General features: G+C 47.4%; 2 protein-coding genes across 3 annotated transcripts in view; one reads left to right on the top strand and one right to left on the bottom strand.

Annotated features, from left to right (window-relative positions):
• Positions 1-1,064: 1,064 nt before the first annotated feature.
• Positions 1,065-51,548, top strand: LOC135377123 (uncharacterized). 2 transcript variants are annotated; one of them, XM_064609431.1, is made up of 6 exons: positions 1,065-1,160; positions 42,661-42,785; positions 45,712-45,780; positions 47,600-47,733; positions 47,798-47,850; positions 50,151-51,548. In XM_064609431.1, exons 1-6 carry the CDS (start codon positions 1,097-1,099, stop codon positions 50,264-50,266), a joined length of 561 nt encoding a protein of 186 aa, XP_064465501.1. In that variant the 5' UTR covers positions 1,065-1,096; the 3' UTR covers positions 50,267-51,548. The 2 variants fall into 2 exon arrangements, with proteins under 2 accessions (XP_064465501.1, XP_064465500.1); XM_064609430.1 differs by lacking the exon at positions 1,065-1,160 and adding an exon at positions 37,600-37,721.
• A 67,404-nt stretch (positions 51,549-118,952) lies between these two features.
• The window catches only part of LOC135395715 (zinc finger protein 431-like), a 9,524-nt gene continuing 6,580 nt past the window's right edge, over positions 118,953-121,896 (bottom strand). The window contains exons 4-5 of the mRNA XM_064626810.1: positions 119,443-120,883; positions 118,953-119,352 (exon numbers count right to left, since the gene is read on the bottom strand). Of these exons, the coding sequence (XP_064482880.1) occupies positions 118,953-119,352; positions 119,443-120,883 (1,841 nt within the window). The remainder of the gene's footprint in view (positions 119,353-119,442; positions 120,884-121,896) is intronic.

The raw sequence follows: 121,896 nt of genomic DNA, 5'->3' as shown, positions 1-121,896 counted from the left end.
GACTGTTTGTTGCACTGTGCGGCGGCGTGGCCAGCCGGAGTAAGCGGCTGAGTGAGCGCCAGTACATTTGGCGCATTTCGATTCGCGTCCTGTAGTACAATCAGCCTGGGCGTGCGGACCAGAGCACGTTCTGCAGGGAATGGGGCCCCGACAGTGTTTAGACACATGTCCAAAACGCTGACAAGAAGAGCATGGCGTTACTTCGAAGTGTTCGGTAACTTTATGCGTGTAAACTCCAATGTCGACGGTATCAGGATCGGTATGTCGGTATCACTTCTGTGGAGAAAGTGAGGATGACCCTGTCTGTGACAAGTTTCGTTGTTGTGCTATAGTCAAAACGGCGAGCCACGTACTGACAGTGGACAGCGGTAACGCCAGCAGCGGCGGGGCAAGCGTGTATCTCGTCGTCAGAAAAATGCTTGTGAACACCCGCCATTCTGCCGACGTTCCGGGAGTACGAGGAAGGGACCGTCGGAGTGACTTGAATGCCACATATGTTAATGACCTGAAGGAGCTATGTAACTGTAGATCTGTAAGATCTCCACAGAAATCGGTAGATGTGGCGACGCTGTTCTGTCCTCCGAAACTGCAGCACGGACCGGTTCGCAAAATAGTGTCCGAAATAGTTGTTAGGCTGCAACAAAAGTATACACGCGAATTCGAAGGCATAATTTTGCAGCCAGCAACGCAAGAGCTACACGTGTTACAGCGTTCTTGTTGAAGCACCAGAACACACAGAGTACGTGTTAATGCCAAGCATTGTTCCATTCCTGGAAGAAAACGGTGCAATGCGGACAAGGTCACGTTGTGATTATGAAGCCTTTCATTTCAATATGCTCGTTAATTAAACATTGATTTGCCCTTTAAAGTTCAAAGAAAAGTTCTTACAGTTATATCGTACAAATTAGCCGCAACTTTACACCATTGTTGCATTGCCTGAAAGAAATTGAAACGTGTTAACCCGTGGCATATCTGGTGTTTGCTGAAATCTGCTGTACTCTATTGTTACTGAAGCGTTATATTATGTCAGGGTACGCCATGTCTGGGTATTGAGCCTGAAGCTATCGAGCGGAACACGAAAACAGCCTTCCAGAAAATGAACAGGTGTCTCGTTATATTCTGCGCGCTCTGGGGAGCTGCTGTTGGAAATCCGAACTCGGGTATGTCTGCAGTTTTCGTTCCCGAAATTCCGGGAACTATAGAAGTGCCGAAGTTGATGTCGTTTGGTTCCATAGAAGGAGGTAACCACATCTCGTGGTGGTGACCGCTTTAGGACTTCTGTTTCGCGATCTTGCGTTTTAGTTTCCGCTGGTTACAGCCCTAGCCAAACTTTGCTGTATGACTTGCTGTGTTCAGAGAGGATACATTGCGTGAGGCGAACGCATACTAATCCTTCCTGTCCTCCACTCCTTCCTGCTGTCCTCTCTCCCTCTGTTCACATCTGTACGCGCTTCATAGCCACGGTTGCTTCGCGGCGCAAACACGGAATAAAAATAAAGGCTTTTAAAAAACTGCGTTCATTTACGCCGGTTACGACGGCCTGCTATGGGCTAATGGCAGGCCAACCTGACGGCACCGTTATTATTCGCGCCCCAATCTTCTAAACCAATATCAAATAATTACTGGAAGAAATTAGTCTCGGAGGAAGACTTTGTCTGGAATATTTTCGCCGATGGTCCGTATTCGTAAATTTCCAACTTCAAAGTAAAGTTTGCAAATGAGGGGCTCCTTGCTCAGGACATGGCCGATGTTCCAAGTATAGTTACGAAAATGAAAAGTTATTATACCGCCCCACTTGGCAAGGGGGACCTTGGAGTAACACACCGTAGAATAATTATTGCTCGCTATGTAAAATTTGTGGTGAGGGCTGTGCCAGCATTGCATCTTCGCTTCCCTACTATTAATAGCTTTCACCGCGCCATAGCGCAGGGCCAGGAAGTGATCGGAGGTGGAGATACAGCCAATTAGAACACGGCGACGTAACGTAGGCGAGGGTATAAGCATTGTTCCAGCATATACTTCGTGGTGGATGCATTGGTGGCGAGGCCACTACACTGTTCCTGTATTAGCTCCAGCGTGTGATTGGCTTGTCGAAACTTTGCCACGTTCGGTGACAAAGCCGGAGAACTTCAGCAATCCAAGCACGCAACTCTCGGTTACCCTTCGGGTACGCTAACCACTATGCTACGCAAGCAGTACATATCCTCATTTAACGAATTTCAACGAACAAAATTCGACGAATGAAACGCGCACTCGCTCTCCTCACACACTCCCTTACATGTTTTTGAGGAGAGCACGTGAAGCGAGTATGTTGTGCCCCATTCGTTGGATGAGGCTGCTTGGTATGTCGTCGGCAAGCCACCAGCCGCATAGTGTAATCCTTTCATTTTGTTTTTATTTATTTGCCAATAGAGCGAGGAGGTACCTGGTTCAACTCCATTTGCCGTCTGGATTTCCGAGGACAGACCACGAGAGTTGTGTTGTGTTCGTTTGTTTTTCTTTCTTCTTTTTGTTCCAGTCTCAGAACGAGGGCTGACCTTAGAGTGGCGGAGTGGCTGACAGCGGGTAGCCGATGTTCGCAATGTCTGCCTTCTAGTAAGAATGGACTTTCTTAGGATGCGCCCATTTATAATTCCACAAAATATGTACGCTCGCGGGACACGCGCAGTATGAATCGTGACGTTAAGTCAGCAAAGAGAAGCGACGCTACGTCCTGCGTATCGGGCGTCGGGCATAAATACGATGATGACGTGGACCCGCTGGTCGTTGACGGCCGAGACGTGGGTGGCAAAGTATTACGCCGTAACTGCGTACGACTAACGGGGAAGTGGAAAAGACGTCTGGATAACGCTAGCCTTATTGGTTGGAACCTTAAAATGCGTAAATGCATAACGTTCACCTCGGATAAATCGTTAGTAAGCCTTAAAGAATGATGTGCAGCGACGAAAAGAAAGCGTGCAAGGTAAGGAAATGTTGCTGGCGTCCGAGAGGTTTCAGCTTCAGAGACAAATTCGGGAAACTCTTATCATGCTCCGAAAAGGAGATGAACATAACAGTGACTACTGAAAACTTTAGAATAGGTGCCGCAGGAGAATCGGACCCAATGAATTTAAAGCACGCCTCATGCAGGGGCAAATAAAAAAAAAATAAAAAATAGAAACGAATGAAAAAAAAAGACATTCTTCCCTCGTAACAGAATGGAATGCTGCTGATCCTGTCGGCTGCCCCATGTCAGGCATAAATGAGAAGACGGCGTGGCCCCGCAGGTCGTTGGAGGCCTGTAATGACAATGTGGCGACCCAGATGACGTCCCTATTTGGCGAGGACAGATGTTGATGAATAAACCAACAGAACCGCAGATATGTTACCAAATGCAAGATAGAAGTTTATTAAAACTTTAGGCCGGTAAAAGGCAGGACAAAAGAATTCATAGACGTTAATGAATAAACGCTCGCCGCTGAACTCCCCTGCCTCCCTCGCGGCTATCGCTTTTGTGCAAGGGCGATGCCACGATGAACGAGACGATTGGTCGGCGGTAGTGATGCTGACGCTGCTTCAGCTCACACGGGACAGCCAACACCACTTGTGAACGAGCTCCGGTATGGCAGCACACGTGCAGGCGCCGCCAGGAAGCCCGCTTCGTTTGCTCTCTTGTGGGTGTACCGGAATCATCATGTGCCCGTTCTTCGCCATTTCGTAACTTTGCAAGTGCGTTTCTGCGCGTTTGCTCCGCTTGTGGTAGCTTGGTGCGGTAGCTTGGTGGTGGACGGTAGCTTGCACGGTGAAAATGAGAGTACTAGATATGATCGCGTGTGTTCCATCAACTGCTATGCTTTCATCGTGGTAGACAACATGCTTGTTCTTCAGACTATGGATAGTTTTTTGTAGGAAGGGTTTCTCTTTAAAAATGGATTTTCGCACTTTTCCTCAGGGGGTGCGTACCTTGTGTCGGAGGGGATACGTCCAGCCTGCATGTCCTGTTTACGGCACGGAAAGGAGCTCAGATGCAGCGGATGTAGTTATGCGCTTTACGGATTAATATACGAGATTTTTGCACGCAGAATTCATGGCCGTGGCATACTGTTCTTGAAGCAGCGTATGCACGCGAGATATTTTACGCCGTCCCTCGTCTTACACACCGCTCGCCACAGGAAGCGCGACGATCCTCACAGCTGTCGGTGGCTGAGGCCACAGTCTTGATCTCTACTTATGGTGCTGGTGGCGCTGGAGAATGGGCTGGCCGTTGTGACACTCACAGAGGTGGGCAACGTCACGACTGACGCACAGAGGGAAATGAATGTACGTCCTGGGCCGACTTCTAAGGGAACTGCGCCGACATATGTCTGAAAGCGTCTGAGCAAAACCCAAGAAGACCCCCCAAACAGTACAGCAAGCACCTAGCCACTGGAGGATGTAAGGTTAAACATCCTCCTAAACGGGTGTATAAAGGGTGCAAACGACGGCATTATGAAGGCATAGCACCCTTTCAAAGCGTGTTTTACACAGAATGCACCCTCTAAATATGGTGTTCCAGACCCTACGGTGTAGAAAGTGGTGTGAGTTATAGGGCAAGCCATTTACCCCCATAAGGGTGTTTTTCAGTTTACAGTGCACGGAGCAAAGCGCGCTGGGGATCTCTCCTCCCGCTTCTCCAGTGTGCTTGCCGCTTTTGCTATGCTTGCTTTGCCCTACCAACTTCCCGCTTTCTAGATTGAGTTTGTATACAATTTCAACGCGCGTGGTTTTTCTTTCTTTCTTTTTCCGAACGTATTATTGCTGATTTAGTCCAGTAACCAAGTTTGGTGTATATATATTACGGTTCAGAAGATGCTTTCCTGGGACTTGGAACATGATGACATGTTTGTCGCCACATCTTTTAAGTCTACGAGAGTTCCCGCAATTTTAAACGTGGTGGATCGTCCGTACTTGTAGGAGGGGGGGTTTACACCCGCTCTTACCTTGGTTGACAACGAGGTGGACTTCAACGCAAGTCTCGGTTCGATCGCAAAATTCGTCAGCACACGACCGGAGATGAATTCGTCAGACATCGTGTTTGTTTTTTGCGGGTGAGTATTATCCGGTACTTTCTAGTCCCGTACTATAATAAATGTGGTTTTCCCCATATTGCAGACGGAAGGTTTTCACAAGGGACAGCCACGGCAAGAAATTGTACAGTCCTCAAGGTACGACACCAGCGGCGTTGTCTATTGAGGTCTATTGTCTGTCTATTGAGGTGTCGATATACAGTGCACGAAAGCATTCGTAGACATCGCGATTAATGCTGATAAAAATGCGATGTTTGTGGATTATGATCATTACACACTAAAAAATTTCACACCTCTTTAGCTGTTAAAAGGGCGTATTACACAATTTACACCCCACACTTAACGGTCTAACACCCATTTGAGTGCAAAGTGGGTGTATCCTGCTGTTTACGCCCTCCATCCTGCTTTTTACACCCCTCCGTGAGAAGGTCATCAGGCACATAGGGTGTAAAAGGCGGGTGAGCTGCACACAGCATTTCTGTAATTTTAGCAGCGATGGGACTTATGCACCTTAGCTTCTGTTCGTTCTGTGCTGTGAGGATAGTCCATGCAGTCCAGTGTTTTTAAGTGTGGCACTGAACATCATGCACATTACTTAGAACTGCACAGAATTACATGATATGCAAATGATGTCAGCCGACTCCTTACCCAGGCCAACTACCAAGACCCTATATATACAGTGTGGCGCAGGAAAAGTGGACCAGAGCACCCTAAGAGAGTGATACACAGAAACCTGAGGCTATATATTTATGGTACCAGAGTTAAACAGGTGTTACTGTTGACGTGCACCTTTATGTAACTCAAGTACCACAAGTATAGCCTCAGGTTTTCGTTGATTGCTCATTGGGATCTGCCACTTTCCTTGGGACACCCTGCCTAGTACGTTCCCAGTGGTCATTAGGGGGACGAACCAGGTACACCGCTCTAGGGGGTGTAACTGCTTACACCCTACAGACTTTACACCCAAATAGGTGTGAGTTATCAAACACCATTTTTACACTGGAAAGGGTGTAAAAAAGTTTAGTGTGTACCGTTTTTAGGGCGAGGGCAGTACTATTTTTGAACCGTGATGTGGGCAAGCTTACGCTTCTCCCATCCTACAGTTGGCAATACAAAACAGCAGTAGTATCAGTTGAGGGAGGCTGGATTGAACAGCATGAAAAGAAATTGTTACTCACCAGACAAAGCATTGTAGACACAGATTGGGTCTGGCCACAGTATTTGTAAGACCTTGATAAGGATTGAGATGTAATGGACTCGTACCACCTGATGCGCCCTCTGAGGTGCTCCTCAAGCTTCCCAGCAGTCTTTTCAAACAGATGGCACTCGCACATAGGATAGTTTTCGGTGAATTTCGCTCGGTACGCACGTTATCCCCGTCTCACCCAGTCACTCTGGTGGCCGCTCTTTATGTGTCCACATGTACATGCCGCCCCCTGCACACAGTTGGGTGGTGGTCCTCGCAGGACTACTCGCATCAATACCTTGACTGCGTGCAAAGTCTGTATTCCTCGGTTCTGTTGATGCTGCTCTTCAATGCCGAATGTGAGATTCCTCAGCAACCTATTAGTCTCATTGTTCCTAAACTGGTGTGAGCGACTTTGTTTCCGCAGTAAGGCATTTGTAGCTAAAGAGGCAACTCCCACAAATTGACTCCTGTTAAGGGAAGCGCATCAGGACGAGATCAGCGGATATTTTTAACAGGGACCGTCCCTGTGAGAGCCCGGAAGAAAACTCTCTTCAAAATACCGCCTGCTCTTCTCTAAAAGGAGCAATGCGGTTACATTTAACATCGCTCGTAATCCTGCCTCGTCCGTCAGGTCGTCCACCAGGATTCACCATGCAAAATATTTTCGACCTGCGGTGCGCAATAGGAATTTAAAAAAAAAACGGTCGGAGAAAGCAGCCGCTGACTGCCGACATCATGCTCTGCCGAGGCTCTGCATAAGGCTCCGTGCCTGGTTCTTCGTTTCTTTTTTTCTTCGCACACGCGCACCTTATACGTGCTTGCGCCGTGTCGCAGTACGTCACTGGTCACGTGGGGGGAGTAGTATACGTCACGACGACCTGTCGTTCTGCGATGCGCTCTTTTCGCGAGGAGAATGATTTATCAAATGTGTGCGGAACAGAGCCCTCGCGCGAGCTCTGTAGGTCACGTGCGCGCCTGGCTCCCACGCAGGAACTCATTTTATTCGTTGGAGAACGCTCTGCACCGAAAAACGAAAAGAGAAAAAGCAAATAAAAAATTGGGTTCACCTCAGTGTTCCTTTAACACTGCCTCGCCCGTTCTCTTGACTTTTTCCTGCACCGGTGCCGTGGTGTGAGTAGGGTTCGCAACAGAAACTGAACCCGAATCGAAAACCGCTAAAAACCTCCGTTTTTCGCTCAACCTAAACTGAATCGAACCATTTTTTTTTCTCTCTCGTTGAAGCCAATCGAAATAAATTTTGACGGTTACCGCTTTCCGAAACAGTTCGGGCGTAATATGCGTTGTGAGGGATCGGAACTACGATTTACACCGCGATGCCAAACAGATTAGAAACCGAAACTGAACTAAACAAAGCTACAACCCAAGTACGCGAGGTGTTTCCTACCGTTCGTTCGTTCAGTTGTGTTAGCTTTGAGGTCGTCCTTTTGGCAGTTGTAGGCTTCCTTGTACGCGGTTTCTGTCGTCCATCAACCCCATTGCAGGTTTGATTCTGAGCTGTGAAATAACGGCCAGTCCCTGAGCAGGATGTAACACGGTGTATACGATGAATGAGCATAATGAGTAGAGTACTCCGTAACGCTGCACCTGAAATGTAGATCTGCAACACGCCGTGTTGGTGTTAACCGCTGCTGTATCCGCAACAACAACAACAACAATAGTACGTTTGTGCTGTTTGCAAATCGTAAGGATGAGCTTGCTTTTACCCCCAAGGCAATCTGCTCAAAATTCACTTACTGAAAGGGTTCGAACAAGTTTTACCGGTTCAAACCGGTTGGAACGGATATTTTGCGCTGCTGCGGAGCTGAAGCCGAACAAGGTAAAGGTTCCCATCCCTGGGTGTGTCATGGAGCGGAGCTATCCTAAGGCGCATCAGCTTTGACGACGAGGGCCTACAGACGCTCATGTGGCTTCACTTCGCGGAAGACGCCACCGGCCCATGAACAGCTGTGTCGCTGTCCTTCATCTGATGCCAATGTGTCCTGCGACGTATCAGTTTCTTTCTTCAGCAGACCTTTCCTTTCAATAAATGTATATTCCCCCCCACCCCAGTTTCCTTTTTCCTTTCCCCGCTGTCTTACAGATATTGCTTTTGGAGCGAGACAACAAACCACTTTATTTCACGATGATGGGTGGGGAGTTTCATCGCCGGGGGCGATACTCTCCCCCATTGCTGGAGGGGAAGCGGGGAATGAAGGAATGGGTCCCATTACAATGTAACGGGACCAATGGGAACAATGTTTGGAGCGAGAGAATAACACTCTCCTGTTTATTTTCAGGTATCGCGTGGGAGGGCGGAATATGTAACGACGAAAGAAAGGTGGTTCTCGTCAACGACATTGCGAATATTTTTTACGCCTTGCCTTACGCTGGGTTCCAGCTCGGACGCCTGTGAGTAAACAGCCTCATTGTCGTTTGCAACTTACCATCCATGTGAAGCTCTGTGCTGATGAATACTGCTATTTTGGCGCACGTAAGTCAACGGAAAGACGCAGTGATGGGCAGTATTTGAAGTATTCGGTACTTGAGTAGTACTTAAAGCACTTTGGGTGTACTCTTACCGCCGTGGAGGTACTGGAGTTATGAGTTGAGGGTGAGTTATGAGGGGCGAGTTGTGCTGCGCAGATACATAGACTTGAGAGGGCTGGTTATCCGAAAGCAATTATTACTGATATATTGAGTCGTGTGTTAACACGCTTGGTAAAAGGAGACAAACGAGAAAAGGTTAGAGAGGAGGATAAGTTCGCCGTCATTGAGTATGTGCATAAGGCATCGCATAGGTTAAAGAAATTATCTAAGGAGTTTGGGGTAGATGTCGTGTTTAGAAAGGGGAGGGGTCTTAATTCCCTACTTAATAGGGTAAATAAGGAGCGGAACACTGGTTGTAAAGCTGGACATCAAACAAAGTACGTTAAGTGTGCTATAGGGGTAGTATATTGTATTCCATTAAAATGTGCGTAGAAATATGTAGGACAGACAACACGTTGCTTAAACACGAGGCTAAGGGAACATAATCAAAAATAGGAAACGAATGGAAACGACACTAGGTGGGCACCTCGCACGGTGTAAGGGATGCGAACCCGACTTAAATAGCGCAGAAGTTTTGTATCAAAACACGAAACAAGGGGCGTTGGTATATTTGGAAGCCTCAACGATAAAGAAATTGGGGAACTTGTGTATAAGTGTGCCGTCTGTAACTTTGTCTGATAAGATAGAATGTTTTCTTGCGTAGAATGTTTTCTCGCGTGATGCTGTGCTAGTGTGGAGAGGAGGTATTGGGTTTAAAAGGAAGGTAGGTGACAGAAATAAACTCATATGGTTGCAGTCAGGTGCTGTGTGTCGTCGCTTTGTTTGTGTTCGTCTCGTCGTTCGTCTCGTCCCCTTATTTTACCTTCGCACTGGGGTTTTATCGATTTTAAAATGTCATGCCAACCCGCCCAAGTTTTCACCTTGTTCCATATTCCTGAGAATGATACGTTGGCGATCAATAAGGTGACACAGACAAAGGTCACTGTGTTGGGAACATGAAAGTCGTGCGCCTTGACCTGGCGGCGGAAATGCAGCTCTACTTCCGCCGGCCGTTCACGACGGCTCGTCAGGCGTTCGCCAAGTGAGAGCTGGACATAAGCGTACTCCACCTGGGGACGAACCAATGTCATGTGACCCAGGCGTTTAACTTGAGAAGGAGCGGGGTGGGGGGAGTTGCGGTTTCAAGTACCCTGCACAGTAGAGTTTTGTAACACTTTTTTGGTGTAACTCACTTGTCCCATGGCGCACGCCTTTTTGGTGCTGCCTTTACACCTGAATCGAGGAAACAAGAGAAGTAATAATTGGATGACTCGAAAGTGGTTGCATACGTTAACGAGTTTTTTCTCCACTCATTCATTTTTAAGCATTTACACTGTAAACTGAAAAACACCCTTATGGGCTTTTGGACGGCTTTTTACACCGTATGGTCTGGAACACCCTTTTTAGAGGGTGTATCCCGTGTAAAACGCCCTTTGAAAGGGTGCTTTTCCTTGAAAATGCCGTCTTTTGCACCCTTTATACACCTTTTTAGGAGGGTGTTTAACGATCTTACACCCTCCTAAAAGGGTGTTTAAAGGGTGCAAAAGAGGGCATTTTCAAAGAAAAGCGCCCTTTCCAGGGGTGATTTACACGGAATACACCCTCTAAAAAGGGTGTTCCAGACCATGTACGGTGTAAAAAGAGGTGTCAGTTATAGGACAAGCCGTTTACACCCATAAGGGTGTTTTCCAGTTTACAGTGTACGATGAAAAGCTAAATTTAAATTAATGAACTTTTTTTTTATCTGAGTTTCAGGCTGGGTGCACCTGCATCCTGCACACCATATTTTTCGAGGCTAGGAGGTCGGAGTCACCTGTTCTATTCTTCAAACTGCACTATGCATAACATCAGAAACTTTCTCAGGTGAGTGTTGTTCATGTTCTTTGTACTGCGGAATATACTGTTTGACAGTAACGCTAACTTCATAGATTCCACCTTACAGCACTGACACTTTCATGATAGCTGTAGTTGTCATGTGATATGATAACAGCAGCTATGAGTGGAGGTCGACACGTAATGCACGGCCTTGGTCAGTTGATGTTGCAGAAACAAAACGTCACACGGGCGTAAATCACGTAGACTTCGGGCACTACCACTGATATTTCATCATCGTCATCCCTTAGGTGGCCAACAACGAGCTCCCAAACTGTTTCTCTCACGTGGTTGATATCATTCCCCCAGCCCGGGTTCGCTATCATCTGCGTCGTCATATCACTTCTTTAGTCGTACAAATGGGACATACCTCCAAGAATATAATGAGTAAATGTTCGAAACACTGGAAAACCTTTGTATCATGTCAATGAGGTCGAGTTTCTGTGCCTGTTCACGCCTTTGGCGAAATATTTAAGTTATAGGTAAAGAGCTACTACACGAGACTGGGATACTCATATAACATTACGCCATTTCGTGGAAAGGTTGTCGGTACTAGAGCCGTGCACAGGCCCCCGACCCGGCCCGCGGGCTGGGCCGGGCTGGTTATTGGCTGTGTGCTCCGCGCCGGGCCGGGCCCGGGCCGACAAAAGACGCCAGCACGGCGGGCCGGGCCGGGCCGACAAACATGCTTCCGAGAGTCAGGCTCGACCGGGTCACGCAGCTAATTCCATGCAATGGAGGACTACTAGTTCATGTCATCACGTGCTTGCGTCATTCCTGTGCATAGTATTTGCAAGGACAGGCGAAGGACACTGAATTATGCGTATTATTCGACCCTCTATATCATTATCAAAGCCACTTTACATTGCTCCTGACTCCTCACGTATTACACAAACAGGTTCGCAAAGCTTGGTGAGAGGGGTAAGGATTGGGAGGAGTCTGTCGACGGCATCGTCTATGTCCACAAAAACTTGGGAGGGTATCGGTAACGCGCTTGCACGCGCGCGTCCTGGATTTAATTTGGCCTCGTGCTGTTGTGGTGTCAAACCGACAGTTCTTGTATGTTTGTGACAGTGTCTTCTCTTGTTATAAGTTTACTTATAAGTTTGTGTGAACGCGTACGTCACGTCTGGAAATACTAGGCCGGGATCTACGCGCTGAGTCACCGGGCGAGGCCGAGCCGGGCTCTATTCGCTGAGTCGCCGGCCCGGGCCGGGTCGGGCCCGGAAAAGTCGGCCCGTGTAGAGCTCTAGTCGTTACTGCAAAATTGGACCACCAAAGGCACGCAAACACGAAGGTCGCTACTCTAAGGCAAATGCCCCTTTCGTTCAGGCAAACAGCTTGGCCCTGTCAGCTTAGTCAGCTGTAGGACTCGAACCCACATCTTCTGGATTACCCGTCCGGGGCTCTACCATTGAGCTACGCTAACACACAACCCTCGGCGACTCCTAAGGTAAGCCTTGTCCGGTAATCCAGAACATGCGGGTTCGAGTCCTACAGCTGGCTAACCTCCTCAGTGACTTCTAACATTCAGCGCAGTTACTGTTCTTATTGTGCTTAAACTTTGTGTTTTGAGCGCTAAAAATCTGTGTCGATTTTTTCGGCAACTGAAGAGAGCTCCAACGAAAGAATACTAGCCAGGCAACAGAATGTTTCCGCAAAAAGTACAACACCTCAGTCTCATCGAACTTCTACACCGTCCTGCCAGGCAACATTGCAAACGAAGACGAGTACTGCAAGAAAGTTGGAGAGTTGAGGAAGGAACCACGAAACAGGGGCCTCTGCAGTGTGAGTTAACCATTACACGGAGGGATACTTATGGAATAATGATATTTCATATTAACGTATACGAAGAAGAAATGCTGTAGGTTCAGAGCGTTATTTCATTTCTTTCCAATAATACGTCATAAGGGTGACAGACGATGACTTCCAGTGGTGTGATCTTGTGCTATTGGAGGAATTAGCGCAGGGTGCGCAATGGAGGCATCGAACGCGAATACTGGAACTCATCCTCAGGTGACGTCACATCAGGCCTCTCCACCACTGAGAAGACAGTGGAAGTTATCGCGTGTTTTGAGAAAACGAATGGGGCTGGCGTAGGCTTTCGTCCCTCTTACGTCAGAGGTTTACACCGAAGTTTCTTCAGTGATGACTGTATTCTCAGCTAAGAGACTCGAGAAAAATAATGAGCTTTCCTCGATATTCTTGCGTGCTGTAAAATATCTGCATGACGTACCCAGTCCCTTTACACTATGCGCACTTCACAAGTATAATAAGCAACACCGAGAGGAAGCCACAATAAAGATATGAGCAGCTGTTTCTCGACGGACGACGTGAAAGCATGAGGGAATCCCTCGTAGATACGTAGATGCGGGCTAGCTGGTGAAAAGACTCCATGATAGGCAAGTCTGAGCGATGGGCAAGACACGTAAACAACACAACAACAAAAACAATACACAAATGACAACACAACACGAAGGCTATTTCAGCCTGCGTGTTGTGTTGTTTACGTGTCTTGCCCATCGCTCAGGCTTGCCTATCATAGAAGGATTCCCTCCAAGCTTTACGCGTACAAGTAATAGATTTCGCGAAGAATATAATTTGACGTTGTTGGGCTAGGTTTGGACAGAAAAAAAAAGAGAGAAAAATACAATATCTTTCTCATAATTTAAGTGTACTTCATCCTTAGGACGACTTATAGTTAGGCGTTCTAAGGTTGCACTTGGTTTTGACGGTGTTTCAGGATTTGTCTTTGGTAGTACTTCGTCTGATGGGTTCAGAAGCCCTTTAACGTACAACGGTGTAATAAAATATGCTTTTCCCTTCTACCTCCATTATCATCTGTTATGTTCTGCATGGCCACTGCTTTCTACTTTCTTTGTTGCATGCCACAACTTTGCATTACAAATATTAAAAAAAAAAAACCTTTGCTGGTTCTGGAATTTTCCCCACGTAACCACTAACCACCTTATCTTTCGCTACGCGTGCCAATTCTTGCCTGTTGTCCCGTTTCGTCCACGTATTCGTGAACCTTCCATTTTTCTGTAACCGGTCTGTAGCCTAGATCACTACGTTCACATAATCCCCTCCACACTCTAACAAAGCAGCCATTCACTCCGGCCGTAGAAGCCCGTACGGAACCTTTTTTCCCTCCGGGCTGTTGACCCACAATTCGCATTAACCTTTAAACACGTCACACCTAACCCTTTAAATACCATGCCAATGATGAGGACGGTGCCCAGAAGAAGAACAGTCTCTGTTCGAAATATCGGCCGCTTCTGTCCTGAGGCAACTCCCTTCCAACGGCGTAACATATGTTTGTTTAGTTACGGTGTTTATCACTTCTTCGGAGTTTTGTCTACCTCATTTTATACGTATTGTGGTGTATACGTATCTATGATGTATTACACGTAGCAAAATACTCGGTCTCGAATTGAAGTTGACCAGCCTCGTTGGACGAGCAGGTCCGAAGCCGTGGACATCTGCATGTTTTCTTATCAGCCTCTCCGCGAAAGAATAAATTCAACAGTGTCATTCGTAAGGCGTAATAGTTCAATAGTGCTAGACCCGATTTGGAGAATCTCTGCCTTTTGGAGATAAGATTTCAGAGAGAAACAAAAAAAACATAGAGTGTGTTTGTTTGTCGTGTAGTGTCTTTCTGCATTGTTAAATTGTAAAAAAAACGGATATGTTATAGTATATTGTATTTCCTAATATTTGTTTCGTTATAGCGACTGACAAAACTACGGGTAAACGAGTGGCCCGAGCTAAAAAATGTAACCCATTCAAGAAAGAAACCGTGCATCTTCGACTGCTGCAGTATTTCGGATAATCAGCAGCACCTTATATTTCATAACAATTTCGCTTTCGATGGCAAGCCTTGTGGAGAAGAAGAAGTAAGTACTGCTCGGTCTCTGCAGAAGGACCTTTTATTTTAGTCACGCCGTTGCCGATTGCTAGCATTTTGTAGCTTCCTGTTACCACCACCAGGTGGCTATGACTATGGGGGTGCGGAAACGTGGCAGTCTCAGTATCGAGATAATAAAAGTATGGGGTTGGAAAGAAGGAGAGAAGGCCGGTATAACTCTGGGGCCAACCTCAGGGTACATGCGTGCCGATATCGGTCTTCGCGGTCTAAATAAAATCAGGGATCCCAGCCGGAAGTGAACTCGAGCCGAAAACCGAAAAAAAAAAACAAAAAAAAACGTTATTTCCTGTCGTATCCGAAAACAACCCGAACAATTTTTTCGCTTGACCTGAACAGAACAGGAACTGCAAAAACCGAAAACAAAAAATTATAGATTACTGGTTCGGGAACTGGTTCACAGGTAAAATAATTGTACTACCGACCGACTTTTTTGTTTGTTTGTTTATTTATTTTTCTATGATGTGGGTATGTGGGATTTTGACTATTATCACTCCAGCTTTTTGCCGGAGCAAAAGAGGGCCCTGACCGGGTTCCGCTAAAAAGCACTTCGCTTTTCGTTTTCAGCAGACGACGAGACTACAATACAGTAAAATATGAGATGAGTAATAAAAGTGTGTATGACTTGCCTTGTGTTTTCACCTGAAACGGTTATCTCACACTTCTCTCTTACAACCGTGTACGATGTGGGAAAGCCCTCTTCGATGTAGAAAAATTACTGCCGATGAACCGGTTAAACCAGGACCGAAAAAGGTAACGGTTTCTCCAGACTGTAGATGTCCCGACCGATGGCCCCTTCTTTTCTTTTCTTAGGGGAGGGGTTCTCCCTGAGCCGAACCCGAAGGGAACCGATATACTAATTTCGATTAAGCAGAGCTAAACCCGAACCGAACCAGAACCAGACAGAAGAAAGAAAGAGAGAAAAAAAGACACCGGTTCCGGTCCCTGAATGAAATACAGTTGAACATGTAACAACGTGAACAGCCTTTTTTAGTTGGGATGAAGAAACGCGGCCCCACTGCGGTTAACAGGAAAGGAGAACGCTCCATCGCTATGGTCGCTCCACGCTGCATGCCAGTGTCAACGTAAACAACAACATAGTCAGTACAGTTTCAACATAAACAACCTGTGACACTAACATGATCTTTCAGAAGGGAAAAATCTGCTTCTACGGCGTGTGCATGGACACGAAACGCTCCGGATGACGAGAGACGATATCTACCATACGGTCCTGGGCTGAAAAGCTTGCAGTTCTATTTCCAAACCGAAAGCTGAACATTTGAAATCACTCCTACGCTATGAGAGGAAATGTTTGCAATGAAAATAATAAAGTGAAAAAAAAAACCTAATCAGTGCATTTGTCTACTCGTATTCCTTCCCGTAGCTTTCCGTTTGCTCCATTTTTCCGATTTTTGAATATTGTTGCTATCTGGCACGGTTCCCCACACAGGAACTCCAGCATTCCACGCGAAATTTCATGCCAACTGTCATGTGTCTGCGCGAATGTGTATGCCTCATCCTTCTGTATGTGTATGCCAGTAGTAGTGTATCAGCTCAAGTATCCGGAAACTCACATCTTCGTCTGGACGCCATTAATTAGCAATTAGAGCTAATTGGGACCCCCCACATTAATCAGGACCCACCAGGGAGTCATTACACTAATTGGGGATCATCTAAGACACGTCCAGACCACTGTGTGAGTTTCCGGCTACTTGAGCTGATAAAAAATAAAAAAAATAGGTAGAAAATAAAATAAAAAGATAGAAATAGAGTGGAGAGAAACAATTTATTCGAAAATCAACGATGCCGCGGCGAAGAAGCCGCTCCGCAACACCCGAGTGACCAGCGCCCGCCATGTTGATAGTTTGCACCCAGCAGTTGCAGAGATCGACGACAGGTGGCCACTTAGTTGCACGGCATCACACCAGATGGCGCCACCATCATAGCTCTAGACGAGAAAGGCAGAACAAGACACTAGCGGCAGGTAAAAATGACAGCACTGCTAAGCAAGTCTACGCATGCGAGAGAAAAGGTCTAACCGCTACTGCTAAACAGAAAACAGTACACATCGGGGAAAAAGGCTTACGGGGACGATCGCTTAGGCCTAACCACAACACTACGCAGCTAACACAAGGCGGGAACCACACATCGCTAAACATGCGTCAACAGGCTTGGACACCGCAAAACAAGTCTAAACGTGTGAGAAAAGGCTTAACACGAGCGCGGTCAAATCACTCGTTGGTCACCGCTAAACACGGCAAACATACGAGGAAAGAGGCTTACGGGGACGATCGCTTAGGCCTAACCTCAACACTACGCAGCTAACACAAGGCGGGAAGCACACATCGCTAAACATGCGTCAACAGGCTTGGACACCGCAAAACAAGTCTAAACATGCGAGAAAAGGCTTAACACGAGCGCGGTCAAATCACTCGTTGGTCACCGCTAAACACGGCAAACATACGAGAAAAGGAGCGCGTCAAATCACTCACCTTTTCCCCCGCGGCAACTTCCAGGCAGAAACTGAGCGAGCGCGGAGAACACACGTCTGCTCTCTACGAGATCCAGCCAGAAACTGAGCGAGCGCGCGGAGCGCACGTCCGTCTTCTGCGACGGTCCGAGAGAAACTGAGAGAGGCGACGCGCAGCGGCAGCTATGAATGCGCGCGCGCCCTCTGCTCCACCCGTCCGCGCATGCGCGCGCGCTGCTAGCTCCCTCTGCGCCGGCCGCGGGTGTTTTCGGTTTCGGCTCTCTGCTGCGCGCGCGCGCGCTCCTAGCGGCGACGGGTGGCTTTTCAGTTTTGCTTTCATTCTCCGTTCTTTGCGCGCGCGCGTTTATCTCTATAAAGGCAGCGCGCACCGCGCTCGCGTCATCATTCTGACCGATACGTGGAAAACGCCATGTGTGGTTTATTCTCCTGCGTTTCTCGTCGTCGCAAGGAAAAGACAAAAAACGAAGAACTTCGCGAATTTATACGCGGCATCGTGGAGGAAGCCTTTCAAGTCCACCGTCTGGAATGGTTGCAAGCACGTCAAGAAATGTGTCAGGACAAGATGAAGACGCTCGACCGCATCTTAGCGGCGGACAGACTGACGAAAAAGAAGTCCAACTTTAGCCTGGACAATCTGTATTGGGAACGCAGTTCCGATGTAGAGGACGACGACGACGAGGATGTGTAAATAAAAGCGATGCATTTCTCTTCGAGTCTCAGTCTCTTCTTTTTCTTCGTGCAACGTGTACGCACGCAACATGTCTTCCCCCGAACCTTTTCGTTTCCGTCATCCTTTTCGCTGTATCTTAAGCGGTCCCTCCATGTGCGGCAAATCTACTTTCGTTGCTAACCTGTTGAGGAACCTGAACGACGTGGTAGACAAGCCTCTACGCACAAATAGTAGTAGTCACACGCTAGTAGACACAAATATTCTACGTGCAGAAATATGCTTCGCCGAGCATGCAGGACGAATTCGGGGACTCCGTAAAATTTACCAAGGAGCTACCGCGAGAGTGGGACACGTCGCGCGCTACGCTGATCGTCGTCGACGATCACATGACCGACGCCGGTTCCTTGAAGGAGGTGACCGATCTTTTCATTCGGGGTTCTCACCACGCCAACGCATCGATCTTCTTACTCGTTCAAAACATCTTTTTCGACAGTAGCCATTTTAGAACAATATCCTACAACGCCAGTTACGTCGTCCTGTGGCGCACCGTGCGCAGCGTGCACCAGATGGAACATTTCGGCCAACAGCTATTTGGCAGAAAAAGATTGGAGTATTTTCTGGATGCATATAAACAAGCGATGTCGTCGCCCCACGCATATTTACTCGTGGATCTTCACAACTATATGCACGAGGATCACAGGTTGCGTAGCAATATCTTTCCCGGAGAATGTCAATATATCTACGCTCAGAAATGAATCTCCGCCCTCACCTCACTTTACTCAAAGTACTCTCCACTCTACCCCCTCCACGCCGCCGCGACGTCTTGAGACGTTCGTCCTCGTCCGACATGAAACACCTCTCCGAAATTTGCCTCAATGTATTGAACGGAAAGGTGGCTCTAGCTCCAGATACGTTCGCGCGTTTGAAGAAGCACAAACGCTTTTTACGACGGCTCGCCTACAAAAAGATTCACAAGAATCCGCAACGTTGAAGCGCTATCTGTCTCAGCAGCGAGGACAGGGCGTTCTTTCGTCGGTGGTTCCTCTCCTGCTTTCCGCCGTGTTGAACCTTTTCGCCAATGGCCAAGAGAATTGAAGTGACCACCTCCTCCTCCTCCATCGGAAACATTCTTTCCTCGAAGGAGAGTGACGACGTCAAAGTGAAACTCGTACTGCAAGCACTGTATCGCATACTCAAGCAGTACGGATTTGACCCCTACGACAATAAAAACAAGGCGTCCGACGCTACAAATGACTTTGACTATTCGCTCCTCTCTCCAGAGGTGGACGAAGAGGAAGCGGAAAGGGTCGTCTCGGAATTAAAGAAGGTTCTTTCCTGGGATCGCGAGGGTTGTGTCTCCGTGTCGGGCAAGCCCATCAGACACTCCTCCGTTTACGAATTCGTCAATTATTTGTTGCAACGTAAGACGGGAAAGAAACCTTCCTGGTTCCCCAAAGTCTCGAAACTATTGCGTCTGATTTCTCTACCCAAATCTCGCGAGCCTCAACAGCAGCAGCAGCAGCAGCAGGCCTCCATTGCGTGGACGACTTATGGAGGGATATGAGAAACCAGAGGGTGGTTTGGGGTGTGTGGAACGCTATAGAAAAGCGCATCACTTGAGCAAAAAGAAGGCTCTCGCCATTCTCAGAAAGCTGGATGCCTACACGCTCCACCATCCGGTCAGAAGAAAGTTTAATAGGAGACGCATCATCGCGCTCAAGATCAACGACGTGTGGCAAATGGACCTCGCCGATTTTTCAAAATACAAGAGATTCAACGGTGGCTACCGCTACATTCTCGTGGCAATCGATTCCCTCTCCCGCTTTCTGCGCACCCTCCCGCTAAAGACGAAGCGCCCCGCCGAAATGAAAAGGGCCATGATAAGACTTTTTCGGGGAGGTAACGTACCTACACGCATCTTTTGCGACAGAGGCGGGGAATTCTACAACAAGACCGTCAAGGAGTATCTCTCACGAAAGAAGGTTCACATGTATTCTACCTTCTCTCCAGTAATCAAAGCATCGCAGGCAGAGCGCGTCATACGCACTTTACGCGACAGAATATTCCATTATTTTAGAGTAACGGGAAAATACCACTTCGTTTCCGCGCTTCCCAAGATCGTGCGCGACTACAACACCACCAAACACAGGACTTTGGGCATCAGCCCGTCCGAAGTCACGCCCGAAAACGAATTGGAGCTGTTCAATAAGATAAATGGGAAGCCCGTCGTACCCTCCGTGAAAAAGAAGCTCAAACTGGGGGATAAAGTGAGGGTCCTACTTCACAGAAAAGGTTTTCATAAGAGCTCGGAAGGGAGTTGGTCGCCTCAGATTTTCACCGTCTCCCGCCTGAGAGACACCTCTCCTCCCGTCGTACACCTGGAAGATTACCGGGGTAAGGAAGTGGACGGATCTTTCTACCCGGAGGAGGTACTCGTCGTAACCCGAGACGCCAATCAGCCTTGGCCAGTAACGAAAGTGCTGAGAAAGAAGCAACTGAACGGTCAGAGCTTCTCCTTGGTTCGCTGGTTCGGTTACGACAAAGAACACGACAGTTGGGTTCCGAGCAGCGACGTGGTCAAGATTGGGAAATGATGTCAGACATCTACGTCCACCTGCTCTCGAACGCCAGCATGGATAAGTTTCCCTCGAATAAACTCAACGCCTTCACGGTAGCTTTCGATAGTCCGCTTCAGCTCTCGAATCGGTATAAAGTCGGTCTGATGGATCTTAGCATAAGTAACGATTTTTTAAATATCGGGTACGAAAGACAAGATGCGAAAATCGAGGTTTCTTTCGAGGATACGGTGGAAGCCGGCAGAACTTTTCGTGTCACCTCGGATCTCGAGAGGGATTTGGGAAAAGCCCTTTCGGAATTCGACGTTTCTTTCGCGTACAATAAATCGCGATACGATTTCGTCTTACCCGTGGACGTGAAAGCCGTGGAATTGGACCCTCGGCTCGCGCAAGCGCTCGACGCCTCGCTAGCGTCCCGCGAAGCAGGTCGTGCGGTGAAACCCCCCAAATTGAGCGAACACGAAGCCACCTCCATCTTATTGGAGCACGCCGCACCCGTCGCTTTCGGCGACGTCACTCTGAATTCGGAAACCACGTCCCTACGTAACACACTCAACAAGTATTTCCAGACGCACAAGCTGGACGCCTCTCTAGAATTCGCGGATAACGTCTACTCTCTGAAAACGCCGAAAGGGTTGCACGTGCCGGAACCCTTTGTCAAGCTGCTACATCTCACAGCCGTCGAGGGACACAAAGAAACGCTACGCGTCTCTCTCCCCATAGCGCGTCAATTTTCTTTCACGATCAAGACGAAAATTGCTCGATCTTTGCAAGTACATGTGTCTCCCGGCTATTATGCGACGCCGCAAGCACTTCTAAATGCGATTAATCAGCGCGTAGGCGAACGCGCGCGCTTCAGCTTCGACGGAACTGAACAGAAATGTAAAATTCGTCTTTCCGAGGGCACCTCCACCCTAAGACTTTCCGAGTACCTGGCCGTGCTTTTGGGCTTCGAATCGCGTACCGTGTTCACGGGGGATGAGGATGCTACGAGCTCCGTCGAGGTACTCCTGGAACCCCCGTTTCACAACATAATCGTGTACACGGATATCGTGGAACCCACGTACGTGGGGAGCGGGAAAAAACCTATATTAAAAATACTACCCTTTTATTACGAGAAAGACAAGCACGTCGTCACCTACACGTTAGATAACATCCAGTATTTTAACCTGTCTCAATTCGAAATTCCCTCAGTGACGATCGTTCTCGCGGACGAAACGGGAAGACGTTTGCCGTTGCGGTCCAAAGGCAGAACCAATCTAACGTTGCATTTCAAATATGTACCGTAATTCCCCCAAAATAATTCCCGTGTACACGGGACCCCTTTTCCAATGAGGGGGCGGTGTGTTGAGCAACATATCCAAGTTTATCGTTCCCATCTGGCAGCAAATAAAACCGATCGCCAAGAGAACGTTGAAGCGCTTGGCGCGGAATTTGGCCGATGGCGAAGGAATATCGCGCGCAGTAAAAAAGACGGCCATAGCAACAGGGAGAGACGTGCTGGATTCTATGGAGGGCTCTGGAAACAACAATGGGAAGAAACGCCGCAAACGACAACAAAAGGCGCCGACACACGACGCACCTGCAGGTATCTTTGGTACGCCGTGAAGGTCACACATCCGCTGCGCGCGCTCCGTCATGACGTCAACGAAAGGAAAAATACAGACGCCGATCTGTCTAACGAGTGATGTGATGATATTCGAACCCCCTTCCATTCAATACGGCGTGGAAGATACTTCGTACCAACTTTTTTATCCGGTCAACGGAGTAAATAATTCCGTGATCGAGTTTTGTATTCAAAATTTGCAAAGGGCACACTTGGATCTCTACGGCAGTTTCGTGTCTTTGACCGTGCGCATTGTTCGCGACGACGGGGAAGAAATGGACAAGAAAGATGTCGTTTTCCCAATAAACCACCTGTTGAGCGGCATCTTTAAGACTGTCACCGTTTATGCGAACAACAAACTCGTCAGTTCCAACGAGTTGTACGCCTACAGGAGTATTTTGGACGTCGTGCTTCATTCCACGCCCACGGCTCAAGAAACAGTGCACGCGGCTGGACTTTATGTCGAGGACGACGAACATTTAAAGGACGATTACGACGTCTCGTCTCGCGCTCCGAAACAACGTTACGAAGCGACGAAGGGTGGAAAATACTTTAACCTGGTCGGTCAGATCAATACCGACCTGTTTCAACAGCCGCGCCTGATGGTACCTGCCGTCGAAATTCGCGTCGTTTTCCTATTAAACAACGACGAATTTAAACTCATATCGGTCCCCAAAGACAAGAAAACGTACAATTACGAGGTGGACATTAAAGAAATGACGTTACACTTGAAAAAGGTGACGCTGGCACCTTCCCTATTTTTGGAATACGAGCGGCGGCTTCAGACCACGCCGGCCATCTACGTGTTACGCGGACTGGAAACCAAGGTGCGGAGCTTGAGTGCCGGGAGCTTGGACGCTCACTTTGAAAACGTTTACCCCGAAAGGGTGCCTTCCAAATTATGCGTCGCCCTGCTCGCCACGTCCGACTTTCTCGGCGACATCCAATCGAACCCCTACAAATTCCGTCATTACGACCTGTCTCATTCGATGCTCTCCGTGGACGGCCAGCAAGTGCGAGCCGAGTACGACTTTCAGAACGACCTCGTCAAAATTCCCTACTTTAACTTCTTGCAAGAACTGGGAGAGAAACATTTCAAGTATAGCTACGAGCGATTTAAAACGAACGGGTTCCTTCTCTACTTCAACTTGGACGTGGACAAGTGTTCTTCTCCTTCGCATTTGAACGAGTGGCGAAAAGGAAACGTTCGCCTGCAGTTACGCTTCGCTAAAGCCCTTCCACACGCGGTCACCGTCCTCTTGATTTCCGAGTGTCCCAAGCTCATGTACGTCGACAAGGACCGTACGGTCACCTTCCCATAACAAAAGATGTACGAGAGCGACATCTTGGAACTCGTGTCCCTGAACCCCCTCGCTTCCTCCATGCTGAGAGGCATTTGCGCTTCCGACGAAGCCTTCGTTTTACGCAAGGCCGGTTATTTAATCATCAATACGGAAGAGCGAAGAAGGCGCGGGCATCACTGGGTGCTCTACCTGAAAAACTACGACGGGTCTGCCGTGTTTTTCGACAGCTACGGACTTCCCCCCATCGAAGCAAACCTTCGAAGGACTTTACCTGTAGTGGACGAGTATAACGACAAGTGTATTCAATCGCCTTTTTCGCCTTACTGCGGGCTTTTTTGTATCTACGTAGCCACGCGCATGTCGAAACGCTACAGCTTGAAAAGTTGTGTATCCATGTTTTCCTGTAACCTCGAAGAGAATGACAAAACAATAAAACGTCTCCTCGTGAGCGAACTCGTTTCGTAAAAAAAAAAAAAATAGACTATTTATTTTTTCACGACATACACAAGACCCTTGCGAGACGATCTTCCAACGTGCTGACCCGACGCTCACCGTCGTCGCCGGTCTGCACCGTGACGTCGAGGGATGTGTGGAGAAGCCAGTAGCGACGGACGATAGGTCGGTTGAAACCCGCGTTGATGAGACACGGGTGGACTGTCTCTCCTCGTCTATACTTTTCCAACAGCTCGAGCTTGTAATCTACGAAACGCTTCATTTTCTTTGCAATCTTCCCACTGACGGTGAACAGACGTAAGGGTATCGTCTTGAGAATCGAGCGAAAGTCTCCCTCGCAGCTATCGCCGTGAATATAATCGCGTAATCGCAGCAAGTCCCGATACATTCGCGTTTGCACAAAGGTGGCAAACCTCTGCTCGGGCGTCATCATGACTGAGACGGAATGAGAGTAGACAACCTTTTTTTTATTTCTCGTTACACACGAATTAGGCTCCAGCTTTGGTTTCGTAGCTGGGAAGGCAGCCCAAATACGGACGAAGGCTCGAGTCTAACCAATGGCTGGGGTTTCTCGACCAGAGTCCACCGCAGCGACAGGTAGTCAGTTGATCGCCGATTCGCAAAAAGAAGGTCTTTGGAGGAGGCTTGAAGGTTAGGACCAGGGGTAGATCTCCCGTCAGTAGCCATTCGTAATCTGCAACGAAAGGAGTGTGAGAAACGTGTGTTTTTTTTTAACTCAAACACACACGTACAATCTTCTTCAGTCACAGAGTGACACTGATGGTCCATCTTCTCCATCTTCCTTCAATAGTCGAAGTCCTTCGCAACGTACGTCGAACGGTACCGTCCGACAGCCGAGAAACGGGCGAATCAATCGGTCCGTCCAATGCTTTTGCTCTGAAAAAATGTGACTGGTTATAGAACGTATTAAAAAAAAAATAACGAGGAAGCGTACCTTTGGACCACAATCCGCCGGAATTGGTGCAGAAGAAGCGGGCGCTACCAATCTCCCGAAATATGTGAGGCGGGAAAAAACCGACTTCACGCGCAGCAAAAGTGTTGTACACTGGAAACGAAACTCTTCAAACATTTCGACGATGATGATGACGTCATGGGTATTACTTACGAGGATCTACCAAGCTGATCATGATGGAATGACGATCGGCCATTCGCTTCGACATTTATAGTAAAGCTTTGCCTCTCACTCTCTATGACGTCATTGAATGTGTTTGAACATGTTAAGACGTGTTTGAACATGTTTGGACACGGGCGGCGAAGTCGCCCCTGGACACACTCGTTCCTCTCTCTTCCTCTTTATGACGTCATTGAACGTGTCTGAACATGTTTGGACGTGTCTGAACATGTTTGGACGTGTTTGAACATGTTGTGACGTGTGTAGACACGAACCCCGCAATACGAAAAACGTCACGCAGTACGAATTAGATTGGTGGTTAGTGTGTCGCGCCCAGTGTAGAAGGATCCTGGGTTCGAATCCCACTCTGGGTCTTCTTGTCGTCATGTACAAGTCGTCCCAGAGTGTTAGCTAGAAATTAGTGTAATGTTTTATTCAACGTCGATGACATCATTGACATATGCGACATCGCAAAAAGGCGCGAAAGACGGAAGGCGGGGTGGTCAAAGTACAGACGACACCGTCGCAATGCGAGGAGGAGGAGAGCGGTGTAGCGACTATAAAAGGTGCGCTGGTTCTACGACGATTGACAGGAAGCCCACGAGGGGCATCCATCCATCCACGTCACGAGGCGTTTCGTGGAGCAAAATGTAAGTCGACCGTCTCTGCTGTGAGAGTGTATTCTATGTATGACATTGTTTTTCAGGAACCGATAGCCGCTGTCACCGCATGACACTGAACACAGGAACTCATCCCATCCTCTCTCATCATCAATCTCAAGCGTTCCTCAACTGAAGGGAAAAGTGAGCATTGTTTCGTGAGGGGGAATCTCGTACTGATTTTGTTTGACCGCAGTGCCGCGCTGTCTCGTATGTCAGTACGACCCCATCGATGCCATGCTCGTGGCCGTAGAAGGAGAGCACGAAGCTAGAATAGAGAATCTCGGTAATAGCCCAGTCGTCCTTTCAGATGACGACGACGACGACAGAGACAGTAGTCCGCCTTTCGTAATACCTGAAACGGACGACGACGAACCCCTAGATGGACATGACAATGCAGACGAATTGCTCATGTGGGAAGGGGATCAGTCGTATGCAGATTTCATTCCTCTGTCTGGTAGGGTTCGAGATGAATCACCAGATGCAAGCCCAGAATTTCGAAACGAAGCTGAGCCTGTCCAGGGTCGTAGAATCGTTGAATTGAGAGAGCACGTCGTAGAGAATCATCCGTCCGTCACGGAGAGACGATTCCTTCCTTTTTTTGTCACAGACGAGGCATTTGACGGAACGGCTACTAGGTACACGCTTCTCTGTTCCCCGCACGACGACAACGTCGATGATTTGCGACTCTATCTACCGAGCATAGCTCCAGTAATCACGCGCGTCCTCGAAACTTATCCCATGCCTTTCAAATTTTGTCTGTGCTCGAAAGCGCTCATGGTTAAGGACGGAGCCGACGTGTTGACTTCGCATCTCCTTCACGTGAACCTTCACATGAGAGTCGTTCATAACCGCCAAGAAATCGAAGGCGCGATAAATGCTGCTATCGCAGAATCCTCGCAACGCGTTGAAAACTATGCCAGAGAAGGGTCTGGTTTCACCTCGAATGACGTCCAATGTGTCGACTTAAAACTAACGCGCTTAAAACCGAAGCGTATTGGGTGCACGGTCGAGCTTCCCGAAATGTTGAAAAGAAAAACAAGGACTCTCACAAACGTCAAACTCCCTCCGAATCACGAAAACGAGTGTTTCAAGTATAGCGTGCTTGCGCTCTTACATCCTTTGAGGAACAAACCAAACGATTATGCCAGATACCGCAAATACATGAATCCTTCGAATCCGGAGACTCGTGTAACATACTGGCCACCCTGCTTCCCAGTCACTTACGAAGACATTGCCCTGCGGGAGAGAAAAAACAAAATCTCCGTGTACATCTACGTGTTCGACGAGGAGACGAGTTCGATATCTACCGGACGGGTTCCCTCTACGCTCTATAAGGATAAAGTCCACCTGCTCGAGGTTAGGGAGCATTTCTATGGGATCGGAAAATTTAGCACTTTCATGGGGCGAGGTGACTATTTTTATTGCGAGAAATGCACGAGCGGTTATAGGACGAGAGAGGCATTGCAGCAACACGAACGTCTGTGTCGAGACGTAAACGAAGTGATTCTCGAAATGCCAAAAGCGGGGGAGTGTGTCTCCTTCAACAAGATACAGTACATGCATCCCTATCCCTATTTCGCGGTGTTGGACACGGAAAGCATACTGGAAAAGGACGCGCTCGTTAAGGACGCCTCGAGTGTGCACAGGATGAGCTCGTACTGCATCGTTGTAGTGAGAAGTTGGGACGGAAAAATACTAGGCCTAGATGGCTATTTGGGACCCAACGCGGCAGAGAAATGCTTGCTCTCGCTCAAGCGATTTAGCGATCAAATCGATAGGTTGAACAGTTGTCCCGCGCCGTTGGTCATGAGTATGGAAGACCACTTTCGACTCGCGAGCGCTACACACTGCGAATTTTGTGGAATCGAATTTAACCGATATACGCGGAAGGTATCGCATCACGACCACACCCGTTTCGTAGAGCCCCGGTTCCTCGAATTTTGTCGCGACGCTGTGTGATACGTGTAACCTTACGTGTCGTAACACCAAAGAACTCGTCGTGTGCGTGCACAACCTGCAGTACGATTTGAGCTCCCTTCTCCGCCACATGCACGTTCTAAATCTGGGCGAGCCGTGGATCTTAGCTTCGAGCTCGGAAAAGATAAGAGGGTTCAATATTGGTGATCTCTATTTCCGCGATACCACGCAGTTTTTCAACCTCTCCTTGTCGAACCTGGTGGAAACCCTGCTCGCCAGCGGTGGTGAAAGCGCGTTTCATTGTACCCATCAAATGTATGGTGACCGTTTCCGACGCCTCCTCAGGAAGGGCATTTACCCGTACACCTTCGTCGACAGTTTCGAAGCGTACAATTTGCCCGCACTACCGCCAAAGGAAGCTTTCAAAAGCGACCTGAACGACCAAGAGATCACGGACGAGGACTATCAGTACGCCCTCGAGATTTTCGAATTGTTCAAATGCAAGGACCTAGGAGATTACACGCGTCTCTACGTCACGCTCGACGCCTGTCAGCTCTGCGACGTCGTGCTGTATTTCAGAAGATTGCGCTAGAGACGGACGGGATAGATATCTTACGCACCGTGTCCCTCGCCAGTTACGCGTGGAGTAGCGCTCTGAAGCTCACCAAAGTCAAACTCGAGCTCATAAGCGACCAAGAGATGTACGAAACGATCGAGAAGGGAATCAGGGGAGGCATTTGTAACAGCTTCCACAGATACTGTCGGGCTAATCACGAGGGGTGTGACGATTACGATCCCCAGCAAGAAAAGACTTTTATCCAGTACCTCGACGTGAACAGTTTGTACCCGTACGCGATGACTTTCCATCTCCCGACAGGTGGTTTTGAGTGGGTGGATCCTTCGAGGTGGAGCGAGATCGATTTTCTCAACATTCCTCACGATTCGGAAGTGGGTTACGTCTACGTAGTAGACTTGTCATATCCCGAAGAACTGCACGCACTCACCAGGGATTTTCCCCTGGCACCCGAACACAGGTGTGTGAACGAGAACGAACTCTTCCCCCTACCAGCGACACTTGAAAGACGCGTTAGCGCTGAACGCCCCTCCCACAAAGAAACTCTTGCTGACGTGCTACGACAAAGAACGCTACGTCGTTCACTATGCATTGCTCGCACTGTACGTGAGGTTGGGCATGAAAATAAAACGTGTTCACAGCATCCTCTCGTTCCGCCAAGACAACTTTTTGCGAACCTTCGTGCAGAGAAACGTCGCGTTGAGGAATGCCGCGACCACGAAATTCGAGCGACTTCTGTACAAAACCATGTCGAACAGCACGTTCGGTAAGTCGATACAAAATGTGAGACGGATGAAAAAGTATGCCCTAGCCTACGACAAAGAAAGCGCGCTCCGAAAAGCTAGCTCCGTCGACAGTCAGCATTTTCACATTCTGAGTGATAAGTGCATCTTGTACGAGATGAAGCAACGTCGCATCAAATGCACGCACCCCCTTTACGTGGGCTTTGCCATTCTTGAAATATCCAAAGTCCGAATGTACAGCTTCATCTACGAGTCGCTCTTTTCTCGCTTGACATGTCCAGTGCAATTGATCTATAGCGACACGGACAGCATAATTTTTTCTCTCACGTGTGAAAACCTGGAGAGCAGCTGATGAAGATTGAGAGTGAGTTAGATCTGTCTTCCTATCCGCCGGACCACCCACTTTTCAACGACGAGCACGCGAACCAGATGGGGTACTTCAAAGACGAGACGGGGGGCGGAGTTATTCAGGAAGTCGTAGCCATCCGAGCGAAAATGTACAGCATTCTCTTGGCTGGGTCACACAAACAGATTGCGAGAGCGAAAGGAGTTAAGAAGGACGTGGTGAGGAAACATTTATTGCACGAAGTGTACCGAGATTCTCTGTTCAATGAAAAGGCGGTCTCTCAGAAGCAGTGCACCATCCAGAGTATAAAGCAAACGATGTACACCATTTCGAGACTCAAGAAGAGCTTGGTCCCCTACGACGACAAGCGCTATCTCGTGGATGCCGTACACTCCTTCCCTTATGGAAGCTGCGAATACGGTAAGCTTTCCCTATGTTTTGACGCGTATAGGATTACGATAGTGCTCTCTCTCTTTGTGCAGCAACGGAAAACCCGGAAGAGAGCCCGAGAGCGTCGTCGTCAGGCATCGAGTAACCGCGGAACAAAGAGCTGCACGCGCATGTAATCGAGAATAAAAGTTCTAGTCGAGACATGCTTCTCTCTCTCTCTCTCTCCCTCAGACAGGAGAAGCACGGGTCATCGTGGCAGTGTGGTAGCGGAATGGGTGTACGAAAAGAATGACCATTCCGTCATCGTGCTGGCGCAGTGACCCGCGCAATGACGACGCTGCGATGAAGATTCCCCTTTTCTGGCACGTCTGATCATCTCGTTCTGTTCGTGAGATCAGACAAGGGAGGGAGGGTGCAGGCATCTATTGACCAAGTCCTTTGTATGTATTCAATAAAGATGTTTCAGTGAAAGAACACACAGAGTCTCGTCAAAGTTATTCGGACTGTTTAATGCGTTGCATGTCAATAACCAAGCGGTATTTCAATAAATCAATGACAAGGTTGGCGATGTAGACTACTTGCAAATGTCGCTGCTTCCGCAGGGCGTGCTTAATATGAGCGATGGCACGAGCGAGAAGGTCCACGATGTCTGCAGCGATGTAGTTGAATTCTGCGTTGGCCAAGCTCACAAATTCGTTCATCAGTCCCAGGGGTCCGTCAGGAACCGTTATGCAGACGTTCTTGTAACGGGCGTAGATCCGACGCACCATCTCCTGCAGCGGCCCCGGCGAGATCTCTCCTATATTGCCAAAGCCTACCATGTCTATCACGTAGCGAAAAGCAGTGATGACGAGCTCGTTGCGGGGACTTTCGCCGTTGAAACATTCCTTCTCCACTTCTTCCCAAGAAGCGTGGGTACGGGAACAATTTTGTAAAGAGTGGTAGCTGAACATCTTCACGTAGTGATGACGCGAGCGCGGTGCGCGCTGCCTTTATACAGATAAACGCGCGCGCAAAGAACGGAGAATGAAAGCGAAACTGAAAAGCCACCCGTCGCCGCTAGGACCGCGCGGGGAGCTAGGGAGCTGCGCGCGCGCGCATGCGCGGACAGGTGGAGCAGAGGGCGCGCGCGCATCCATAGCTGCCGCTGCGCGTCGCCTCTCTCAGTTTCTCTCGGACCGTCGCGGAAGACGGACGTGCGCTCCGCGCGCTCGCTCAGTTTCTGGCTGCCTCTCGTAGAGAGCAGACGTGTGTTCTCCGCGCTCGCTCTGTCTCTGCCTGGAAGTTGCCGCGGGGGAAAAGGTGAGTGATTTGACGTGCTCCTTTTCTCGTATGTTTGCCGTGTTTAGCGGTGACCAACGAGTGATTTGACCGCGCTCGTGTTAAGCCTTTTCTCGCATGTTTGCCGTGTTTAGCGGTGACCGCGCTCGTGCTAAGCCTTTTCTCGCATGTTTAGACTTGTTTTGCGGTGTCCAAGCCTGTTGACGCATGTTTAGCGATATGTGGTTCCCGCCTTGTGTTAGCTGCGTAGTGTTGAGGTTAGGCCTAAGCGATCGCCCCCCCCCCCCCCGTAAGCCTTTTTCCTCGTATGTTTAGTCTTGTTTTGCGGTGAGCAAGCCTGTTGACGCATGTTTAGCGATCTGTGGTTCCCGCCTTGTGTTAGCTGCGTAGTGTTGTGGTTAGGCCTAAGCGATCGTCCCCGTAAGCCTTTTTCCCCGATGTGTACTGTTTTCTGTTTAGCAGTAGCGGTTAGACCTTTTCTCTCGCATGCATAGACTTGCTTAGCAGTGCTGTCATTTTTACCTGCCGCTAGTGTCTTGTTCTGTCTTTCTCGTCTAGAGCTATGATGGTGGCGCCATCTGGTGTGATGCCGTGCAATTAAGTGGCCACCTGTCGTCGATCTCTGCAACTGCTGGGTGCAAACTACCAACATGGCGGGCGCTGGTCACTCGGGTGTTGCGGAGCGGCTTCTTCGCCGCGGCATCGTTGATTTTCGAATAAATTGTTTCTCTCCACTCTATTTCTATCTTTTTATTTTATTTTCTACCTATTTTTTTATTTTTTATCAGCTCAAGTAGCCGGAAACTCACACAGTGGTCTGGACGTGTCTTAGATGATCCCCAATTAGTGTAATGACTCCCTGGTGGGTCCTGATTAATGTGGGGGGTCCCAATTAGCTCTAATTGCTCATTAATGGCGTCCAGACGAAGATGTGAGTTTCCGGATACTTGAGCTGATACACTACTACTTATGCCTCGTCAGGCGCAGTGGCGTGCGCCAGCTGAGGCACATCACCGTCGTCGTCCACGGGCGCCACATCACTCCCGCCCTCAGAGGCGGAGCGGTTCTTGCGGTTGAAGTCCGCGTCGATACCAAGACGGGAACAATGACGGCGGCACGTAGACGAAGGACGGCTGGACATTGCGTCTTTGGCTTGTGGTGCTGACTATGGTGCGGACGAGGGGTAGCCGGGATGGTTCCAGGGGCGCGCCTAAGCGGAATGCAGGCAGGTACGCCAAATGGTGTGTGTACGTTATGCTCAGGGAGACCGGGAGTAGAACTCGGTGGCCTCCGCGCGAGCCCCCGGTGGAACATTGGTCGCGGTGCCTGTTGACCGCAATTGGATGGGCTGCCAGCATCCTGTATCAAAGCCTGGTGGGAAAGCGAAGAGGGCAGGGCTTGCATGACAGGGCGGATGGAGCACTCCAATCGCCAGCGGCGTACCGCGACTGGTATGGGAGCATGACGCTTGGGAAGGTGCCGGTGGTGAAAGTCTGAGGAGCGCCATCACGAAGCGTGTGGGCGACGTGACGTGGAGTGTGCGACCATATGGCGAACTGAGCTGTGTAGATGAGCCAACCATGGTATTCAGCAGCCGGGCTTTTGAGTGAGCCGCGGTGAACTGACGTCGTCTCCTGGCGATTTTTCGGAAGAACGGCGCACCGGACCTTCAGTAATCGCTTCGAATGTGGTCTTGTAGAAATTTAAAATGGGACTGGGCCGGCTCATGCTGAACAAGGTGTTCACGTTCGGTTAATTAATTGTAGAGGAGATGGTGTTCCCCTAGTTGAGTCCTGACCGGCGATGATAGAACGTCCCAGCTGCAGATGTTCATGGCCTCACGCTAGGACGGTGCCGGTAGGACTCGCTTGCAGGCACGACGGGGCGCGGCAGCACGTCTTCATGGTCGCCCACTGTTCAACCTCACCCCATCGTCATGTAGATGCTGTTGTTGATGCAGAGATGCCGCTTGATCCACCCCCTCCCATACCAGCTTGAGAAGGGTTGAAGATTGGTCTAGTTGGTAATGAGACATCCGTCCGTGTATCTTGCGCTCTCAGTTCAGATGCCCCTTCCAGCATTTTATGCGTATTTTTCGGGCGATTCGTTACGACTTGGGAAGCAACGAAACATTGGGCTTTTCTAAAAAAATTGAACCTTACGGGGTGAAGAGCCCCTCCAAGATGCAGTGCTCCTCGAAAACCTGTGTCGCTTTAAGCAGATATCATGGCGCACCTAAGGCACGCAGCGTGGAAGAAAGTGTTTCATTTGATGGGGAGAGTTCACTTTACCATCTTTCAGCAATTTCCACCATCGCACTCGAGTGCTCGACGCTTGTGGCGTACACGAAATTTGGAAAATGTGTGCAGTTTACGAATTTTTTGCGATATAAAATTCTGGAATTTCTTCCTCGTTGTTTTTTTTTTGTTTTTTGTTTGACAACTAGAACCCGTACTGTACTTTAAGCGTGCACAAAAAAGATCCAGTCCCGCAATGGGAACACTGTACACCGCAACAAAAAATCGAGATTATGACAAAATGTACAATTTTTAGGGAAAAATCCGGTGTGAGGAGGTCGGCATAGAAGCGAAATGAAGGTGTCATACGACTCACCGTCTTCCTAGCAATACGTAGCAAAAATATTTCAGAGGTGCTTTTTGTTAAACTCAAATAACAATTTTCTGATTGATGGGAAATTCGCAAACGTGTATACGCGTTGTGGTGCATGCATCGTAGCCAAGCAACAACTGAGCGGATCACTCACAAAACACTAGATGGAAAGAAAACACGAAACAGTAGCATTACCGAACAGCAAATAACGATTGCAAACGCGTGTTTCACTGCCACATCTTTCATCCTCATCTGTGATTGTCCGCGTTAGCAACTATCCTAAGAAAAATGTCACTGGTATGGCGTCACAATGATTAGTGACAGAGTGAAAGCAATGGAAAAATAAGAAACGTGAATGCACGGCAGTTTTATTCAGTCGAAAAAGATTTTTGCTAAAAGCATTCCGCAACATTCCGCGCCATGTTGTATCCCATGTTCGCGATTACTTTTAACGTTTTGTCTAGCTTTGTCCCGAGAAGACTTCTGTTGGAGATTAATGGAAACCTTTAGCATGATAAACATAACACAAACAAGGCAAGTGTATAGCGGCCTTACTTGAAGGAGAGGATGAAACAGGCGCTGAGATCGTAGAAATAAAAGGTGTCAGCAAGGCTGGATAGAGTGCAGTTAGAAGGGAGAGCTAAGGCAGCCACTGGTCGCTTGGACGCTGGAGAGTCCTGAAGTGATCCGACGATGTTCCAGACAGAAGAGGATATGTAAGAGGGCATGTCTTGGGAAGGCAGCAGAAACTTTTTTATTGGAGATACAGGGGTGGGGAGACACGTTTATTAAGAAAAAGAAAGGAAAGGTTAGCCAGACGGCTTGCTATTCCAAATGAGTACACATAAGGGATACAGTCATCTGAGGTGCCTGTCCTCAGTCGTGCGATCTCATTCTTCAGTGTTCCACTCTCACCCTCAGCGTATTAACCTAATGCTTTCCTTTTAAAAAGTCATCTTCAGTGATGCGTCTCATCATTCTTTCACCGTTTGTTAGTATTTTTTTGTCATCTGTGTCTTTAATCTACCTTATCCTTCTTTCATCCTTTGTTAGTATGTCCTTTATTTCCTAGTTCCCCTCTTTTTGTTTATTTCCTATTTCTTAATTTTATTTATTTATTTATTTATTATTCCTTCTTATTTCTTTCTTTGTTTCATTCTTTTTTCTTTATTTCTTAGTTCTTCATTTCGTTCTTTCTTTCTTTCCGGAATAGTAAGCTGAAGTCCCGTTTGGCTGACCTTTCCCCCGTTTTTTCTCCTTTTCCTCTTATAAATATATCCCCCCCACCCTGTCCGTAGCATCCGTCACAGAGCTCTTCTGCGAGAAGCACATATGGAGAGGAATTTGAGGTCCGGATGTGGTTGGGTGGAAGAGATGGTGACAGATTTGGTTGAACATGCACCACCCTGAAGGATTGTTTAAATGATGTTGAAGGAGTTACAGGCAGACTTGGTGGCCTTTCGGACTGTGTCCCAGTTACTGATGGAGTATGTACGTCTGATGGTTATGGATGGTGAAGTAGGTGAGATGAAGATTGGTAAATGATCACAGGACAAGGGGTCCAGATTAGCGTTCCGTAGGACAAAAATGTCAGGGGAGACAATGGTTACGTTGATGGCGGTTCTGTAACTGGGAGCTCTGAAGAAAATGGGGACGCCGTCATTAAGTAGTACAAGCTTGGTGGAGTTTAGCCAGTGGGCAAAGCTGTTGTGGCAATTGTTGTCATTGCCCCAGAGACTGTGTTTAGCGTTAGGATCTCCGCCTATGATGATGGGACCAAGGCAAGGAGATTTGAGAATGTGCTGCCTGAAAAGCAGCGGTTTCCGTAGCCGTAGGAAGATATGATAGTGAGTTGTTTGCGAGGAACTTGAAGCTTGCAGGCAACAAATTCGGCGGGAGAGGAGCAGAGGTGGTAGAGGTGGATACGTGAGTGACTGGTATTACGGTGCACGAAGATTGAGGCGCGTGGACGCACGTCGGGCTGGTGAGTAGTGGAGTGATAAGCAACGTAGGGGGACAGATGGAACTTTGCGTCTACAAGTCTTTCAAAGGTAAGGCATCAAACTTGTGTTTGGAAATTTCAGCACGGATATCACGGAGCTTGTTGGTCAGGCATCGGGCGTTCCATTGAAGGAGGAGAGGTGAGTAGGCTGTGCGTCTCATTCCAGGTTTAGAAGAATTAAAACCTGGCAGTGAGACGATAAATAGTAGGGGGATGAAGGCAAACGCTGGGTGTTTACTGATCATGTATGGCTGATGGGAGAGGACCCAGTATAACTGTCTCGAAAGCCAGGAGCTTTTGCACTTCGGGGATGCTTGCAGACTTTGGCAGCGCCTTCACGACAGCGCGCAGAGTAGCGAACAGGAAGGGGTGATGTGTAGGAGTACAGGGTCGGCATCCTCTTGGCGCGTCTGTGATGGGAGAGGTTTGGATAGCATGAATATGGCTGCCTTATCCGGCTGCTTCGCCTTGGGAGTGTTGAGATGTAGTGCATACGAAGGCTTCGTACCGGTGTGAGCGGTGGAACGAGGATTGAATGAACGTGTCTCTGGTTTTGGTGGGAGGAGAGGAGGGACGCGCGCCCTATAGTATGTGATCACGTGGTAGCAGCCCTACTCAGGCTGCCTGATTCGACCTGCTGCTGAGAACGAGGGGAAGGCGGTTCGCTCTTTATGAGTTCGGGGTTTGGAAGCGCCGATGGCCGAACCCAACACTCTAAGAAAAAAAAGAGAGTAATTTTACTCCTTTGGGGGAGTAAATGCACGGGAGTAAATGAACGTACGCTCTGTTCTAACAGTTCCATGTACATAATTCGTGTGCATGCATGAAAATACTTCGGATCAGACCATCAACAGTGATATATCGAGTGATATAAAATCTTGCGACATACATAGGGCACAATTTGCGAAGAAAGAAGCCCCAACTGTTTCTTATTTTGTGTGGGTGGAAAATTTCTGAGTTGGCTGAGTTATGCAGTGTTATGCCATCCAAATTCACCAAGAGCACATATTCACGTACTCTGTTGCATCCGGAAGACTGCAATTTGCAGTCCTGGGGAGTAAATGTCGGGGTTAGTTGACTAAAATAGGGAGTAATTGCAATCTAGGGGACTAGAAGCTGCAATTACTCCCTATTTTACTCCTTTTTTTAGAGTTTAGGAGTGCAAGTGATGGTACTGGTTTTGGCTGTTTGTTGCACTGTGAGGCGACGTGGGCAACCGGAGTAAGCGGCTGAGTGAGCGCCAGTACATTTGGCGCATTTCGATTGGCGTCTTACAGTACTCTCAACGCTGCTGTGTGGACCATAGCACGTTCTGCGACGAATGGGTTCCCGACAGTGTTTAGACACATGTACAAAACGCTGACAAGGAAAGCATGGCGTTACTTCGAAGTGTTCGGTAACTTTATGCGTGTAAAATCCAATGTCGACGGTATCAGGATCGGTATGTCGGTATCACTTCTGTGGAGAAAGTGAGGAAGACCCTGCCTGTGGCAATTTTCGTTCTTGTGCTATCGTCAAAACGACAAGCCACGTACTGACGGTGGACAGCGGTGACGCCAGCAGAGGCGAGGCAAGCGTGTATCTCGTCCTCAGGATAATGCTTGTGAGCACCCACGATTCTGTCGACGTTCCGGGAGTACGAGGAAGGGACCGTCGGAGTGACTTGATTGCCACATATGTTAATGACCTGAAGGAGCTATGTAGGTGTTGCCTAGAATCTGTAGATCTCCACAGAAATCGGTAGATGTGGCGACGCTGTTCTGTCCTCCGAAACTGCAGCACGGACCGGTTCGCAAAATAGTGTCCGAAATAGTTGTTAGGCTGCAACAAAAGTATACACGCGAACTCGAAGGCGTCATTTTGCAGTCAGCAACTCAAGAGCTACACGTGTTACAGCGTTGTTGTCGAAGCACCAGAACACACAGAGTACGTGTTAATGCCAAGCATTGTTCCATTCCTGGAAGAAAACGGTGCAACGCAGACAGGGTCATATTGTGAGTATGAAGCCTTTCATTTCAATATGCTCGTTAATTAAACATTGATTTGCGCTTTAAAGTTCAAAGAAAAGTTCTTACAGTTATATCGTACAAATTAGCCTGAACTTTACACCATTGTTGCATTGCCTGAAAGAAATTGAAACGTGTTAACCCGTGGCATATCTGGTGTTTGCTGAAATCTGATGTACTCTATTGTTACTGAAACGTTATATTATGTCAGGGTACGCCATGTCTGGGTATTGAGCGTGAAGCTATCGAGCGGAACACGAAAACAGCCTTCCAGAAAATGAACAGCTGTCTCGTTATATTCTGCGCGCTCTGGGGAGCTGCTGTTGGAAATCTGAACTCGGGTATGTCTGCAGTTTTCGTTCCCGAAATTCCGGGAACTATAGAAGTGTCGAAGTTGATATCCTTTAGTTGCATAGAAGGAGGTAACCACCCCTCGTGGTGGTGACTGCTTTAGGACTTCTGTTTCGCGATCTTGCGTTTTAGTTTCCACTGGTTACAGCCCTAGCCAAACTTTGCTGTATGACTTGCTTTGTTCAGAGAGGATACATTGCGTGAGGCGAACGCATACTAATCCTTCCTGTCCTCCACTCCTTCCTGCTGTCCTCTCTCCAGCTGTTCACGTCGGTACCCCGATCGTAGCCACGGTTGCTTCGCGGCGCAAACACGGAATAAAAATAAAGGCTTTTAAACAACTGCGTTCATTTACGCCGGTTACGACGGCCTGCTACGGGCTAATGGCAGGCCAACCTGACGGCACCGTTATTATTCGCGCCTCAATCTTCTAACCCAATACCAAATAATTACTGGAAGAAATTAGTCTTGGATGAAGACTTTTTCTGGAATATTTTCGCCGATGGTCCGTATTCGTAAATTTCCAACTTCAAGGTAAAGTTTGCAAATGAGGGGCTTCTTGCTCAGAACATGGCCGATGTTCCAAGTATAGTTACGAAAATGAGAAGTTATTATACCGCCCCACTTGGCAAGGGGGACCTTGGTGTAACACACTGTAGAGTAATTATTCCTCGCTATGTAAAATTTGTGGTGAGGGCTGTGCAAGCATTGCATCTTTGCTTCCCTACTACTAATAGCTCTCACCGCGCCATAGCGCAGGGCCAGGAAGTGATCGGAGGTGGAGATACAGCCAATTAGAACATGGCGACGTAACGTAGGCGAGGGTATAAGCATTATTCCAGCATACTTCGTGGTGGATGCATTGGTGGCGAGGCCACTACACAGTTCCTGTATTAGCTCCAGCGTGTGATTGGCTTGTCGAAACTTTGCCCCGTTCGGTGAAAAGACCGGAGAACTTCAGCAATCCAAGCACGCAACTCTCGGTTACCTTTCGAGTACGCTAACCACTATGCTACGCAAGCAGCACATTTCCTCGTTCAACGAATTTCAACGAACAAAATTCGACGAATGAAACGCGCACTCACTCTCCTCACACACTCCCTTACATGTTTTTGTGGAGAGCACGTGAAGCGAGTATGTTGTGCCCCATTCGTTGAATGAGGCTCCTTGGTATGTCGTCGGCAAGCCACCAGCCGCATAGTGTAATCCTTTCATTTTGTTTTTACTTATTTGCCAATAGAGCGAGGAGGTACCTGGTTCAACTCCGTTTGCCGTCTGGATTTCCGACGACAGACCATGAGGGCTGTGTTGTGTTCGTTTGTTTTTCTTTCTTTCTTTCTTCTTTTTGTTCCAGCCTTAGAACCAGGGCTGACCTTAGAGTGGCTGAGTGGCTGACAGCGGGAGCCGATCTTCGCAATGTCTGCCCTTTAGTAAGAATCGACGTTCTTCGGATGCGCCCATTTATAATTTCACAAGATATGTACGCTCGCGAGACACGCGCAGTATGAATCGTGACGTTAAGTCAGCAAAGAGAAGCGACGCTACGTCCTGCGTATCGGGTGTCAGGCATAAATGCGATGATGACGTGGACCCGCTGGTCGTTGACGGCGGAGACGTGGATGGCAAAACATTACGCCGTAACTGCGTACGACTAACGGGGAAGTGGAAAAGACCTCTGGATAACGCTAGTCTTAGTAGTCGGAACCTTAAAATGCGTAAATGCATAACGTTCACCTCGGATAAATCGTTAGTAAGCCTTAAAGAATGATGTGCAGCGACGTAGAGAACGTGCAATGTAAGGAAATGTTTCTGGCGTCCGAGAGGTTTCAGCTTCAGAGACAAATTCGGGAAACTCTTATCATGCTCCGAAAAGGAGATGAACATAACAGTGACTACTGAAAACTTTAGAATAGGTGCCGCAGGAGAATCGGACCCAATGAATTTAAAGGATGCCTCATGCAGGGGCAAATGAAAAAAAAAAACGAATGAAAAAAAAGACATTCTTCCCTCGCAACAGAATGGAATGCTGCTGATCCTGTCGGCTGCACCATGTCAGACCAGCTCCGGTGGCGCAGCGGTAACGCGTGCGCTTGGAGACTGGGAGGTCCGCGGTTCGAATCCGCGGGCCGGCTGTGCCGTCTGGGGTCTTTCCTGGGTTTCCCTCAGATGTGTAATAGGCGTATGCCGGCACAGTTCCCCTGAAGTCGGCCCATGGACGTAGCTATCCTCCCCCCGAGCGGATTCCGCTCGGTCTTCCACTTCACCTTTTCCTCTCATCGTCTCCACCACCTTTCCCTTCCCGAGAAACATGCCGCCTAATCAGGCAGGCAACCCTCTCGGGTTCCTCCCAATGACGCTCCTCCTCCTCCTCCTCTGCCCCATGTCAGGCATAAATGAGAAGACGGCGTGTCCCCGCAGGTCGTTGGAGGCCGGTGATGACCATGTGGCCACCAAGATGACGTCCCTATTTGGCGAGGACAGATGTTGATGAATAAACCAACGGAACAGCAGATGTGTTACCAAATGCAAGATAGACGTTTGTTAAGACCTTAGGTCGGTAAAGGGCAGAGCTAAAGAGTTCATAGACGTTAATGAATAGACGCTGGCCGACGAACTACCCTGGTCTCTCTCGCGCCTATCGCGTTTGTGCGTGGGCGATGCCACGATGAACGAGACGATTGGTCGGCGGTAGTGATGCTGACGCTGCTTCAGCTCACACGGGACAGCCAACACCATTTGTGAACGAGCTCCGGTATGGCAGCACACGTGCAGGCGCCGCCAGGAAGCCCGCTTCGTTTGCTCTCTCGTGGGTGTACCGGAATCCTCATGTGCCCGTTCTTCGCCATTTCGTGACTTTGCAAGTGCGTTTCTGCGCGTTTGCTCCGCTTTCGCAGGCAGTCCGTGAGCCTATGACCGTCGGTGTTGGGAAAGGAGACTGAAGTGATGAATTCGATGCTCGACGTTCGCGTTGAAGGCAAATTTTGATCTGCCCAGAATATCGTTAATATCCCTGGGACATGCCTACAAGGCTGCGAACGTCCGCAATATCTCTACATCCACAGAACATAGAGGGAATATCCTAGAACGACATATTCGCGTTTTCGTCTTTTCAAAAAAAGAAAAAAACCGGTATCCTAGATCCCATTAATATCCCTGGGACATGCCTACAAGGCCGCGAGCGTCGGGAGCACCAGGACATCCACAGGACATCTAGGGAATATCCCACAATGACGTATTCGCGTTTTCGACTTTTCAAAAAAAAGTAACCTAGGTGCCATTAATATCCCTGGGACATGCCTACAAGGCCGCGAACGTCCGGAATACCTGGACATCCACAGGATATCTAGCGAATATCCCAGAACGGCGTATTCGCGTTTTCGTCTTAAAAAAAAAACAGAAAGAAACAGGTATCCTAGGTCCCATAAATATACCTGGGACATGTATACAAGACCGCGAACGTCCGGAATACCTAGACATCCACAGGATATCTAGGAAACATACCACAACGACGTATTCGCGTTTTCGTTTTAAAAAAAAAAACAACAACAACAACAACAAACAGATATCCTAGGTGGTCTGCAGGGTATCGTGCTCAGGATGTTTACATACCTCAAAAATAAGCCCGGAGACCCAGGGATAACCATCGGAGATCCAGGAAAGCAGGGTTCAAGTACTCATTTAACGTCGCAGGAATGTCATATGGAGCCCTCTGGAGATATACGGATGAATGTGGGACGTTTAAAGAATCTTTCCGAATGTCAATTTCATTGTAACTTTTCCATAGTGCTGGCAGCAAGCAAAAATAGCTTCCGTGATCGCGAGATATAGGGTGAACATGTAAAAGCATGCAACAAATAAGTAACAGCAATGTATTTACGTAGCACTCTTCATGCAACAGAGAAACATTCGTTTGACAGATCCACTCAGCACGTAATCATAGTATAGCGGCGATAACCTGAATTAAAATATTTGACACGAAGGCGTATCTGGAATGCTCTTGGGTGTACTTTGACTCGATGCAGATGTACGGGAGTCGCGAAGACCACACTTGACTTGTAAACTTAATTTGTAGTTCATTCAGTTCGGAAATGGAGGTTACTGCTGTTTCCCCCTGCGCCCAACGCAATATCTTCAAGCATAGTGCAAGGTACGGCACATATGTTGGTCACACAGTGTTATACTGTACTCTGATGAACCTTGCACTGCCACGAATACAGCTATAAAATGACAAAAAACATTTTCACATATCTAACGAGAAGGTGTGGCATCGCACTGGATTACAGTCTAACATCTCTGAAGGAACACAGTTATATTAACTAAAATCAAGGATATGAGAATATCCTGCGAATATCAAAATAACCCAAAGTACATCGCTGAGACGTTCATGAGATGTGAAAGAAAAATGGGACAAACCATAGTCCCCAGGACGTACATGTGACGTCTACGGACTCTCTGCAATGATCCATGCTACATCCGAACATCCAGTTTGGGATATCACCTGGACATTCCACAGACGTCTATGGCTTGCAGGGTAACGACGACCGATGATCGGCACCAACGACGGTGATCGCTTGCGACGCCCCAGTGCGCAAATACGGAACCCATAAAGATAGCTTCGCTGCCATGTGGGCGAAAATAAATAATAGGGTATTGTAAAGAAAGCTTCAGAGATCGCCAGTAAACCACGGAACACAAGATGTCTAAGAACGATATCTTTAGAACAAAAGAATTTATTCTCCATGCGCTCTGGTTCGGCTTCACGGTTGAGTCAATAGAATGCAATGTTCTCTTTCTTTTCTTTTCTTTTTTTCCTTTCTTCACTTGCATCATAGCAATCACCAGGGCCATTGGAGAGCCTAGTCATCACCTTACTGCGTAGATCAGGCATAGAACATCTGAGTTATCCTTTCTGCTTTCATGCTTTCGCAGGTGGAACGGGTGGACTCCCAGAGCAAATAACATTTCAAGTTTTCGTCGCCTATGACGACATCTTCCAGGCTAATTTCCGTAACCAAACCTTGGGAACGCAGTATGCCGCTGTGTTCTTCAATGCGGTAAGCAACCGGACGCCACAGAATCATATACGCGCGTTGTATTATTCACACGGCGGGTACCCAGAAAGTAATCTAATTTATTTCTTAGTACAAAATATACATTGGATATCACTGGCCTTCAATTATTTGTATTCAACACGGGGTACATTTCATCATGATAGATGCAGGTCCTTGATTGCCAGTCCTTGCATCCCCGCTTTCTAGTAATATACAGGCGTGGAGACCTTCCTCATATATTCTTTCCAACCTCGACGGAGAACCTGAGCAAACAAGGTGCTTTACTGCAGGCGGATCGGAAGCTTTAGTTTAGTACGTTCGAATTTAGTACGTTTATTACGTAGCATTCGAAAAGGTCGTTTCCGGTACGCCTCTTCGATTTCGCTACACTCGCTGCATCAGCCCAACCATCTCAGTGCAAGTTTGTAGGAGCAGAATTCATAATTTAGACAACTTTAAGGTCAGACAGTTTAAACCATTCGTGAACATTATCGGTGCCTTAGTTGCCTCTAGTCTACAATAGCGTTCCCTGGCGAGAACGCTGTGCAATAAGCCTGCAGATAAATCAGAAGACAAGGACGCCCTAGAAGAGCCTTAGGAATCCCTGGACTGGCATAACAGGCATAGTGACAGCATTTTGCGGTCTTCAGCTCTACCTGTTGATGCTTCGAGACGTGTTGTAACACAAGTACAGCATGCCACACATGGAAACAAGATTACTGATTTTTTCACGGTGTAACTTTATCAAGGCATGTCCAATGAGCTGATTAATGCGATCTGCGTAATATGCTTATAATTATGATGTAAAATTCTATGAAGGTTAATGGATCGGAGTGGACATGATAGAAAAATATGGATATGTTAGTCCTGACCCAGTCTGGACTGGCTACTCCAAAACGCGTTTGTTGGTGGAACAATATAGCAATGATAAACTGTGGTCAAGTATGTTCACTGATGTACCTTCTTTGGTTTTGCAAAGTGAATGTAATAAATAAACGTCTTCGGTAACTGATTCTGAGCGATTCTCCTGTCGTTGGTTTGAAAATTTTGGTATCGTCGTATCTGTGACCCAACACAGTAATGAAGTAACGAGGTACCTGTAAGGCTGACGAACCTTACGTGTAGATCTACTCGAATTACCAGTTGAGTGCTTGTTTGTGTCAGTTGAGTCTTTTTGTCATGTGTGTACTATAAACTGAAAAAACACCTTTATGGGGGTAAATGGGTTGTCCTATAACTCACACCACCTTTTACACCGTATATGGTCTGGAACACCCTTTTTAGAGGGTGTATTCTGTGTAAAACACCCTTTGAACGGAGGGGAGTTGCCTCAGGACAGAAGCCGACGATATTTCGAACAGAGACTGTTCTTCTTCTGGGCACCGTCCTCATCATTGGCATGGTAACCTTTAAACACGTCACACCTAACCCTTTAAAGGAGCAGTCTAGAGGCCCATAACTTTTTTCTGTTTTTGGTCAGTATGGAATGTTAGGCGGCCGAAAACAGTTTTCCCACAATTAGTGCAACCGTAGCTAAATTGGGACGCCTGCAATAGCTCCCCGAACCTCCCGCGCGCGAAACACCCTCCTTCGCCTTCACGATAGGCACGTGATGAGCGCCACCACACACGTCACTATGTGACGCAAGTGGTGAGGACGCTCCTCATTGGACTTGGGATCACATGATCGAGGTGAGCAACATCGCCCAGGCCGGAGCGTCTCCTACCGCTTGGGAGACGCCATGCGTTCTCCGGCTTCGTGATGTCCGAAACGGAGGGTTTGAAGGCTGTCAACGACACAACCACGATTTTTTGGGACCGCAGGCACCGCGGGAAGAACGAGTGGTGCAGCCCGAAATTAACTGCGTTTGTACAGCAAAAACCCCGTGCTTCTCGACACTGTGCAGCCTGTCCGACAGTTTTCACCGCGCAGTTGGTTCAGTGGCTAAATGGTGGCGCCACAATACCGCTTCCACAACGCAGCTTCGCAATAGCTTTCTGCTGCTGTGAATTCTGAGATTGCACAGAAGCCACGGATATATTACTCTTGTGATCGTAATATTATTTTCTCAGGCTGCGTATATGCTTCTTCTTTTAAAGAAAACGTGATATAAATCATATAAATAATAGAAATCAACAAGAAGCAGCTAGGAATGTTCGTAGCAGACGGTTTTTCCTACGGACGAATGAGGGGCTCTCTACCACGAACGTCACACTAGAGTAGGTGTCGTCTGCAGTTGGAGCGCTCCGGCCTGTCACCGCGGCAGCGATTTTCCAAATTAATTGCACCGTGGTGATACAACTTTGGACAGAAATATTTTGTGGGAATGCTTTTCACATACTGCTTTACAAGATGACAGCAGTTTTGGGCTATGTTAGATACCACTTTAATGCTCCTTTAAATACCATGCCAATGATGAGGACGGTGCCCAGAAGATGAACAGTCTCTGTTCGAAATATCGGCGGCTTCTGTCCTGAGGCAACTCCCTTCCTACATCTCTACCGGTTCGCTGGATTTCTACCCATCTACCCTTTGAACGGGTGCTTTTCCATGAAAACGCCGTCTAATTTTATAACGCCTTTTATACACCCTTTTAGGAGGGTGTTTAACAATCGTACACCATCCTAAAAGGACGCAAAAGAACGCATTTTCAAGGAAAAGCACCCTTTCAAAGGGTGTTTTACGCAGAATACACCCTCTAAAAAGGGTGTTCCAGACTATAGGGTGTAAAAAGTGGTGTGAGTTACAGGACGGGCCATTTACACCCATAAGGGTGTTTTTTCAGTTTACAATGTGTTCTTTCTGCACTCACAGCATGGTACACGTAAGAATTGCTTAATATGATTTAATTGCTTAATGGAGAGTTATTAACGCTACGTCCTATCTGACAGGTTCTAATATACTCTCTTGCCGTGATTTGAAATTTCAGATCAATGTCATTTTTGCAATGATGACCAATCCGAGAATCAAGTTTGAGGTTTCGAGGTTGTACGCTAAGGTAAGAACGTACCGAGCGAAGGCTAAGGAGCACACTGGCAGAGCACACACAGGACAAGCGTGTGTTCCGTCCGAGTGTTCCTTGGCTTTCGTCCAGTATGTTTAGCTTGAACTAACACGCTCTCTCTGTTTTGTATTTACAGGTAAGAACAGGGGATGATAGGTTGATGGACTCAAGGAAGTACTTTTTTTATTTTATCGTTCTTTAATCACCGTACGGTACCGCAGCGTCAGTTGCGTCCGATAAACGGTAATGTAGTCCCTGTGGTTACCGCGCGTAATGAGGGGTTAATTCAGGAACTTTGCGAGAGTGTCGGGTGCGGTTTGGGTCTAACGACAACGTGATGTAGGCACGGCCTCAGATCAATTGAAAAAATGGAAAGGTGGTGGGGGTGAGGACAGGCCGACCCTTCCTATGGTCCTGGTGATAATACAGCGAACGCAGCGCCTTCTGGTACAACTTGTACAGACCAATATACATAAACTACCGTTCTTTGTTCATAAGCGTAATTGCGTTATCGTCCATCTGACTCCTTCAGGAATTTTCCAGCAGTGCGATGGGGCTTAGCTCCCCCCCCCCCCCACAGACACCCGCGATCGACGCTTACGGATGAGATATAGATATAGAGATAGATATGATCTGCTGTATTCTATCAACTGCTATGCTTTGATCGTGGTAGACAACATGTTTGTTCCTCAGGCTATGGATAGTTCTTTGTAAGAAGGGTTTCTCTTTAAACAGGGATTTTCGCACTTTTCCTCAGGGGGGGCGTACCTTGTGTCGGACGGGGATACATCCAGCCTGCATGTCCTGTTTACGGCACAGAAAGGAGCTCAGATGCAGCGGATGTATAGTTATGCGCTTTACGGATTAATATAGGAGATTTTGCACGCAGAATTCGTGATCGTGGCATACTGTTCTCCAAGAAGCGTATGCACGCGAGATATGTTACGCCGTCCCTCGTCTTACACACCGCCCGCCACAGGAAGCGCGACCATCCTCACAGCTGTGGGTGGCTGAGGCCACAGTCTTGATCTCTCTTTCTGGTGTTGGTGGCGCTGGAGAAGGGGCTGGCCGTTGTGACACTCACAGAGGTGGGCAACGTCACGACTGACGCCCAGAGGGAAATGAATGTACGTCCTGGGCCGACTTCTAAGGGAACTGCGCCGACATATGTCTGAAAGCATCTGAGGAAAACCCCCCAAACAGCACAGCAAGCACCTAGCCACAGGAGCATATATAGTTAAACATCCTCCTAAACGGGTGTATAAAGGGTGCAAACGACGGCATTTTGAAGGCATAGCACCCTTTCAAAGGGTGTTCTACACAGAATACACCCTCTAAAAATGGTGTTCCAGACCATACGGTGTAGAAAGTGGTGTGAGTTATAGGACAAGCCATTTACCCGCATAAGGGTGTTTCTCAGTTTACAGTGCGCGGAGCAAAGCGCGCTGGGGATATCTCCTCCTGTTTCTCCAGTGTGCTTGCCGCTTCTGCCATGCTTGTTTTGCCCTACCATCTCCTCGCTTTCTAGATTGAATTTGTATACAATTTCAACGCGCGTGGTCATCACACACACACCACATCATCATCATCCATTCATCTATGTTGTTGTTGTTGTTGTTGTGGTTATTCTTTCTTTCTTTTTCCGAACGTATTATTGCTGATTTAGTCCAATAACCACGTTTGGTGTGTATATATTACGGTTCAGAAAATGCTTTCCTGGGACTTGGAACATGATGACATGTTTGTCGCCACATCTTTTAAGTCTAAGGGAGTTCCCGCAATTTTAAACGTGGTGGATCGTCCGTACTTGTAGGAGGCGGGGTTTACACCTGCTCTTACCTTGGTTGACAACGAGGTGGACTTCAACGCAAGTCTCGGTTCGATCGCAAAATTCGTCAGCACACGACCGGAGATGAATTCGTCAGACATCGTGTTTGTTTTTTGCGGGTGAGTAATATCCGGTACTTTCTAGTCCCGTACTATAATAAATATGGTTTTCCCCATATTGCAGACGGAAGGTTTTCACAAAGGACAGCAACGGCAAGAAATTGTACAGTCCTCAAGGTACGACACCAGCGGCGTTGTCTGTCTATTGAGGTGTCGATATATAGTGCCTGAAAGCATTCGATACATCGCGATTAATCCTGATAAAAATGTGATGTTTGTGGATTATGATCATTACCGCTTTTAGGGCGAGGGCAGTACTATTTTTGAACCGCGATGTCTGCAAGCTTACGCTTGTCCCATCCTACAGTTGGCAATACAAAGCAGAAGCAATATCAGTTGAGGGAGCCTGTATTGAAGAACATGAAAAGAAATTGTTACTCACCAGACAAAGCGTTGTAGACACAGATTGGGGTCTGGCCAGAGTATAGTTGTAAGACCTTGATAAGGATTGAGATGTAATGGACTCGTACCACCTGATGCGCCCTCTGAGATGTTCCTCAAGTCTCCCAGCAGTCTTTTGAAATAGATGGCACTCGCACATAGGATAGTCTTCGCTGAATTTCGCTCGGTACGCACGTTATCCCCGTCTCACCCAGTCACTCTGGTGGCCCGCTCTTTATGTGTCCACATGTACATGCCGCCCCCTGCACACAGTTGGGTGGCGGTCCTCGCAGGACTACTCGCATCAGTACCTTCACTGCGTGCAAACTCTGTATTCCTCGGTTCTGTTGATGCTGCTCTTCAATGCCGAATGTGAGATTCCTCAGCAACCTATTAGTCTCACTGTCCCTAAACTGGTATGAGTGACTTTGTTCCTGCAGGAAGGCAGTTGTAGCTAATGATGCAACTCCCACAAATTGACTCCTTTCGGCTCCAGAGACTGTCCTTCTGTGAACCCGGAAGAGAGCTGTCTTTTCAAAATACCGTCGGCTCCTCTCTAATAGCAGAGAGCGCTCATATTTAACATCGGTACCGGTTTTACCGGTTCAAACCGGTTGGAAACGGTATATTTTGCGCTGCTGCGGAGCTGAAGCCGAACCGAATCGAACAACGTAAAGGTTTCCACCCTGGGCGTGACATGGGTCGGAGCTCTGGAGAAGAGACACTAAAAATGCCGGATGCATTTAGGAAAAAACACATCAAAAACAGCCAAGTAACAAGAAGGGCAATGAATGTTGCGATAATCCCTTGACGTTTGTTCGACGTAACCTGAATCTGAATTCCAGCGACAAATTCAGCTCCCAGCTTGCTACGGCAGCAGTTTCTTACGGCACTACGCGGTGCTTTAATAAATTAAAAGTGGAACTTAATTAAAAAAAACTGGAACTTCAGAACGAACTGAAGCATGTTTTACGGCGATAACAGTTAAGCGTCTAATTTCTTGAAGAAGGTGTCCTGTACGTTGCATCGTCGACAAATCAGCGAGAGGAAGCGAAGACACAAACAACGAGATAACGGATATGGCGAGCAATGTTACAGTGACAGCAGTTATCTCAATCCGCGTTGATCACTTGCAAGCTCGGTGTCTCTGACGGAATGGTACTCACAGCCACTGCCATTCTAAGGCGCATCAGCTTTGACGACGAGGGCGTACAGACGCGCATGCGGCTTCACTTCGCGGAAGACGCCACCGGCACATGAACAGCTGTGTCGCTGTCCTTCATCTGATGCCAATGTGTCCTGCGACGTATCAGTTTCTTGTTTAGTTTTTTCTGGCAGACCTTTCATTTTAATAAATGTATATTCCCCCCACCCACCCCCGTTTCTTTTTTCCTTTCTCCGCTGTCTTACAGATATTGCTTTTGGAGCGAGACAACAAACAACTTTATTTCAGGATGATGGGTGGGGAGTTTCATCGCCGGGGGCGATACTCTCCCCCCCCCCCACCCCAAGCAGCACAATGTACTGAAAGTCGAGTGCAATAGGGGTGGACGGGTAGGTGGAAGGCCTTGAACAGGCTTGCGAAACTGAAGAACATTGATAAGACACATACCGTCCACCCCTATTGCACTCGACTTTCAGTACAATGTGCTGCTTGGGCCATTGCTGGAGGGGAAGCGGGTGGTGGTGGTGGTGGTGGTGGTGATAGGGCTTGCCGTTGTCGGCCTCACGTATGTGGGCAACGTCACGACTCACGCCCTGGGGGAATGTGCGTCCTGGGCAGACTTCTAAGGGAACTGTGCCGACATATGTCTGAAAGCGTCTGAGGAAAACCCAGGAAAAACCCCAGACAGCACAGCCGGCACCTCCCAGTCTCGACGTGACATGGCCAGCACGCTAACCACTGAGCCACGGGAGCTGGGAAGCTGGGAGCCAGGGGAAGCGGGGAATGAAGGAATGGGTCCCGTTACAATGTAACTGGACCAATGGGAACAATATTTGGAGCGAGAGAATAACACTCTTCTGTCTATTTTCAGGTATCACGTGGGAGGGCGGAATATGTAACGACGAAAGAAAGGTGGTTCTCGTCAACGACATTGCGAATAATTTTTATGCCTTGCCTTACGCTGGGTTCCAGCTCGCACGCATGTGAGTAAACAGCCTCATTGTCGTTTGCAACTTACCATCCATGTGAAGCTCTGTGCTGATGAATACTGCTATTTTGGCGCACGTAAGTCAATGGAAAGACGCAGTGATGGGCTGTGTTTGAAGTATGCGGTACCTGAGTAGTACTTAAAGCACTTTGGGGGTACTCTTACCGCCGTGAAGGTACTGGGGCTATGAGCGGCGTACACGCTCGAGAGATCCCGTGAGCACAGAATGTTTGCTGTGTTGCGCAGATACATAGACTTGAGAGGGCTGGTTATCCGAAAGCAATTATTACTGATATATTGAGTCGTGTGTTAACACGTTTGGTAAGAGGAGACAAACGAGAAAAGGTTAGAGAGAAGGATAAGTTCACCGTCATTAAGTATGTGCATAAGGCATCGCATAGGTTAAAGAAATTACCTAAGAAGTTTGGGGTAGATGTCGTGCTTAGAAAGGGGTGGGGTCTTAATTCCCTACTTAATAGGGTAAATAAGGAGCGGAACACTGGTTGTAAAGCTGGACATCAAACAAAGTACGTTAAGTGTGCTATAGGGGTAGTATATTGTATTCCAGTAAAATGTGCGTAGAAATATGTAGGACAGACAACACGTTGCTTAAACACGAGGCTAACGGAACATAATCAAAAATAGGAAAAGAATGGAAACGACACTAGGTGGGCACCTCGCACGGTGTAAGGGATGCGAACCCGACTTAAATAGCACAGAAGTTTTGTATCAAAACAAGAAACAAGGGGCGTTGGTATATTTGGAAGCCTCAACGATAAAGAAATTGGGGAACTTGTGTATAAGTGTGCCGTCTGTAACTTTGTCTGATAAGATAGAATGTTTTCTTGCATAGAATGTTTTCTCGCGTGATGCTGTGCTAGTGTGGAGAGGAGGTATTAGGTTTAAAAGAAACCAAAGCAGCACAATGTACTGAAAGTCGAGTGCAATAGGGTGCACGGTATGTGGCTTATCAATGCTCTTTAGTTTCACGCGTCTGTTCAAGGCCATCCACCTACCCATCCACCCCTATTGCACTCGACTTTCAGTACATTGTGCTGCTTGGGAAGGTAGGGACGGAAATAAACTCATATGGTTGCAGTCAGTGCTTTGTCGCTTTGTTTGTGTTCGTCTCGTCCCAAGCAGAACAACGTACTGAAAGTTGAGTGCAATAGGGGTGGACGGTATATCTGTCTTATCAATGTTCTTTCCCAAGCAGCACAATGTACTGAAAGTCGAGTGCAATGGGGTGGACGGGTAGGTGGAAGGCCTTGAACACGCTCGTAAAACTAAGGAACATTGATAAGACACATACCGTCCACCCCTATTGCACTCGACTTTCAGTACATTGTGCTGCTTGGGTTAGTTTCACGAGCCTGTTCAAGGTCTTCCACCTACCCGTCCACCCCTATTGCACTCGACTTTCAGTACATTGTGCTGCTTAGGGTCGTTCGTCTCGTCCCCTTATTTTACCTTCGCGCTGGGGTTTTATCGATTTTAAAATATCATACCAACCCGTCCAAGTTTTAACCTTGTTCCATAATCCTGAGAATGATACGTTGGAGATCAATAAGATGACACAGACAAAGGTCACTGTGGTGGGAACATGAAAGTCGTGCGCCTTGACCTGGCGGCAGAAATGCACCTCTACTTCCGCCGCCCGATCACGACGTCTCGTCAGGCGTCGCCAAGTGAGAGGTGGACATAAGCGTACTCCAACGGGGGACGAACCAATGTCATGTGACCCAGGCGTTTAACATGAGAAGGAGCGGGGTGGGGGGAGTTGCGGTTTCAAGTACCCTGCACAGTAGAGTTTTGTAACACTTTTTTGGTGTAACTCACTTGTCCCATGGCGCACACCTTTTTGGTGCTGCCTTTACACCTGAATCGAGGAAACAAGAGAAGGAATATTTGGATGACTCGAAAGTGGTTGCATACGTTAACGAGTTTTTTCTCCACTCATTCATTTTTAAGCATTTACACTGTAAACTGAAAAACACCCTTATGGGTGTAAATGGCTTGTCCTATAACTGACTCCTCTTTTTACACCGTATGGTCTGGAACACCCTTTTTAGAGGGTGTATCCCGTGTAAAACGCCCTTTGAAATGGTGCTTTTCCTTGAAAATGCCGTCTTTTGCACCCTTTATACACCTTTTTAGGAGGGTGTTTAACGATCTTACACCCTCCTAAAAGGGTGTTTAAAGGGTGCAAAAGAGGGCATTTTCAAAGAAAAGCGCCCTTTCCAGGGGTGATTTACACGCAATACACCCTCTAAAAAGGGTGTTCGAGACCATGTACGGTGTAAAAAGAGGTGTCAGTTATAGGACAAGCCATTTACACCCATAAGGGTGTTTTCCAGTTTACAGTGTACGATGTAAAGCTAAATTTAAATTAATGAACTTTTTTTTATCTGAGTTTCAGGCTGGGTGCACCTGCATCCTGCACACCATATTTTTCGAGGCTAGGAGGTCGGAGTCACCTGTTCTATCCCTCAAACTGCACTATGCGTAACATCAGAAACTTTCTCGGGTGAGTGTTGTTCATGTTCTTTGTACTGCGGAATATACTGTTTGACAGTAACGCTAACTTCATAGATTCCACCTTACAGCACTGACACTTTCATGATAGCTGTAGTTATCATGTGATATGATAACAGCAGCTATGAGTGGAGGTCGACACGTAATGCACGGCCTTCGTCAGTTGATGTTGCAGAAAGAAAACGTCACACAGGCGTAAATCACGTAGACTTCGGGCACTACAACTGATATTGCATCATCGTCATCCCTTAGGTGGCCAACAACGAGCTCCCAAACTGTTTCTCTCACGTGGTTGATATCATTCCCCCAGCCCGGGTTCGCTATCATCTGCGTCGTCATATCACTTCTTTAGTCGTACAAATGGGACATACCTCCAAGAATATAATGAGTAAATGTTCGAAACACTGGAAAACCTTTGTATCATGTCAATGAGGTAGAGTTTCTGTGCCTGTTCACGCCTTTGGCGAAATATTTAGGTTATAGGTAAAGAGCTACTACACGAGACTGGGATACTCATATGACATTACGCCATTTCGTGGAAAGGTTGTCGGTACTAGAGCCCTGCACCGGCCCCCGACCCGGCCCGCGGGCTGGGCCGGGCTTGTTATTGGCTGTGTGCTCCGCGCCGGGCCCGGCCCGGGCCGACAAAAGACGCCAGCACGGCGGGCCGAGCCGACAAACATGCTTCCGAGAGTCAGGCTCGACCGGGTCACGCAGCTAATTCCATGCAATGGAGGACTATTAGTTCATGTCATCACGTGCTTGCGTCATTCCTGTGCATAGTATTTGCAAGGACAGGCGAAGGACACTAGATTCTGCGTATTATTCGACCCTCTATATCATTATCAAAGCCACTTTACATTGCTCCTGACTCCTCACGTATTACACAAACAGGTTCGCAAAGCTTGGTGAGAGGGGTAAGGATTGGGAGGAGTCTGTCGACGGCATCCTCTAGGTCCACAAAAACTTGGGAGTGTAACGGTAACGCGCTTGCACGCGCGCGTCCTGGATTTAATTTGGTCTCGTGCTGTTGTGGTGTCAAACCGACAATTCTTGTATGTGTGTGACAGTGTCTTCTCTTGTTATAAGTTTACTTATAAGTTTGTGTGAACGCGTACGTCACGTCTGGAAATACTAGGCCGGGATCTACGCGCTGAGTCACCCGGCGAGGCCGAGCCGGGCTCTATTCGCTGAGTCGCCGGGCCGGGCCGCATAAAAACGTAAAGGTCCGGGTCATTTGTCGGTGCGCCCGGGCCCGGTCGGGCCCAGAAAAGACTGCCTGTCCAGGGCTCTAGTCGGCACTGCAAAATTGGACCACGAAAGGCACGCAAACACGAAGGTTGCTACTGTAAGGCAAATGCCCCTTTCGTTCAGGCAAACAGCTTGGCCCTGCACGAATCTGTTCGTGTAATGCTCGCAACACAACGATGAATTCAGAACCCTTCAGCAGTCTCCCGTGAAATTGTCGACACTTGCAATGCACAGTTACTTGAGGCTATTGACGTTCTGAGGCTGGAACACATACAGAAAGGCCAAATACGTGCAAAGCCTCAAATGCCCAAGAAATTAATGACGAATGAAGAATCACTGAAGAGCTTAGTCAGCTGTATAGGACTCGAACCCACATCTTCTGGATTACCTGTCCGGGGCTCTACCACTGAGCTACGCTAACACACCTCCCTCGGCGACTTCTAAGGTAGCCCTGGTCCGCTAATCCAGAACATGCGGGTTCGAGTCCTACAGCTGGCTAACCTCCTCAGTGACTGCTAACATTCAGCGCGGTTACTGTTCTTATTGTGCTTAAACTTTGTGTTTTGAACGCTAAAAATCTGTGTCGATTTTTTCGGCAACTGAAGAGAGCTCCAACGAAAGAATATTAGCCAGGCAAGAGAATGTTTCCGCAAAAAGTACAACACCTCAGTCTCATCGAACTTCTACACCGTCCTGCCAGGCAACATTGCAAACGAAGACGAGTACTGCAAGAAAGTTGGAGAATTGAGGAAGGAACCACGAAACAGGGGCCTCTGCAATGTGAGTTAACCATTACACAGAGGGATACTTATGGAATAATGATATTTCATATTAACGTACACGAAGAAGAAATGCTGTAGGTTCAGAGCCTTATTCCATTTCTTTCCAATAATACGTCATAAGGGTGACAGACGATGACTTCCAGTGGTGTGACCTTGTACTATTGGAGGAATTAGCGCAGGGCGCGCAATGGAGGCATCGAACGCGAATACTGGAACTCATCCGCAGGTGAAGTCACATCAGGCCTCTCCACCACTGAGGAGACAGTGGAAGTTATCACGTGTTTCGAGAAAACGAATGGGGCTAGCGTAGGCTTTCGTCCCTCTTACGTCAGAGATTTACGCCGAAGTTTCTTCAGTGATGACTGTATTGTCAGCTAAGAAACTCGACAAAAATAATTATTTTTCCTCGATATTCTTGCGTGCTGTAAAATATCTCCATGACGTACACAGTCCCTTTACATTATGCGCACTTCACAAGTATAATAAGCAACACCGAGAGGAAGCCACAATAAAGATATGAGCAGCTGTTTCTCGACGGACGACGTGAAAGCATGAGGGATTCCCTCGTAGATAGGTAGATGCGGGATAGCTGGTGAAAAGACTCCATGATAGGCAAGTCTGAGCGATGGGCAAGACACGTACACAACACAACAACAAAAACAATACACAAATGACAACACAACACGAAGGCTATTTCAGCCTGCTTGTTGTGTTGTTTACGTGTCTTGCCCATCGCTCAGCCTTGCCGATCATAGAAGGATTCCCTCCAAGCTTTACGCGTACAAGTCATTGATTTCGCGAGGAATATAATTTGACGTTGTTGGGCTAGGTTTAGACAGAAAAAAAAGAGAGAAAAGTACAATATCTTTCTCATAATTTAAGTGTACTTCATCCTTAGGACGACTTATAGTTAGGCGTTCTAAGGTTGCACTTGGTTTTGACGGTGTTTCAGGATTTGTCTTTGGTAGTACTTCGTCTGATGGGTTCACAAGCCCTTTAACGTACGACGGTGTAACATATGTTTGTTTAGTTACGATGTTTACATCTTCTTCGGAGTTTTGTCTACCTCATTTTATACGTATCGTGGTGTATACGTATGTATGATGTATTACACGTAGCAAAATATTCGGTCTCGAATTGAAGTTGACCAGCCTCGTTGGACGAGCAGGTCCGAAGCCGTAGACATCTGCATGTTCTCTTATCAGCCTCTCCGGGAAAGAATAAATTCAACAGTGTCATTCGTAAGGCGTAATAGTTCAATAGTGCGAGACCCGATTTGGAGAATCTCTGCCTTTTGGAGATAATATTTCAGAGAAAAACAAAAAACATAGAGTGTGTTTGTTTGCCGTGTAGTGCCTTTCTGCACTCTTAAATTGTAAAAAAAAGGGATATGTTATATATTGTAGTTCCTAATATATGTTTCGTTATAGCGAGAGATAACACGAGTGGTAAACGAATGGCCCGAGGTACAAAATGTAACCCATTCAAGAAAGAAACCGTGCATCTTCCACTGCTGCAGTACTTCGGATGATCAGCTGGATTTTATATTCCAATCCAATTCGGCTTTCGATGGCAAGCCTTGTGGAGAAAAAGGCGTAAGTACTGCTCGGTCTCTGCAGAAGGAGCTTGTATTTTAGTCACGCCGTTGCCGATTGCTAGCATTTTGAAGCTTCCTGTTACCACCACCAGGTGGCTATGACCATAGGGGTGTGGAAACGTGGCAGTCTCAGTAGCGAGATAATAAAAGTACGGGGTTGGAAAGAGGGAGAGAAGGCCGGTATAACTCTGGGGCCAAGCTCAGGAGACATGTGGGCCGATAACGCTCATCAAAAGTCTAAATAAAATCAGGGATCCGAACCGGAAGTGAACCTGAGCAGAAAACCGAAAAAAAAAACGTTATTTCCTGTCGGACCCAAAAAGAACCCGAACAGTTTTTTTTTTTTTTTTTTTTGCTTGTCCTGAACAGAACAGGAACTGCAAAAACCGAAAAAACGAAAATGATACGGTTACTGGTTCGGGAACTGGTTCTCGGAAACTGGTAATATAATTCTACTACCGATCGGCTTTTTTGTTTGTTTGTTTATTTATTAATTTTTTTTTCTATGATGCGGCTAAAAGATTTTGACTTTTATCACACCTTGACTGACCAATGACTTTTAGCTCAGGAGACATGTGGACCGATAACGCTCATCAAAGTCTAAATAAAATCAGGGATCCGAACCGCAAGTGAACCTGAGCAGAAAACCGAAAAAAAAACGTTATTTCCTGTCGGATCCATTTTTTTTTTGCTTGTCCTGAACAGAGCTGGAACTGCACCGAAAAAAAAAAATGATACGGTCTGATTCGTGAACGGGTTCAGAGGTGAAATAATTGTACTACCAACCGACCTCTTTTTTTTGTTTGTTTGTTTATTTATTATTTGTTTTCTATGATGTGGGTAAAAGTTTCTGACTTTTATCACACCAGCTTTTTCCCGAAGCAAAAGAGAACCCTGACCGGGTTCCGCTAAAAGCCACTTCGCTTTTGGTTTTCAGCAGACGACGAGACCACAATACAGTAAAATATCAGATGAATATTAAATGTGTGTATGACTTGCCTTGTGTTTTCACCTGAAACAGTTATCTCACACTTCTTTCTTACAACCGTGTACGATGAGGGAAAGCCCTCTTTGATGTAGAAAAATTACTGCCGATGAACCGCTTAAACCAGGACCGAAAAGGTGACGGTTCCTCCCTGTAAATGTCCCGACCGATGGCCGCTTTTTTTTTTTTCTTTTCTTAGGGGAGGGGTTCTCCCTGGGCCGAACCCGAAGGGAACCGATATACTAATTTCGGTTAAGGAGAGCTAAACCCGAACCGAACCAGAACCAGACAGAAGAAAGAAATAGAAAAAAAGACACCGGTTCCGGTCCCTGAATGAAATACAGTTGAACATGTAACAACGTGAACAGCCTTTCTTAGTTGGGATGAAGAAACGCGGCCCCACTGCGGTTAACAGGAAAGGAGAACGCTCCATCACTATGGTCGCTCCACGCTACATGCCAGTGTCAACGTAAACGACAGCATAGTCAGTACAGTTTCAACATAAACAACCTGTGACACTAACATGATCTTTCAGGACGGAAAAATCTGCGTCTACGGCGTGTGCATAGACACGAAACGCACCGGATGACAAGACACGATATCGACCATACGGTCCTGGACTGAAAAGCTTGCAGTTCTATTTCCAAACTCAAAGCTGAACATTTGAAATCACTCCTATGCTATAAGGAGAAATGTTTGCAATGAAAATAATAAAGTGAAAGAAAACTCCTAAACAGTGCATTAGTCAACTCGTATATTACGTGTAGGTTCAAATCCAGGATGTGGAGCTCGACCACATCTTGAAGATTTTATCTATTAATGATCTCAAATAATCGCTGTCCATACCCTGCTTCCTCCATCAAACAGGACTAGGCCAAGAACTATATGATTCATAGTTTCTTGTGATCAATCTTAGAAGCGACCGGCCAACATTCTTGCTATCGACCCTTCATCTTTCAGCATCTCGGATCATCTTCTCCCGGCTACAGTCGTAACGCTGCCTACATGATTGAGGCCAACAGCGGCAAGCCGGTCGTGTCTCACCCAGCGACATCATATAATCAACGATTATTTAATTTTATTCGGGTACACTGTGTGCAGAGAGGATAGGGAGCGCGATGTGTTGCACAAATGATGGAGCTTTCCGTTCGCTTCATTTTTTCCGATTTTTGAATATTGTTGCTATCTCGCACGCTTCCCCACACAGGAACTCCGGCATTCCACGCGAAATTTCGTGCCAAATGTCATGTGTCTGCGCGAATGTGTATGCCTCATCCTTCTGTATGTGTATGCCTCGTCAGGCGCAGTGGCGTGCGCCCGCTGAGGCACGCCTTCGTCGTCGTCCACGGACAGCCACATCACTCCCGCCCTCAGAGGCGATGCGGCTCTTGCGGTTGAAGTCCGCATCGATACCAAGACGGGAACAATGACGGCGGCACGTAGACGAGGGACGACTGGGCATTGCGTCTTTGGCTTGTGGTGCTGACTATGGTGCGGACGAGGGATAGCCGGGATGGTTCCAGGGGCGGGCCTAAGCGGGATGCAGGCAGGTACGTCGAATGGTGTGCAGGGATAGGGCGACGGAATCGCTACGGCTTCGTGAGCGCAGAGCTCACAGTGTTCTCGACAAGGAGAGTACCTGGCAGGACCATCGTTACCCACAGGAAGACCAGGAGTAGAACTGAGTGGCCTCCGTGCGGGCCCCCGGTGGAACGTTGGTCGCGGTGCCTGTTGACCGCAATTGGATGGGCTGCCAGCATCCTGTATCAGAGCCTGGTGGGAAGACGAAGAGGACAGGGCTTGCATGACAGGGCGGATGGAGCAGTCCAACCGTCAGCGGCGTACCGCGACTAGTGTGGGAGCATGACGCTCGGGAAGGTGCCACTGCTGGAAGTCCGAGGAGCGCCATCACAAAGCGTGTGGGCGACGTGACGTGGAGTGTCCGACCATATTGTGAACTGAGCTGTGTAGATGAGCCAACCATGGTCTTCAGCAGCCGGCCTTTTGAGTGATCCGCGGTAAACTGACGTCGTCTCCTGGCGATTTTTCGGAAGAACGGCGCATCGGACCTTCAGTAATCGCTTCGAATGTGGTCTTGTAGAAATTTAAAATGGGACTGGGCCGGTTCATGCTGAACAAGGTGTTCACGTTCGGGTAATGAATTGTAGAGGAGATGGTGTTCCCCTACTTGAGTCCTGACCCGCGATGATGGAGCGTCCCAGCTGCAGATGTTCATGGCCTCACGCTAGGACGGTGCCGGTAGGACTCGCTTGCAGGCGCGACGGCGCGCGCCAGCAGAGGAACGTCGTCATCGTCGCCCACTGTTCCACCTCATCCCATCCATGTAGATCATCATCCCATGTAGATGCTGTTGTTGATGTAGAGATGCCGCTTGACCCCACTCCCTCCCAGCATTTTATGCGTATCTTTTCGCTTGTTCGTTACGACTTGAGAAGCAACGAAACATTGGGCTTTTCTAAAGAAATTTAATCTTACGGGGTGAAGAGCCCCTCAAAGATGCGGTGCTCTTCGAAAACCTGTGTCACTTTAAGCAGATATCATGGCGTACCTAAAGCAAGGAGCGTGGTAGAAAGTATTTCATTTGATAGGGGAGAGTTCACCTTACCACCTTTCAGCAATTTCCACCATCGCACTCGAGTGCTCGACGCTTGTGGCATACACGAAATTTGGAAAACGTGTGCAGTTTACGAATTTTTTGCGATATAAAATTCTGGAATTTCTTCCTCGTTGTTCTTTTTGTTGTTGACAATTTTGAGGGAAAAAATACGGTGTGAGGAGGTCGGGATAAAAGCGTGATGAAGGTGTCACACGATGCACCGTCTTCCTAGCAATACGTAGCAAAAAATATTTCAGAGGTGCTTTTTGTTAAACTCAAATAATAATTTTCTGATTGATGGTAAATTCGCAAACGTGTATGCGCGCTGTGTTGCATCGTAGCCAAGCAACAACTGAGCGGATCACTCGCAAAACACTAGATGGAAAGAAAATACGAAACAGTCGCATTACCAAACAGCGAATAACGATTGCAAACGCGTGTTTCACTGCCACATCTTTCATCCTCATCTGTGATTGTCCGCGTTAGCAACTATCTTAAGAAAAATGTCACAGATATGAGATACCGTGACGTCACATTGATTAGTGATAGAGTGAAAGCAATGAAACAATAATAAACGTGAATTCATGGCAGTTGTATTCAGTCGAAAAAGATTTTTGCTTAAAGCATTCCGCAACATTCCGCGCCATGTTGTATCCCATGTTCGCGATTACTTTTAACGTTCTGCCTAGCTTCGTTCTAAACGGATATTTGTTGGAGATTAATGGAAGCATTTAGCGTGATAAACAGAACACAAACATGCCAAGTGCATAGCGGCCTCACTTGAAGGAGTGGATGAAACAGGCGCTGAGATCGTAGAAATAATCGGCGAAGGTGTCAGCACGGCTGGATAGAGTGCAGCTAGAAAGGAGTGCTAGGGCAGCCACTAGTCGCTTGAACGCTGGAGAACCCTGATGTGATCAGACGATGTTCAACACAGAAGAGGAGCATGAATGAGCAGAGAGGGAAGCAGTGAAATTATGCCATTGAGTGCGCCGGAGTCGGCGGGCATGTCCTCGGAAGGCAGCAGAAACTTTTTCATTGGAGATACAGGAGGGAGATATGTTTATTGGGAAAAAAGAAAGGAAAGGTCAGCCAGACGCAGGTCGGCTTGCTCTTCCAAACGAATACACATAAGAGATACAGTCATCTGAGGTACCTGTCCGTGAACTCAGTCGTGCAATCTCATTCTTCGGTGCCCCTCTCTCACCCTCAACGCATTAACCTCATGCTTTCCTTTTAAAGTCATCTGTGATCCGTCTCATCATTCTTGCACCGTTTGTTACTCTTTTTTTGTGTTTCATCTTTGTCTTTAATCTACCTCATCCTTCTTTCATCCTTCGTTAGTTTATCCTTTATATCCTAATCCCTTTTCTTTCCTTTTTAGTTATTTCTTATTTCGTAATTTTATTTATTATTTTTTTATTTCCGGAATAGCAAGCTGAAGTCCCGTTCGGCTGACATTTCCACCGTTTTTTTCCCCTTTTCGTCTAATAAATATTCCCCCCCCCCTCCCTGTCCGTTGCACTCGTCTCAGAGCTCTACTGCGAGAAGCACGTATGGAGAGGAATTTGAGGTCCGGATGTGTTCGGATGGAAGAGATGGTGACAGATTTGGTTGAACATGCAGCACCCTGAAGGATTGTTTAAATAATGTTGAAGGAGTTACAGGCAGATTTGTTGGCCTTTCGGACTGTGCCCCAGTTAGTGATCGAGTATGTACATCTGGTGCTTACGGATGATGAAGTAGGTGAAATGAAGATGAGATGGGAAAATGATCAGAGGACCAGGAGTCCAGATTAGCCTTCCATAGGACAGAAACGTCATTGGAGACGATGGTTACGTCGATGGTGCTCCTGTAACTGGGAGATCTGAAGCAAATTGGGATGCCGTCATTAAGGAGTGCAAGATTGGTGGAGTTGAGCCAGGGAACATAGCTGTTGCCATCGTGACAATCGTTGTCATTGCTCCAGAGGCTGTGTTCAGCGTTAAGATCTCCGCCTATAACGATGGGACAAAGGCAGGCCTGAAGAAGATTTGAGAATGTGCTGGCTGAAAAGCAGCGGTTTCCGTAGCCGCAGAAAGACATGATAGTGACTCGTTTGCGAGAAACTTCAAGCTTGCAGGCAACAAATTCGGCGGGAGAGGAGGAGAGGTGGGAGAGGTGGATATGTGAGTGACTGATATTGCGGTACATGTAGATTGAGGCGCGTGGACGCACGTCAGGCTGGTGAGTGGTGGAGTGATAAGCAAAGTAGGGGGACAGAGTGAACTTTGCTTCTACGAGCCTTTCAGAGATAAGTAATACCTCTGTCACCATGTCATTTTCGTGCAGTGCACTCCAACCAGCGAATGTCACTTTCACTACCTGTTTGCTGCACGACTTAAGTAAGTGTCACTTCGGCAGGGATGACAATTGCGATAGATGAGAATAAACGGCGGCAAAATTTTTAGGCGTGCGCCCACAATACCTTTCTCATTATCTTTTACGTAGATTTTGAAACACCTTCTGCAAATCTCCTTCAAACATTAAACAAATTGGCCTCAACCGTGTGCCGCAACAAAAATGGCCGCCGGCGGATCGCCGAGACAGTGAAGTTCTCACAAGCTATTAACGAGAGTAATGATATTTTCTTTTTTGCACCGTTTCGCAATGTACTTAAATAAAATAAGCACGCGGCTGAAAATACTTGTCTAAAAATATTGTGGTGTCAGTACCCCTCACGTTTTCTCAATATTTTTACGTGTGCCACAAAGCCTGCCGTCGAGGCACACACTTTTTGGTTTTTTGGGTGGTTTCTTCTGTTTCTGTGTGCTGATTTCTTTGTGTGGTTGCGTCACTATGTGAGGAGCGTACAGCGTGTCGTTTTTTGGCGTCTTCGCCACCTATTCCTATGGCCAGTCGGCTGTTAGCGTTGTCCTGCTTTCCGGACTTCCTACTTCCTCTTGTCAAGAAGGTAAGGAAAGTCTTGAAAAGCATGCGCCACATTGGTGGTGGAGCATGTGATCTGATTGTGAAGACCAGGTCTGGTGCTGAGAAGCTTAAGTCCCTGGGGTCGCTCACAGTGAAGGGCAATGTGATCGAGTTGGTCTCGTTGGAGTCCAACTTGGTCACAGTTTCAGTCATATCGGTGCCAGATGGCATCCCTGATGTAGCAGTGGAGCCCGTTCTTATTGAGTACGGTCCTGTCACCAAAGTAGCCCGCGAGACCTTCCCTCAGAAGGAGCTAGAGGGTATTGAAACGGGCATCCGGCGCGCTCTTATGGAAATGCGAACCCCAGTTCCGAACTTCATAAGCGTGCGTGGTAAGCGTTTGACCGTTTGTATGCGGTGTGGCGGAGAGCGCCACTTCAAGAAAGACTGCGTGGTCCCAGTGCGGTGCTCGCTGTGGTGACTTTGGGCACGAGAGATGTGATGCTTCGTGTAAACGCTGTGGCGGGGATCATGCTTTGTCCGAATGTTTGGCTGCAACATGGGCATCCCGTGATTCTGGTAGCGGTGTGCTATCAACTGCGTCCGTTGGAGCGCCTCCCGTGCAGGCGCTCGCGGACGAGAGTGCCACGGCTGAGGTGGGAGTGCGTTCAGTGGGAGTGCCTCACGATACCGTTAGTGTGGCGGGAGAGCCTTTCGCTGTTAGTACTGGCAGTGATAATGGTATGGAGACGCAGTTAGTGGTGACAGAGCAAATACCGATGACACCGTTGCAGGTGTCTCTGCTGTTAGCGCCGTTACCAGTTCTGCTTGCGCTGTTAGTGTTGCAGCCGTAGTAGTCAGTGGCGGTGCTCTTGATGCAACAGGTTTATTTATTTAAGTACGTTAAAAAAAACAAGGGGTATTACATAACAGAGTGGAGAGACGCACATAAGAAAAGTACAATAGAAACGCGTAACAAAAGTATTACGAAAAGTGAAAAATGAAATATCAAGTTGATAAGGGAAGAAGACCATGTGTACCATGGGAAGAACATGATGAACCTGAAGCCCTGGATTGGAGGAGGGCAGCCTTAAAATCAGCGGGGTCGTGTGTACAAGCAACATGTTCAGGCAAGAGATTCCAGTCACTAATTGTTTTAGGAAAGAATGATTTGAGAAAGGAAGTGGTGTTACAATGGGGTAGCTTAAACCTTATGGATGTGGTCCAGACGAGATGAAATGTAGTTATCAGGGACTGGGAGACGATCGCGAGCGTTTGTGTTGTGATACATTTTATGGAAGAGGCACAGCCTGGCTATTAACCGTCTTGACGAGATAAGATCAACGTCAAGGTTATTCTTTACACTTGAAACACTTGCGTCTCTAGAATAGTTGGATGTAATCAAGCGCATCGCTCTGTTTTGAACTGACTCTAATGCTTGAATTAAGTACTCTTGATGGGGATCCCATATGGCCGATGCGTATTCGAGTTTGGGCAGCACGAATGCACGGTATGAAGGCAGTTTTACATGAGATGGTGCAAGCACAAGGTGCCTACGAAGATACCCGAGGCTCCTATTGGCGTCGGCGACAACTTTTTGGATATGAAGTGCCCAACGCATACTCGAATCCAAATGCAGCCCCAGATACGTATATGTTGAAACGCATGAGAGCTGAGTGTTGTTAAGTGAGTAGGATGGGCTCGGACTAGTTTGGGAACGTTCAAAAGTCATAATTTTGCATTTCGAAACATTTAGTGACATGACCCATGTTTTGCACCACTGAGAAATTGTAAAAAGACCATTTTGAATGAGTTCGGTATCAGCACTAGACTCTACCTGACGATAAATGACACAGTCGTCAGCAAATAGACGGACGGAAAAAGAAAAGGAATGGGGTAGATCATTAATCTATATGAGGAAAAGAAGTGGTCCTAGGCCGGATCCTTGAGGTATGCCTGATGAGACAGGGAGCAACTCTGACAAGGTATCGTTAGCAAAAAAACGCCTGTCTTCTGCGTGATAAAAATGCACTGATAAAGTAGAGGGCCGCGAGGTCGATGTTTAGTGACGCAAGTTTGTATAGAAGTCGAGAGTGGTGAACGGCGTCAAAGGCTCTTGCAAAATCCAAAAAAATCGCGTCTGTACGACCCCTGTTGTCAAGTGACATTTGAATGTCATGGACGAACTCGACCAGCTGCGTTTCACAAGAGAACCCCTTTCTGAAACTATGCTGGTATTTCGAAAAGAAGTTAATGCGTTCGAGGTGCTTGGCAATATGAGAGTGAACGATATGCTCCAACAGCTTGCATGGGATGCTGGTCAATGGGATGGGTCTGAAGTTTGAGGGAACAGAAACATGTCCGCTCGTTGGAATGTGGAATAACTTTCGCTTGGCGCCAATCCATTGGAACCTCCCCAACTTGTAGACATTGGTTAAAGATAAGGGATAAGATATGACTAGAAGTATGTCAGGCGCTTTTCAGTACTTTGGAGTTAATCATGTCAAGGCCAGGTGATGAAGATGACTTCAGGGACTCTATGAGCTTTACAATGCCAGCCGGAAAAATGGAAATAGGTGACATTGTTATATAGCTTACAGGATCGGTGATAGGGAGTCTTATCTCATATACAAGTTCAACGCTCTTCACCCGTCCGGTATCAACAAATCACACGGCACCCTAGAAACACTTCACAAATAAAATATGCTTTTCCCTTCTACCTCCATTATCATCTGTTATGTTCTGCATGGCCACTGCTTTCTACTTTCTTTATTGCATGCCACAACTTTGCATTACAAATATATATAAAAAAAAAAAAACCCTTTGCTGGTTCTGAAATTTTCCCTACGTAACCACTAACCTCCTTATCTTTCGCTATGCTTGCCAATTCTTGCCTTTTGTCCCGTTTCGTCCACGTGTTCGTGAACCTTCCATTTTCCTGTAACCGGTCTGTAGCCTAGATCACTACGTTCACATAATCCCCTCCACACTCTAACAAAGCAGCCATTCACTCCGGCCGTAAAAACCCGTACGGAACCTTTCTTCCCTCCGGGCTGTTGACCCACAATTCGCATGAACCTTTAAACACGTCACACCTAACCCTTTAAATACCATGCCAATGATGAGGACGGTGCCCAGAAGAAGAACAGTCTCTGTTCGAAATATCGGCGGCTTCTGTCCTGAGGCAACTCCCTTCCTAGGATCAGGTGAAGGAAGTTGCAATGTGGTTTCAACAACAAACACTGAGGCGAAATAACTATTGAGCGTGGCAGCGCTTTCTTCGGCAGGAACCTCATCCCCAGAGTCATTTTTCAGTTGAATAACAGAGTCGTAGGCGGGGTCACCGTCTTGCGGGATGTGTGAAACCGCAGAGCACTGTTTCAGGCGTTGTCGTGTTCCTCTTTTGCTGTGGCGCAGAGTAACCCAGATATTTCAGCTGTCGACTGTCGCCTGGGCCACCGTACAGTTCCTGGAACCGTTGCCTGTTCCGCGCGTTCAGCGTAAACAATTGGCTTTATAAATTACCGAGATCAACTTTCAAATTTGTGTCCGTCGTTGCCGGCTGGCTTTCGGTGGCCCAGACTTCGGAGACGCAGTTATATTTCAGGCTGTCAGGGCAGGGCTTCGTAGCCACATTGTCCGTGAGCAAGCACTGTGTGGTCTTGTGGAGTGCTCTCGCCGCTGGCTGACGTCTACTCGTCTTTTCCGCCACGTTCAGGGTGAGTGACAAATCATGTTCTAGCCAGCTTGCTAGGACCGCACTGCACTCAGCAGTGGCTCTCCCGTGTTTGGATTGTTCGCTTGGTATGGTCAGTACGAAAAGCAAACTCCCCTAGAGAGTGTTGTTATCTAGCTTGTAGGACTGTAACGTAAAGTTAGTATCTATCCAATGGGGACTACCTCCATAGGTAGCTCTTCTGCTTGATGACAATACACACTTTGTAAGCCGAAAAGAAGAGTGAAAAAGAAGTGTTTTTGGGAACTCACTAAACCGTTAGTGCACTTTCTGGCGAGTGACACTAAATGATGTCGTGTGACAGCACACGAATGACACTAAGTGCAAGTGTCACCCGCTGAAAGTGACACTCAATTAGTCCGTATCTGACAGGAGTATAAGCGATCAAAGAAGAGAAGTTGTGTTTGGAAATTCCAGCACGAATATCATGGAGCTTGTTGGCCAGGCTTCGGGCGTTCCATTGAAAGAGAAGAGGTGAGTAGGCTGTACCACTCATTCCAGGTTTAGAAGAATTAAAACCTGGCAGTGAGACGATAAATAACAGGGTGACGAAGGCAAACGCTGGGTGCTTACTGATCATGGATGGCTGATGGGAGAAGACTCAGTATAACTGGCTCGAAAGCCAGGAGCTTCTGTACTTCGGGGATGTTTGCAGAGTTTAGCAGCGCCTTCACGACAGCTCGCAGAGCAGCGAACAGCAAGGGGATGATGTGTTGGAGAGTAGGCACGTCCGAACCTCAAATTCCTCTCCGTACGTGCTTCTCGCAGAAGAGCTCTGAGACGGGAGCAACGGACAGGCTCCTCAGATGACTGGATCTCCCGTAGACAAGTTTCTGCTGCCTACCGAAGACATGCCTTCCGACTCCGACGCACTCCATGGCATACGTTCACTGCTTCCCTCCCTCCTCATTCATCCTCCTCTACTGTCTGGAACATCATCAGATCACTTCTGGGTTCTCTAGCGTTCAAGCGACCGCTGGCCGCCCTAGTTCTCGCTTCTAACTGTACGATATCCAGCCTTGTTGACACCTTCGCCGATTATTTCTACGATCTCTGCGCCTGTTTCACCCACTCCTTCAAGTAAGGCCGCTATGCACTTGGCTTGTTTGTGTTCTGTTTATCACGCTAAAGGCTTCCATTAATCTCCAACAAATATCCGTTTAGAACGAAGCTAGGCAGAACGTTAAAAGTAATCGCGAACATGGGATACAACATGGCGCGGTATGTTGCGGAATGCTTTAAGCAAAAATCTTTTTCGATTGAATACAACTGCCTTTAATTCACGTTTATTATTGTTCCATTGCTTTCACTCTATCACTAATCAATGTGACGTCACGGTATCCCATACCGGTGACATTTTTCTTAAGATAGTTGCTAACGCGGACAATCACAGATGAGGATGAAAGATGTGGCAGTGAAACACGCGTTTGCAATCATTATTTGCTGTTCGGTAATGCGACTGTTTCGTGTTTTCTTTCCATCTAGTGTTTCTATGATCTCTGCGCCTGTTTCATCCCCTCCTTCAAGTAAGACCGCTATACCTGCACACTGTGGGCCAGAAGACGACCTTTTCAGCGTAGCTGATCTCGGAGACGCACTCATGCGCTGCAAGCGCCGACGCTCCCGCAGAAATGACACTACATACCAAATGCTCAAGAATATGGAACCAGAGAAAGGGAGAGAGGGGGGACGACACGACACGTTCTCGAACACACCAAACCCTTTAATGACAGAATCACCTACGTACCCAACAACTTCGGAATTGGTGTCGATGGAGCAACCAACGCCACACTTACACAATTTCCCCTGTGGCGTCGGTGGCTCCCTCGACACCAATTCCGAAGTTGTTGGGTACGTAGGTGATTCTGTCATTAAAGGGTTCGCTGTGTTCGGGAACGGGTCGTGTCGTCCCTCCTCTGTCCCTTTCTAGAGTTCCATTTTTTCACCCATGTACCAGCTGGCCTGCATCCTTGCCATTTTGCCATTGCTCAAGAATCTTGACTCACTTGCTCTTCTCCAGCTACACTCTAAATCTTTTCACACCTTTAAAGGTGTAACAACGTGCATGGCGCACGCCTTTTTAGGTGTAATTTTGGTAACATCATAATGGAGCACGGTTTCGCCCAAATTTTCTTTACTCGAGTGTTGTCTGTCCTCCAAAAATTCAGTCTTGCAACATCTCAACATCGTTCAACGGTATTGTAGACACTTGCGCGTGCTCGATTATCGATAGCGATGCATATATGCATTAGCTCGTACCTACGATATCGAAGGCATAATGAAAGCAAGATTTGCACTGACACTTGATCTTTAGTAATGCTTTCCAAAGTTTGTAAAATATCATCCTGGAGATGCAATGTTACACAACCAGGTTGAATGTTCATGGCGCACACCTTTAAAGGTGTGAAAAAGTTTACAGTGTACTATCCTCTTGGCGCGTCTGTGATGGGAGAGGTTTGGATACCGTGAATATGGCTGGCCTATCCGGCTGCTTCGCCTTGGGAATGTTGAGAACTAGTGCATACGAAGTCTTCGTGCCGGCGTGTACGGTGGAACGACGTTTGAATGGTCGTGGCTTTGGCTTTGGAGGGAGGAGACGAGGGAAATGCGCCCTAGTTGGTGATGGCGTGGTAACAGCCCTACTCAGGCTGCCTGATTTGACCTGCTGCTGAGAACGAGGGGGCGGCGGTTCGCTGTTTATGAGTTCGGGGTTTGGAAGCGCCGATGGCAGAACCCTAGGAATGCCAGATATGGTAGTGGTTTCGACTGTTTGTTGCACTGCGAGGCGGCGTGGGCCACCGGAGTATGCGGCGGAGTGAGCGCCAGTACATTTGGCGCATTTCGATTCGCGTCCTCTAGTACAGTCAGCGTGGGCGTGCGGACCAGAGCACGTTCTGCAGCGAATGGGGCCCTGACAGTGTTTAGACACACGTAAAAAAATGCAGACACATGACGCGAAACATTGTATTAGTTCGAAGAGTTCGGTAACTTTATGCGTCTAAAATCCAATGTCGACGGTACCAGGAAGTTCCACTTCTGTGGAGAAAGTCAGGATGACCCTGCCCGTGGCAATTTTCGATGTTGTACCATCGTCAAGATGACGAGCCACGTACTGACGGCGGACAGCGGTAACGCCAGCAGCTGCGAGGGAAGCTGTCGTCAGAATAATGGTATGTGAACACTCGCGATTCCGGTGACGTTCCGAGGGTACGAGGAAGGGACCGTCGGAGTGACATGAATGCCACATATGTTAATGGCCTGAAGGAGCGATGTGCCAGCTGCCTGGGATCCGACGGTTACAGTCAGGCTGCCATTCGTCCGGAGGCGATGGCTTTTGATACGCTCTTTAGCTGAGACGAGAATAGCGGTGGCGAAGTGATTTGGATTGACTCGGGAGTGTGACTGCTCCAGGTTGTTGGGGCGGAAGGTGGTGGGAATGTCCATTATCCTGTTATTCTAGTAGGACACTGTCGTGAAAGGGCTGTCGTCGTCGAACAACAAAAGCAACAACTTTATTTCAAGACGATGGGTGGGGAGTTCCATGGCTGGGGGCGGTACTCTACCCCATTGCTGGAGGTGAAGCGGGAAATGAAATAATGGGCAATCTCTATACTCTAGAATTGACCAACAAAAACCACCGACTGTCTGTGAGGTGCGTCACCGCAATCCTTTTGTTACATGTAACCTAGGGACGGTGTATTCCATCCCGCTGGATTGCGGCAAGATCTATGTTGGGCAATCTGGTCGATGCCTTAATATCAGATTCCTTAGGTCGTGCCCCATCTAGTAACCTTGCACTCCATTGTAGGCTATGTTTATGTACACCTATGTTTCATCAGGCTTCAGTGCTTTCGACACATAGAGACCAAAGTGCGTGTGAGATAACGGAGGCCTTTGCCATGACACATGTTTGGTGAAAAATATGTCAGCTCCTGTTCCGTATCACTTACTTACCAAGAAAAGGAATTTCTTAACGGGGTACATAATTTGTTGAATCTAGATGAACCCTGAAGGTCAGGAGTATGACTGCAGTACGAGTATAACACTTTCTGGGCTACCACGTGGTGAACCTGTGACCTTATGACGTGTACTGGCTCTGATATGCCCTTGATGACGTACAATGTTTGTTCTACAAATACTTCCTCTTTCAATAAACCTCACTTAATTGAGAGTCTGCAGGTGGTTTGTTTCTTTTTTGTTCTAACCCCTTGTCCCCGTCTATTGCTGCAGTAAGCCGATATGAAATAATGGGTCCCCTTACAATGAGGATCGAAGTCCTGTGGCGTCCAAAAAGGCGAAGAGAGCCTTGAGGGCAGCGCGTTGCTGTGCTGGATGCGGCCAGGGACCAAGCAATTTTGTGAGTCGTCGTCGATGTGACAATTGTGTTGCGATCAGGGCTGCTGTACCGAGACGGGCAGCTTGAAGCGACAGCTTGGTTGTCATCTGCTCTCCGCTCTTTGGCACGGAGTTCTAGGGGCTCACCCTTCCCATCCAATGAAGGATGGTTAGTAGCGGCTGCCTGCTGAACGTTAAAAGCGGCGAAGCCCACTGCTGGAGACCGGAGAAGCAGTGCGAGAAGGCGTTGCAGCTCCTGATCTGGGAGCAGCGCTACTTAGCCTAACCAATAGAAGTTACTAGTATTGCAAGAAACCCCAAAAAGAATACGTAGGTCTTAAAATAGGTCTGATGGCGAATTCGGGTGGTCGTTTTGTAGGAACTTTTTTGCCGAGCAGTCATGTTCGCATGGACCCTTTTCAAAAGTCAGTCTGGCCACCTTCTAGCAAACGACATTCGGCCATATCTTGGGCACGTCGTACATGTGGTGCCGTGTATGGAAAGCGAACGCGCGACGGCGCGCGAACGAGAATATTCAGTAGTCGAGACACTTGACCAACATACCAGATGGGTTTTCCCAAAAACGTGTGGGCACCTTTTGTGAACATATGAGTGCATCTGGCACGACTGGCCGCGCTAGCGAGAACAGTTATTGTACGCGTCGTATACGGATTCAACTTGCATCCGCGTCGCCTTGTCGACTTTCAGATACGGAGCACCATATTTTTGCATGCTGTATTGTGTTTCTTACGCACACACACACACACATACATTGGATGGTGATGGGGTGGGCGATTCACCGCCGCTGAGGCGGTACACTGCCCTATTTCGCGTTGGGGGAGGATGAAGGGATGATGATGGGGCTTTCAAAGAGCCGTCACCAGACCGGTGGAGCACAAGTACTCCGCCAGAAGACGAAGGCCCTGCGTCTGGTGGGCAGCGTTCGACCACGGACCGAGGATCTTCGCTAGGTTGAACGGCCGCTTGTCAATGCGTTGCATAGAGAGTTCCATTAGGGCACGCTCGTGGTGGTATTGCCCGCAAGCCAGGATGACGTGGCTGAGGTCGCCGTGCACTCCACAAGTGGGGCAGAGGGAAGACGAGGTGGAGCCGAGACGGTGTTGAAAGGCAGGTGTAAAGGCAACGTTGAGCCTCATGCGGTGGAAGAGAGCAGTTAATGGGCGCGGTAGTCGCGGAGGAAGGACGAGAGAAAGCGTGGGGTCTACATCAGAGAGAAGGGAGTGAGCTATGTCGTGTTTCCACTGAGCATGCATCTTGGCACCGGTGAGAGTCAAGAGGAGGTGTTTTCGGTCGCCCGACGACATCATTATCGGGGAAAAAGCTGCGTGCTGATGGGCGTTCAATGCGGCTCTGTCTGCTTACGCACATTTCAAGACCAGTCATGTATTTTGAATGTGGCACCTTTACTGTGTTGCATACTTCCGCCGATCCTTTCCTATACTATCCTAGTATATGTTCTGTGCTTTCGCCTGCGAGGTTATAGTTCGTCCATTTAGAAAGGCAACAGAACGCTACTGACGGTAGTTACTTGCAAAACCATGTAACATGTGAACTTTAGTCGGCAAACCACACGCCTTGTTTCCTTCGCCGTCTCCCACGCCACGCTGGCTGCAGAGGGGCACGCAACAACAGGCCAACATTATACCCCTGTCACACGGGCATTTCGATCCTTCTCGAATCCGATCTGCATCGAACTTCCCGAGCACGCTCAAGTTTTGACGCTGCTACACTGCCACTTTCAATGCGCATTGAATGGTTGACATGTGCAAATGAATAAACGGAACTCATTAATTTCGCGTTTCCTACATAACAGAGATATTAGTGGTAATTTATCGTATACCGATGTAAGCATCATTTGTAGCTTCGCGCGCATGTCCGTTTTAAGTTATGACAGTTCACCGGGGTCGAGGATACAAATGGCAGCCGTCGAGCCGTCTTGAAATTCTCAATCCTGTTATGGGAACTGTCCTGAGTCAAGCAGGATCAAAGTTCGATCCTGCTTGGAAGCGGCCGTGTAGCACCATCCGATCTGCATTGGGTTCAAGCAGGTTCGGTCGAGCAGGATCGAAAATGCCCGTGTGACAGGGGTATTACAAATGCAGATGGACGATCCACTCATGAAAACAGCGAAGCTTGGATGAGAAAGAAGACCAAGTCCCAGCCGGCGGACCACAAGAGATCACCCCAGATGTGCGATTCAAACAGAGCGATACTGTCCGAATGCAGGCAATGCTTCCATCCTTGCCCAAAATATCGCGGACGTGCGCTGCCAGAGTATAATTGACTCGCCTTAAACTAGATGGCGCCGACTTGTGAAAACCCCCTGATAAAACTCCCCGTTCATGATCTGAAAATAAAGTTGATGTTGTTAATGGTTATAGATGTGAAAAAAAAAACGGCTCCTTGACATGACAAAAATGACACATTTTTACCTTCTCTTCGAGTACTCCCATGCAGTCTTGGGTAAGTTACTGTTAAAAAGTAACTGAGTTACAGTTATGGTTACTTTCTTGGTTAAGTAACTAGGTTACAGTTATAGTTACTTTCGTGGTCAAGTAACTAGTTACAGTTACCGCCACCGAGAGAAAGTAACTTCGTTACATTACAGTTATGTTTTTATAAATACCACCATGACACCATGAGAGGGTGATACAATCGTTAAAAACATACATTTATTTACATTTACTTAAGTGAGATAAAAGTATTATTGCACTTAACCAGAAGGTTGTACAAGTAAATATGTGGCTCTCCCACAGGGAAAAATACGACATGTGTACCTACGTAAACAATGATCGAGATTCGACATTCGAGTAACTAGTTACATTTTGCAGTTTACATTCACAGAAATAGTAACTAGTTACAGTTAAAAGTTACGTTTCTGGAAATGTAACTAGTTACTGTAACAAGTTAACCCCAAAAGTACCTAGTTACAGTTACAAGTTACTTTTCTGGAAATGTAACTAGTTACTGTAACTAGTTAACCCCAAAAGTAACTAGTTACAGTTACAAGTTACTTTTCTGGAAATGTAACTAGTTACTGTAACTAGTTAACCCCAAAAGTAACTAGTTACAGTTACAAGTTACTTTTCTGGAAATGTAACTAGTTACTGTAACTAGTTAACCCCAAAAGTAACTAGTTACAGTTACAAGTTAGAAGTAACTTAGTTACTACCCAAGACTGCTCCCATGCTCCGTATAGGAAAGAGTACCTTTTATGCTAGAAGTTACGGCTTTTTATACGTAACGTTTACGGTTACCAGATTAAGAGTGTAGAGGAAGGTATGGAATGGCGCGACGTCCTTCCACTTTAAAATGAGGAACGTGTCGTCCAGATATAACATTGGTGAAAGAAATTCTGCAAAATAAGCGTAAAACGAATAAAGTTCGTACACTGAATAAAGTTGGAACATAAAAGGATCGTTCTGGAGTAAACGTGACTTGGAAACATATCAAGAAGTTTGGGGTGCTTGCCCGTTGGGTTGATTACTGCTGTTCGCTTATTGTTCTTCGTCTTTCGTACCTTGTTGTTGTGCTCCATCACCCAGGCTTATGTCGTTCGTGGGTACGTTATAAATAAATACTTCACAATATTTGAAAAAAAAAATCAAGTCAGCGTATTAATATTTTGAAAAAGATTACCGAAGAAGGGGACAAGAGAATAAGCCTGTAAAAATGTTTGATAGGCCTTTCCCGTCTGAGTAGGCTCCTCGGGTATGTGTCAACATTCGTCGTCTGTTCTTGTCGCGTATTCCGTGGAATAATGCCATTTGGAATAACATCGAATAAGCCCACCATTTCCAGTGAGATTTTCAATACTACTGTTAGTAGTCTAGGAGGAATAAAATGACACTATAGTTTCGGAATCGACTGGAACAGATGTGACCGTCCCTGCAAAACATCCTCGCTGAAGAACAATTTGGATTCAGAAACAAACACATCCGTCGGAACCGCACTCCAAGAAAATATTGAAAAAGGAATATTTACCCTTGGAAGGTTGCTTGATTTTAGGAAAGCCTTCGACAGCATAGAAATAGGATGTGCTCCTAAACAGGCTTCCCCTTCTATAGTCTTCGATTGCATCGCTTGGTCACTTATAAAATGTTACCTAGCCCATAGCGCACGATGATAAGTCACTAACGGTGGGATGTCAGAAATATAATTCATTAAATATAGATTGCCACAGGGATCCACATTGGGACCATTATTGTTATCCTTATACATCAACGCTATTGTAAATGTGCGTGGTTTCTCTAATATAGTACACTAGGCAGACGACACAAATGTATTCTTCTCGGGTGCGTGGTTGTATAAGCGGTATAAGTAAGTGGTTGTCTCAATTCGGAATGTGATTGGAATCAATCAAACATGACAAAAAACATAAAGATAGCAAAATACCTTTTGTTCGTGCCAAAACGATTCTTCTACAATCATAGTTTTTTTTCTGGTATTTCATGAAACTTTTTCCAGGTCTCCACATATTAATCACCTAAGGACTTATCTCCGCCTATCAGTGGGCACGATAAATCAGTTTTAAGAAATTTCATTCCAACACAGGTAAAGTGTCAGGTCTATTATCAGGTCTCGCTTATTCATACTCGCTTTACTTGTTGCCTTTTAGTTTGGTCCACTACGACCGAAACAGATCTCGTTCGTCTTCTTGCCGTTCAATCTCATCGTTAGTCTCATTGTTATCCACGACGTGCCGCGAAAGTGCCGAAAAAGAAGAAAAAGGGACAGGTGGCGTCAAACATCACTTGACGTTTGTTGAATGCATATAACTCTCATAATAACTAGAAACCAAGCCAGCCAAGAGGAGCATCTCAACATGTGAGCCGGCTTGATCGATAAGGTATGACTAGCGTGATACGAACGGTGGTACAGTGCTGGACAAAAGTTTACGGAACGCGCGAGCGGCGTATTTTCTCTGGGCAGAGACACCCTAGCGGCGAGCGGAAGCGGACGAGTCCACCCGTTCAGAGGCATGGAAGGCTGCGCTTGTGGCGACCCACCGCGGCAGCAGTGGTAACTTTGCTTTTGAGTGTAACGAACGCCAAAATGGTTTCGTTTTCGGTCTACTGCACCGAGCGCGAGTGGCTATCGCGGGAAGGAAGTCTCCCCGCTATCGGAGAGATAACAGGGCGCTAAGATGAATTGAGGTGACAACGGGCTCGCAGTGCCTAGCTTTTTTCTTTTTTATTAGACAAAAACAGAAGAAAAGAGCGTATACCCTAGAATACACACACAAAAAAAAGAGGCAGGGGGAGACGATAGTGTCTCAATACTTTGTCGGCCCCCCTTTCGCAGCAATAACTGGGGCCATACGCACAGGAAGGGAAGCGTATAGTCGACGGACAAGGTCCACGTCTTCACGTAGCAAGGACCACTCTGCTTCTATAAATTCCCAGAGTGCGTCCTTGCTCCTTGTAGGCGTCCGTCTCTTGCTCATCCTATTCTTCAGGCTGCCCCAGACGTTTTCGATGATGTTTAAGTCCGGGCTCTGCGCAGGCCATGTTAGCTGCACTACGCTGAGGCGTAAAAAAAGAAAAAAGCTACCCGAGCAGCACAATGTACTGAAAGTCGAGTGCAATAGGGGTGGACGGTTAGGTGGAAGGCCTTGAACAGACTCTTGAAACTAAAAAGCATTGATAAGACACATACCGTCCACCCCTATTGCACTCGACTTTCAGTACATTGTGCTGCTTGGGTAGGCACTGCAGCCCGTTGTCACCTCAATTCATCCTAGCGCCCTGTTATCTCTCCGATAGCGGGAGGGACTTCCACTCGCGCTCGGTGCAGCAGACCGAAAACGAAGCCATTTTGGCGTTCGTTACACTCAAAAAGCAAAGTTACCACTACTACCACGGTGGGTCGCCACAAGCGCACTCTTTCATCCCTCTGAACGCGTGGACTCGCCCGCTTGCGCTCGCCGCTAGGGTGTCTCTGCCCAGAGAAAATACGCCGCTCGCGCGTTCCGTAAACTTTTGTCCAGCACTGTACCTACGAGTTCCCTGCGTTGTTGTTTCTTTTTGAAGCACAAGGTTTAAACCGTACGATACTCCTTCCCTAGAGAATCCAAGCGCCAGGGATGGGCATAAATTCATTTTTTGAGTATTTAAATATAAATACAAAATACTTTGTTGACAGGGGTATTTAAATACTCTTCATAAATAGTTTTCAACGTGAGTATTTAAATACAAAATATAAATACTGTATTTAAATACCGTAACTACTACCATAAATACTGTGAGGAAGATGTCATCTGGAATCATAGAAATAATTATGATCATAAGGACAAATCAGCGAGAGAGAATAACATTTATTTGTTCGATTATCATGGCGATTTTAATATTAGAAATTTCTCGAAGACTGCTGCTTTTAGGCATCTTCTGTTCGGCCGTACAATCAGATTCGCAAAGGAGAACAGCATCTCCACAGGTGCCGATGAACAAACGCTTGTATTAAAGTTGACGAAGATGCTTCGTAGAACAATGCAATAGGGTAGTCACGACCGTTGTCCGCAACAACAGTGAAAAACTCGCCATCTAAAATGGTTTGTCGCAGGCGCATGCTAGCGCAAACCCGGCATAATTGCGCCCCAAACTCGCCCTTCTTCCCGAAAGGTCAAATGCAGGGCAACTTTAAGATATGTGTCAGTACATTCTGTATTTAAGAGTATTTATAAAGTATTTACAAGAATAAATACCCGAAAATTGGTATTTAAATATAATTATAAATACATTTTTCGAGTCTGTATTTAAATACATGTATTTATATTTTAAATAGTATTTTAATTACAATGCATTTAAATACTGCCCATCCCTGCCAAGCGCACAGGTGATGGCAGACAAAACAAACACACTTCGCACACGGTATGGCACGCGGAGCAGACCGGAAGCGGAAGCGACTTGCATTGGCTTGGATACCATTGCCCCTGAACGTGCCTGGTCTTCACACGTGGAAAGGCTGTGGTGGAATCCAGCCCAATCCAAAATATCGATCATGGCGCCTCCTGGACTTGGGCATTGGGAGAGGGTATTGCCCCCGTACAACTCCTTTGCTCTGCCCCATCACTCTCTCTCCCAGGTTTTTTTTCTAGACTTTCTACTTATGATTTCTATGGTTGAATGCGTACAGAATGTTCTCTATAGTACCCAGTTTGTAAACGGAGACTCCGCGACAGGCCGAGACTATATTATAATGGCTATGTAAATAAGTTCGATAGTTCTTCCAATATGAGTTGCTACTACTCGTTAGTTGCCAAAAGGCGTGAAAAGGTCAAAACGAAACCGAAACTTCTGAAGGCTACTTCTCATATCTGCTGTACCATTCGTGACGTCACCATCGTTTTTCAAGTTGATGATGATGATGATAATTGGAGGTTTTTGGCGCAAAAGCGACTGAGACCATAGAGCGCCAAAAACTATGGTTGTAAATGACTCAACTTAGAAGTAAAAGTAAAAATGATGGAATTAAGAGAGAGAAGCAAATCTAGACATAGAAGTGGATATAAAAAATTTAGCTAAAAGTTACCAAGTTCCTAAGCATTCCTATATCTCTAAAGAAACTCAAAATGTTCTCGAAAGGAACAAAAGGCTCATCACCCAATTTTTTTTTAAGTAATTCGACTACTATTTTGAGTAATCAATTACTTTTGAAGTAGAGTCTGAGTCAACATAACAATGCTCGGTGACACACTTCCTGTGTCTTTGTTGGGTTATTCTACTGTATTACGCAGAAGCCATACACTGTTAGAAAATTTCACAACGTAGCACGCTCCTAGCCAACCATCATCTCGAAATCGTTCTCCGCCCCCCCCCCCCCCCTTAGTTGGAAATGGGAGACGTACGCTGTTTTTGCGACAATTATGAACAGCAAAAAAGGCGTATGCCTCCCGTTTTCAACAATCAGGCCAGATGACGATATCATGTTCGAGATGGTAAGAGCTGCTATGCGGTGAAGTTCATTTTTAAGAGTGTAGTAATAGCATTCCGGTATTCTATGCCGGACCTCTTCCTAATCTTCCCACTCCACGTTGTTCCAGGTTACTCTAGGTGATGCTCCAGAATTCTATTCAGTGGGTCATGTGGAAGCTCCCAATGACATACTAGTTTCTTTCTTTTTTTCTTTTTTTTTTGAGCCTCAAAGGGTAAGTGTCCTAACAAGGAATAAGAAGTGGTACAGTCGGCTGCCGTAGTTAGGATCTAGTTTGGCAGAAGCTGAAGATTCATTCTTTTCGCACGCACTGCCTGGCCCCAGTGATTTCCCCAGAAATTCACTACTGGGGGGGGGGTGCCGAGATTTCAAGGGGGGGGGGTATGCTTGGTGAAGGTTCCACTTACGGAATTTTTCTTAGACACGGAAAGAATCGTGGCACAACGGTGACATATCTGCACAGCTTTCCCGGTTTATTTGTACATGTCATTACTTTAGAACACAGTACATTAGAATAGAGATTCATTGTGAACGGCATTTCAACATTAAGATGCATAATCACACGACCGACAACGTTAAGAGATTACCATCTTGTCAACGAACACCTAGCAATCAACGGTGAAAACGTTAGAATACCTCGCTTGGTTGAGTTGGGCGCAAATGGCTCTTGAGGATCCACATTGAGTTTGCGTGCCCGCACGCATTTTTGCTCGCACATACGCGCAATATATGCATTGCACAGTTACTTTTAAATGATTTTGGACAAATGCATCGTACGATCTTCTGCATGACTGTGGTCCTACAGCACAGGATGTAATTCGCTGCGCCGGACTCACTACCAGAACGTGTTGGTGGCCGAGCTGGGTGGGGTCACCTGAGAAATTTCAGGGGGGGTGTTGCAAAAATGCAGGGAGGGTGTACACCCCCTGAGGGGGGTGTAGGGAAATCCCTGCCTGGCCCCCCTCAACTAGTTCAAGGAGCGCAACGCCCCCAACCGTATTTCTATTTTTATTTTTTGCCACACACAACGCGTGTACTTGAGGACCGGCGCAGTGCAAGTATAGCACTAGTCTTTCAAAAAAGTATGCACCAAAACTCCAGTGGTTATATCGTACCCAGCTACGCCACAGTCATCTCCATACGAGTACGAAAGTTGTTCCAGCTGCGCTCTATTAAGTTGTCGAGGCTATAATTACTCCAACCCTAGATCTGCCCTGCCTGATTGATGGCAGACGAACAACATTGCGATTAGAGCCGTCAATCAAGACGACACCGCAATCTATTTTGCCGCAAGTTTGCTTCCATCTCATCATATTCTTCAGCGTTTCGACTCACTATACATGGCGATAAGATATTTCACAATCGTGACACGTGCTTCGCTTTTAGAAAAGTAATCCTGCTGGCAAAATGACACCGCGAAATGGTGGTGGTGGTGGTGGTGGTGATGGCGAAAGGGCCTGCCGTTGTCGGCCTCACGTATGTGGGCAACGTCACGACTGACGCCCTGGGGAAATGTGCGTCCTGGGCCGACTTCTAGGGGAACTGTGCCGACATATGTCTGAAAGCGTCTGAGGAAAACCCAGGAAAAACCCCAGACAGCACAGCCGGCACCGGGATTCGAACCCGGGTACCTCCCAGTCTCGACGACACCGCGAAATGGCGAAAATGGTGTGCTAGCGAAAGCGACCAATCGTGACGCGGGGCAAGAACTGCGAAGAGGAAGAGAGAAAAAAGAAACGTCACTCACTATTGGGTTACTGTCTTGCATACCTGGGTAAATTACTTCTAAAATTTAATTCAATTACATTATTCATTACTGCAATTGAAATGTAATGAAATTGCATTACGATTACTACAAAAAAGTAATTACATTACAAAGTCGTTACTTTACCATTAGTGGCGTACAGCTTCCTGAGTTTTGTGGAAGGCACAATGGACAAAAACACAAACATCGACTAAACTTGCTTTGCCCGAAACCCGGGGAAATGCATGCTGACACTGTGACAACAGTTAACTTGTACTCTTCTATTTGTCTCTTCGACATGTCAGGCTAGTGTGCCACGTATGACGTACCATGCCACAATGTAGAGACCAAGATGACACAATGCATCACGGCAACAGGGAGGTTATCCGGAGGACGGGACCCACAAACAAGGCAACCAACCGTTGACCTGACTTGTGGTTGTCCTTGCGGGTGCCCTCACTAAGGCAACTGGCTCGTCGAAGGCAACTGACGTTCCACGTGCCGATAAAAAGGTATAATGAGTAATGTCACTAATTAAATTACATTACAAATTACATACAGTCGACCCCCGTTTATCCGGACGGTGCCGTTCCCGGCGAAATCGTCCGGATACCGGGGCATCCGGATAAATGAAACGACCGAATAGAAACGTCGTACAGAGCAAGGTTTAATTAAAACACAGAAAGCTCGTGAATGACAGTTGTTTCATAGTAGTGTAGGCATTCAATTCCTGCAAACTTTTGCTAATTGCATAGACTTGAGCCACGTTGTTGCGCTGCTAGAAAAATGTCAGTGCAGCACTTAATGCCGATCTCGCATGCTCAACTGTCACAACGGGGCCTTCTTCCTCAACGGGGCCTTTTTTCTCACTGGCGTCATGGGCACCCTCTTGGGTTATGGTCAACGTACCGTTATGGTCAACGTGACCGAACGCACACAAATAGAAAAGGGGGTCATCGTGCACGGTTGTGTCCCCTTAGGGAGAATGTAGGTCACTGACGTGTGACGGGAATAACCCAAACACAGCGAAAATGGTGACGAAGTGGGGTCAGCGTCTCCTCTTATTCACGCTAGTCCGGATAACTGAAGCTGGATTACAAGAATTTTCGACTTTCGTTCCCTGGAATTCTTGTCCGAGTCCGGAAGCTGAAGTCGGGATAAACGAGAACAAAATACATGGAGGAAAATCCGTTCCCGTGCCTTTTGTCCGGATACCGCGGGATCCGGATAGCTGAAGTCCGGATAAACGGAGGTCGACTGTAATATCAAAAGTAATGCATTACATTACAAATTACCAGAAAAAGTAATTTCTGGTTCGCCAGGCCAATACATCTGCACATTTTCCCAGCTTAATTGTGTTTTCAGACTCGGAAGGTGACCTACTGAAGAAAAGGGGACGATTTTTTTACAAGTGCTGCTTTTGTCCCACACGACCCTTTATCGACTCAATCTGACTGCCTTCAGTCACACGACTGAAATCACTCAAGAAAGCCCGGAAAAAAAAAAAAAGAAAGAACTTAAAGAAACACCACGAGTACTGCTTTACATCTATAATGTGTCTGGTGAGAAGGATTTGCTCCCGTGGTATAGAGGTTGGGATGAAACTGAGAAATGACGCGGCTTCGAATTCCCCCTACTGGCTGTGCTGTCTGAGGTTTCCTCCGGGTTTTTTTTTTTTCTTTTTTTGCTGGCTTCCCAGAGGAATGTCGGCACAGTTACCGCCGAAGTCAACCCAGGTCGCATGCTGGCCGCCTTGTCTCGCACTCTCCTCCTTGTTCTCCTCCCTCCATCTGTCCATATCTGTATGCCGCTCATAGCTACAGCTGCATCGCGGCGCTAACACTGTATTTAAAAAACAGAAGGACGTAGCGAAAAAAAAACCAACACAGACGTAGTGCTCTCGACGCCCAACGAGTTGAAAGGTCTGCGTGCAAGGCTGTACACAAGCAACGTCAATTAAAGAAGAAGAAGAAACATGTGGAGTACAACAGCACTTGGTGTTTGTTTTTTGTGTGTTTTTTTTAATTCCATGTCAGCGCCGCGAAGCAACTGTGGCTATGAGCGGCGTATAGACGTGAATAGATGGAGAGAGGACAGCAGGAAGGAGTGGGAGACAGGGGGCGTTAGTATGCGTCCTGGGCGGACTTCAGGGGGGAACTGTGCCGACACTCGTCTGGAAAGTCTTCGGAAAAACCCAGAGAAAACCTCAGACAGCACAGCCGGTGAAAAGATTTGAACCCGTGTCGCCTCCCAGTCTCGGCGTGGAAAGCGATCATCTAAACCGCTGTATGGCACGGGAGCTGGTTTGAGGTTTGTTGAATGCATACAGATTTTTATCTGTATGGATGTTACCTATATTATCAGGTTCGATGGCTTCCGAGGACGGTAGCAATCTGTGTGTGGGGGTGGGAGGGGGTGGAGGGGGTTAAGCGTTGCTTTCAGCACCGTGTGTCGGAGATTTCCGGCGCATGTCAAAATATCCCCAGGTGATCCAAATTAGCCCCGGCAGCCGTGAAGAACGTGCAGCATGTCGCCACAGAAGCAGGCTGACTGACCTTATGTGCAAATCTGGTCATATGTTGACTCAGTTTTTCATGCCACAAAGTGTACGTGGGGCAGACCCCCGATCCGCAGGTGTTTAAATGAACTTCCTCCCGGCGAACAAACGAAACACGGACAACCGCTCTCTGTAGTGGATGTCCGCGTTCGTGTTTTTAGCGCTTTTAACCGTTTGGGATTCATCTACCAACAAGGCCACATGGAAGTCTCGTTTAAATAAATGCCTTAAAGGACATTTAATGTGCATGTCGGCTCACGCGCCGCTTATGGATGTCTCATCTGTGCTACTGGACGTCACCGGTCACGTGCCGTAGCCCGTGATACGTCACGCCGTTTTCGGCTTGGCTTCGGCGCTCTTCGGATGTGGAAAGCGTTCTTTAAAGCTGTGAGGAACAGAGCCTTGCGCGTGCTCTGTGGGTTACCTGCGCTCATCGCTCTGTTGCAGGAGCTCATTTTATTTGTTGTAGAAGACGTCGCAGCGAAAAACTAAAAATATTTTCTGGGGAACTTCTATGCTCCTTCAAGGGACACAGATACATGTGCGTTAAGTTGACAGGGCCTAGCAGTACAACCACCCACTGCTTAAGATGTTCCTGTTGCTCGAATTCTGAAGAAACCCAAGTAAATGGGGGGAACCAAGTGCAAGAAGGAACGAAAAATAACCAGAGCGCGCACCGTGCTGTCGCAATGACACCTAATCAGTACAAAACTTGTTCGAGCTGTACTCTATTAAGCAGTTGCACTCATAATTACACGAACTACAAATCAACGCGTTATGATTACGGCGGGGGAACAGCATTGCGATCAGAGACGTCAATTAAGACGGAACTACAATATATGTTTCGACAAGGTTGTTGCTATCTCATCATATTCTTCCACGTTTCGACTACTACGTTTACTATGGCCATAAGAAATTTCGCAATCGTGGCTCCAGCAGATGTATTTCGTTCTCATCAGGGAAGTAATCTTGGTCGCCGAAGCAACCTTCTCATTTATGCATCTCCGTGGCCTAATTGGGTGATATATCTTACAGCACCGCGAAATATTGCTGGGAGATAAATTTTGAGCAGCGCAATACCCGTTGCGATAAACCTGAGCCGCGGGTGATTGCTTATTGTGTTAATCGTTTCGTAAAACCGCAGCAAGGAGTATAAATGTGGACCACACGGTTCACCACTTCAGATCAGCGTCATCTGGAGTCGACACCCAGCATGGTTCAACTGGCTATCCTCCTCACTTGCTGCCTTCTGGTCGGCGTTGTGCCTTCCCAAGGAGAAGATTGTACAAGTACAAATACTGAGGGTTGGAAGGTAAGTTAGTGAATCGTTAGCCACGACGCCCTTCCATTTAGTTTCGGTTACGTTTCTCTTGCTGTTTTCAGTAATGGAACGTATGCCATCGAAGTGCAGATAGGCAGCACTTTTTGCTCTGTCAGCATCCTTGTGTTCGAAGTCATGCGTGTGCACCACACAAGTAACACCACTTCGGTGAGACACGCACATGTCCCAGGATTTAACAAAATAGAGAGTTTTAGAGAATCGTAAGTACCATCGGACACCGATTCTGTATCGCATTCAATCAGATATCGCCAACATGATATCACCCAATCCAAAGGAATCAGGCAATTGGATTATAATTCTTTTCGAAACGTTATCTTTAAATTACTGCGTTCTCCTAAGACTCGCTGATCTGTATCCTAGCCAGGGTCGCAGTAGGGTGTCTTTTTATACCCAAAACGCACTGATACAGGATCCACATCGCGTGCAATCGTGATTAGGCAGCGATTGTGATCTCCCCCAGGTGTGGACAAAGCGAGTCTCGTCGACAGAGATCAACAACGCAGACACGTGTCCCGCGTTCGCGAACATGATTACACACACTTCAAGGAGGGTTGGCGCAGGCGCAGTAGCTTCCTTTCGCCCTCGCCTTCCCGCTACTCGCACTGCCGATTCCGAGTTGGCAGGATGGCGGCGATGACAGCGGGCCGCACGAAAGAAAACAACATCGACAAACGGCGAAACAGATGAAATCGCATTTGTATTAATGTGAATTTCTTTCAAGTAGACGTCCTGGACCAGTGTTTTCTTTTAATTTGAAACTTCTGGCAGTATTGTGCAAAGCGTCCACCAGACGGCTGCAAATGAAGACGAAGATCACGAACGTGAAGTGCGGACGGTACGTACGGCGTGCCCAGTAGGATTGCGCCGACCAGGAATGCCGACCGATCCAGATTGGCTGTGACAGTGGGTTTTGGGTATTAGTCGAAGTTGCATGCGCCTGGTGTGGACGCAATCGGTAAGAGATAATGCTACAATACAATGGGTGTAATGAAAAACCACAGAAAAAATATCACTGTCACAGGATACTAGCGCCACCATTGTAGGCGACAGGCGCATATTCGTTTCCAGATCATTCGGTATGCGTGTAGTGCATACGAGGCAATGACTGCACCGTACGACCTGCATGACGTTGGACAATGCTCCATCTCTACCAATGAGTAGACGACAACGCCGGCGCCATTCTCTGCATCCTCGGTGATACGCTCTTAGACTTGTTCTCTTATGTAGTGTTTTCGTTGTAATGGCCAGTTCTCACTTGGCGACGCCCGACGCGGCGTCGTGAGCGGGCGGCGGAAATAGACGCGCATTTCCGCCGCCCCGTCAGCGCGCACGATTTTCATGTTCCCACCACAGTGGCATTCCATCGTCGAAAGCAGACGAAAAACCAGGAGGCGTGGCCTTTCTGTGTCACCTAATTGGTCGCCAGCTGTCGTTCTCGGCAGCTCTCGCCGACGTCGTGAAAGAAGTTCGACATGGCAGTTTTTTTTGGCTCGACGTCTCTCCTCTCCCGACTCCGGAAACGCGCGTCTATTTCCGCCGCCCGCTCACGACGCCGCGTCGGGCGTCGCCAAGTGAGAACTGGAACCCTTGCGTTGTGCGACGCAGCTGTTCATAATGGCGCACTCATGTCGACGCTCACTGCTACGTTTTATTGCAGGCTGTCTCGCATCCTAGTGGTGGAAGATTTTCGCTCCTCAAGTCGACGTCCCCGGGAAAAAGGCGATGTGTGTCTGTGAACGCACCCAACGAAGATTCGTCTTGGTCAGAACAGAAGCTCATGTTGAAGTACTTCAGTGAGACTCAGCAAAAACCGTAAGTGCTGATCTCTGTTATATAAATTGTTATCGCGCAGAATTGCTGACATAGTTCAGAGGAATGTTTATGACGTGCTACCAACGAAAAACAGTTGCACGAATCCAATCAAAACATTCTCTTTTCCCCACAAGCGTGTGATGACGCAGCTGAATGCACATGTGCTCCAATATAATCTTGTGGCGAAAGCGGTAATATGACCAAAATACCAGGGATATGCAACAGGTAGCTATTTGTAGTTACACTACTGTACTGCATGGTGGTTAAAAGTAGTTAGGAACTATTTGCAAAAATAGCAGTTACAACTACTAGTTCAACTTATGTCTAGTAGATAACTGTAGGAGTTAGGTTACAGCGGGCAACAACTGCTTCACATTTTTTCACTTAGCCTTCCGTATGCTTCACGGCCTGCTGTCTCTGTGCTTATTAGCGACAACGTAACCCCCGCATTCCCAAACAACCCTGAGGGCTCCCTATGTAAGCGTCGGCCCTAAGGAGGGAGAATTTCATTTCCCAAAGCGCCCATATCTGCAAGGGGCGCCCTAAGGGCGCGGGCCAGCCAAGTGAGCTCGCGAGTTCCCTGTACGCTCCCTGAGGGACGCTCGCCTCGAAACAAACATGGAGGACATGTGCGATTTCATTCATGGATCGCGTCGAGCGATTCCATAACGGTTTTATGCCGACAGTGCGACGAATTCGGAAATGGGAAAAACCATCTTGAGCGGTACGACGAATATGAATTCAAAGAAAGATACTGCTTATCGAAGTCGTCTGTGCATTATACCAACGTCTCAACATCAGGAGGGGCATGGACAATCGTGGCTTCCTTTGTCCGCCCATCCAGTGATTACTACAATCTTGCCATTTTAGCGCAACACACATACACACATAAAGAGACGATGATGAGATGGGTACAATTCATGTTCGCAATACCCAACAGTTATACAACATCTGAGCACAATACTGACATGAAGTTTGCAAGACAAACGCCAGCAGATACCAAAATAGCAGACGACAGCCGCCGGAAGCGGAAATGAAGCGCGGTCGTGCGCATGCGCTTCTGCTTCGTTCTACGAGGAATCGGGTCGAATCCCTTTCGAGTCTCCCGATGGCCAGCCGTTCGCTGAGCGCGTGCACGTTTACGTTTGAGGAACGCATGCTGCCCTGAGGGGATGTTCGCCCTCAAGGGTCCCTGGGCTACGGGCGCTCTTAGGGCGAGGTTGCGGGTGGTTTGGGAACACGGCCCTAAGAATGTGTTCATCAAGCTCCTCACACGTATGCACAAACTATCAGCAGTTTTGACGCACTAACGCAGGCAACGAAAGCTAATTCAGGAGTGTCGGTCAAGGAGAGAAATGCATACCTTCTCTTTTCATCAGAACCACTGAACGGTGCATTTGAAATAGAGATAGGACGAATCAATTTTTTTTTTTTTCGAATCCGAATCCAAGGAAGGTTCTACGAATCCACGAATCTTTCGAATCCTTTCTTTAAAAAGAGATTTAAAAAAGAAAAAAGCAAAGGAAAAAACGCTTCTAGTGAAAAGTGCTCTGAAGCAGAATATGATACATTTGTTTAATGAACAATTAATTAAATAATGCTTCAGTTTCAGGAGAAAATATACCCATATAGTTCCTCTTAAACGTAATTTATTTAACATGTTGTTCATCGACTACAAGAAATGCATAAATTCTCGAGTCTGAATTATTTCCATAAGCCTAATCAAGAATCAAAAGCAAAACCAAGTTTCTTTTAAACTTGTAATGTAACAGTTCAGGGCTGAACTCTTTCAGTTCACAGCAATGTAAACAAACAAGCAAACAAGAAAACACGTGTCGGCCAATGAGGCTTTCGGCAGACTCCGCAGGCGCCAATTTGTAAAAGAAACGAACAAATGTGATAGGTAGATTCGAAAGATTCGACTCGCCTTTTTAAGGACAGTGGGATTCGGATTCCCGAATGTCGAATCTCTGCGTAGGATTCAAGGATTCGCGGATTCGTCTGGCACATCCCTAGTTTGAAGTAAAATTGCAACTCGTCTGTTGGCTTGCGCAGTTCGGTCGCCTTTACGTATGCGCTACTAAACCGTTACAATATTTAGAGCAGTATAGCACATGAGCATGTGAATATACTGGGTGGTCTACCAACCATAATATAAATTCATAGTAAAAAACGTAGGCCCCGGAAAGACATGCAGTCCAGGAATTTTTTTTTTCTGCCAATAACTTTTGCCACATATCGGTAACATTTTTATTTCATTTCAGTTGACGGAAAGTTAATTTCTGGAATTGAACTCCGGAATTTCCCGAGGCAACCTAACGTTTTCTTTGCGGAAATGGGTTCACCGTGGTCATTTTACTCATTATAGCACGTAATCCCACTCGTAATGGAATGGCAATTGTCGAAATAAATTCGCCGAAAATTCTTGGAAATGAGCTCTTGGTTCCGCTCCTTTTTTGACGCTCGTAGTTTGAGCGCAAAGCTGCGAAGAAAGGAGGTTACACTGACACGCCACACGAGGGGGGAAAGGGTTACAAGCCGTCGGGTGGCCTTATTTTTGACAAGATAGCTCTGATTCCCGCACTCACCGCGCTTGATTGTTCCGTGGGTAAAACTTGTAACCCTTTCCCCCCTCGTGTGGAGTGTCAATGTAACCTTCTTTCTTCGCAGCGTTGCGCTGAAAAAAAAAACAGTCAAAAAAGAGGCGGAGCCAAGGGCACGTTTCCACGGATTTTCGGCGAATTTATTTCGGCAATAGCCATTGCATTACGAGTGGGATTGTTGCTATACTGAGTAAAATGACCACGGGGAACCCATTTCTGCAAAGTATTTCCTTCCTTGGGACCCAAGTATTTCCTTCCACAAGTTCTGCTGAAATGCTGCATTACTCGAGAAGCGGCTGGAAATATATCACGGGGTCCTGACACAAGCAACTTCATTGCGATTGTTTCATTTCATTTACGGATGGCAATGTGTACCATAAATAGTTTTATCTAATAGCTGAGTACCTTTGACGCATCTCTCTATGGAATAACGAATAATGAACCGTGGCCTCCGACCAGGAATTGGCATAACTACATGTTTGGGGTATTTACATATAAATACAAAATACTTTGTTGAAAGGGGTATTTAAATACCCTTTATAAATACTTTTCTATATGAGAATTTAAATACAAAATGTAAATACGGTATTTAAATACCGTAACTACTACCATAAATACTATGAAGAATATGTCATCTAGAATTAAAGAAATAACGATTATCATAACAACAAATCAGCAAGGAAAAATAGCATTTATTTGTCAGATTATCATGGTGATTTTAATATTAGAAGTTTTTCGAATACTGCATCACTTACGCGTCTTCTGTTCGGCCGTACAACAAGATTCACACATGAAAACATATCTCCCCAAGTGCCGATGGACAAAGGCTTGCATTAAATTTGATGAAGATAAAGTCTCTCACTGTGTGACGAATTGATCTCTCTGGTCTTTTAATGCCTTCTTCCGGTTCCTCTTCTTTTTTTTTTTTTTTTTTTATTCTAACCCTGTACTCACACGAGCGACATCCTCACGGAATATTCTAGTGGAAGAAAAAGCAAAAGCACTGCTTACAGAGACGAAGTTCCGCCCCGTGCTATGTGAGCATTCACACGGTGCGGATTATTGGGAATGGCGTACTGCGCATTTAGCAGGCGACACTTAGCAGACGACCCCGTCAGCGTGTTTTCCTGTCGTCTGCTACGGAATATCTTGTGGCTGTGTAGCAGGATACTCCCCACGGTTAGCAGTGTATGTGAAGACACGACGTTGACCGCTCGCGCTCACATGACAGCAGAAAGCTATGACGCTTTTCGCATCTTCCGCTTCTGGGGGAATGTCGCTCGTGTCAATACACGGTCAGTGCCGTGTATGCCAAAGGGAGTCTGGCCATTAATGGGACCTGCCTATACCTGAGGCTCCACTCACTTTTTGAGGTATCTAGCCAATCACAGGTCGAAATACAGTTGTCTATTATTACATCCATCCAGCACTTATACCTCACCCTTATTTACTGGGCGCTACCATTTTGGAGAAAATTGATGGATTTGGATTGAAACGGATATCACTGGTGACAGACCAAAACGACGGATTTTGCGCCCACTTTTATCAACGCCATCTGCACGGAGAGAGGCATGTTGGGAAGGCTCAGAATAGCAGAAATGGTTGCTGGCAGAAGTGATTGGCCAGGATGATGATACAACCGCTTCCTCGTAGCAGACGACAGCCGGTATGAAGTTTTATATCACGTAATGTGAGTACATTGAATCAAAAAGGAGCAAAGATGTACGTATAAATAAAATGCAATTCTATAATGGAAAATCCTACGTATAAGGGTCGTCCTCCTTGCTATTTTCGTGGTATCACGATCTTAACTAGGCTTAACGTTAGCGACGAAACATCCCATTTTCACGTAAATAATGGTGGCGGAGCGAAAGTTGAAGCTCATTTTGCACATGCGTACATGAGGATATATACTCACAGTATGAAATTAAAGTAGTGTGTGAAAATTTTTTGTCACGAAATCTCCGCTTCGCCGTTCCAAGCACCATCCTCCATCTTGGAGAAAATTTGGTGTCACGGCAGCCCCCATGAAAAACGGTAACCAATGAAATGCGCCTAAGTTTGATTGACAGGTCGAGCCTCTTTTTTGGGCTCCTCCTAATGGCCAGACTCCCTTTGGCATACACGGCACTGAACCACGACCTACTAGATTATAACGACCATGTCACAATCAGAAAACCCCATGAGGAGCTTGTCCGCACGATCCGCCAGGGGCGCTACTGATCGGCACAACACGATTGGACGATGGAAATTTGAATTCTGAACGCGCAGAAGCGTGTGTACGACCACCGTAGCAGACGACAGCGACAGCCCCTATGAAAACGCGTAGAATGATGATGATAATCAACCTCAGAATGAAACATCTGTGGAACGTCCACCGCTTGTACAGAAATACTATGGTAAGCTGAAGTACAAAGTATTGTAGAAGTTGAGGAAGCAATAACTGGGACGATCAGAAGCGCCACCGCTACCTTCCAAAAATGCGGCGCATAGAAGGGGTGCGCCTGACATGGTCGTTATAATCTAGTATGTCGTGCACTGTACACGGTAAACGCCGCGGTTCGTCACGCAGTTTCGGTTTCCATCACTGATCAGTATCTCTTTCCATCTGCTGCTATTTTGTGTTCAGTGAAGAGTGAATTAATTGGAGCCGCGGCGGGAACATGGAGCCACGGCAGGAACATTTACTTTTCCTATTAAGCAAGAACTACAACGACGACAGCTTAAAAATATAGTGTTTAATATTGCGTGTTTTTTTTTTTTTTTCCTTCTTGTTCTTTTAATTTCGACGTTGAGCGCTCGTTTTCGCACTGCCCATTCCCATTCGCCTTCTCGACGCTAAACTGTTTTATGTTTACAGCACGTATGTACAACATATACAGGGTGTTCAAAATTAAGCTTTCACGAGCGCTACGCAAACACAGCGATGACAGGAAACCGGATGATAACTTGACGCTACTTGTGTAAGAAACAGGTGCTGCTAATTATGTAGCACCAGTTTCTTACTCAAGGAACAGAAAAAGTAGCACCAGTTTTCTTTTATAAAGTGCTAGTGAAAGCTTAATTTTGAACACCCTGTATATTACGTTCAGTGGGCATAAGAATGCACGCACACTAGAAGTCAGAAATCAGGGTGCAGTGTACGTCCCTTAGACGTCCATGCAACTTCTCTAACGTACTTGCTGTACGTACGATGGATATCGATGAGATGTTGCTTTTGGATGTAGACGTTTGGATTTTTCTGGTACGTCCCGTAGACCTTTGTGGCTTACAGGGGACTGCGTGAAGACGGTCAGCGAAATTCGCTAGCCCCGATATCGATGTCGCCCATAACACTGGATATCATAATGTGTACGCTCTGAAACCCAATGTGAATGAGTGACTCTGTGTGACATGTAGTGAGTGACATAATCGCATGTAAATAAGAGTAAAAAAAAATTGGCTCCGTGTGAGTTCAACTTGTTATGGTATGCATGTCAACCTTACAACAATTACCAAACACATTGGTAAGAATTCCTGAACATGGAATATAGTGTTTCTTCTATCATCATCGGACACACTAATCAACTACAAGCCAAAATGGCAACGTTCTATGCTGCTTCCAATGAAGACATAAACTGATTGAAAGTAAATATTCTGAGGCTGGAACACAGGACAGACGAAGACAATCACACTTTACTTTTTACATAAAACCGGTTCAGGCTCGGGGATGGATCAAGAATGAGTTTTTAACACTCGCGAAAGGGACCCTAAATAATGGGTCCTGGAGTAGACAGCCCCAGGTGCTTTGGAACTAACATCACCATTTTTTTTTTCTCTTACCAACCATATAATCGATCCAGACACTCACTTTGGGGGTTGGGGGGTAGGCGGCTTATTTGTCGGAGCGCATAAGGGGGAAGGGGAGAGCAGGTCACCCAGCGCTCACCCGGATGTTTTGGGGGGAAAGCGATCGCCCAATCCCTCTTCTACACCCTCCCCCCCTCAACGTCACTGTGCGTGTTCTCCTCTCAACAAAGAGCGTACTTTATTATACTTGGTACACGCAAAATGTACAGCTCTCGTATACATGAATAATAACAATGGGAAAATATGGTCTCCTTCCCGACAGCCACAACAGCATCCCTTGGGACCATAACGAGATCTTAATTGAACAAAATAATTATGTCAGTTTAACCCAAGGTGTAAAGGAAGATGAGTCACCGCTGGCTTCGTGACCTCGCGCCTTGCATCCGCCACCGACCTTACTTTTCGTTTTGGCAATAAACCCGAACAATTCCTTCGGTACGGACGTCTTGGCTTCACTTCTTGCCATATTTGGTGCCGAAACCCGGCAGCCCCGGACTACATACGATCAAGGAGCGTTGACAAGACTTTGAAGGAGGGACCGTACCGAAACTAGACAATGGCGAATCTCGAGCACCTGAAAAAGCTTCGAACGTCAGCACGATCTTCGGTTACTCGTACTGTCACCGAACTGAAGACTCTTCTCACAACGACGCCTTTGCCTCGCGATCAACTACGAGATAAGCTAGGCTTCCTCGATGAGAAGTTTTCAGCCCCTAGCCAGCAAGACCAGGTGATTCAGAACTTCATCACAGACGAGTTTGTGGAAAGTGAGTGCGAGGCCTGCGACCGCTATCTGGAATCGGTCATAGCGATCAGGTTTCAAGTCCGCGCTGCACTGGGCACTTTGACCTCGGCGCAAGTGTCGCCCGCTACAGGTGATGCCCCCTCGTTGCCGACAGTCCAACGTCTCGCATCCCCTGCAGATGGTATTACCGTGCCGAAGCTGAAGATCGACACCTTCAACGGAGACCTGTCTAAATGGCAGGGATTTTCTGGGACCAATTCCGGGCAACAGTTCACGATAACCAGCGTCTGACTGACGTCAACATGTTGAAATATATTGTCTCCCTCGTTACCGGACCAGCAGGTCGTGCCATTGAAGGCCTTACGATCCTCGACGGGAATTACGCGACTGTAGTTGAGATCCTTAAGAAGCGGTTTGGAAAGAGCGAGCTTCTGGTGACCAAACACATGGGATCGCTCTTTGATCTCAAGCCGGTGACGTCCATCAGCGATGTCAAGGGTTTGCGTGAGCTGCACGAGGCGGTTACAGTCAGAATAAGGAACCTGAAGAGCCTCGGAGTCACGCTGAGCCAGTACGCGATTGCCGTTCGTGAGGCTATCCTGCGGAAGATCCCCAAGGAACTCGAATTGGAATACTATAAACAGAAGGATGAACAGTCGACTGTTGACACACTGACATCTCTTCTGGACTTCCTTGAGACTGAGATTGAGTGCCGCGAGCGAGTTCGACGTTCAGCGGAGGACGTTCCGCTTCCGAAACGCAGGGCACCCTTAACACCTTCTGCGTCGTCACTTACGGCCAATGCTACGGACTCTTCATGCATCTTATGCAAGTCCCCCCTGCATCTTCTGGAAAGCTGTGACTGAGGACTGAGCCCAGATGAAATCAGAAATACCCTACGTCGCGAAAGTTGTTGTTTTCTCTGTGGAAAGAAGGGCCACCGCTCCAAGGACTGCCGTGTCTGCTGGAAGCTCCGATGTGGACGCTGTCACAGGCGACATCTCACTCAGCTATGCCTGGGCTCGTCGAGGACTGAACAGCCCTCCGCCTCCAATTCCTCTTCTGCGCTTGCCTCCACTACCTCAACCGAAAACGTTGTGACGTCCTTGTCGTCATCAACTATTTTTTCATCTCCACGCTCTGAGGTACTGCTGCAAACTGCTAAGGTGTGGCTCGAAGGAAGCAACGGCCGGAGGATACTAGCCAGAATCCTTCTCGACGGGGGCAGCCAGCGTAGTTTCATCCGTCAAGAAGTGTCGACGAAGATCGGGTGCAACATGATCAGAACCGAAAATTTGAGGGCCCATACTCTTGGCAACGTCTCTTCGCACCGCAATAAGTACCGTTGCGTTCAAGTGCTTTTACGGAGCCAGTTCTCCTCCTCGAGTATCGTGATCGAAGCAGTGGAGTACGACGACATCTGCTCGGACAGCTTACCGTCCTTGAATTCGACAGCGGCACAGCATGTGAAAAGCATGGGTCTTCAGCTTGCCGACGAGCCCTCAGCTCCTACCGAAATCTCCGTGCTACTTGGATCCGACTTTTACTGGAAAGCAGTCACCGGCGTAACAATCCGGTTGTCCGAGTACCTACCGAGTAGTACCGAGTAGTAATCACAAGCAATATTTCGTGACGCTGGCATGAAGCTGGTGAAATGGACTACCAACCGCTCGGAGCTTCAGGGAACTTTCGAGGCCGATGGAACTGCAAGCCCATCCGCTACGTCACAGAGGAAGGTTCTTGGACTCGGTTGGGACCATGGAGGAAGGAAACACAGGAGCGGCCGTTTCGAGCAGATTTCCGTGGGACCCCTCTGGCGGTCGCTCCTGTCAAAATCGCCATTACTTCCTGTCCACCACGTGATCCTCTCTAAAGTTTCGGTTTGGCAACGCTTTGTTGCTAGCGCTGCTTTTCGTGCTTTTATGCTTTTCCAAAGTCACTTACTCTTAACATGTGAGCACCACTGCGGAAACAACGTTTTGTTAACGTGTTCTTACCGCGGTTGCGGCTGTCGTTCAACAGAAAGCAGCTCGGTCACGGGAACAACGTTTCCTTCGTAAGCACGTACTTGACAGGTTGTTTCGTACCCCTGACTGTGAGAGAGTCATCTTGAATCGTTCCTTTCCAAGCTGGCGCTGTGCTACAGCTGTAGATTCAATTGATTTCCTCCATCGTTGTACAAATTTGATTACTGGCATGCTTTACCACTTCAGCAACAAACACACAAAACGCGGCCACGTCGTCACACAAACATCGCTGCCGCGAATGATGTTTCTAGTCCTGCGTGGTTGTCCTGCAGACCCTGACCGGTCTTGTAGTAGAAGGGTAAACCAAGAGTAAACCTCCGAACACACACAAATAAAGCTGGACGCGCGGCGTTCATCACAATGCAGATACCTGAACTGCAAGGCAATCACGACTCCTGTCGTCTGCTTTGGGAGCTGGCCTGCGCATGCTCTTGGGGTCACGTGAGCGGTCACATGGTAGACAGGAGCATCCCAGAATGCAGTGCGAAGCTGGCACGCCCGTCCCAATGGCAAAAAGTTCGAAGGGCCGCTCCTGTGTTTCCTTCCTCCATGGTTGGGACATTAGCACCGATGAAACCCGGTACTCCCTGAAATCCATCACTGAGTTCCTCGAGAGTAACTTGAACACCGGCACTAAGCGTTATGTGCTTCAAGCCGTTGCACGTATCTATGATCCCTTCGGCTACGTGACGCCATACGTTGTCACGGCCAAGATTCTGCTACAACGTATTTGGCTGGCAAAGCTGAACTGGGACGACCGGCTACCAGAAGATCTCATGAACACGTGGTCTACGTGGTGCAGGCAGGTACCCCTACTGGCTCGCGTTTCCCTACCGCGGAGGTTAACTGCTCTCAACATTTCTGAAGCCTCCTGCTCGTTTCACATTTTCAGCGACGCCAGTCCGCGAGCATATGGGGCAGCAGCTTATCTTGTGATTAATGACGGTAGTGGATATACCGAAGCGTGCCTCGTTTTGGCGAAGACCAGAGTTGCTCCGCTGAAGACAGTCTCACTACCAAGGTTGGAACTGATGGGCGCAGTAATCGCTTCTCGGCTTTTGAAGTTCGTTCAGAGTGCGTTAGCAATAACTCAAGCCGCGACTATTCTGTGGACGGGCTCGGAGATAACACTGCACTGGATTTACGGAGCAGCAGGCGACTGGAAACCGTGCAGAACCGAGTGGCTGAAATACAAGGCGTTACGGATCCTCAACAGTGGCGACATTGTCCGGGCCATGACAATCCTGCAGACCTGCTCCCAAGGGGTACTTCATGTCTTCACCTGATAGAGAGCAAACTCTGGTGGAAAGGTCCGTCATGGCTCATCGATCAGCAGTCTTGGCCTCCCCCTTGGCGAGTTCCGCAAGAAACGTCTGAGGAGGTGCGAAGCGAGGCTAAGGGCAGCGACTTGTACTCCGCGCCCGCATCGGTAAAGGTTCCCATAATGAATGCGCACAGGGACAGTTCGCTTCACAAGCTGCTGCGGGTTACCGCCTGGGTCTTGAGGTTCCTGCACAACAGTACGCACACCTCTCAGAAGAAGACTGGTGTCTTTACAGCCGAGGAGATCTCAGCGGCGGAAGAGTACTGGATTTTGACGGCTCAGCGTGAGTCTTTTGGGCCTCATTCGACCACTCACAAGTCCCTTCAGAATGTATCGCTGTTTCATGACGGGAAAGGCGTCCTCCGCATGACAGGTCGACTGCAGTACAGCGATCTCCACGAATCAGTGAAGCACCCCATTGTCATACCTTCGGATCACCCGATTACGACAATGCTGATTTCCCGGGCACACACAAGACTGCTTCATGCCGGAGTTCAAGAAACCCTGGCAGAACTGTGCAAAGAGCATTGGATTATTCGGGGACGTCAAGTGGTGAAGAAGACGCTGCACGGATGCCGTATCTGTCGCCGAGCAAAGGCCCAGGCCTGCTCAGAAGCCACTGAGAGCAAAGGAGAGCCAGGAGGACTGACACTCAGGCCGGTCCAGCTTCTCTACAGACTGGAAGCAGACAGCTGACCACCTTTTCGGCCGGCGGATTGGCAATAAACCCGAACGGTTCCTTCGGTACGGACGTCTTGGCTTCACTTCTTGCCATACAAGGATTTTGTTCTGGTAACATTCCCTCAGTGCCCCCATGATGACTGTGATCGCGCTCGGAAGTAAGACCGGATTTTTTTTCCAGCGTTATTACTAAGGTTCACGGGAGCTGTACTTCCAGGTTCTACACTTCTACGTTAGTACTACCAAAATATGTTAGGAAATAGTGGAGTACAGTTGTTCGACAGTACTTTCTCTTTCCTCCCTTTCTATATACGGTCTTCCACTAAGCTTTGTGTCAAACATCTTACTGGAGCGGAGCCAGCAGGAGCGCACGCGTTCGATATACCCAGAACAGAACGACATCGCTAAAACATTTTGCCTATCTCCTATACCTACGGATGTCGTGGTGCATCAACGAGTACCCTATAGATCCTTTGTGAGCGAATTGATTTCCATTTTCCTTCAACACTTCTCTTTTTTTTTTTTTTTTTTGTCGTTTCGCCATAATTTATTTTTGTTAAAGGGGTACTAAAATACAAAAACAACTTGCTCTCAAATATAAGTCCGGGTTTCAATTATTACAAGTCCAACAAAACTGCACCACACAGCGCTACCCTTTGGATGAAAACCCCCCTGAAAACATAGTCGTCTTTGGCGGCAACGAATGGGATCCCCAGGAGGCAAACATTGGCGGCATCCAATGAGACAGCAGGAAAAGCGTGCGAAAGGGTAAAGTGGGGCTACTTGAAGACGGGGGCAACTTGAGGACAGTTTGGGTTTGCGCAGCTAGATGCGCACTGCTGCATTTTTTAATACCGATTCACAGAGTTGTAGCCCACAACAGTTCTCGCAAATGCTCCGCGACTACATTTATCTTCACGTCCTTCTGACAGCGAAGCCGGTCCGCTTTGGAACGCGCATTACGTTTCTAACCGGGAATGCACGATGGCGTGGCACGCGCATATATATGGTGGGCTAGAAATACGGGTCTGTCAATCGGCCTGTCCAATGCATGGGGAAGGGGGGGGGGGGGGGTCCCTCAAATGAAGGATAGATCGAGTCGTCTCTCGCAGCCAACCATGCGGATTCGTCACGAACTACAAAGGAAAACTAAGTCTCCGCCTGTGTCTCCGTGTAAGCAATAGAACATTTTTGATGTCGAAGCTTTCTTCAGCGGCAACTGTTCCTTTTGCTTGCATTTATGGTTGTCAATTAGGGGACAGTACGTCGAAGTCGTCACGTGACAATGGCAGACGGGTGCGCCTAATGGCACACACTTGAACGTCTCGATGTGATAACACATGCCATGCTGTGGATGTTCGTTCGTCACCGTATCAGCAAAGCGCGTGGGCGTGCACATTCTTTGATTCCCAAGTTCGGTGAACAAAAAAATTAATAAGGAAGAAAAAAAACGCTATCTCGTCTACTTCTTGCTTCGACAGACGTAAAATGAAGGGGTTCTCGTGGAATAATATTCCACTGGTGAAAATATTTCGAACATTGCTCCTTCTGCTTTCTTCGAGAGCTTATGCGCCATCGGTTTTATCCATGTCTAGGTAGTTGATTGAGCAATGGTAAAAAAAAAAGTATACAAGAGGACATCACGCAAATGTTTCTAGTCAAACTGCAATACTGCTCGAGAATCTTTGTCACAGTTTTGCGGCGCTTCGTATGAAACCTGTCCGTCGTGCCGTAAGTCATAAGTCGCAAGACATGCCACTGTCGTCACATGGTACTGTGTTAATGCTTGATAGAATATATTGCTGTATAGAGTTTCTTGTTTCGTCGGGCTGCCTCAGTTCAAAAGCAAACAAACAAAAAAGCAGTGAAGGCCAGCCGCGGTGATACCTGCAACAAAGCAACTGATAACGAGTGACTCGTGTCCTTGTTTGTCCGTATCGCACCCCAAGCACTGACATTCGCACACCAGCGCTCTTGGGCAAACTGTAGTGGAACATCACGTGACTTAGGAAAATCCGCCAGAGCGCGGCCCTATCGCGGACTTCAGCGTCCCTGGAGCATCCTTCATTTTTGGGTACTTGAAAAACTTGCCGATTTGCGCACCCGTATTTCTAGCCCACCATACACCGATGCACGAGCTGAAGCGTCGTTCACTGCTTAGCGCCGAAGCAAGAAAGAATCCGGTGTTATTATTATTGTAGCTTCGAAACGGAGTCAAAGTTTTGAATAACGATAACACGTGCGAAATTAACGTAGTGTGTAACGTAATTTGAAGTGAACTTGTTTTTGCATTTTAGTGCCCCTTTAAAGCTCAGCTCCGCCGATTTTTGACTGCGACAGAATGGAGCATTGCTTGGGCTGTGCGTTCGTTTCCGCACAGGGAGCATACATGTGAAAAATTTTCACCCATTTGTTTGTAGTTTTTAAGAAAACAATTTTTTAAATTTCCCTGGCACGGCGGTCCTGTGGTCGGCAAACCCTGACCAATCCCGGATTCGTCCTGGCTTAGCCGCGCTCGTGGCTTGGCTAACGCCAAATCGTCGATGCGATGGCGGAGATCTATGGGCGAAGGTGAATGTTTTGGGTGTGTTCCGTGATAATTGCTGTCGTTAATAGCCTCAAAGATAGTTTTGCCGGTCTTCTTTAACAAGCCTTACAGGATGGCCTCGTTGTGCAACGACGGCCGTCGTGAGCGGACATTCTGTGCCCGCACTGTGCTTCATGCTACCAACAAGACCTAACACCTAACGTGTGACGTACACGTACGCATTCTCAATAGCTTTGGCAGCGCACTATGCGCGGACTTGCTGCGCGTGCAGAAAGCACCACCAAAGCTATTGAGAACGAGAACGAGTACGTGCTCGAAGACGAAGTATTTCTTATAAGAAACATGATAAAACGGTGCGGTGGTCCCCGATAGCTCGTGACAACTATTTCAGCATGATACAGCGGCCATGACGGAGTGTAAACACAAACTGGTTGCCAGGCAGAGCTGGCTAGGTGTGGCTATCCAATCCGCGCAGTTCCAAGTATGACGTCACAAGTGGAACCGCCGCCCGGTAGTTTTTCTCAAATTTCTCACGAAGGAGTATGGAAATTTGGAAAGCAATGTGCGTTTATGAATGAAGTTGGGACCACGGTTCTGAATATCACAACGTCTTCATACTTTCGGAACAGCAGCGGAGCTGCACTTTAAAGGTGGCGCATCGATGCTTACGCCTCTGTGCATCCGTTAAGAAAGGAGGGCCCTTAAACACCGCTGGCAGCCTGATGGGAATGCGCAAAATGTGTCTGAAGTGTTATGCTTGATTAAGTCTAGTATGATCAGATCACAAATTGGGATAAATTGCATTGGAGTGCATTTCGGCGACATAAATGTAAATGATGCCATCACGTGAACCTGTGTACAAGGGATCTCTTCTATACACTATTGTTTTCTTCTTTTACCCTTTGCAGGGTTGAAACGGAATTTCCTGTCAAAGCGAGCGGTAGCGATATTACAGCAACAGTTGGTAAGTGTCGAGTTAAAAGATAGACACATATAAATATGCAAATGCAATGTCAAATGTTCCGATAAACAATGAAATGTAGGATGGGAATTGATGTTCTGATGCTGGGGCACAGAAGAAAGGATAAACACACAATCCGCAAGCACATAAGAACAATGAAAGAAGGAAGTCACTGGGCAATCCAAAAGATGTGGGTTCGAGTCCTACAGCTGGCTATCCTTTTCAGTGACTGCCTTCTTTCAATGAAATGTAGATGAGCTGTTTACCCTGCTTTCTAAATGAAGAAAACGGAAGTTGTCATTGCATGCTTCCAACTAGGCTTAGTGAAAAAAAAAAAAAAAAGAACTGTGACAGAACATAACATACAGAACAGGCATAGGTCATCCTGCCCTATCTGTGTATGCATGCGGAAACCAAATATATCATCATCATCATCTGACTACACGACTCTATCCCGAACAGCGCTTGTTTTTCAAATTGCTATAGTGTGTACGGTTCAGATCGCGTTGTTCCTGGGAAAGTTACTGAACGTGGCTGTGGACGCCTCACTGCAGTCTCCAACGCCTTGACAGCTACACGTCGCCGCGGCATGGGATACTTTCCTGAGTCGGTATGCATCGAAATTCATCGCCTCAATGATCCCAACTCACTTGTGGGTGTTCTCTGCTACCCACCACTGTTCGGAACTCTCCCAGTGTCTTGTGCACCTGGAGTCATTACTTGATTGACACTGACATCTTGACGTTTGGTGATTTCAACCTACCATATTTCGAAACTCAATAGCCTTCCTCTGCCGTTGCTCAACCGCCCTGCAGTTCAAACGGAGTGAACATACTTCGTGACTTTGCCGATCTCTTGTCGCAATACCAGGTTAATACTGTCCCCAACCATAGGTGTTAATGTCTTGACTTTGCTTTTGTCGTCTCAGCCAATTTCACGTCTGTGAGGCCTGCTTCGCCATTGATTCTACCCGACAAATATCATCCCCCTAAAAGAGATAAGACCCCAGTGCAGGGGACACGAACAGACGAAACACACACGAAGCACTGACCGACAAACCTTTATCGCTTTTTGATCATTCCCCCTTTAATTTACGTGTCCGTACCTACCTCTTTCCGTAATCATCATGAAGCGTCCGATATTCTTTATCTTCGCCGAGGTAATTACGTTGGTCTCCATCATCATCTCGCGGCTGCTAAGTTTGAACCACTATTCAATGACACCGATGCTAACAGTGCTGCTATTCTATTTACCGATATTATTCATTCAGCTGTAAGTTCCTCTGGATACCTGCTTGGTTCTCGAAGGAGACCATATCTTACCTAGAGTCACTAAATAGGGGTACAGAGTATGGCATTCCGTCTCCGCGCCGGAGCCGCCGTTCGGTGTCCGCGATTGGACCGATCGTGTCACGTGGTTTCTCCTTCCAAGAACGCGCCGTCCGTGTTGAGTCAACTCCATGAAAAATGGGTTTCCTGGGGCCCTATTCCGAGCCGCAGTCGAGCGGCAGCGACGGTGTCGGTAGAGGAGTATCGGTAGAAGACGATAACGAGCACCGGGAACGACACCTGCCACTTTTGGCATTCCCATGTAGCTTTTAACGACAGTGCGCTTGGTTTGTTGACTGTCGGTAGAGGTTAAGACGTCTGGGAACGAGACGTCGCACTCTGAGCCAATAGTGTAGCAGGAGGAGAATCACGCGGAATGCCTTATTTTGGAAGCAGACGACGACGACGACGCGTTGACGATGGAGAAGTCTCGCGCTTCTCGCTCAACGCACGAATAATATGAAATTGCGTTGCTGTTCGTGATAGAGCACCGCAGTTTAGTCACGGATATTTTGCTGACGACATACACGCAATTAGAATCAGTCGCGATATTAAATTCCCAGAGAAGGAGCTGTCAGAACAGTTAACAAGTGGAGAAATGTAAGCTTTAGGCAGACCTTTGTGTATTGTTTGATATGTATGATAGTAGAGAATTGTCTCTGTGGCAAAGTGGTTTCAATAAAGACCTTTCATTTGATACAAACCCGCTGTCGCCCGATCTAAACACCGGCGCCAACCGTGATCGTGTTTAGCCACGCGACTTGCAGCCGTCTTGACAGCTCTCGCTCCGCTTAACGACAGTATCATCCACCATATCGACAGGGCGGAGGCTGTCGTTCCCGTGAGCGACACCGTCGCTTACGGGCGACGCGTTTGGAGCGCAGGGAATACCAAATTCTCTTCGATAGCGTTACGTTGCGTCACATACCACGTGTTCTCGCTCCCGAACGACACGTTCGCGCTACCGACATAGATCGGAATAGGCCCCCTGGGTTGCGAGCTGGCTCGACTGCGCGTCGTTGTGAACTGGAGACGGGAGAGATTGGCGTCCCATTGCTAGGCGACGCAGCCGCGCCTGACTCAAGATGGCGGGATCGCTCGCCGGCGTGACTACACTCTGCTACCTATTTAGTGAGTATCTTACCTAAAGAAGAAAAAATTCCACCACCGGCAATTCAAGAAACATAACTCCATAAGAGGCTTTAAGCACTCTTTAAGCAGGTACAATCACGTGACTATGCTAACTACCTCAAATCCATCGAAATGGATCTCAAGGGTAATCCTAAATATTTTTGGAAACATGTGCGTCTTTCTTAAAATAAAAACAATCTATATGCTTTCAACACTACCGGCGAGGTACCTTCTAATCTAACCTCGATGTCTCAGCTCTTCGCTGCACATTTTTCTTAAGCATATCAACACAGGAGCGCACAGCCACTATACCACAAGAATACTAGCTCCGTGTAGAACGCGTCTTATCGCCTTCCTCGCATAGCGGTGTCCCGCGAGGAGGTCATCGCAGCTATCGGTAGGCTAAAACTCACTTTTGACCTCAGGGGTTCACAAAATACCTGCAGTATTCGTTAAAATCTACGCTGACCTCTTCGCCCACGCCGTCCCTTATGTATTCAACTTGCCTCTATGTGACTGTTCGAAAACATCTGTTGGCGTACCAGTCCGCATGTTCGGCAACCCTTTGTGTTTGTCAAACTATCGCCCTGTTAGGCCGTTGTGGGCGTGTTTAAAGGTTTGATGAGATCATCTATGATCGCAAGTTTTCTTTTCTCAAGTCACAGATACGTGAGCAACAACATGGTTTCGTGCCAGGCAGATCACCAATCTTGTATCGTTTATATGTCTGTTGTAGCACATTGTGTCTCAGCACGAGGACAAATAGATTCCATTTATTTCGACATTTCTAAAGCATTTGAGATGATGGATCGTAACATTTCACTGGGACAACCTCAAATCACTTCTCCGAGGAACGCCCGCATTGCTTTCTTCTTTCTTTTCTTTCTTTCCTTCCTGAGGAACAGATGCTGCGTCGTCAAGGTGCACGGTGCCTTTTCTTCTCCTTACTTCCACCTTCCGACGTTCCTCAAGGCTCAATTTTGAGGGGCTCCTTTTCAATGTCTCTATTAACGACTTAGCTGGGCATATTCGTCTCTCTAATGTCCTTCTCTACACCTGGTGACGTGAAGATATTTAAAGTAATCCACGACCCAAACGACGTTCGTCAGCTACGAACTGATGTTTCTTCTCTGGTTGAATGGCGCTCTCAAAACGGGATGGCTATTAGTCCAACAAAGACGAAAAATGCCACGTACTCAACAAAAACTAACATCATATGCAATATATCGTTCCGATGCCATCAAGCATGTCGATGTTCTGAAGGATTCGGGGTCGTTTTCGACTCCCAGCTGCGTTTTCATGACATCCTCTCCAACGTACGCTCTTCAGCTCTGAAAATTCTTGGCTTGCTCACATATTCATTCAAAGTCCTTTCCACACCATCTGCATTTCTTCACCTTTATCGTTCCTTTATTTTTCAGTGGCTGGAATACGCGTCTCCACTGTGGAACTCTCTTTCCCATGCTGGCTTGTCACGGATTGAAGTTGTTCAGAACAAACTTCCAAACATACAAAGCTCGGACTTTAGAATGTACAGCTCGAAGCAGAGTTAACTAGAATACCGCTTCTACCGGCGGAGCGGGTAGAAAGCCACCCTGGCGGCGCTTAGGAGGAATAAGGGGAAATGGTTTCGACCGTCCCACTTATTCTGCGGCGGTGTCCGCCTTGCCATGACCTGTTGGCTCGGCATTACCTCAACCGTGGTTATCGTCGCGACGTTTGTTTCGCCCGGATGCGATGCTGTCATCTCATTGATACAGGCGAAGGTGGACAGCAAATCCAATAACTGCCACTTGATTCCGTGCATCCTCATTTGTTTTATCAGAATCCTGAAAATACCTCAGCCAACGCGACCACCTTCGCGTGTACCAATGAGAGAACGGCATCGCATCCGAGCGATATTGACCAGCCTATACCTTTGCATAATCGAAACAAACCCAAACAAATGTCGCAATGATAACCATAGTTCAGGATAATGCCAAGTAGACAGCTCCTGGCAAGGCGGACACCCCCGCAGCACAAGTGGGACAGTGGAAACATTTTTTCCCTTTCTTTGTCCTAAGCGCCGCTATAGGGCGGCGCTCTACCCGCTCTGCCGGTCGAAGCTGCGTTCCAGTTAACTACGCTTCGAGCTGTACTGTAAGGGAAATAATGTCACTTCTTAACATCGAACGACTCACAGTCGACGCCGTTTTCATGACGTTATGCTTTGTTACGAGATCTTACACAGTTTTCAAGATACGCCATCTTTATTACATCAGCTTCATACTGTCATACCTGTCAATGACACAGAACTTGTACATGTCCCAGCATATGCCTACAAGTCCGACCGCACGTATTCAACAAAGGGCAAACACCCTTATCTTGATATCTTTAGCTCCTATACAAATATTTTTGTTTTGTTTTTGTTTTTCTTTCAAAACGCTCCTCTGGCGTTCACTCAGTAACGTGCGAAGTGGTACAGCGCTTTTGCTGCTTTTGTCGCCATATATTGTATGTCTCAATATGAAGATATTCCCGTTATGTTCTTGTTCGTGAATATATTCCGGGATATGTATGTGTGCGTGTATATGTGTAGGCTGTGGCTGTTGTTGGACACGGTAATAAATATATTATCATCATTACTAACAGTAGTGACTTCAGGTTGATGTCATCCATCAGTATTTTACTGTAACCCAATCGAGATATTTCGAAGGAACCTTTAGAAGCGCACTTACAAGTTTATCATGTGTCGCTGTGTGTCATTCGTTGGTTGAAGAACTGACCCCCAACATTCTCTTGATGATATCCGTTTGATGCTTTGAAAATTAAAGCTTTAAAATTAAAACCTAAAAATTGACGAATTTTTAGGTTTTGTGCCAGCTGCCACACTAGAAATTTCATGCCGGGACATTATCACATTTAATTACTCGACCCTTGTCTGGCAGTTAATCAGACGCACGCATTCAGATGTTCTATAATTGCGTGCGCACCTGTAATATTTCTTTAATCAAATTATTTTCACTGAAGATCTAAGGATTCGAGCTTCTCTGCAATAGCTTTTCGAGCTTCTCTGAGTACTTTCGTTTGCTTTACATCTTTGCGGAATTCCCTGCGGAACCATTTTACATGCATTGATGTTTACCTTTCGTAAGTGATACACGTCGATGTTCGTGGTCGTAACTATAGACAGGGGTTTCCTGCTTTTGAGCGCAGGGAACTAGATAAATAAGCTTAGATATACAGTGACTATAGCGTGTCTTAGTAACTCAAATGCCACCGTGAACCGCTCGCTAGGGCCCCCCCCCCCCTCCCGGGTTTGGACCTTCGGGGTGCACCATAAGTCAAGCAAGGTGTATATAATTGCAATGAGTATGTCACGTGGTACATACTGCAATTGGGTTACAACATTACCAAATGAAAAGGGTTTTTGCAAAGCATCGAGTGTTAATTGCAGTTCTTTAGATGTTCTGTGCAACATTTTGGCAGGGACGCATCCGCAGAGAGGAATTGTATGATTGGTGCTTAGCGCAAATAAGTTTCGTTTTATTTTTCTTTCTGAAACGAGACCATGAGTCACTTCACTGATGTCCATGTACGATAGGAGTTCACACTATATTAATCTTGTCCAGTTTATGTTCCAACATTTAACCCTTCGCACAGCACTTGTTTTGTATGATTGAGTACCGCTTTGTACTCCCGGATACGTTGGACCTTTTATTTTTTATCGACAGTAAAATAAAAGCCCGCCCTCTTTCATATCTCATTGCACGCAATCATATTTTGGATTCGTATAACAACCATCTTGTGTATTGCTGTTTACGCTTTGAGCTTCGAGATCCTGAAGGAAAAGAGCAAGCTTATCTTTCGTTGCAGGTGGGAAGGAAGTGACAGCGAAACTTCTGTTCGATAACGGCGACTGCTTCGTTACAAAATCAGACCTGGGTGAGTTGGGTCCGTCCCTTCCTCCAGGAAAAAAATATAGCCCGTTACATACAGCCCGTTATAGGTCATCCTGCACGGTTCACTTATAACCCTATTGTGAAACTATCGAGTGATCGAAAAAGAAGAGTACGCAGAGTATACTCATGAGGCACAGTAATGTTGCGGAATACTGATTCCAGAACATTCCGGCGGTTACCATAATTCGTTTAACAATTAGGGGGAACTTAACATACAATGGAATGACCGATATACGGCAGTAACGTGCAGCAAAGATTATACATTAGAATTTACTTGAGAGCAGAGAACAGGACTAAAGAGCGCTAAAGGAGAGGGTGCTTGTGTACCTCCAACCTCCAACTATTTGAGCCCAACCAACAGTAATGATCGTCATTCTTCAAAGAAGGTATAATAGCAGCTAATATTACTTAGCATTTCTCCCCGCAGCCGCAGGAGGGTGCTATGGCCTGTGAGGATGGCAGGATATCTGTCTTGCATATTCATTTGGATGAAAAGCATGCAGAACTGGAGGCTTAGACATTGTGAAAGTCATCGTAAAGACCGATACTATACATGGTAGTAAGAAAGAAAAAAAAAGGCGATTGGGTTTCACTTTACAGTGTCTTCGCGTCTTTATTCTCCCGAGCACTATACTGGCGATCATTCGATCCACGTTGATTCAGTGGTGTAGCCAGAGGGAGAGTTTTCCATTGTTCAATCCAACCCGCGAATACGTACCTCTGGTACGTACCTCGCTACGCCATACTGCGTTGCCTATTGCCTGTTTTGCGTATTAAAATAACGTGTCTCACATACGCCAGTGGAGACCACAAAGTAGAAATATCGGAACAAAAAAGAAGTACCTGAAAAGTTGTCATTTTCTGTATTTCTGATTCAAAGTGTAAAAGCAGCCGACGAGTATAGGTAAATAGGCGCCCTTTTCTCTGAACTTGTGTATATGTTAATTCGTACAAAACGACGTTCACCTTCACGTTTCAACAAATCAGGAAGGAGAACCATATATTTCTCAATCAGGGTTGGCGTATTATGCGGTGATGCTCAGTGTTTGGTATGCATCTGCACCTGGTGAATGATCGGCTAGTCACCGTTACGTAGAAAGCTTCAGTTGCAATCCTTCGAATAATTTTCGTACCTGTAATCCTACTAACGAACTAAAGAGTATTGTTTTCATGTTTCCTGTATTTTATTTTCAAGTATAACTTATGTGAACCTCCGTGCAGGTGTTGACTTTTGGCAGCACAGTAGCCAAGGAACCACGCCAAATGAATGCTGCAAGAAGGAATTCGAGAAAGAATCTAAAGGTCAGGGAGACGATGATCTGCAGAAAGACTGCTCAGCGGAATGAAAAACGACTACAGCCCGAGCTTTGTCTTTGTACTAGATGCACAGAGAGACTGAATAAAAGCAACGCATATTAAAAACAAGTTCATTCGCGTATGCATCACATGTAAAATGCTGTATTGCAGGGGAATCCGGTTAAGTGTCTCGTCAAAGTACAGTCAAACTCCTTTACAACGAAACTCAGGGGACAGCAAAAAAAATTCGCAGTAAAGGTATTTTCGTTAAAAAGGATGTCAATTATTGGACCTATAGGGCTCCAGCGGGACCGCAAAAAAATTTGCTGTAGTGGTATTTTCGTTAAAAAGGTGTTCGCTATAAAGGAGTTTCACTGTATTCCGACTCGTCAGCTGCTCCATTCTAGACTAAGTGATTTCAAAAAGGGAGCACGAACATAAATTTTAATATTAAGATAGAATGAACCAGAGCAGTGCCGGGGCAACTAGTGCATCACAGTTCCGAACTGATTTTGTAGTGTAGCCAATGAAAGTGAAATAATCGCTAACTCAGACAAACAATCAGGGAGAGCTGGGCAGGCTGCTCCACCGTTCATTGCTGCCATGAGCTCCTCAGTAGAAGCCGGCTTCGATGTCCGCCGCCCTGTAATTCTCCGACTTCTACATAACTATTGGGGATTTCCTCGAAAATTGATCTTCATTTGATGCATCGGATTACCACAAATGCCTAGCGCATGAATACAATCCGCGTATGGAGCCTGTTACGTACGTTTGCTGACGCACTGCAACGACTCGCGAATTCCATTGAGAGAGCAATTTTTGCACCGCGCTGGGCGTGGTTTCGTGCGTCGTCCCAGGGGGGGGGGGGGGGCGCACGGGTTTGCTTTGTCATTAAAATCCTAGTATTCAAGGTACAACGCGCGCTCTGTGCACAGCAGTGATGGCCAGTAGTTAACTACATGTAGTTAAACTACCTGATTGTAGTTAAAAAGTAGTTATCAACTACTTGCAGAAATGTAGTGGCAACTACTAGTTAAACTACTATTTTAAGTAGTTAACTACAGTAGTTAGGTTACTGAAGGCGCCAACTACTTCCGATTTTGCCGCAAGCTTTACGGCACGATTGTGCTTCCGACTTTTACCTTGAGCTACTTGTTTGATGAGAACGGAGGTGCAGAGCAATTGTGTCGTGCATGTGTACTAAATCTTCACTTTTAATGCTTGTCTAGTGAAGCCTCATTTGATTTGTTGTGAAATAATTCTGCAACTTACCTAGTTTATCGCGTAGGCACAGAAAGAATCCCGCCGCAAGCTTTGTATTTGACGATCGTAGCAATGGCTTGAGCCAAAATTTATTATTGCTTGTGATTCATATTTAGGTGTCCAAGAACACTACAAGGGATTGGTGTTGGTGGACAACGTTAAGTAGTTATAGATGTAGTTAAACTACATTGCAGTAGTTAAAAAAGTAGTTTTAACTACTCCCCCGAAAAGTAGTTGAACTACTAGTTAAACTACTCAATCACAAAGTAGTTAGTAGTTATAGTTAAACTACTGTAGAAGGAGTTAGTGGCCATCACTGGTGCACAGCGAGAGATGCCAGTGCTTTCTCGGCTTTTCTTTGGCCACCTGGGATTCAGCAAACTGCTTCCGAATCACACAATATAATTATACACAGCGGGACACGCAGTGTTTACAATGCTCACGCGATGCACGACCCCCTGCGCGACAGGCGAGTAAAAGGGAAAGTGAAACGGCCTCACTTATCGTGCGTATGCACAAGGGTATGAGTAATTTCTCTCTTTGGGTTGGTGCACGGAAGCTCGACCCTGTGATTTCCCATCGCTTCCTTGGTGCGGTCCTGGACTCCCACCTGCACTGGGCTCGCCACATTAAGCACCTCGAAACCATAGTGCAGCGGGGTTGTTTCATTTATAATCGCATGATGCCCGCCGGTCACATTTTTTATTCCTCTCGAAAAAAACATATGTTATCCTACCCACAAAGAGATGCAAATGGTGCCTGACCGCAGGTCTCTGCGATATTTTCTTCTCCGTCCACGGCGCTTCGAAGCAACCGGCGCGATTTTGCGGCTTAAATTTTTTTCCAACTTTGTGACCTTGTATCTCTTGAACGAGATGTCTCATTTGAACGAAATGTTTTTGCTGACAGAGTGGATGGTGCACGTTCCACCGTGTGCTCCTAATTTATATGGTCAAGAGAAAAGTGTACGAAAAAAAAAATCCCGAAAATGCAACAGAGAGCCCTTTTACGGCACGTTTGGAAGGTCATGGCCGAGGCCCTGGATCTTCGACTGTGATGTTCTTTGCATGAGCAGAAAGATCATTCTTTGCTCTTTCGTTTTACGTAAAATTCATTGCTTTATCATCAGTTATTATCCCGTAACAATGCCGTGAACACGGAAGGGTAGGGGAAAATTCTTATTGTCGTAGCAGTTTTTACCCAAAAAGGACATCTTGAAATTTTGCAATATTTCGTACTAACATAGCTGAGACATAGCTCTTTCACGATATGCAATAAAATGTTTGCTTATTTTGGTCCCACAGGGCGCGCAATTTTTCTTCGCATCCGTATTGTGCAGCGCTCGCAGGGGTCAAACACACGTACAAAGAGTGGACTTTTACCCCACTCCCTGTCTTTTTTTTTTTTTTTTTGCTTTCGGTGAGGGTGCCGTCATGCCGAAGGCCGACTACAGTAATATGCACAGATCACTGTGATGTCCGCAGACAAGCAAAAGTTCGTTGCTTATGCTTTCCCACCCGGTTAATCCCTGTGGAGTTGTTGAAATACTGCAAGACTGTTGCCTGTTACGTGCTTGAAGGAAATCGGGCGTTGGAACATGACATTTGTAAATACTCCGGCTTTGCCGAACCGCAGCGTGAGATGTCTATTCTCTCGTAATTTTGTTTTGAAATTTGCTGGTTTCTTCTACTTGTGAACAAAGACGGAATTTGAAACACTCTGGTGATGGGCCACGATGGGCGACAGGTCGTCCAAGTACTGGTCGCCTGGTCTTCCGGGGAATGATAGGACATGTCCGGTCCCTTATTTTTTCAAGGTGAACTCCTCTTAGAAATATTATTTGAAGGAGCTAGCCTTCGAATGGGTGAGAAAGTCTGGGCGCTGCGTGGGAACAGACGATCTTTAGGAGTCTACGGGGTTCCCGCCGCTGTCCACATTTTAAGACAAGGGCCTTGTTTTCCTCGATCATACGTACAGATTTCGTTTTGTCGTCGGCATAGCGTGTACTTCTGCGCTCCCCATGGCCAGCCGTAGCCACAACAGAAGTCGACTATACTGCCCGGACTACACTCAAGGACACAAGAAAAAAATACCCTGGAACAAGAACTTCAGGCCTGTATCGTTGATAGGATCAGGGCTTCTGAAGACCATCTTGAGCACCTCGGAGGCAGTCTACGTCCACGACACCGGCGAAATATGTGTGAACTGCTATAACACGTTTCAACTGCAGGTTGCTGAGGCAGGGCCTTCGAGTGAACAAGACCATCCGGCTTCAAGCCCTGACGACGCTGACTTCAGTGACCCCACCGAAATTGTGCAGACCGTGAACAGGAGCATATCAGAGCAAGATATTGGTGAGAGCCCACTGAGGCACCCGTAGTAGACGAAGTAGAAGAAACAGAAGTAGAAGAAACCAGCAAATAACAAAACATAATTAGGAGAGAAAAGACATCTCGCGCTTCAGTTCGGCAAAGCCGGAGTATGTGCAAATGCCATGCTCCCATGTCCGATTTCCTTGAAGCACGTAACCTTGAAGGGATTAACCGGGCGGGAAAGCCTAAGCAACGAACTTTCGCTTGTCTGCGGACATCACAGTGACCCGTGCATATTACTGCTATAGGCGGCCTTCGGCATGACGGCACCCTCCCCGAAAAGCAAAAAAAAAAAAAAAACACAGGGGGTGGGGTAGAAGTCCACTCTTTGTACGTGTGTTTGACCCCTGCGAGCGCTGCCCAATAAGGGTGCGAAAAAAAAAATTGCGCGCCCTGTGGGACCAAAATAAGCAAACATTTTATTGCATATCCTGAAAGAGCTATGTCTCAGCTATGTTAGTACAAAATATCGGAAAATTCGAAGATGTCCTTTTTGGGTAAAAACTGCCTCGGAAATGAGAATTTTCCCCTACCCTTCCGTGTTCACGGCATTGTTACGGGGTAATGACTGAAGATAAAGCAATGAATTTTACGTAAAAAGAAAGAGCAAAGAATGATCTGTCTGTTTATGCGAAGAACAACACATTCGGAGATACAGGGCCTCGGCCATGACCTTCCAAACGTGCCGTAAAAAGGCTCTCTGTTGCGTTTTCGAGATTTTTTTTTCGTATACTTTTCTCTTTACCATATAAATTTAGTAGCCCACGGTGGAATGTGCACCGTCCACCCTGTTAGCGAAAAAGATTTCGTTCAAACGGGACATCTCGTTCAAGAGATACAAGGCCACAAAGTTGAAAAAAAATTAAGGCGCGAAATCGCGCCGGTTGCTTCGAAGCGCCGTGGACGAAGAGGAAAACATCGCAGACACCTGCGGTCATGCACCTTTTGCATCTCTTTGTGGGTGGAATAACATTTTTTTTTTTGTTTCGTGAGAAATAAAAAATGTGACCGGCGGGCATCATTCGATTATAAATGAAACTACCCCACGACTTCGCGGAACGCCGTGTCGACGCCACTACGTTTTCAAAGATAGATTAGAGAAGGCGTACCACCAAATCCCGGTCGAGCCTGATGACATAACCAAGAGAGCAAATTACAACGTCTTTTGGATTGTTTGGGTATGTGCGAACGTTTTATCAGCGAAGTTGTCCGAGGCCTCGACTTCGTAACCGCCTACATAGACAACCTTCTCGTCTTCAGCTCCACCAAAGAACAGCATGAGAAGCACCTCCAGCAGCTTTTCAGCAGTCTCCAGGCGTACGGTTTCATGGTGAACGCCAAAAAGTGCACTTTTGGAGTCTCCGAGTTAGAGTTCCCCGGGCATTACGTCTCCTCTGACGAAACCCGCCTTCTTGAGCATAAAGTGAAGGCCATCAACGATTTCCCTAAGCCAACGACAATCCGTCAGCTTCGTCGCTTTCTCGGCTTCAACTTTCACCGTCGGTTCACTGCTAGATGTGCCGCCATCATTCAGCCACTCATCGATATGCTCCACAACAACCCGAAGCTGTCGTCCAGCGTCCCTTGATCGCAGTCCGCTGATGCCGCATTTGCAGATATCAAGCCCTCACGGACGCTGCTATGCTAGTCCACCCCTAGCATGACGCCCCAAGTCGCCTCACGGTATAGATGCGTCTAACACCGCTGTGGGCGCAGTTTTGCAGCAGCATAGCGATGACGCCCTGCAGGGCACCATACACAGCAGTCCACACCATTTCCGGTACTTCCTGGAAGGCCGCACATTCCACGTTTTAACGGATCATGAGCCTATCCCATTCATATTTCTTATCAACTGCACCAACTGCCTAGCCCGCAAAGTGCAGCATCTGGCTTACATTTCCAAATTTACGACAGACATAAGTCGTGTGCACGGTGTGGACAACAGTGCCGCGGGCGCCCTCTCTCGCATAAAATCCATTCCTGTACCGTGCATCGCAGACGTCGAGGACATTGCAGCGGCGCAAGTTGGCGACTCCGAACCGAAACAACTTGTAGCCACGCAACGCACATCACTGCCGCTGCGCGAAGTTCCCATCCCAGCCACATTAACGACTGTCATTTGCGATAGCAGCACAGGCATTAATCGACCGTTCATTCCTGTCAAGTTGCGCCGGCCCACCTTGGACTCGACGCACGGCCTTTCCTATCCCGGCGTGCGCGCTACCAAAAAGCTCCTGACACAACGCTACGCCTGGCCGCGAATAAATAAGGATGTGCAGCGCTGGGTGAAGACCTGCATCCCTTGTCAGCGAGCCAAGGTCGGCCGCCACACTCTGACTCGACTTGAACCATTTCTGCCACCTCACGCCCGATTCGATCATGTGCATGTGAACATTGTCGGTCACCTCCCACCATCTCAAAGATACCGGTACATCCTATCCTGTGCGGATCGATTTACGAGGTGGCCCGAAGCAGTCCCGCTCACCGACATCAGCGCCCAATCAGTCGCTGAGGCTATTGTTGCATCATAGATCGCGTGGTTTGGATGCCCCTCCATCGTGACCAACGACGGCAGTTTCAGTGCTCTCTCTTCACGGATATTACGCACCTGCTCGGAACTCGCCACATCCACACACATGGGCGAGAAGCCTACCACCCTGTGCCTCCCAACTGCCTACCACCCTGCGGCGGATGGGCTTGTCGAACGACTACACCGTCAGCTGGAGGTGGCACTCACTGCCCATGCTGAACCTGCACAGTGGATCCAACACCTTCGCTTCACACTGCTGGGCATCAGAGCCTCCTTCAAGGAAGACCTTAGCTGCAGTTCCGCTGAGTTGGCGCACGGCTCACCGTTCCGACTCCCAGGCGATTTTCTTACACCGAGCCCCACAGAATCCCATCAGTCCCACGGCGCGCACACTGACAAGCCCCATGACCTGATCCGGTCCATCACCCCAGTTCTGTCATGCGTGCCGACACGGCGCACCGTTTTCATCAGCCGGGACCTCAAGAACGCTTGGCAGTTGTCACCTGGCAACTGCACAGCACGGACCTATGTTCATTGTTCTCTGCTAGGTACCCACAAAACTATCGAAGAAGATGAGTATGATGGTAGAGAGTTGAGCTACTTGGTGACTATCCTTGGTTGACTAATGAAGCCCCAAAGGAGCATGGACAAGATATGTAAGACGGTACAAGTGCCTTACGTTCCCCTTTCCTCCCTTGTCCATGTTCCTCTGGCATGTTGTTAGTTACCGATGAAGAAGATAAGCATATGTGACAAGAGGAATACAAAAGGAGAAAGGAACAATATAAGAGTATGTTGCTCATGAAAATGAACCTTGGTCAGCAGTTGAGAGCCTGTGCGAGGATGTCTTTTACAGTGATGGCCACTAACTACTTCAACAGTAGTTTAACTATAACTACTAACTACTTTGCAATGGAATAGTTTAACTAGTAGTTCAACTACTTTTCAGGGGAGGTAGGTAAAACTACTTCTTTAACTACTACAATGTATTTTAACTACATCTCTAGCTACTTAACGTTGTCCATCAACATCAATCCCATTTGATAGTGTTCTTGGACACCTAAATATGAATCACAAGCATTGCTTTGCACCTCCGTTCTCATCAAACAAGTAGCTCAGGGTAAAAGTCGGAAGCACAATCGTGCCGTAAAGCTTGCGGCAAAATCGGAAGTAGTTGGAAGTAATTGCAGTAACCTAACTACTATAGTTTACTCGAAATAGTAGTTTTAGTTGCACACTACATTTCTGCAAGTAGTTGATAACTACTTTTTAACTACAATCAGGTAGTTTAACTAGTAGTTTAACTACATGTAGTTAACTACTGGCAATCACTGGTCTTTTATATATTTGTTTCTCTCCCCAGCACTGGGTTTCCTAACATTTCACATGCATCAACACCCAATCCAGCTCCTATCCAACTCTTTCGGAGCGTCAGTCTGTTCGTCTGTGCCACTTTGAAAACATCCGACAGAAATAAAATGAGATGGTATACACACAGCATCTGTGCAGTCTTACTAGTATGTGTGTTACCATGTGCTTCTTCAGGTATCTGTCTTGAGCAATGTGAGAGAACAGATTTGACAATTGGGACGACTTTTTCATGTGTAGGAGTATGCGCTCTCTGTACTTGCACAGTCCCAATGCGAAGTGCCTCGTGGCTATGTGTGAAGCCACCAGGTTCCTGCTCTGGCTGAACTACCCCCCGTGCTCTGCAAACAGCTATTTTGTTCTCTGGCTGGTGCTTGTTCATCCTGTGGCTGAACTGTGGAGGACAGAGTTTGCGTTTGTAATGCTTCACGCCCATGCATAAAGGCTCCGACTTTCTGTGGTGGAAAATTAATTTTTCCACGGGGCTCCAATGTCAAATCCGCCGGCGTCCGCGAGTAAAAATCGCAAGTTCCGCGCCATTCTGCAAGTGTGGCACAAATGAATGTCTGGAAGCAGATGCACTCAGATCAAGCCAGTCAGTACCTCAAAGAGATGAACACGCTTTTATTTTCTCTTAACCACGTTATTTTCGTCGACCGCCACCAACACTGTCGACCCACGCAGCACGCCTTTAAGCCGAGCTTCATGTTTCTCGAACAGTTCTGGAATTCGACGGTGAAGTGTGTTCGGCCCCGGTATCGACCCGCCGTTGGTAACTCGCTTCTCCTTTCTATTTTTCCTTATTTTGAAATTCCCTTAAAGTAGCACAGAAGTCATTTTTAACACCCAGTTTTCTTCCTATAAAACTGTTAAGTTTACCAGTAAGATGCACAATGCGATGTAATTTACGCCACAGAGTCATAATTATCGCAGAAATTGAATTTAAAATACGCCGCAAAAAGCGACCGTGCGCAACGGTGGTGAAGAGCAGTACCAGCCTGTGATCTGCCTGGAACCTCGCGCTGATGCTATAAGGAGAACGCTCGCTGATTGGCCTAGAGAAATGTTGTCTGCTACTCCGCTGTCATCTGCTACTTGGCTGTTCGGGGTTCTGATAAAGCCTTTCTCCTTGATCGGTAATGCTTCGGCCGCTCCTTCTATCCCCAATTCTCAGGGAAAACTTGCAAAACAGGTTTACGGCGGCAAAGGGACAATGCGCTGACCCCCACTGACCGGCAAACCAGAACGAGTCTCCTTATGCCGTCATCGGTGACGTGCCATCATACCTCCTCATCCTAGTTATAGCTGGAGTGGCGAGTTAAGGGTGAAGGCGCGGAGCTATGTTTATGCGAGTTTTTTTCTGGGAAACAAATTGCACACATCAAAACCTTTCGTGCTATTCAGTATAATGACGCACACACTTTCATCAAATGTGTTAATCTGAATTTTTTTTGGATGGCCCTCTGTACTCCTTTAAGAAATTCCTTCTTTTGTGGTGTCCAACCTTTTCCAGCGGAATATTAGCGGCAGTGAGTGCTTCCACAAATTACGTAACAACGTCCGTTCTTGCTTCCCGGGCTGTGACCACAGAGTCCAGCGTCTCCATTCTTACATCACGCTGCTGCAGTCCAGAACAACTAGCAGCAACGTTATTGCCTTGCTGCGTTTCTTCCTGCCTTCGCTTCAACTTGTCGGCGTTCATGCGGTGCCTGTTGCTCATTACGTGGTCGTCGATCGTAGATTTACGTCGATGGTCGACAGACTTAGCGCACACCTTGCAAAAAAAGGATGCCTCCGTCCACATAGAATCCGGCGCTTCTGTATTCCCGAGCGCGATCCCGCGCAGTTTTCTTGCTGAGGTGCGACATAACAAGGTACGAATAGGAAGGCGTTCGTTCTCCACCATTCCCCGAATGCACGTGCGCGCTGACCCTTTGTCATTTCTTTACAACACGCGGGGAGAGGAGAACCGTACCATGTGATGCGCGTCTGCTGTCGGCGCCGGTTGAAGGCATCGCTCGAAGCAAGTTTTTTTTTTACCACGAGGCTTTTTTAGATAATCGCTTCTTTAGATCTAATAGGCATTATTGACTAAGGGAGCATAAATTATTAATTGCACAGTGAATTACAGCTTTCCGTGGAATTTCAGCGGAAAAAAGGCGATTCTGCGGAAGGTCGTCATTTCCAGAAAATTTCGCGGACAGTTGGAGGCTTTACCCATGCACGTCCACTCGTAACATTAGAGGTTTGTGCAATGTCTCAAGTTTACAGAGCGGAGAACACTCCTCTATAGCTGTGCACCTCTCTGCGCCTACTTGTGATGCCCCGGGCCAGCGCTGAGGCTGAACTCTGCAGGGCACACATAACATTTGTACGGGTCCTCAGTCATATGTCTCTCCTTGTGACACTCCAATTCATGCTGTGAGTGGACTCCGCAGCACAGAAGTCACGCTTGTACGGCTTCTCGCCGGTAGACAGCTCTGCACAGTAGACAAAGCAATAGTTTACGGCTTTTGACCGCTTGTGCTGTTGTAGGTTCCTGCTCTTGATCAACTCCACTGGTCAGACGTCGCACTTGGATGGCTTCTTGCCCACGTGTGTCCGCTTGTGCTTTTGTAGGTTCCGTCTTTGACTGAACACTGCAGGGCAGACATCGCACTTGTATGGCTTTTCGCCAGTGTGTATGCGTTTGTGATCCTGTAGGGTCCCACTCTGGCTGAACTCCGCAGAGCAGACATCACACTTGTATGGCTTTTCGCCTGTATGCGTTCGCTTATGACAAAGTAGATGACCACTCTGAGTGAATTCTGCAGGGCAGACAGCGCACTTGTATGGCTTCTGGCCCGTGTGTGTCCGCTTGTGTCGCTGTAGGCTCCCGCTCTTGCTGAACTCCGCAGGGCAGACACTGCACTTGTATGGCCTCTCACCCGTGTGTGTCCGCTTGTGCTTTTGTAGGTGCGCTCTATGACTGAACTTCGCAGCACAGACATCGCACTTGTATGACTTCCCGTCTGTGTGTACCCTCTTGTGGTACAGCAGGTGCCCTCTCTGCCTGAACTCCTCAGCGCAGAAGTCGCACTTGTATGGTTTTTTACCAGTGTGTGTGCGTTTGTGATCCTGTAGGGTCCCACTCTGGGTGAACTCTGCAGGGCAGACATCACACTTGTATGGCTTCTCGCCCGTGTGTGTTCGCTTGTGCTTCTTTAGGTTCCCACTCTGGATGAACTCAGCAGGGCAGACATCGCACTTGTATGGCTTCTCGCCCGTGTGTGTTCGCTTGTGCTGCTGTAGGGTCCCACTCTGGCTGAACTCCGCAGAGCAGACATCGCACTTGTATGGCTTCTCACCCGTGTGTATTCGCTTGTGCTGCTGTAGGTTCCCGACCTTGCTGAACTCCGCAGGGCATATATTGCACTTGAATGGCTTCTCGCCTGTGTGTGTCTGCTTGTGTTGACGTAGGTTACCAGTCTGACTGAACTCTGCAGTGCAGACATCACACTTGTATGGCTTCTCGCCCGTGTGTCTTCGCTTATGACACTGTAGATGACCACTCTGACTGAACTCCGCAGGGCAGGCATCGCACTTGTATGGCTTCTCGCAAGTGTGTGTCCGCTTGTGTTGCTGTAGGCTCCCGCTCTTGCTGAACTCCGCAGAGCAGACATTGCACTTGTATGGCCTCTCGCCTGTGTGTGTCCGCTTGTGCTTTTGTAGGTGTGCTTTATGACTGAACTTTGCAGGGCAGACATCGCACTTGTATGATTTCGCGCCCGTGTGTGTTCGCTTGTGCCGCTGTAGGTTCCACCTCTTGCTAAACTCCGCAGGGCACATATTGCACTTGTATGGCTTCTCGTTTGCATGTGTCTGCTTGTGGCACTGTAGGTGACAGTCCTGGCTGAAATCTACAAGGCAGGCATCACACTTGCATGGCTTTTTGCCCTTGCGTGCTTGCTTGTGAAGCTGCAGGTGCGCAATCTGGCTTGCGTGCACAGGGCAGGGGCCCCGCTTGTACGGCTTCTCGCCTATAGGTGTTCGCCTGTGACAGCACAGGCTCGCGTTCTGGAGGAACTGTGCGGAACAGAGATCAGACTCGCGTGACTTCTCGTCAGTACACTTTGACACGTGACTCTCGTCGCTCCCAGGTCGCGAGAATGCAGAGGGACAGACGCCGCACGTAAAACCCTCCTCTCCCATCTCAACATCCGGTGGAGAAGGAACGGGACACATTTCAGTTTCACTGTGACACTGTGCGGACACGTGGTGTTCCAGGCTGTCTTTCGATGTGTGTGCAAGTGCACGTGGCTTGCTCCAGTCTGAAAGTCGCTCTGTGGGCCGACCGTTCGTAGTGACCAGTAGAGCATTGTCCAGCTGTGGCTCAACGGTCGTTGCGCTGGTCTTCAACTGTGCCTTTGAAGAAGTACCTCCTGAAGATTTCCGATCGCAAGTGCCTCCGGGCTGGTCTTTTACGTGGAGCAAACCAGCGATTTTTCTTGCTCCTGAAATTTTGGAAAGCGGAAATTAAGGGGGCATACCATTACGGGCGCATGTCTGATTGACGATTTTCGGAAAAACTTGATGGCACCACGTCTGCCTGCCGTCGGGCTGTTCACGTCAGACTCAATGAATGATTCCCGCTGTGCACCATTGAGGCCGTAAGATCAAAGCGGCTCATCCCCTGCCCCCTCCAGTATTTGCTGTGAGGTGAAGCGTCAGACGTTCCTGCGGAAAGCCCAAAGCTCAATTCCAGACAGTCGCAGCCTTGTGGTTCATTTCATTTCCTGAAAGTTTTTCGTAAATATTCGTATTGTTTCGACACCTCAAAGCTGTCCTCTTTGTGTCTCCCTCTGTTGGGAAGAATATAGGGGATTATTTTTGCTACAATCAATTCACCCTACACCACATGAAAGTTAACTGTGTTGAACCGGTTTCCAAGAGTTATTTGTTTTTCCTCTGGAGCTCAACAGGAACCGAACCATTTTCTTCGAACTGAAACACCTATTATGCTTTGACACCCTGGCCAGGAGTGACTTGTGGGTTTCTTAAGCAGATTTTGAATAACGAGGATTATCTTTTTCAACTGCATTTGCCCTTCCACAGGCCCTCCCAAAAGGGTCTTTTGGAACGTTGAAGAGATCCTTCATTCTGAGATCCTTGCAACTCTCATCCTTACCATAAATTCGAGAAACAGTGGATTTCAGAGGAACGCAAAGAAATCGGTAAAGGAACGGGAACGTGCGCTTCATGACAAGCCTCATTCAGGCAAGGTCCTGAGAGTGGACTGTATTCGAATGACGCAAATAAACAATCGAAACGTTAAACTTTAAAGCAGGCAGGTCCCCCAAACTCACCTCGGAAAAGCATGCAACGAAGAAGGCCGCCACCAGATACCCCACTGTTGCCGTTCTGGATCACTTCAGCGCGCTAAGTTTAGCGGCAAAATGTTTTTGTTGTTTCTGCGAATGAATGTAGCCTTTATATGTCCAAATAAAACGCGTATAACAACTTTCTC

This window comes from Ornithodoros turicata, chromosome 1 (genome assembly GCF_037126465.1).
Source record: "Ornithodoros turicata isolate Travis chromosome 1, ASM3712646v1, whole genome shotgun sequence".
Lineage (NCBI taxonomy): Eukaryota > Metazoa > Arthropoda > Arachnida > Ixodida > Argasidae > Ornithodoros > Ornithodoros turicata.
The sequence above is the reverse complement of the archived record's forward strand: the minus strand, read 5'-3'. Positions and strand labels throughout refer to the sequence as shown.

Bases quoted from the DNA above. Each gene is read 5' to 3' on its own strand.
- LOC135377123 (XM_064609431.1), top strand. From the start codon at position 1,097: ATGAACAGGTGTCTCGTTATATTCTGCGCGCTCTGGGGAGCTGCTGTT. The intron at 45,781-47,599 runs GTAAGAACGTAC...CCGTACTTGTAG, and splicing joins TTTCGAGGTTGTACGCTAAG to GAGGCGGGGTTTACACCTGC. The intron at 47,734-47,797 runs GTGAGTAATATC...CCCATATTGCAG, and splicing joins ATCGTGTTTGTTTTTTGCGG to ACGGAAGGTTTTCACAAAGG.